We start from the raw sequence: 144,179 nt of genomic DNA on the forward strand, positions 1-144,179 counted from the left end.
TTCCCTTGCTAGACATTTAGTATATTTCTAATTTTTCTTTATTGTAAGTAACACTGACCTGATTTTACAGTAAAATTTTCCTTAGCTTTGATCTTTTTTTTTTTTCAGACTGGACTTTTAGCTCTCTTATTTGTGGATTAACTATTCAAAATTCTAAATCTTATGACTTTGCACTTAAAAATTATTCTTCAGGAAGGTTTTGTACATTTAGTCTCCCAAATGAGGAAATCAGCAACTTATTAGGTGGGAAAGTATCTCATTATTCTTTAAATTTACATTTCCATTGGACATAATGAATAAGTTAGTCATTTACATTTTTTCTTCAGTGATTGTTTCTTTTTTATTCTTTTGATCATCAATTATTTCAAACCACCATAAGAATTTTAAAAAGGATTTTGACACTTCTGAGTATTACGTCTTTGCAAAGATCTTTCCCTAGTAGGAGTTTGCCCTTTTATTTTAGCTTAAAATTTATTTTTACAGATACCTATGGATATTTTTAATTTTTAGTTATTCGGTTCCACTGAATTTGTATTGTGATTATCTGCTTTGCTTCTCATTATTAAATATTTATACTTTTGAAAAAAAATTATTTTATTTATTTATTTGAGAGAGAGAGAGTGAGAGAGCACATGCAGTGGGGAGAGGGACAAGCAGACTCCATGCCGAGCACAGAGCCTGATGGGGGGCTCAATGCCATGACCTTGAGTTCACAACCTGAGCCAAAATCACGACCTGAGCCAAAGTCAAGAGTTGGAAGCTTAACTGACTGAGCCACCTATGTGCCCCTAAATATTCATAGCTTCTACTGTGTTTTATAGAAATAGTTAAAATTTAATACTTCGTTCATTAAACATTTTTAAATTGAGATACATAATGATTCTTCCTGAATTTTCAACTTATAAAAACAGGCTTTTCATCATAAGAATGAAAATGCTATTACCCTAGTTTGACTTTGGTAGCTATGTACAATACCCCTAATAGTGCGTCTACATAGAATACATGTGGAGATTTCTTTAAATGTCACCATTCAGTATGTTCTTCCACAATTTTAGCAATCCATAAATCTGTAAGTGCTAAGGTTTCCAATTTAATGGTAAGATGATTTTTGTTTTTTACTTAGTTCACTAGGTTTAGAAACAGATTGCAATTTATAATGTGAAAAATAAATGCACCAGATAGTTAAGGACCTGATTTTACTTAGGCTATTGCAATGGGGTGAGTGTTCATTAATGAGAAATATCTCAAAGAAAAGGAGGGGGACCTGGGGATTTATAAAGGCAGTTATATAAGGGAGTCATTCACCAATCTCACAGAAGTCATGAAGAAAGATGGAAACAGGTTTTGCCTTGGAATATGTGAGAGCAAGGTTATTAGTAGGTTCTAAAGCACAAAAAATCTGGGGGTATTTCTTTTCTTTTTAAAAGATTTTTATTTACTTATTCATGAGAAACACCGAGAAAGAGGCAGAGATATAGGCAGAGGGAGAAACAGGCTCCCTGAAGGAAAGTCAGGACCCCGGGATCATGCCCTGAACTGAAGGCAGACGCTCAACCACTGGGCCACCTAGGTGCCTCTGTGATGGGCATTTCTTAATTGTACCTGTTTTCCAGGAGCATGGAGCTCAGGTAAGGCCTAACAGTGTCAGTTACTATGTGGTGTCATATGGATCAAAGACACGTTTAAATACTGGCTGTTAAATTCTGTAGTCATTTGTCTTGAGGATGTAGAGACATAGATAAACATGATAGTTAATTATAAACAAGTAATTCTGACATTTTCAGAATCAAGAGTTTTATTAATTTTTCCTTTCCAGTCTCAAGAAAGTGTTTTTAAATAGGCAACTATTTAGAAAACACTTATAAATCTTCAAACATCAGAAAATTATTTCCCTTGCACCGGTCCAGGAGATTCCCTAGGGCACTCTAAGTACTTTGTTGCAGTATTCAAGTGAAGAAAGTATGTTCAGAAGGCAATCTCATTAGTAGGCAAATTGTGAAAGGATCAACTACCACAGATTTTTTTTTTATTTGTTTGTTTCTCATGACAATGAAATTGTGCCTGAAAAATAGAGCCAAGTGACTAATTATGGCTGAAATTGGGCAATTACTCCTCAAATTAGCCAAACGCAGGTGTAATTATTATTTTAATAAGACTAATTGCTCAGTGGTAATTTGCTAAGGGGAGCCTGCATTTGGTGGAGACACAAGAGCTCCTGCTACTTGGCATATAGAGAATATGATGTTATATTAAAAATGAGAAGTAAAACTAATTTATCTCTATATCTATACACTGTGTGTATGTATATGTGAGAGGGGGGAGAGAGAGAGACAGAAGCAAAGACAGAGACAGAGAGAGGGGAAATCATGGGGTAAAGGAAAGACCAAGGGAGATCTAATAGCAGGCTGCTAAATTTCCTATGAAAATTATCAAATGGGGAAAAATATTGTAGTACCTGAAGTTGACACCTATTGAGCATATATGAAAATCCGAGATTTCCAGAACCAACCACACCTATTATACTTTGTTTTTAAAAGTCACATCAAAAGAAAATTACCACTTTATGTTCCTATAACTTCTTAACACTTTTAAGCTGTTATGTCTCACCTGGTCACTGAAATAACCTTCTAATGAGGGATCCCTGGATGGCGCAGCGGTTTGGCGCCTGCCTTTGGCCCAGGGTGCGATCCTGTTGACCCGGGATCAAATCCCACGTCGGGCTCCGGTGCAGGAGCCTGCTTCTCCCTCTGTCTATGTCTCTGCCTCTCTCTTTCTCTCTCTCTCTGTGTGACTATCATAAAAAAAAAAAAAAAAAAAAAAAAAAACAACTCCTAATGAGTTTCTCTTTGCATATTTCTCCTGAAGAGTTAGCCTACATGATTTTTTTAAATCATAGATCAGAGTGGATCGTTGTCACGCTTGGTACTTTCCAACAGTACTCTTACCACGCTTAACAAAAATTCCAAAGACTTTTCTATCTAGCTTGTTTGGTCCTCAGAACAGATTCTTACTGAGCCCATCTCTACCACACCTTATTACTTCTGTCTCCTACACTTCTTGATTCATTCCTTTTAGTTCTCACTATTTCTCAGCGATGATAAGAAAGTTCCTGTCCTGGGACCGAGGCAATCACTTCCTTTTACAGATAACCTCATGACTCTCTCCTCTCTTTGATTCGAATGTCACCTCTCCAGACCTCACAACTCGTAGACTTAGCTAAAACGGAAACCCTTCTATAATACATTATGTACCTTATCAATAAATTGTTCTTTTTCTTTATAAGACTTAACAGAATCCATAATGTTCTTCTTCACTCATACCTCAGTGAATGAGTGCTTGACAGATGAGGGCAGAGGTTTTGCTGATTTTTCTCACGGCTGAATCTCTAGCTCCTGTGACCATATCTGGAACTGTGACATTTGTGACAAATAGTTATTGAAGAATGAATGAGTAAGGAATTAAGGGTGACCTAAGTTGGACTCTTTCAAAGTCCTGGAGTTGGAGAACAGAAAGATAGACATAGAGGCGCCTGGGTGGCTCAGTTGGCTAAGTGTCCACCTCTTGATTTCAGCTCAGGTCATGATCTCAGGGTTATGAGGTCAAGCCCTGCATTGGGCTCCATGCTGGGTGTGGAGTCTACTGAAAAAAAAAAAAAAGACTAAAAAAAAAAAGAAAATAAAGATAGGTTATGTGTTGAGCAGAACTACAGTGCCCAAATAAGTGAAGTAAAGTTAAAGAATCCTTTTCAAAGTAGCGGAGTTTGGCAAAGAAACACTGGAATCAGACAGTAAAGTGGTAAAAATAGATTCTACTCAGGAACTACAGCAGTAGGGGAAAATAGACCTCAGTGTAAAACTAGATTCAATTCCAAATTGAGCATGGACAAGGGATTTGTAGCGAAGAAACATGGTCTGGGCCAGTGGTTGCAAATTTACTAAGAGGAAGCATCATGGGTAAAGAGGATTCTAACGAAGCTGAGTTGACAAGAGTCACCGAAGGTAGATCAGTGTGATCAGAAAACAAGATAGTGGACGAGGAATTTGATCAGATATCGAAGGTGACCAGGTTGGGGGGCGGGTGGGATTCTTGCTAAACTGACTTAGCGCAGGCTTTGAGGGTTCCTGGTTTCTTCTAAGGGGAAATCTATGTGACCGTGCAGAGGCTGTGACTGCCTTTCTCAAAGGTCTACAACCTCTCCTGCTCTGGACTTCCTCCTGGTGTACTGGAAATATAGACGATGGGAAGGGGTCATCAGAGCAGTTCAAACTCTGGGACCTTCTACCAGAAAACTGGCTGTGCTGATGTATCATTGTTTTTGGTTTTGTTGTTGTTGTTGTTTTAAGTTTATTGCTTTTACTTATATCCAAATATCTCCTCCCACCCTCCACCTTTCTGTTTTGTAACCACCTCTTTTGGTAAGACCAAAAGCCAAACGTCCATAAATAAGGTTTGATGGGAGCAGTGGTTGTGTGTTCATTCAACTTCCATGTTGCCCATGGCGGCTTCTGCTTCAAACAGCAAGGTTAAGTAGCTCCTGCGGAGGCTGCATGGCCCACAGAGCCTAACGTCTCTACAATCTGATGCCTTACAGAAGAAAACTGCTGACCTCTGCTTTAGGTTAGACAGCAAGGGGCCTCGGAGCCAAATCTGCACATATATAAATGATGGCCACCCCAGTTCACTTAGCACTTTGAACATCACAGGCATGCTGCACAAGTTTTGCATGCATTATTTCCTTTAACTTCGCTATCAGCAGCACTGAAGTTGGTATGACTATTTTTTTATTTTAGAAATAATGGAACTGACTTTTGGAAAAATCGAATAAAGTCCAAGTGGCAGCCACTCATGCCCTGCTGCAGATTAGAATCCAGCTCTATCTGTTTAAAACTTTTAATGTCAACACATTCTACTGGAAACCTGGGCATTTTTGTTCGGATTTTACTTTCTACTGGAAAATACCCACATTTTCTTTGGGTTTTTGATTTAAAATAATGATGGGCACCTCGGTGGCTCCGTCTTGAGTGTCTGACTCTTGATTTCGGCTCAGGTCGTGATGGCAGGGCTGTGAGATGGAGGCCTGAGACGGGCTCAGCACTTATCCAGGAGTCTCCTTGGAGTCTCCCTCTCCCTCTGCAACCCACCTCCTAAAATAAATAAATAAATGTGGGGTTTTTTTGTTAATTTTTTTAAAAGATTTTATTTATTTATTCATGAGACACACACACACACACACACACACACACACACACAGAGGCGGAGACACGGGCAGAGGGAGAAGCAGGCTCCATGCAGCAGAGAGCCTAATGCGGGACTGGATCCCAGGACTCCAGGATCACGCCCTGGGCTGAAGGCAGGCACTAAACCGCTGCGCCACCCAGGGATCCCTAAATAAATGTTTAAAAATATAAAAAATAAAATAATTATAGGTTCATAGGATGTTGCAAATAAATGTACTGGGAAATCCTATGTGGTCTCCCTGAGTCTTCCCCAATGCAACTTTCAAGTTGAGCACTGTCCTCCCTTCACCATGTTTGAGACTCAGAGGTGACAAGGTTGAAGGGCCCAGTGAAGCAGGAATTGGAAGGAAGGGAGCTTGGATCTGGGAAATAGGGCCCTTCAGGAGGCTATACGGCAGCCCGTTCCTGCCTACCCTCCTCCCAGTAGGCAAGCCCAGTACCTGCAGGCCTACCATACATGCCAGCACCCTTCCCATCTGTTAAATGAGTGTTGACTGAGAATGATTTGTGCCAGGAGCAGTCTGTGTCATCCAGTCTATCATTAGTTCAGGACTGTGAATACAGTTTGGATGGCACAGTATGTCAGGGCACAAGGAAGTCTCATGTAAGCCTCCTCAGTGTTAATACTTGCTGTAACTATGCAAATTCAGAATATCAAAGCCAGTAAAACACCACTAATAGTGTAGTTCATAGTGCTTATTCAGATTTCATCACTACACAGACACTCATTCGTGTGTTTGTACGTGCAACTTTATCACATGTGTAACCTTCTGTACCACGACCACAATCAAAATATACTCAATTGTATATTGAGGCTCACTTGTATCAACCCTTGAGGCCACACCCATCCCCTCCTAGCCCATCCCTAACACTGGGCAACCATGATAAGTTCCTCTTCTCTAAAATTATGTTCTTTCACAAATGTTTTCCACCCCCCCTCAAAAAAAACGGAGCCATGCAGTGTATATCATTTTGAGATTGACTTCTTTTTTCCTCTTAGCATAATTTCCTTGAGGTTTGTCCAAGTTGTTAGGCATATGAATAGTTCATTGCCTAATGGGTAATGAACAGTTTATTTTATTACTGAGTAGTATTCCATAGTATTTATGGGTGTATCATAGTTTGTTTAACCATTCATCCACTGAAGGACGTTTAGGTAGTTTCCAACTCATGACTTTGATGAATAAAGCTGCTCTGAGTATTTGTGTACGTCATCCGTGAAACTTAGTCTTGATTTCTCTGCAACAAATCCTCAAGAGTTGAAATGCTAGGTTGTATGGTAAGCCAATTTTCAGCTTTAAAGGGAACTACCAGGTTGTTTTACAGAGCGATTGTTCCATTTTATATTCCCAACAGCAATGTGTGAAAGATTCACTTTCTCAAAATCCTCACCAGCATTTGGTGTTATCACTATTTTTCATTTTTGCCATTTTGATAGGCTTGTTGTGATAGCTCACTGTGGTTTTAATTTCCAGTTCCTTAGCTGCTTAGGAAGTTGAAACAACTTTTTATGGGTTTATTTACCATGTATATTTCCTTTTCAGTACATTGTCTGTGTATGTCTTTTGCCCATTTTCGAGTTGGCTTGTTCTCTTTGTTTTATTGTTGAGTTTTAAGAGTTCTTTGTGTATTCTAGATACATCTTTGTCCAAAGTAATTTGAAAATATTTTCTCCAGTATACATACAGCTTGTCTTTTCATTTTTTAAACAGGTCTTTCTTGGAACAAAACTTTTTAATTTTGATGATATCCAATTTATCAGTTTTTCCACTTAACGGCTCTTGCTTTTGCTGTTAAACCTAGGAATTATTTGCCAAGCTCTATATCCTAAATATTTTCTTTTTTTAAAGATTTTATTTATTTATCCATGAGAGACACAGAAGGAGAGAGAGGCAGAGACACAGGCAGAGGGAGAAGCAGGCTCCATGCAAGGAGCCGGATGTGGGACTCGATTCCCGTTCTCCAGGATCACGGCCTGGGCTGAAGGTAGAGCAAAACCACTGAGACACCCGGGATGCCCTCCTAAAGATTTTCTACCCCATTCCTTTCCCAGAAGTTTTACAGTCTTCTGTTTTATATCTATGATCCATTTTGAGTTAATTTTTAGGTATGAGCTTAAGCGGATCATCTTTTTACTGTGGGATGTACAATTGCTCCAGCACTGTTAATTGAAATTAAAATTCTTTTCTTTGCGGGGGGGATGCCTGGGCGGCTCAGTGGTTGAGCATCTGCCTTTGACTCAGGGCATGACCCGGGGGTCCAAGGATTTAGTCCTGCATCAGGTTCCTCATGGGGAGCCTGCTTCTACCTCTGCCTGTGTGTCTCTACCTCTTTCTGTGTGTCTCTCATAAATAAATAAATAAATAAATAAATAAATAAATAAATAAATAAATAAATAAATAAAATCTTTTAAAAAAACAATAATAAAATAAAATTGTTTTTTCCTACTTTTGGGATTTTGTCTTCCTATGTAAATTTTAGAATAAACATATATATGTCTATAATAAGAGTTTTTGTATATGTTTATAGGCTGAGATTTCATAATAAATTGTGCCAAACTCCTAAGTTAAATTAAAATTGACATTTTTACTTTGTGTCTTACAACCCATGAATGTGACATAGCTTTCCACATATGTGGGTCTTTGATTTCTTTCATGAGCATTTCATAATTTTCATCATATGGAACTTGTATATGTTTTGCTAAACACATTTCTAATATATAATTTTCTTTGGAAATACTATAAATGGTACTATAATTTTGATTTGTTTCCACTTGCTCAGTATCTAAAAATGTGATTGATTTTTGTGTGTCAATCTTATGTGAATTACTTATTGAATTTGCTTCTTAAGTCCAGGTGGTTTTCTTGCAAATTCCTTGGGATTTTATATACCCATAGACAATCATACTGTCTGTAAAGAAAGAGCATTTTATTTCTTCTTCCAAAACCAAATTCATTTTTTTGTCTTATTATAGTTTCTAGAACTTCCAGTAATATGTCAAGTAAAAGAAGTGAGAAAGTCTCCTTGTCCCTGATCTCAAGAAATGTACTCAGTCTTTCACCATTACGTGTGATGTGAGCTGTAGGTTTTCTTGGGATGATCTTTATGAAGCTAAGTTCCTCTCCATTCCAGAATAAGGAAGTTTTTAAAACGATAATTGGGTGATGAACTTTGTGAAGTGTCTTCTTGGTTTCAATTAATATGATCATATGATTTTTCTACTTTGGCCTGTTGAAATGGTGGATTGCATAATTTATTTTTAAATATAGAAGCAACTAGAATAAATGATTCAGTATGGTTAAGGTATATTTATTGTTTTATACATTGTCAATTCAATTTGCTATAATTTTGTCAAGTTTTTTTACATCTAAATTCATAAAGGATATTATTTATTTTTTGTATTGACTTGTCTAGTTTTGCAGTTAGGATAATGTTGGAAATGAGTTATAAAATGAGTTGAGAAGTATTCTCTCTTCTATGTTTTAGAAAAGACTTGTAAAATTGGTGTTGATTTTTTTTAAGTGTTTGGCAAAATTATCCCCTGAAACCATCATGACCTGGAGATTCCCTTTTCTACAGCTTTTAATTACAAATTCAATTTCTTTAATAATTAATGCTGTATCATCCTGCCTAACTTTTGGACATAATTTTTTAAAGGAATTCAATACTTGTTGAATTGAATTGAATTGAAAAATGTTACTGAATTTTAAAATGTCATTTAGTATATAGTATTCTTTTATTAACCTTTTAATTATTGCAGGATTCATTTTGCTATTTCCTGATATTCCTTTTATTAGCAAACTGTGTCTTCTTTCTTTTTATCTTTGTTATTCTTTCTAGATTTTATAAGGAAATCTATCTGATGCTGGCAGGAAGTTAGTGTATGGTTAGATCACCTAAATCAAACCTTAAAATAGGTAAATTTTTAGTCTTCAGAGAGGACTAGTCAAGGTAGATCTTTCAATATAATCTGGAGATTAAATAGATGGATAGATGGATGGATGGGTATCTAGTATAGACATTTGATATGGTGGTAGCTTGGCCTGGGTTATTATTTTCCTTTGAAGTTCTCTAGTGTTTGAATCATTGTATAATAAACATGTTAATTTTACAGCAGTTATAGGGTAATGTTCTTAAAAACAATAGAGATTTTTATTACCTTGATATGATATATAATCAGAACTTTAAAATTAAATGTTCTAAAATAAGGCCTTTGAAAATGTTGATTGCATTTTATTTTTTAAGCTGGCATAGACTTTTCAATTTCAAAAAAATTACTGACTAACTTTTGAGACCGATTAGCAATCAAGCAGTGTGTAATTTGGAAGTGAAATCCTGTAGTATTAAATTCTGATCCTTTTTAATAAGATGCTTTTAGATGAGCTCAATTGTACACTGTCAAAAAGGTCAGTATTTATTATGTAAGAGAAATACATAATGTGGTTTGAGAAAACCCAAAAGACCAACTTGACCAAGGTTCTGTTTCCCAGTCAGCACTCTAAAGGTTAGAGTCCCTTGGAAGACTTACACATTTTTTCCACCAGATGAGATGGCTTCAGGCAAAGTATACATCAATGATGTAGATTGCATTACAAGTTATCTGGATGTCACCTAACAGCATTATCAAACACAAAAACTTAAGGCCTGTTGGTTACTGCAGAGAACATCACCATGCTCACAACTGCCCCATCTTTAGGCCTTTAATAATAGATATTTGCCCAAGGTATCTGTTTCTAAAGACTTCAAGAGGATAAGAGAATGTACATGCTGTCAGTTTTTCAAGACTTTCAGAGGGACTTTTTCCATTGGACTCTCTCTCATAATGTTAGAGGATGTTGTGACTCGCATATTCCAATCACACAACAGTTCAGAGGTAGCAGATACTACCTATCTTTTGTCAAGAATTGTAGTTACCCCAGTTAGACTTCAATGTAAATTGATTAAAGATCATTTACATTTTTTGCATTTTTTCAGGTAACATATGTTAACATTGACTTTTTTTTTTGAGGGGGAGGTGTTTAAAATTCTATCAGATTTAGCACGTTCGCAGATTTATGTAAGTACCATTATGATTACAACAGAATTTTTCCATCACCCAAAATAATCTCTCTTATGAGAATCCTTTGAAGCCACAACTTACCTAATTCCTAACCTCTGGCAAAACACTGATCTCTTTTTTATCACTACATTTTGTCTTTTTGAAAATGTCATACAAATAGAAGCATGGTATGTATACTTTTGAACCTGGCTTCTTGTACAGCAAAATGCATTTGAAGTTCATCCAGGTGATTAAGTATATTAATATTACATTCCTGTTTATTGTCAAATATCATCCCACTGTATGACAGTACCAAGTTTGCTTATCCATTAATCTATTGAAGGACATTTGGTTGGTTTACAGTTTTTGACAACTATGAATACAAGTATCAGGTAAAACTGAGGATTATTTCCTGAAAAAGAATTGTGGGTTTGATTAATGGTACATGGTACTGATGGTAGGAAATAGGTAAGGAGCCTACCGAGTTTTCTGAGGGGATTTCAACACCAAAGAAACCAAGACACTTGTCTAGCAGGCTTCTATTTTATGAGCATCAAAAAGAAGCAATCTGGGAAGATTGGCCAGTGCCAACGGAAGGCATAACCCAGCAATTGCATTTTAGCTGTGGCTGGGGAAGATGATAGACAAAGAAGTGTCTCCCAGAAGTCAGAGCCTGGAATCTTAAAGAATAATGGACAAGACAGAAAAATCAAGGTCTAATGCGAGAATTTCTCCCTCTTTGTTCCTGTTCTGTAGAACAGTCACTGATCTGTGTTTCCCATTCTTCTTTTCAATTGGAAGATTTATTATGGCTAAGCTCTCTCTGTTCTACTGTTGTACATTGGTTGCAGAGAATGGATAGAGCAAGTAATATTTTTTTGAATCCAAAGGCCATTGGACCATGAAGACACTTCCATACCTAATGCAGAATAACGTGTATCACCTAGAAACCAAGAACTGAGCTGGATGCAGTTAGTAACGAAACTTTTGATTATCTCCTTTGTAAAATGAGTATGTTCAATGTGCAAGGGGGAAAAGGTGAAACTGGTACTTGGTGAGCAGAAGATCAGATTGTAGCTTTAAAACAAAACCACTATTTCTGTCAAACTTTTATTTTCCCCACCAGTACATGGGAAAGCTACAATCCCAAGATTTCCTGGGGGCATTAATGGTCCTATTTGACTGAATGAGGGTATTATTATTGATGTGCATCAGTTCTGAACTTGGCCCTTAATATTCCCCATATGATCCTCCATAATTTCTTTCTTGTATGATCTACCAGCCATACAATAACAACAAAATCCACTGGAAATCTGAGGGTAATTGGTGCAACCTCTACATCAGTGATTTTTAATGGGGTTGTTTTCCCCTTCCATATCTACATGCCAAACATTTGGCAATGTCTAGAGAAATTTTTGTTTGCAAAACTGTGGTGGTACCACTGGACTCTAGTGGATAGAAGTGAGGGATATTCATAAGCATCCCATATGCATAAGACAGCTGCCCACAACAAAGAATTATCTAACCCATAATATCAATAGTGCCAAGATTGAAAAATCTTGCTCTACAAAGAGGGCATCTTGGTGCTTGCATGACTATAAGAGAGAGTGCCCCTCTGCCCACCTTCATCAAATGATAAAGGTGAGAAATGAAAATTTATTGTATTAATGTACCAAAATCTGGGGGTTGTTTTTTGTAATCCACTCTAACATATAGAGAAGGCTAAATCTCTAAATGCTTTTTAATATCTATCTCATAGAATTGATGAGAAGATTAAGTGATTTTATTTGTAAAGTACTTACAACAGTAATGGTTGCAATGTTAGCATCCAAAATTTATGATTAAAAGGAAGTATTTCTTGTTGTTCTCCCATGGCTTTCTCTATCATATGATGTTAAGTATTTTTTTTTTTACAATTCCCTTTTATTAAGGCAGAGAAAGGTTAAGTAGCTTGACCACAATCATCACAGAGACAGTAAATGATAAAACTGGGATATGAACCTGGACAATATGGCTCCCAAATTTCTAGTACTGCTTCTCCTTTGGAAGGAATGTGAGATCCCACAGATGCGGAACATTTTACTTACTTGAAAATATTTCCTTCTCTTCAGTACTTCTCTGTACATCATTGGATTATAAAATCAGCTGCCCTTAGAGGCTCAATGTTTACTAGAGGTATTTCATACAGAGTTTAGGTGGTTATAGAAAAATCTCTATAACATACCCAGGTTTAACATGTAGCAATGGCCAGTAACCGGAATAAGCAAGAAAATTCGATACTGAAATCTTGTATTTCTTGTGCTTCCCTGAGTAAATAAGTCACTATGCTGAGATGTAGCTCCCCTGCTGAGACTGCTCAGCTACCAGGCAGCTGGAGAACTGAATGAGAGATTGACATTGATAGCAAAACTTCCAATGGCTTAGAATCTGAGAAAAAATATTCTACATTTTAGAGAAAATAAAGACTATATATCCATCAAGTTTGGGGCAAAAGACACTTGATATAAATCTTGACTCAATAAAATGCATGAGAAACAAAAATGAATCACTGAAGAAATATAGTATGTAAAGATAGAGCTTTTACATGTGCCCGAGAGTGTAGGGGGTAGTAAAACATAGCATATATATCTTACAATATAAGGTTAATTTTAATTTAATAAAATATAAAAATACATAAAATTTTTAAAATTTGTGGCAAAAATTCTATTAACAGAGTGAAAGACAATTGGCAAAGTACTCTGCAAAGGAGTAACATCCTTAATATGTTAAAAATACTCCTAAAAATGAGAAATAAAGCTCCAAATACCCAGTATAAAAAGAGAAAGTTGTGGTCAGAAAATTCTCCCAAAGGTAGGAAAAAGATTCGTAAAAAATTTTCACTCCCTCACAATTAGAAATGTACAGATTAAACCCTACTACCATAATTCATGTATCAAATTGACAAAAACTGTTTATTTTTTATTTTTGATTTATTTATTCATGAGAGACAGGAAGAGAGAGAGAGAAAAGGAGAGAGAAAGAATGGCAGAGACACAGGCAGGGGGAGAAGCAGGCTCCATGCAGGGAGCCCGACGTGGGACTCCATCCTGGGACTCCGGGATCATGCTCTGGGCCAAAGGCAGGCACTAAACTGCTGAGCCACCCAGGGATCCCCCCAAAACTGTTTAATATCTATCATCATACTCTGCTGCCAGACCTGTGAGGAAGACAACACATTCATTAAATCCTGGTGGGAATGTGAACTTCTACAGCCCTTCTGGGAGGGAATTTGGAAATGCTTAACAAAGGTACATATGATTCTTTGTTTTGACCTTCCAATCCTATTTCTGGGAATTGTCTCTGGGGTTAAACTTCCAAAAATTAGAAATATACCTGAAGAGTCATTCACGGCAACATTGTAATTACAAAACAATGGAAGCAACCTAGATGTCTACACATAGCAAAGTGTTTTTTAAAAATATGGTTAGTATAAACATTGGCATATTATGTAGCTTTTTAGAAAATGAGGAAGGGGCACTTAGGTGGCTCAATCGCTGTTAAGTGCTGACTCTTAGTATAAGCTCAAGTCATGATCCCCCCGGGTCTTGATCAGGCCCCACCTTGGACTCCAAGCTCATGGTGGAGTCTGCTTGAGAGTCTTTCCCTCCACTTCTGCCCCTCCCCCTGCCCCCATGCATGAGTGCACTCTGTCATAGATAGATAGATGATGATAGATGATAGATAGATGATAGATAGATAGATAGATAGATAGATAGATAATAGATAGATAAAATCTTTTTTAAAATGAGGGAGATCTCTTTGAACTAATATGCAGTGATATCCAGTGATTTCTAGGATCTAATGATGACTGAGTCAACATTAAGAAGATGAGGGTCTTAGTCATACATAGAGCTAAATTAATTCTTCCAACAACTGGAATGAATTTGGAAGCAGATTCTTCTGTGATCAATCCTCCAGATGAGGATGTAACCTGGTAAACACCTTGATTGCAGTCTTCTGAAGCCCAAAGCAGAGGAGCCAGATAATCAGTGACAATTCTCCTCATCTCTGGAAAACCATGAGATAATAATGTGAGTTGTTAAAACAACTAAATTTATGGTAAATTGTCTCACAGCAACATAAAACCAATTCAGCAATATAAAATGGTAAAAATGAATGAATAGATGAATGTATGAGGGAAAAAAAAGACAGCTTTCCTTGTATTGGAATTCTAGATAAGGGATATAAAAGTAATGATGAAAAAAGAAAAAAAAATAGGCAAAGGGGCACCCGGATGGCTCAGTGGTTGAGCAACTTCCTTCTGCTCAGGGTGTGATCCTTGAGTCCTGGGATTGAGTCCCACTTTGGGCTCCCTGCATGGAGCCTGCTTCTCCCTCTGCCTGTGTCTCTGCCTCTCTCTCTCTCTCTGTGTGTGTGTGTGTGTCTCTCATTAATAAATAAATAAAAATCTTAAAAAATAATAATTAGGCAAATGTCACAGTAATAATTATTTCAGGCAAAGTAAGGAAATGCTAATATTAATGGGCAAAAATATGATGGGAAACGGACTATTTACACAGTTTTAAAGAATCTCTCCACATGACACTTACTAAATGTAAAAAAAAAAAAAACTTCATAACTTCACAGAGGGCATTACCTTAACCAAGTAATAGATGTTCACACCCACGGTATGACACATATGTGTCTCATGTACATCCTGGTATGTTGCACTAAGAAGGGAAAACCATCACTTTTGCCAAAAATGAATAACTTTGCTGTAATTACGTGAAAAATTTAGGCAAATAAAAATTGAAAGATAGTCTACAAAATAACTATTTGAAATTATAAAGATCGTGAAGGATAAAGAAAGAGGAGGAACTGCCATAGACTGAGGAAGATTACGGATCTGTGATAACAAATGCGCTGTGTTATGCCAGATTGGATCCTGAATAGGACAACGGGGGGTGAGGGGGATTTGCAAATTTTGAATAAGTTCTGTGATTATTTATAGCATCATATCAATATTCTAAGAATTTTCTAGTATTGGTGATTGTACTACAATTATATCAGACATTAACATTAGTGGGTAAAGAATAATGGGTACCCATGAACATTTTTGCATCTTTTCTATAAATGTAAAATTATTTGAAAATGAAATTTAAGAAGCAAGATAGAATATGTCATAATGTTAATGACATTGAGAAACTAGAATTAGCTGAAGCACACACAAAAGAGGAGTTTGAAACAAAGATGACTAATATATTCATGCGAAAAAGAAAGGAAATCATAACCATAGAAGAACATGTTGCTATGGAAGAAGAAAACAATATACATTGCCTTATAAATGAATATGATTGTTATATATTTTAAAACATCATATATGATAAATATTATAGACTCAGTTGAAGAAGTTATATAGGTGAAAGTGTAATGTATTGAAGAGTCTCACTAGTTCCTAAGCCAGATGAATGAAAATGATTTAATGCTAAAAAAAAAATGATGATCTTTTAGAACTCCAAAGGTAAAGAGAAAATTCTGAAGTCTCTAAAATAGAAAAAAAATTATAATTTATAATGAAATTGAGATCACATTGACATTAAACTACTTGGCAGCAATATTTAGAAAACTAGAAACATTTAGAAAATACTGAAGGATACAAAGTTCTAAAGTAGAAATCTTTAATAGAAATTCTAAAGAAAAATCATTTTTGGATTTAGCATTTTATACAACTAAGCTAGCATTCAAATTAGAAACCAAAATAAAGATATTTTAGGTTATTTAAATGCTCTTTTTGCATCTAGAAACCCTCTCTGCTATGTTTAGTCAAAAAAACTGCTTGTGAAATAAAAAGTATTCAGAAATACAAATATTTGGGATGCAAAATCAGTAGTGAGAAAAAAAAACAGCACTGATTTTAGTTGGCTAAATAATTTTTGACAAAGCATCTAGAAAGAAAATCTAATTATTGCATCATGAAATAGTGAAGCAAACACAAAGCAAAATTACAATGTTAGAAATAAGTTAAAATATATCATTAATCATAATAACATCCAAAGAAACAGATTTAGTGGAACACACAGATTTATAAAAGTAATGATTAATATCCTGTTGAGAGTGAAAAAAGATATTAATTTACAGATGAGTAATGTGCAGGAAGAGGGAAATTAAAATATGGTAAAGCTTTTGCTTGTTTTCTGTTTTGGTAGATGGCGTAGATCCCTACGGACTCTATGTGGAAAATGTATAAGCAGAAATTATATGTGTTAAAATTATGTGTAAGTTACCAGAATATTAGAAATGGCTATGATATATTGATATACTAATGCAAATATTTATTTAAATATTTATCATTTTGTAATAAATGTATATATAATTTTTGAAGATGTAAAATAATATATAAGAAAAGTTAATTAAACCACAAAAACAGGATGACATTATAATGTCTAATACCCATTCAAGGCGGCAGGCTATCATGATTGCCAATCACTCAAACTGGCTCCCCAAAGCACACAGGTTGGAGGGTTGTTACTTTCATCCAGACTTGGAACTTTCTTCTAAGCATCAGCCTCTCAGGCAGAGTACATAAGGCATAGTGGATACATAAACTTTCTGACTTATTGACTGATTGATTTATATTTACCTTGACTAATGTTACAGGGGATTGAACAATTCTGTACCATGTAAGAGTTTCTTGAATATGCATTATTCTCCTTTATTTATAGACTCAAGGCCACAGTTATAGGATCTCGTTTTTGATTTTTTTTTAGTTTGCATATTACCCCAGAATTTTTTTAAATAATAAAAAACATATAAAAACTCGAATTACAGTATAAAGATCTTGTTTTTCCTGAACTATTTGAGTGGATTTTTAATGACTTGATGTCCCAGCATCACCTAATCCTTTATTGTATATTTTTCACTAATGAGAACATTCTCCCACATAAACCAAATAAGTAGTTGATATTCAGAAATTAACACTAGTGTATATGTACCGTTTTTTTGTGCCCTGACACCAACATCAGTCCAACAACTTCATGTGCACACTCTCTTTACTTCCTTTGGCTTTGACACATCACTCTATCAGCTCCCATGCATAGAAGTCCTTCTAATGTTCACTCTCTGATTCATTCTCAATACAGGCTGCCTGCCAAGGGCATACTTCTTACTCTGATCAAGCTCTGACACCCTGCTCTGGTCCGCTCTACTCCTCCAAACTCAGCTATAGACACCTAATTTGATCTCTCCCACCTAATGGATTTAGGACTGAATTGTTCAGGATGTAAAAATGGAATAACTCTCATTTTTTTAATTTAAAATTTTATTGTGATAATTTATGTGCAGATAGAACTAGTACACAGAAATCCCAGTGTACATTTTAACCAGTTACCCCAGGTGGAGCAGTTTGTAAAAGTATAGAGCAACATTGCAAACGCAATATTGACATTGATATAATTATAGTTAATTATATATTATTCAGTTTTCCAGTTTTACATTACCTTATTATGTGTGTATATGTCTGTGGGTATATTTAACTACAATTTTGTCACTTGTGCAGTTTTGTTTATTCACCAGCACAGTCAAGATACAGTACAATTCCATCCCCACAAGGATTTCTGGTTTTATTCCTATTCCCCTTCCCACTTCATCTCCAATTCAAGGCAACCACTATTCTTTCTTCACTTCTAAATTTTTTTAACTTAAAAAATGTTATATAAGTTATGTCATGCAATGAGTGATATTCTCCAATTCATATGGAAAGGCACAGGCTCTTGAATGTATTAAACGATCTTGAAAAAGAATAAAGTGGAAGAAATCACCCTACCTAATACTAAGGCACACTGCATAGCTGCAGTAATTAAGGCACTATGGGTGTTTGCAGGGAGACAGACACGTAGGTTAATGGGACAGAACAGAATAGAAAAGGCCTAATATCAAATCTCCATACCTTATAAAAAATGAACTAAAAATTAACATAGACTTAAATATAAAATGTAAACAATAAAACTTTTTAGGAAAAAGTTTAAGAAACATTTTAAGATCATACAGTAACAGAACGTTCTGAGACTTGACCAAAAGCGAGATCCAGCCCCGCCCCCTCCCAAAAAAAGATTGATAAATTGAGCTTCAGCAAAACGAAACATCTTTGCTCTACAAATGATCCTGTTAAAAGAATGAAAAGAGAAATTATAGACTGGGAGAAAATATTTGTGAACTGTATATGTAAAAGTGTTCTAGTGTCTAGTTTATATATAAAGAATTCTCAAAACTCAACAATAAGAACAAAACATCTTAAAAAGAAAAAAATAAACCACCTGATTAAGAAATGAGCAAAGGACTTGAACAGATATTTCTCCAAAGATATACAAATCGCTAAGAAGCATATGAAGATCCTTAACATCATTGATCACCAGCGAACTGCAAATCAAAACCGCAATGAGATGTCATTTCATACCCATTGGCATTGCTGTCAGGAAAATAGCAAATGTTGGTGAAAATATGGAGAAATGAAACCCTTGTACACTGTTGGTAGAATTATAAAGTGGTACAAACACTGTGAAAGACGGAATGGCAGTTCCTCAAAAAATTGAAAATAGGACTACCATGTAATGTATAGCAGTCCTGCTTCTGGTTGTATAAATAATTGAAAGTAGGGCCTGGAAAATATATTTGCATAACCACATTCACAGAAATATTATTCACAACTGCCAAGAGGTAGAAGCCGCCCAAATGTCTATCTAAGGATGAGTGGATAAACTAAGTGTGTTATATTCATACAATGAAATACTGTTCAGCCTTAAAAAGAAAGAAAACCTGTCACATGTTACAACATAAATGAACCTTGAGGATAATATGAGAAGTGAAATAAGACAACACAGAAAGGCAAACACAGTGTGACTCCACTTATATGACATATCTAAAGCAGTGAACTCATAGGAACCAGAAAGTAAAGTGTATTAAAAAGGGAGGGGGTGGAAAAGATGAATTTTTTAATGAGTCTAAGCTTTAATTCTGTAAGATGAAAGGGTTCTGGAGATCTGTTGCACACCAATGTGAACAAACTTAATATTACTGAACTTATGCTTAAAATGGTTAAGATGGCAAATTTTATGTTGTGTATCTGTCACCTCAAGAGAGAGAGAGAAAGAAAGAAAAAAGGGAAAGAGAGAGAGGGAGAAAGGAAGGAAGGGAGGGAGGAGGGAGAGAAAGAAAAGAGAAGGAAAAAGAAAAGAAAAGAAAAAGGAAAGAAGGAAGGAAGGAAGGAAGGAAGGAAGGAAGGAAGGAAGGAAGGAAGGAAGAAGGAAGGCAGGGAGGGAGACATTTAGGGAAAAACAAACCCTCGTCAGATAACTCCATTGTTGGATTCATCTCAGTCATTATTGTCATTTCTCATTCATGTTGTGATTTTCTGAGTTCTTGGTGTGATGGGTAGTTTTCTATTATAGTCTGTACATTTGTCCATTATGTTGGGAGAATCTGGGTCCATATATGATATTTTTGTTTTAGCCGCCAGTCATCCTATTTAAGTTTAGTCTACATCATCTCTCCTTCTGTGCGCTGTCATTTTAATGATTGCTTAAGGGAAAAAAAAGCTGCCTTGTTTTGCAAGGTTGGGAATAGGAAAATACCAGGTCTGGGTCACCTTCTTCGGTTGGGTGGGATGATGTGTCCTGTGTTGCTCCTCTAATCCCCGGATCCTAAACCACTTCATCATCTTACCACCTTTCAGAGTCTCTTGTATTGCCTCTTTGATTGCCTCTTCCATTATTTCTAGAGTTTATAGTTGTACCTATAGAGGATTAGCAGAGATAACCAGGTGTACAATATCTTGTCAGATCAGAAAACTCTATTGTTTTTAATCCTTAAAAATCCTCCCTAACCTCTCTGCAGCCTTAAGCATGGTAGCAACTTTCTGCATTTCTGTCTCCATGTAACACCAAAAGTCTTATTTATTTTATTTTCTTTCCTTTTAAAACCTCCAAACAGGTATAAACAATTATTTATGCTAAATGCTAAGCTGGTTTGATTTTAATATTCCTGGTTGGATCCTGGACTGATACAGAATGCAGATCTTCTTTAACTGCTTCTTCCTTATGTTGCTGACCAGAAACATTTTACATTGAAGTTAAAATATTTCAAATATGAATGCCTATAATGTCAAACACTTTCCCGGTTTACATGGCCTTTCGCAAAATTCAATTGGAATTTACATGAATCTCTGTGCACTTTGTAACAAATTACAACTATATTTTTTATACTGATTCATAAAAACTCATGGTTCTTCTTATTACACCCTGTTAAATTCATTTAGCATTTGCATATCCTGTATAGCAGGTTTTAAACTAAATACCAATTATATTGAAGCATTCAATTTATTTAAATATTGAAGTAGTTTTAAATCGTTGTACGATTCTTGATTACTAGAAAGGACATCTGTGCTATGCATCATAACAATATAAAACTCCTAAATAGAATGCCTAGAATGCCATTTGAAATTGGGTTGTGAAAGCCACATGGTAGCTAATGATTCTAGCAACATTGGGATATTGGTGTCCTCCATCTTATTTGAAATATTACGTGTTTTATGTACTAAAAACTTGCTGTCATTACCATTTGGGTCTGTTACCGAGCATTCTACTTACCTAGATAGTTTACTTGTTTATATTTTTAAAATCCCATATGTTTCAATAGAATAACTGTAAAATGAATAGAGTTTGAAGACTCTTATAGTGATACGGAGACAAAGTTTCATGTTCAGAATTTACCATGAGCAAGGAGCCTGGGAATCATCTTGGGCTCTCAGTTGGAAAACCTCAGGACCATGGCCCCAAATCAAAAGCAAACAATTGGTAAATGGAGCCTAGATGAATTTTCCTGAAATCTAGCCTTATGGTAGGCTGGTTCTTGACTAAATTAAAGTAGTTACCTCTATTCTGCCTATCAAAGAAGAGGTAAGCTCTCTCTGGAAGAAGATAAAACAATATAGAAAATCCACAATTCTAGTACATGATATTCAACATTTATTTTAAGAAAATTTTGTAACTGCCAAATGACAAGACTCCATGATTAAAGTAGAAAGTTGAAAAAGAACCACAAGTGATGAATATTTTGGACCTATCTGACAAGGATTTTTAAATTTGTTTAAATAATATATTCAAGAAAACTCAAGGTAAGAAAATAGTAAGATTCAAAGTGTTAATAGAAAATTAAAAACTATAAAATAGATAAAAATAGGACCTCTAGCACTAAAAATAATAATAACTAAAATTATGAACTTAAAAGATGGGTTATTAACAGATTATTAAAAAACCCAAGCAATAATTAAAAAACTTAAAGAAGATTCAATATAAATGTCACACAGAGGCATAAAAGTAGAAAATCTAGAAAAAACTGAGGCACAAATGGGATACAATAGAAAGATTTCCCAAAGAGATGAGAGATTGCATGGAGTAGAAGCAATATTTCAAGAGTGAATAGCCAAATATTTCAAGTATTTTCTAAAATTGATGAAAACCAGCAAGACACATATATAAACAAGATGATTATAGAAAAATTTCATGCCTTGATGCATCATAATACAAAGAGAAATAGAAAATCAAATTTGGTGGAAGTTCAAAAGAAAAATGGGAAGCAAAAAGACAAAGGTTCAATGTGCTGAAATTAAAAAAAAAAAAAAAAAAAAAAAACCTCCCTGGAGAAAAATCTTTTTAAAATACAAGTAAAAATATTTGAGTAAATAGGCATTGAGAGAATTCATTGACAAATATCTGCACTTGAAACATGTTAAAGAGAATTTCTCAAGTCCCATCCTCCCCACAAAAAAACAATCCTAAGGAAACATAAAAATCTAAAAAGAATCTAGTCCAAAATATATGCAAAATGTCACATAAATATAAACAAATATCAACCATATAAAATAATAACAACAATAATAATCTAATGAGATTATAACATATGTAGAATTAAAATTTATGATAGTGATGGTAAGGGAATAAATGGAGTTACTGAATCCTAAGATTGTTGCATTGTCAGGAAATGGAAAAAATAATAATTTTATATTAGACTGTAATAACTCAGAATGTTGTCATTCCTAGGGAAACAAAAAAATAATATTAGAAACTATTAATGAAAGACAGAGAAATAAGAAGTATAAAGATTGAAAGTAAGTAATAAATAATAATAAATAACACCATAATTTTTTGTTGATGTTGCAATTGTTTTCATTAAAAAAATCTAGAAAAAATATGGGATTAATAAATGACTTCAGAAATATTTTAGGATAATGACCATAATAGTAAAAACAAAACAAAACAAAAAAACAATTAATGTCTTTGTCCCAGCAACAAACAAATAGAAAATACAATTTCAATAATGGTAACATTTTGGATACCTCCAAATAATACATTATTAAAGAATAAATCTAATGAGAGACACTTAGGTGGCTCAGTCGGTTAAGCATTTGTCTTTGACTCAGGTCATGATTTCAGGGTCCTGGGATCAAGCTCCGAGTCAGTCTTTCTGCTCAGCAGAGAGTCTATTGCTCCCTCTCCCTCTGTGCTCTCTCTTGTTCACTATCTCAAATAAATTAATGAAATCTTAAAAATAAAAAAGAAATCTAATGAAAGACCTGCAAGGCATCTATGCTGAAAGCTAACATATTGCAAAAATGAAAGAAATGCCTAAATAAATAGGGAGATATACAGCATGTTTATGAATAGAAGATTCAAAAGTTGTACCAATGATTCTGCTCCCAGAGCTAATCTCCAGCATTAATACAAACCCAGTCAATTGCCCAGTTTTGAAAAATATAAATATAGCAAGAGTAATTCAGGTAAGCTGTTATTGGCATAAGTATAGGCAGTCTATATTATAAAACTGAGAGTTCAGGAAGATGCCCACATGTATATAGTCACTTAATTTGTGGTAAAAGTGACATTGAATTGCAGTGGATATGAGTCCATCATCTCAATAATGTGTTGAGTCAATTAGATATCCACATGGAAAAATATCTTGATTTTATCTCATGACATACATCAACATTAATTTCCATATGGGTTGCAAATCTGTATGTGAAAAGTAAAATAATTCATCATCCAAACAAAACAAACAAAGCAATAATTTAAAAAAAGACAGGAAAATATCTTCACAAATGTGGGACTGATAAAAATTTCTCAAGACAAAAATATTCTAACCATAAAAATAAAATAATATTGATAACTAGGATTTTATTAAAATTAAGAATTTTTATTCAACAAAAACATTATTAAAGTAAAAAGGCAGGAAATATTAAAGTTGTTGGTAAAATATATATAAAACAAACAGCTCCTCTACAGATTATTAAGAGACTCCCTAAAAATCAGTGAGAAAAAGATTTGAAACATGTACATCGGAAGCATATCAAAAGGTGCTCACTTTAGTCATTAAGAACTGCAAATTAAAACCATTGTAAAATAATATGATAACCCTGATAGAAAGGCCAAAATGCAGGAGACAAACAATGCAAATGTTGACAGAGTCTGAGCAATTCCACCACAAGGTATTTACCAAGAGACATACATATGTAAGTATACCAAACATATGTACAAGAAAGTCACAGTAGTGTACATTTTAGTAATAATTAAAGGGAAATACTTGAATATGCCAATAGAAAATATGAAATAATTTCCATGTTCATAAAATGGATTTTTCTACAGTAAAAAGAGGGAACAAACTTTTGTAGGTACATGTATATTCAGGGATGAAAATCAGTTAAAATTTTGAGAAAAAAAAAACCAAGCCAACAAAAACATAAATAAAAGAACAAAAGAATATATACAACACAAATTCACTTAGATAATTTTCAAACACAAGTCTAACTAATTTATGAACTTAGATACATACACACACACACACAGTGGAATATTATTCAGCCATCAAAAGAATGAAATCTTGCCACTTGCAAGATGTGGATGGAGCTAGCGAATTATAAGCAAGGGCAAGTCAGAGCAAGACAAATACCATATGATCTCACTCATATGTGGAATTTAAGAAACATAACAGATGAATATAGGGGAATGGAAAAAGAAAAAGAGGGAAGCAAACCATAAGAGACTCTTAAGTATAGAGAAAAAGCTGAAGGTTGTTGGAGAGGAGGTGGGCGGGGATGAGCTCAATGGGTGATGAGATTAAGGAGGGCACTTGCTGTAATGAGCACTGGGTGTTAGATGCAAGTGATATATTGCTAAATTCTACTCCTGAAACCATATTACACTATTTTTTGTTTTGTTTTTGGTTTTGCTTTTAGAGAGAGAGAGAGAGAGAGAGAGCATATGTATGAGTGAGTGGAAGAAAGGTGGAGAGAGGGAGAGAGAGAGAAGAATCTCAAACAGATTCTATATTGGGGGTGGAGCTGTGCCTGGATCTCACAACCCTGAGATCATGACCTGAGCCAAAATCAAGAGTCAGATGCTTAACTGACTGAGCCACTCAGGTGTCCCTACACTACATGTTAACTAATTAGAATTTAAATTAAAATTATAAAAAAGCAAAGGAAGTATTTGAGTAACAACAATAAAGAAACAAAAGATGCACAAGTAGAAAATTTTACAACTTTGCAAAAGGGCATAAAACCTAAAGAAGTTGAAAGACAAACCCAATTTGGAAATAAGAAGTGCCATATTACTAGATATTAGCATATCTTCTAATATGCTAATATGTTCTGAAGCATATTGGGAAGTGAGAAAGAACAATGCACAAAACTGTGGGATTCCATATATGTGAAAAAAATGCATGTTATATGTGTACAGGCATAATCGCATAGACAAGGTACTATAGAGGAAACACCAGACTCTTCAAGGTACTTATTTCTGCTCCAGAGAATTATAGAGATTATATTTGTGTAAGAAGTAGGTCTGTGAAGCAAAGTTGGAAATTGAAGTTTTATTAGAAATTTTGAGGTATTGTTAGGAATATATTACTTAAAAGAAAAGTGTAATCTATTGAACGAATATGTGCTCATATTCGAAAAGAAAATGCACGTATCAAATATATGAAAGATGTTTAGCCCTATTTTTTAATTAAAGAAACATATCATTTTCTCTATGACATATCTATCAATGAAGTTTTGGAGAAGAGGAAAGAAATATTAATGAAGGACTCAGGTAGCAAGGGAAATAAAAGGAAGATAGCAGGCAACTAGTTATGGAATCATGAAAAGAAACAGGAGAGAATGTCCCCAGAGAAAAATTCTGTGGGACTGTGTTTCACCTTGGTCTTGGTCTCTCTAGATAAAGATGCATAGTCCTTTGTGTGTCCCCGCGACACACACATAACTGTTCCCCAAAGTAATCACAAAAGAAAATGAATCAAAAGGCAAAATGTTAACAGTTCATACAAACAGCGTGTAAATGACTCTACTCAAAGATTTGAGACCGGTTAAAACACAAGGGGAACCTTCTTTATCATTGATGAGCAGTTTCTCAACTCCAGATTAATAAAGGAGACAGAAGCATGAAGACTTGAAAAAGCTAAATGAATCCTCCAGGGATTTTCCTACCCGTCTCACTTGTCTTCAAGACTGTTGTGGGAATTAAATATGATTATGTTTGTAAACTTTTCTTTGAAATTAGACATTTGTTTAATCATATTTTCCATGATTACCTGAAGAATAAAATCCCCTGCGACAGAAAATTCCATAGTGGAACACAGCTTGAAGGCAGGATGGTCAGTTTGTTCAGGCGTGAGCATAGGACAATATCTTAGGGTCAGGACTCAGCTAACTCTTCTGTCTGATTTCAGTTAGATTCCTAAATAACATACAAAATATTGATTGCTGTTTTACCTTCACATTGTGATATTGGAGAATGGGACAATGTAGTATGTGGGTATGCATATATTTTTTGTCTGTTACAGAAATGAAAGTTTAAGAATTTGCCCTCATCTTCCATAACATCACTGAATGTTACCTAAAATTGCAGCCAGTAAATAGAATAAGTATGCTATTTAGAAATATGGTAATGAGGGCAGAATTAACAGTTAAAAGCTGAAAATTTTCACGTCTTACTGGAGTGGTGATTGGATATAGAATAGTGGACTAATTTTAGGGGTTATAAACACATGGTGATATTTGCCTATTGCATTATACATATGGTTTCTTTGCTAAAGATAAAAATTAAATGTAAATTTTAAGTCAAAGTCTAGTCAATTTTTTTAAAGATTTTATTTATTTATTTGAGAGTGGGGGAGAGGGGATGGGAGCAGAGGGAGAGGGAGAAGCAGGTTCCCTCTTCAGTGGGAACTCAACATGTGGTTCAGCACGGGGCTCATCTCAGAACCATGAGATCGTAACCTGAGCCAACGGCAGATGCTTAACCGACTGAGCCACCCAGGTGCCCCAGAGGTAAGTGCATTTTTTAAAAGCACTATTCCCTACATTATACACTTACAAATATACCACTGGTCACTTAGTCTTCATGGTTTACTTCAAGGAGCACCTCCCCTGCAGATCTGCCTTGACCTCCTCCCTAGTCGGTAATTATCGGTCTTGTGTTTGGCATGTCACGTTGTTTGCCTCTGCATTACTGACTTAATTTTTTTTTTCTCACACACCTGGCTCTATAATTTAATCACAAATTTGTGGTTGGCATGGACCAGTTGGGGAAAGCTCTCTTTTGTAAGAGGATTTCAAGGATTTTTGACTTACTAACCGTTTAATTGAAATGACTTATTAAATTATGTACTCAATATTAATATCATTAACCTCTAGTTAGTGTATTTGTATGAAATCAAAATTGGATTCAAACTGGATATTTGGATCAGGGCTAGAAGTATAGTTCTAAATTTTAGATAGTTTTAACTGTTAGAGATAAACTGCCTGCCTACCATATAGTAAGACCATTCAAACTCATCTCCACATCTGATTACATCCTCATTATACAAGAACTTATATAAATATAGTTAGAGTACAAAGGTCAGGGGCCATTCCATATGGGATATATATATATACACTTATTTGATTATTTCCATATGATTCTGAAGATTTAAAATTTTCAGATTATACAGAGAGCAGTGAATTATAAGTGAATTCTGAAGATTTAAAATTTTCAGATTATACAGAGAGCAGTGAATCAAATTGAAAAATGAAACGAAAACTCAGCAGTGAATCATTTCATATTAGACTAGATATTCATAGCAGACTATGCACTCATAAATTTGATTTAAAAATCTATTTTATATAAAAATTTATTAAGAAGAGTGATAAACAGGGTATTAGTTTTTGATCTCCTTCTTACAAGTTCTGTGACTACGGACAGCTCATTTAACCTTGACCATGCCTTGATATCCTCACCAACCGTGTGACACCCTTTTATTGTCTATTTCTTCTTTTTTTTTAAGATTTTATTTATCTATCATGAGAGTCACAGAGAGAGAGGCAGAGATACAGGCAGAGGGAGAAGCAGGCTCCCTGCAGGAAGCCTGATGTGGGACTTGATCCCAAGTCTCCAGGATCACGCCCTGGGCCGAAGGCAGATGCCAAACCACTGAGCCACCAAGGTGTCCCTTATTGTCTATTTCTAATGCTGATAGATACTACATTCCCCAAATACATTCGTGATGTTATTACTTACACAATTTAAATATCAACATCTGTTTGAAGACATATATTTTGAAAATAACCACACATACTTTTACTTCAATGACAAACTTATTCTTAGTGTCTCTGGGTGAGTGCGTTATTAATTTTATGTCTTTACAGTTAAGACACACAACAGCTGAGTAGAAACTAATGAAAAACTCATAGTGAGCTAGTTAAATATTAACAACCCACTCACAAATTGGCCATAAAAAGATTCTGTTGGCATCCAATTTCATTATGAGTCTACAGGTTGGTTTTTCACCATATTTTTTCCATCATGCTAAGTCCATCGTAAGACACAACGAACAACTTTGGAATGAGAAGATTGACAAGTATGTAAGATTTCCAGGTTGCTTCTTGGAAGGCAATTATTATGTATATAGCCACACATATAATCAGAGGTAATATGTATCAGTTCTTTTGCATAGGTATAAACTGATAACTTGGATTTTATTATTACATCCAGCCCACTAGTTTACAATAATTTTTAAAAGTCACATATATTTAAGAGAAGACTCTAAGAAGGATAGGCATTGAGTACCTACTATGCCCAAGGCACTTGTGCATCTAGAGTTAATGAAAAGCAAAAAAAAAATTAAAAAATTAAAAAAAATTAAAAAAAGAAAAACAATGTCATTCTTCAAATTCTCCCCAAGTCACAATAGGGTTTGTGTTTTTTTGTTTGTTTGTTTGTTTGTTTTTTGTTGTTTTTTTTGTTTGTTTGTTTAAAGGATATTATTCTTTAAGAGTGAACATATCGATTTTAGTCACAAGGTAACAATGTTGGAGATCATTGAAAACACATAAACACTGGTTGACCTAAAGTTGGAACCAGGCAATCAGAGGCTTCTTCCTTCCTTCCTGTGCTTGGAATGTACATTCTATCCACTGTTTCCACGGTGAGAGCCATTTCAATGACATAGCCTGGAGGGAGAAAGGTGTTGCTGAGTCCACCTGAATGAGCAACATGGCTGAACCCAGGTGAGGCCTCTATATAAACTTTAAGATTGTCGGGGGCTGGTGTGGAGATCTACTCATCTTGTGCTGCCCAGAACAAGTATCGTAGGTAAGTTCCCTTGCTATTGAACCCATCACCTACCGATCTGGAGCAGCCTGCCTCTCTCCTAGATCTCTCCCTGCCCTCCGTGTACCCGGGACACTTTTAGATTTAACCTGGGGAGCTCTCAGAGTTGTGAACCAGCAAACATGTCTTATGTGATAGGTTTTCTCATTTGCTATTTTCCTATTATAATCAAGTTCTCTCTCTCTCGTGTGTATAGCACCTTTGCTATCTTGTACTATGTATACTATACACATATATACATGATATGTTTATATGTTTTCAGTGGCCATAATTTTAAAAACATTATGCCCAGATAATTCTTTTTCTTTTTTTCTTTTTATTTATTTTTATTTGGAAAGGCCAGATATCAAAGGCCTTATAATATCTGATTATTGTGGAAATGCACTTTAGAACATTATTACAGAAAAATAAGTACCTTACTTCCTGGCTTCACTTACTTTATTCCAGTACTCCTGATTTTAGTTAACATGAGAGATTTTTACCCTAACTTCACTTCTGTCTCTACCATTGCCTTGACAGAATGGCTCATTTCTGATTTTCTTTCCTTCTAAATTTTATTTTCCTCTTAGTTCACAAGGATAATGCATGTGATTATTAATAATGTTTACCTATCAACTCATTCTTGTGTTATTCATCAGTGGCCTCAGCTAGTGATGAGTAGAATCACTTAATATTATTTACAAATTAAGACCAAAGCAAGTGCAGGTTAAACTGTCATATAAGAGAAATTAAGTTGAACAGATTCAAGCTGAGTTATATTTTGATGCTCTAGAGGAGCCTCTTACTATTTGCTGCTGATTTACTCTAATTTGCTATGGTCTCTCTGTATATGAGTGTTTATGTTCTTTTCTTTAGTTAAATGCCTTCAATTCAGAGGTGCTACATGTATTATAATACAAAGATGATGAAGAAAATGCCTCGCCAGAAGTAGATCAAAGTGGTTAATTGCAAACGAGCGTCAGTATTTTTGCCCCTGTTTGTCAGGAGAGGAAAACAGGTGGTGTGTGGTTCTCTGCCAGCACATTGCTATATAAATAATCATGCTCTTTGAAAATAATACCTGTAAGTAAGTCATTTCAAGATAATTTCAGTGTTTATAGATGTTTCTTCTGAAGAAGCCTTGAAATATTTTACATTTGCCAAGTGATGTTTAACCCTTTCTCATATCAGTGTAATTGGATCATTCAGCACACCTCAAGGACCTATTAAGCCAGGAGGGTCCTGATGATTGAACCTGACAGAAGTCAGAAGAATCGGATCTTAATAAAGTTCATTGCATCTTACCAGTGTGGTGAATATTGTGAATGTTCAAGAACCACTGTCACTAGATGTTTTGTGATTTTTAAACTGATTTCCTTTTTGCTTTTCATTTTCTCTTTTCCCTTCATTCTGTATAAGAAGCTAGTAGAAGTTGTTTTCCAGAAGGAATATGATTCAACAGAAAGCCATCCTCCATATTGGTTAGGATTGAAAGTAGGGTCTACAGGAGTCCTTCATGCTTCCAGTGAGACTACTACTTGGCCTCTTTCGACAGCCCTCTTCTTACTCCTAACAACTACCTGAGAATCCAGGACCAAGAATAGGCTACGAATAGAAAGGAGCATCCACCTCCCAGTGAGAGGCTCTCAGTACAAATCCCACTGTGTCTCGCATCTCTAGAACCCTCAGGGTCTATGAGGCAGCCAAGCGTCCAAGGTCAGCCTTCATCACTGGGGATCCTGGGCCCCTGTGGCTCTAGCCTGACCCAGCTCTGTCTGCTATCTAGTGCTTGCTAGAAACAAGTCTGGGTTTTTTTGGCAAAACTTCCCTATATCCTTGAACTTTTCTCTGAACATACTCTATGTCTATAAAATTTCCCTTAGAAACCTGTGTACTCCTTGAAAACACAATTTCCCCTATAGTCCTGTTAATATGTGGCTGTTTTCTCTCCACATTGTATTTCACACCTGGTTTACTCTCTCACTAGCCACAACTACCTCTTGTCATCCTTTTGGTTATTTTTTAAAAGATTTATTTATTTGTATTAGAGAGAGTGAGAAAGAGAGAGAGAGTGAGCGGGGTGGGGGGACAGTGGGAGTGGGAGAAAGAGAGAGAGAGGAGACAAGCAGACTCCCTGATGAGCACGGGGCCTGACACTGGATTTGATCTCAGGACCCTGGCATTGTGACCTGAGCCAAAATCAGAGTTGGATGCTCAACCGACTAAGCCACCTAGGCACCCTTGGTTATTTTACTATTACTCATGTAATTTGTCCAGCTCTTTGACCTCTCTGTCTTAGACTTCCATATTTCTAATGCCTTAGTCCTCTATCTCAATTTCAGCTACGGTGTCAAGCCCTGGCACTCACCATTACGAATTAATATAGACCTCCACTTTGAAAGATGTCAGTCTCCAACCACATTCTCTCCGTTTTACTCGCTCTACAGAACCAATAACTCCTGTACCCACCAGGACTTCCATTTATCCTACCACAGTTTTAGCGTGTAATACCATCTTCCTAACCATGTGGGTTGATGATCTACTGTTGCAATCACTTATTTTCCGCCTTACCCTTCATCATTCCCTTATCCCTGTTTATTTTCTGACAAACCTCAAACCTGGTTAAATCCATTCTGCTTTCCATTCTTCCACTCCTCAGTGTAGCTGGAGAATAATACAGGAGCATGCTGATTCATCTCACCTAAAACTGATGACCTCAAGTTTAAATGAATTGGTAGAGTCAGGTTCAACTTTCAAAGGGTAATTAATAGGTGTCTATTGGATAAGGAATTGGAGATGGTGCAGGTTTAAATAAGATAGATCTACAAAGTTTCACCAAGTAGGTAACATCTAAGCAGAGCCTTGAAGGAGCCATAGGAAGGACTCATATGGACAACGAGGAGGAGAGTAAGGAACAAGGAAAGAGCTGGAGCAAGGCTAAGAATCAGGGGTGTGCCTGGCCAGTTCCGGTTTCCATAGAAAGACTGGTGGAGCTTGACTTGAGAGAGTGAGAGGATGACTGGTGAGGGATAAGAGGAGAAATGATTAGCAAGGTAACGGGGAGCTAGAGAGCTAGATCCCAAAAAAGACACGTGAGTAACTGTAAGATTTTTGGATTTAATTTAAGCCGAAGAGAAAGTACTGTGGAGTGTAAGGCAGAGGACTAGTGTGACCTGAATTATATTTTACAAAGATCACTCTGGCTGCTGTGTTGGGATAAGGCTGTGGTAACTAAGTGAAGAAGGCAGGTGATACATTCTTAGGTGATTGTAATATTTCAAGAGGTTTTGATGAATTAGACCAGAGTGGGAAAGATGGGCCCGTACTTCCAACCCACAGTGAATACAATTCAGCCTCGCCTTATGAATTTAAGCCATTTACCCAGACAATTACCCTCTTTTTCTCTTTTCCGGATTCTTCCTGTCAGCATCAGACAATCTATAATACTCCCTTGAATTCAAATGATTTTACAAATAGAAATTAAATATTCCTGGGGATCCCTGGGTGGCTCAGCAGTTTAGCACCTGCCTTTGGCTCAAGGCGTGATCCTGGAGTCCCAGGATCGAGTCCCAAGTCGGGTTCCCTGCGTGGAGCCTACTTCTCCCTCTACCTGTGTCTCTACCTCTCTCTCTCTGTGTGTGTGTGTGTCTCTCATGCATAAAAAAGTAAAATCTTTTTAAAAATTTAAAAAAGAAATTAAATACTTTCTACTTGAGAGTGCCCCTATTTCTCTGCCACCTTTTATATAAAAATTCCCAAAAGGAGTATGTGCTGTCTTCACTTTCTTCTCACGTCTCTTGCACCCAACAAATCTGGCTTTTGATAATATCTTTCCATAGAAACTACTCTCAGAGTCAACAACATTGAAACTTTCTTTTCAGTTTTTGTCAAAATGTGGTGTATTTTATTTTCAAGCGCAATATTTTCAACAAGTTTTTCACGAAAAGCAACCACCAGCTGCCCCATCCTGATGACCACTTTCAATTCTTGTAGCTGTTTCTTCTTCTGTTTGCCACCAAGTTTCTAAATAACAGGCTCTTCTGCTATTTCATTATTATCTATGCTCCCTCCATGCAAGCTCTGTTCCGCCTTCACTGTCTTCCCAATATAATTATTGTTTTTGGTTAACAGTCACTCACATCAAGTGTCTGGAATTTAAAATACTAATTACACTTGAGACACTCTTCCTTCCTCATATTACTTTTTGTTTTCTTCCAAGTCCTTTATATTCATGCTCTTTCTCTTTCTCTCTCTTGCTCTTTCTCCATTTTCCTCTCTCTCTCCCCTGTCCCATCAGGTTTTACACATTTGTTCTTAATTCATTACTAAAATTTCTGCCAGATTGATAAATCTCTCAACATGAGTAAAACGTATTAGAAAAATATGCAACATTGAAATGTTTTTCCTCGGCACTTTCCTACTAAAATTCTCTTTGCCCTACTCAGGACTATATGCTCTAAAATGTGTTGTTGTCCTTGAGCACTCCTCCACCATTTCCCAATGGATTCCCATCATTTCTCTGATTATTAACCCCCCATGTCCTCAATTCTATATGCTTTTCTTTCTGTTGGCTTCTACTCTTAATTGGAGTATATTCTCCAGAAGTTTCTGGAAATAGGATTCATGGGAGATGATTATTTAATGTCTGAATTTCTGATAATGCCTACAGTAAGTCCTTTGTGGTGGTTTCTAGTCGGCATTACTTGGCTAATCTGGAACAATGTATACACAATTTCTGTCCCTCAGCTTCCAGATTAGGTTTGGCCACAAGAAAAATGTGGGTGAGATTTGGGAGTGATACTGAAGGGGCAGCCATTCCACGCTATAGCCCAGAGAGGGGCGTCAGGCACCACATGCACCTTGTCATACATCTCCTGGCTCACCTTGCTCATGTGGAATAGCAACCACGACTGCAGCTTCTCTAGCTCCTGCCTGGTCTCTTCCTCGGCACATAATAGGTACCAGCATCTTTTGCAGGTCACTTACATCAAAATCGGAGGAACCAAATGACAGCAAGCATTCCAGCTTCTCCCTTACCCTCCTCTGCTTCACATCCAGTTTTTCTTCCTATTTGCCAATCCTGCTAACTTCAGGCCCACCATCAGACATGAAAACAATAACCCTCCAGAAATTTCTTAACAGCCCCCACAGCTTTGTATAATACAATCCTTACAACGTTTCCCTTTATTTCCTATCAGGCAAGTAGTTCCACCCCCAACTTATGGAGTTGTAGTTTGACTGGATTCTAGGTTGGACTTGCCGGGTAAAAACTTTGAGGTTGAAAATTATTTTTCTCAGGTTTTCTAAAGCCTGCTCCACGGAATTTGATAATTACCTTTTAAGAGCTATGATGTTCTTTGGATTTGTAATTTCCTATTTTTGTCAGTGTCACATGATCTTTTCACCCAAATGTCCTACAACATCATGGCTATTGATCCTTTAATCCATTACCCATTTTCTGTGCCAGTCAGCCATTTTCTCACAGCACCTGTTGGCTATAATTCCTGAGCATTTTTGGAATTCTGTGGCACAAAACAGCCTGCTCTGGTCTCATTGCTTATATGGATTTAAGTATTTTCTATCATGGGAGGTCTCTCTTTCTGATGTGCTAGGTTACATCTTATCCCATTGTTTACCAGATCCTACAATTTTGCTGCTCTTGTTTCCTCTCTTTTTGTTTTGTCCATTGAATTTTATGTCTTTTTTGATATCTTCACTCCCATTAAGGAAGAGTTTCTGGAAAAAATAAGACAATTTCTTTCCCTTGCCGAACCCAACCTGCACTGCTTCTCAGGAGTATGTATAAACACTAGGATTCCAGGACACAGATCTCCAGCTGATTTTCTTCTTCCCTATTGGCTACTGAGATGCCTTTATTATATTTCACTGCTCTTTATGTTTCCTAAACTCCTCTATAGTAACCTCATCCTGTGCTGTGAATTTAAATGCCAGCTCTATGACGTTTATGAAATTTATATCTCCAGCCCTGATCTCACCACAAAACCTCAGACTTGTATGTTCCAAATCTCCAGTTTGACTTTCAAAAGCTTTTCAATCACAATATTTTCATGGTTGATCTTTTGTTTATTTTTCCACCCTCATCTGATCCTCCCCAAATGGCAATCTATTTATCCAGTTGCTCAAGACATAAACCTACGTATCTATCTGACACCTCCTTCTCTGGGGGAGCTCACATCTAATCCATAGCAAATCCTACTCACTCTAACTTCAAGGTATGTGTCAAATATAAATGACAAACTTGGACACTTTTCACAGCCCCACTGGCTTCCATATGAACTGCCAGGACTCCTTGTCTGGATCACTGTTAGTAGTGTATTAACAGGTCTTACTGCTCCATTATTACCTACCTACAGTTGATTCTTTACAGGGAAGTCAGAGTGGTCTTTTATTTATTATTTTTTAAAAGATTTTTATTTATTTATTCATGAGAGACACAAAGAGAGAGAGGCAGAGACACAGGCAGAAGGAGAAGCAGGCTCCTCTCAGGGAGCTCGATGTGGAACTTGATCCCAAGACCCCATGATCACGCCCTGAGCAGAAGGCAGACACTCAACCACTGAGCCCCCCCCCCAGCATCCCAGTCAGAGTGGTCTTTTAAATATCTATCAGATCATGTCATTCTCTTGCTCAGAAACCTCTAACAGGGGCACCTGGGTGGCTCAGCCGATTAAGCATCTGCCTTCAGCTCAGATCATGATCGCAGGGTCCTGGGACTGAGCTCCACATTGGGCTCCTCCTCAGTGGGGAGTCTGCTTCTCTCTCTCCTGCCTTGTTCTCTCTCTTTCTCTTTCTCTCTCTCTCTCTCTCTCTCCCTCTCTCTCTCTCTCTCAAATAAATAAATAAATAATAAAGTCTTTAAAAAAAAAAAACTAAACCCTCCAAAATTTTCCCATTGCATTTTGATAAAGTTCAACTCTTACAGTAAGCTAAAAGAATTTGTCATTCTTCAGATAAACTCATGTCTTTCCTACTTCAGGAACTTTGTACTTACTGAAGGCCATTCTTCCATACAATGTCATGTTTCAGTCACTCATATTTTTCAGGCCACTGTTCAATTGTGGCCCCTTCAGAGAAGTCTTTCCCGATCCAAATAGCTGAAATAGCAGTCCTAGACATTCTCTATCTTGTCTTATACACTGTATCTTTAGAGCACTTATCACTTCTTTATTTATATCATATATCTTGCTTATTTGTTATCGCCTGTCTACCCACTACAAGATAAAGTATTTGAGGTCAGAGGTGTTCTCTTGTCCATGGTACTATCTCCAGCTCTGGAACTGCACCTGGGACATGGGAATTCAATAAATATTTGCTGAAATAATGAATATTGAATGACCAAAGTGCCAGGCACTGTTCCAAGTGGCGGACCAAAGCACTGAATAAGACAGATGAGCTCTAATCTCTCATGGCTCTTATGTTCTAGCCATCACAGCTGTCTCTATACCATGTACCGTGTTAATAAATTTACTTTTCATGTGAGCTTGAAAATCTCTCTTTGGCTTGAAAATGATGTGCTCGAGATCATGTTGCTGTCCTGCTCCTAATCTAGTATCTGGAACATAAAATCTTGTTAGGACATTTTCAGTCATTCTACATATTTCAGTTGTTTAGTTGTATTTGTCATAGACTATCTAGCTTATCACAAAGTTTACGATTATATTTTAAAAATCTTAGTAAGCAACTGCTATCCTATAAGTCAGGCTTAGGAGTTTAGTGGCAAATGGTTAATATCCCCATTTACAACTAGGAAACCACAAGAGAGTGTTGAAGTAACTTTCCCAAGGTTATCCAATGAATCATTGCCAGAGCTGGAATTAAATCCCATAACTCATTCTTGTTTAGGAAGCACTTTTATTCCTGGTTCTAAGATACACTATGAGAACACTGTATCACCATCATTTTTCATGGGAGAGTTTAGAATAGACAAGGCCTAAATCAACTTCATAATAGAGGTCTTTATTTCATTTTGGAATTTTAGTGAAATGTGGTTGAGGATCATTAAATATTACAGATTGTCTTAAACTGAGATTGGTTTATTGATCATCAATCATCTAATGAGTTCTTAAATAATTAATTATATGTATTGGAAAAAATATTGCTAGTGGTCAAGGTTCATTGTACCTACTATGAAAGATGTCATTATCAATTGTGAAAAATAGTAAAAAAAAAAAAAAAAGAAAAGAAAAGCCAACATCTGAATAATGGTATGACTTTGCACTGGCCATTGCTTACACAGAGATGAATAATATTAAGATTTCATCTACATGTTGTCAGAACTTTCTTCTCTTAACAATTTGCAATTAGGTTCAAACCATAAAGCTGACAGAGATATTTCTGAGAAGCGATAAACATAATATTGTTGTAATGATAATTACTAAAGCTATTGCCTAAATTGAATTTTGGCTTCCTGAAATCAGCGAATACTATTTTACTTTGATAGACTCTTCATTTTATTTTACATAGTTCTTCTTTTTTTCTAGTATATCATGATGACTATACCTTACAAATTATAAAATCAGCCTCCTTACCTGGCTGTGTGATTCTTCTTTTAAACCTCCTAAAGTAGTCAGACTGATCTTTTTTAGCAACCTATATCTTATCACATCATTATTCTGTTTAACAGAAAAATCTAATAGATTTCCATTTTATTTCCAATGAAATCTCAACCCTTGTGGTGGCCTATGATGCCTTGTGTGACTTGGTGCTTGGGAGTCATCCCCAATTCCATCTCCCACACCATGTTTTTTGTTATGACCCAGACTTGCTAGACTTCTTTGTGGGTATCCAAACCTCAAGCCTCAAGATCATTGCATCAGTTCTTCCATGTATCTGGAGGACTTGTCCCCTGATCTTTGCACTGCTATCTTCTTATGGCTCTGGTCTTGTCAGAGATGACATATTGACAGCATTCTGTCTAGACCGTCACTTTCTATCCTATTGCCCAATTTCTCTTATAAGCAAGACTTGTGACAATTCTTGTTTTTATTTTCCCCCAACCCCTTCCTCAGAACTCATTAGAATATAAATTCCATGGGGACAGTGTCTTGAAGTTTTTGCTCTCCAGCTTATCCCTTGAGCTCTGAAAAAAAAAAAAAGCGTGCTCATTACATACTTTGTTTGGATGAATGAAACTTTTTCTTCAACATTGTTTGGTTTAACAGATTAAGGTGAGAAACTGGACTTCATGTTGATTTCCTTTCCTTCATATTATATGAATGCAACTCCAGGCTTTGATATTAAACTCATTACTTTTTTACTCTAATTTTAAAAAGACTGTTTACATAAAATACCCTAACTGGAGATTTTTATAAGTTCATAATTCAATATGCACAACAAAGCACCATGCAACCAATGATAGAATTTAATAATGGTATCTTGAGTCTTCTTCTAATTTGGTTTAAATTATATCATAGCAAGCTAGTATACTTTGAAGTATGTAAATGCAGGCATTTCCTAGTTTGAACATAGGTGTTTATGTTATCCTTGATGTATTTTTATGATATTAAGAGTTAGGATTGAGAGAAAATTAAAATATTCACTTATCTCTATCCTTGAAAGACTTCAGAAAGCACTATTCCAGAATGCAATCTAATGTGCATGGCAAGAGGTCTTGCAAAGTTTCACACTTTTTTAAAAAATATTTTATTTTTTAATTTATTCATGAGAGACACAGAGGCAGAGACATAGGCAGAGGGAGAAGCAAGCGGGAGCCTGATGTGGGACTCGATCCCAGGACCCCAGGATCATGACCTAACCCAAGGGAAGACACTCAACCACTGAGCCACCCAGGTGCCCCGATGATTCAGGCTTATATGCCAGGCTCCTTTCTCTGAAATACAAGACTCTTTCTAACTCCCTTCCAGTTCTGCTCCTCCTATTATGAACAATCTTTTTTCATAATAAAGAGTAAGAATCATGATAATAAGAGGCAGAGGCAGAAGGTATTGCATTGAAGCATTACAGGCTTTTGGCCAAACAATTACTTAAAAAAAAATCTAAATTCATCCAATAAGGTAAATTAAATCTTTCTCTAAAAATGTAGCATTAATTTATTTTAAAAAATTAAAACAATGCTTCAGATTTAAAAATTCCACATAGCATTTAAGGAATATAATGTGGTTAATTTAGTCTACCGTAATCACAGAATAGACTGTGAATTATATCATCCAAGTTCAAAAGAAACCTCTCCAGAGGCCCTCTTTCAGAAAATTAAAAAAGTTTATTGAGAGATTTTTCATTATATAATTTAATAGGAAGGTTAATGCAGCATCAAATATAATATATTACCTTAAATTGGTATTCAGAGAAGCAAAGCGAACTAGCCCCCTTTCAGGGCTGTTGTTTATATTTTGTCCATTCTTTTGTGTGGCTCATAATAAAGCAGGGCTGTTCAACATGATTCCCAGGCCAGCAGTCAGCATCACCTGGGTACTTGTTAGAAATGCAAATTCTCAGGCCCCACATCAATCTTACTGAATGAGACATTCTGGGTGTAGGCCACAGCAATCCGAGTATTAACAGGGCCTTTAATGGGGTGACCCTGATCACACTACATTTTGGGAGCCATACTCCTACATCGGCCAACCCAGGACAGTTTGGCATTGTTTTTAAGATAAAAAAATGACCTATTCTAACTTGGAAAGTCTTTGATAAAATTGATCATACTCGATTGTACTCATTGAAGAGAGATTTCACATATTTCTTTCAGTTTCTGTTTGCTGAAATATCTTTCCATAACTTTTAATTTAATCAAGGTTTATATTCTAAGTTACTTTCTCTCTCCCTGTGCTATAAACTTCCCTCCTACAGATTCTAAATTTTCTTGTGTTTGCAACCACACAGAATCGAAATACATCTAGAGGGTAACTATTGTGGAGCCTAGAAGAATTCACAAGAATATCTATTTTCCCCTTATCTCCTATTCCTCTAAAATTAAAAGTTTTGGATGCTATGTAAATTTACACAAGGATATTCACCAGAAGAGCACACAACACATACAAATGCCATCAGTGTAACTCAGGGTAATACGTGATGAGGAATACTGGATTCTATGTACCAAAACTCATCTGCTGTCTTCATGGTTTTCCATCTTGAAGGACCAATTGTGAGTCCTTATAGGTATCACTTCAAAAGTGGATATAAAAAATATATAGACTCAAGCATAATTGTGAAGGTGCTAATGTAAATGAGCTCTATAATAGCTTCTCTAATTTGTGCACTTAAACCTCATTTATTTTAATATGACAGGCTTTTGAAAAATCAGGACATGTTTTATAGTTGATTCCATGTAGAGAGACACACAAATGCACACACACATACACTCAATATGTTTGGCCCCCAAATTGGTTTATTTGTAAATCAATGTCAATAAAAATGCTACCTGCTACAAGCAGGAGATCTTATTAAAAATTAATAACTTCCACTAAACAAAGTAACATATAGGATGTGAGAAAGAAGAACCATATTTTAAAAAATAAGATGTAAAATTGTTCACAGATGATAATCAGAAAAATGAAGAGATGCCAAAATTGACCAAGGCCTTTGTTAGCGACCATGATGAGTGAAACTCCAAATGTGTCATGAAATGACTAGAATGCATTATATCTGTGTAGGTGGGAAAAGGTTGGGGAATAATGCCAAGAAACATAAATTAGCTCTCATAACTCATTCTATTGTACTGAGTGGGAGGAAGTAGAAACTTTCTTCTGAGTTTTCCTTTTTGAACAAATACCATGCCTACTTGCTCATCTTCTTCCTAATCTCCATTTCAAATTCCTTTCCTTTCTTATTTTGTTAGATGATTACATGGCAACTATACGTCACGGTAACCAGACCCATCCCACCCTGCTCTCCATTCTAAGCTCAGCTCAGTTAGTAGTATCTCTCACCACACAGTCAGGCCAGATGGCATCATAAACAAACTTCTCATTAATTCCTCACACACACATTTCACTTTCAAGTTGCCACATCTTGTTAGCCATTTCCTCAAAATAATCTTCCAATGTGTTGCCTCCTCTCTACTGCCATTGGCATTTTGTCTTTGTTCAAACCTTATGACAGTGAAACTTGTAATCCTCCAATGTACTGGAGCCTTCAACATCAGCCAGACCTGTGGCCTTCAGATGGTAATCTTTATATACCTAAATTCTTTGTAACCGTGTGATGGAATTCTCGCCCCTGCAGAAAGACAGTATGGAAAAGAACCTTTAAGAGGAGAGTGCTTTTATTCCTTCTTTTTCTTTTTCTTGCTGGTTAGGATATGATCAAATAGCAACAGCTGGAGCTGAATTGGTGGCTCATAAAGTGGCCTTAGGAGGGACCATTGGGCAGGGTGGAAGGACAACAGGGGCAAAACCTGTGGTCCTGACAATGTGAAGAGCCATTCTGACCCTCTACCGACAACCTCTACCAACAAACTGAATGTGAGACAAAAATATTCATTTATCTTGATTAATATGGCTATTTTGTATATTTTTGTTACTGAAACCATATCTAATCCTTAGATATATACACTCAATTTTGCTTGAAAAAGTTTTTAATATTCCTCCTGACATGGTACTATTCCACTCCAAAACAGACTTCAGATAACCACCAACCGGGACTTCTGAAACCCGAATCCAATCATGTTTACCAATCTGGTTATTTCTGCTTATTGTCCATAGATGAAATTTAAAATATGTAGCCTAGTGAAAGTGGGATTCATTAACAAACCTATATCTTCCTTTATAGGTTCAGTTCTTGCTTCCCTCATGCTCTCTGTATATTTCAGAATTTAATACATAGATTTTTCTTGAACACCTATTAAGGGTCTGTCCTTTTAAGCACCAATATCCCTTCTCAACTCTATGGACCACAGCTTGATGCTTCCTCTGCTTAAAAGTCCTTCCTTCCTTTTCTGTTCCACAGGAGCTTATATTTTGCCTTAAATGTGAAGTCATTCCTCACTCTTTTCTAATTTGTCATCTCTTCTTCTTTCTATAATACAGTGTCCATATTTTAATTGGTGATTTTTATGCCACATCACTTTCTTTTACATGTTGGCTTTCCCATCAGATTATAAGTCTCTTTGAAGCAGAAATACTGTAACTACCTCCAAATTCCTAGTATCACAGGTACCTTAGCCTAGTAATGTCCAAAATTATTTTTGAGCCAAATATTAATAAATTAATTTCAGACCTAAAAGCGACATCTTGCCCACTCTTCTTTTGCTAGATGAGAAAACAGAGAGGTTCAGAAAGGTTGATAAAAATAATCAAAATCATACAACTCTTCATTATAAAATCAAGATTAAGTCTGGTGTTTGACTCACAAATTAGTGTCAATTTCCCCACCTTATGTCAGTTTTATTTTCATATCTGAATTATTTTAGTAATTAATCTTATTTTTCTTTTCATTTTTTCCTAACTTTATCTGTTCATCTAAAGTTAAACAACATTTATTATCTCAGTCTCTTAGGATTTGACTTGTATCCTAGAAATTAGAAAACTGTCAGAAGATGGGCTGAGAGAAAGGTTAATGGATAGGATTAGCTGTGCAAAATCTTCATAAACCTTTGTACCTCCAAAGAAAAGAGAAACCACAATATTCTGAATTTTTCTCAAGTACAAAACGCACAATATCTCATTGCTCTTCTTCCCATAATAATTAACACCCGTTACTAATTGAGGTGTTAACTATCAGGCAAAGTTGAAAGCCATATCTGGTTTATTTCAGTGATATTGAAAACGCTCACGAGGAAAAAAAAAAAGAAAAGTGGTTTCTATATGTTGTCCTTACAAAATATTCAAATATTAGCTTTCGGGAGAAAGAAGGAAGGAACCACGGAGTTGTCATCTTCACTGTAGAAGAAATCATTCAAGCTTTTGGAATGCATGTTTAATGTTATGAGAAAGGTATGACTGGAGCTACAATTTCTAAACAAAACTCCTTCTTCTCCACCAGCACCTTCTTGATGTTTTTGCTGAGTTTAACATATTTCATAAATAAGGGAAAAGAAAGGAAGAAATGTAACAATCATGTTTAGGGAGTTCTATATTAGAGAAAGGTACTTACTATTTTCTTCGGGGGCCTTCATGGAAGACAGATGAGTAATATATTTATTTAATCCTTATTTTGCACAATACACCTTAAACCTTACTTTAAACTTTACTTACATTATTTGAACCTCACAAATACCTCTTTGCTATCCCCTTTGTACAAATGAGAAAACCATGGCATGAAGAAGATATGTATCAACAAGGGCAAACATTTTTTGGGCATTTACTGCAACAAGCAATCCACTAAGTTGCTTGTAAGTGTGATAACATTTTCTTTTCACAGAAGCCATACAGAATAGATGTTACTATTACTACTAAACAGGTAATATAAAGATAAAGCAATCTACAAAATTTCACATAATGCTAAATGAAAGGATCATAATTAAAGCCCATGGCCTCACTTTTGACTCCCAAATAAAAAACACTTTCCTTAGGAGGAAAAAAAAATGCCTCCATGTGGATTGTAGAGCCTTGTCAGTCACAGACCTGCAAGGATAGCCCTACCTATGTTGAGATGGTAAAACACTTGAACATGACTCCTTCCTTGAGAAAATTGGCAAAAAGCATAAACATTTATTATGTACAGGATAGTGGTTCTCAAAGTCTGGGCCCTAATCAGGGGAACCTGTTAGAAATTCAAATTTCAGATCCTACCCCCACAGTTGTACTGCATCAGAGTACTAGGGGATGCCCCTAATAGTCTGTGTTCTAACAGGTACCTGCTGATGTCTGCTAAAGCATGGGAATCACACCACCCATTGACCTTATCAGACTTGCCTCAAAGCTCCTCAACCCAGGCCCTTACACCTTGTAATACACTTTAGTGATTTCCTCATTTGGGACTCTGGGACTGTGAGGGGACATTTGCCCTTCATTCACCAATCTAATAATCTTAGCTTGCCCCACAGAAATTTTTTTCTGTGGTTTCATGGGAAATCAACAGCAACACATTGGATTGAGATTAAACTAACGTGTGACAACCTCACAGGAATGGGACCATGGATTAAATATCTCAATTTCTCTCTTCTTCAACCCTCTGATACGTTGCCAATGCTTTTCACTGGCCAAACTCAGCCAGAAGATAAAGGGCAGGGGAATTTATAAAATCGTTTATAAAAGTCACTCCCCTAACCCCTACAATGAAGTTGATATTGGCGAAAAGTTAATATGGAGGAAAAAAACTGAAGAAATCTAGCAATATTCCCCAACTTACCACTCAATATCTACTAACTTCTTTTGTCCAGAATAAAAAACTTGTGCCAGCCAAACAGGAAGCATATAGGGACCCATCAGTTACCACATTATAAATAGTATATTATCTATTTTGTCATACTGCTACTTGGAACCTAAAATGTTTGTCACTTCTAATGCTCTTCAGTAAGATACTTAAGATAAAAAGAAGAAAACAAATGAGAAGGCATGGCTTTTGCTGTTTTCACTTTTTTAGCTAGTCATGAGGTATAGGCTGATAATTATAGCTTCCTTTTTAGATGGGGTTTCCACGACTTCCTTACTTTTTCCAGCATTCTGGCTGGATATAATTTTTTTTTTTAACCAAAGCTTTGTTCTTGCTGTAGCAGAGTATTTTATGGATCTGAGTTCACCAGATTGTTGAACTTTACTAATGATCAAGATTATTGGGCAAGGGAATATTAGAAGTGGGCAGTAAGTGCCCCAATCTCCACACTGAATCATTCTTTCATCCACTGTTTACCTTTGGAATTTGAGGCTAATCATCCTGGCCCCTAGAGCAATCTCCCTTTCATGTCTGTTGAATGAACAACATGAAGAAGCCTTAATACCCAACAAGTACGTTCAGTTTCCAGTTATAATCATAACTCTGTTTTCTAGAGAAAGCATTATTTTCCTAGGCACTCAATGGCTTCCAAATTCATTGATCCCCAAGTTGATTGTACATGAGTTAAAAATTCTTTTAGTAGGTTACTTAGTGTAATAACTACCTCAATATGGGTTACTGGACCTGCATATCCTAACTAAGAGGGTGTGACTCCAAATATTGGATGCTGATTCAAGGTATATACTTCATTCTTCTGGAAAAGATTCCAACGCTGCAGGGTTTCTACCTTTCAACTAGAATTATGGCTGAGCTGTATCAATCCAGCTACTTTTTTGCATTTGAGTACATGGTAACACTAGTGAATTCCATGTATATGAGATTATCTTTGCATGTCATGCAGGCAGTGCTGTGTAGATTACCATGGTGATGACTAAGACATTCAGGAAATCCATGATGGGACACTGGGAGAAGCATTCATTCAGGGAAGGCATATTCACACCTGGAATATGTCGCTATAAGGAAACATCACTGCCATCCCCAGGATGGAAGGGATTTAATGTCACCAACCTACCAGTTGGTTTCTCCAGGAAATGTTCTCATATTGGGGCTGATGAAGGGGTGCTCAGTATTGGCCTCTGTTTCCGACGTTTGGGCAATAAGTGAGTTTCATAATCAAATTAGCCTTTTGAAGGAAAAATCCACTTTGTAGACCCCTGCACAATTACCCACCCTTGCCACCATGACCACCTTGGACATTTTCTCATTAAAAAAAACACTGTAATTGCTGGGGGGAAGGGGTAGAAATCCTACTTATAATAGGATAGGTAATATTCTCTCTTAGGAGACAATTCTCTGTAATGTAGCTACATATCTAGGATTGTCTTTTGTATGTAAGCTACAGACAGTGTCTTCCTCTGGGTCAGAGGGCAGATTTGTTTCCTGGTCAGGATAATAAAGGTAATGACTTCCCTTGGAGACAAAGGTTAGGCATGTCTGCCGGCAGTGTCCTTAAAGGATTAGGAATAAGCACTATGTGCATGATGCCTGCATCATCCCAGTGAGAATCGGGGTCAAGAGGAACCAATGCAGACATGAAGCTCATGCTACATACATATTGTGCTGTGAATAACAAACTAAGTCAATTTATGCTTGTTGTCTTCTTATTGGTCAGATCTATGAACATATGGCAAACCAAACTAGCAACTCCAGAAAGTGCATCTACTTTGGGTCTGCTTGAGCAATTGAACTGATTATTGTTTTGGCCACAGAGATGCCTTCTTGTAGGATTTTATATGGCTTAATACTGTCATACTATCTCTGGTGCTTGTTTTCTTTAGGTTGAGGATCAGGATGGAACATGTTGCAACAGAATCTCTTTCCCTGAAATTGAAGAGAGCAATGAAATCTCAGAGTGGCAGAGGTTAAGGGTTATTCTTAGCCATAACAAATAGAGAGTTGCAAGCCACAAAATTAAAATAGCAATTAGTCTCTTGATCATAGAGATCTATGTTGTTTATGATTGTGTGTTGAATTTGGCTAAGCTTTATCAATTTAGCCAAGGTTTATATATTATTTCCTCCAAGTTTTATAGCATGCTAAAATTTAAGGAAGCATAAGTACCTCCTTAAATTGTGTTCTCTGGGTGTCTGGCTTGCATCACTCAAGTTCCAACTTTGCACAAGACCACATTTGCAATAAGGTTCAGCTTCATCCATTGGGTCAAATATCCTGTCTTCTATTTTAGAGATTCTTTCCACTTCTCATTTCTTAGAAGAGCTTTGGCAAAGTTAAACCCTTAACGCCGCAACTCTACAAGCCTTATGACCATGTTCAGGGCTGATGAACATATTTTCCAACAATTATAGGAAATAAATGACCCCTTCAAAACTTTCAAAAAAAGAGTTCCCATTTCTGTTCTGTTTAAAAGTCACAGCCATCTACTTCTACAGGATTGCACATTTTTGTAGAAAAACTGTACTTATTACTGTGCCAAAGTGTCACAGTTTCTTGATTTTTTCAGACTTCCACATTATATTCACTTTGGATAGCCAATAGTATAATAAAACCTATAGGGAGTAGCCCTGTGGAAGGAGGACTCCAACAGTAGGTTTGTCTTTGGCTTAGGGATTCAGCTAGCCTGTCATTCCCCTCAGGGTGGAAGCTGGGGAATAAATACCTGGACCATTCATCTTCTAATGTCTTGCCACTGCCTGCTTTAGGTCAAATCCAACTGTTGGTATACAGTACATAGAACATGGATGAAAAGGATGGAAAATTGATTTGGAGGGACAGAGAGAAGATACCCAGAACAGCTCATGCAATCATAGTTTACAAAATAAAGGATGTAGAAATAGATAATAATTTTTAAAACTCAAAAAAATTTCAATGAAAGTCCAATTATTAGATAATTAATTGGTCAGCATCATAAATAGATAAAACAAATTTGGGGTAATATTTTGGGAAAAGGGTAATCCTGTCCAATATTGAAAGACAACTCCATTTGATTCTGTTATTTTGTTTGCAGGAATTTTTTCTACATATCCATTGGACATACTATAAATATTATACAAGGATATTTATAAAAACATTATTTATAACAGAAAAAGCCTGACCACTACCTACCTAAATGTTTATAAAAACAGTTCAGATGGAAATTGTCATGTCAATTTAATATAATATTTTTATTCTACAAAAATCATAACATTTATTTTAAATTGTAGGTAGAGTATGCACATCAACCTTATTTCCAAGCTGAAATATTCGTAATAACTCAACAGTAATAAAAAGAATTGGATAAAGGCAACAGCAGCTTTTACATCAGGAGGAATAGGAGAACAAATGTCTAACTTCTCTTCTATATGGATACAATTTATCCCTGAATAATTTATTAAATGTTCCAAGCATGGTGACTAACCCATAAATCTAAATTATTGTTAACACCCACTTTCCACTTAAGTGTAGGTCTATTTATAAGCTGAACAATTTAGTCTACTGTGTTTCATTATTTGTTTATTTGTTTTGATTTTATTTATTTTTTGTTCACATAAACATATATTGGAAATATTTTCTCTCCATCTCAGAGTATTTTGATAACAGGGCCTTTAAATCTGAATGAAGTCCAATTTATCTTTTTGTTTTATCTTATGCTTAATGATTTTTATGACATCTATTAAATCTTTCACAAAGATCTTTAAAAAAATGTTCCTATGTGCTTTTAAAAAGTTTATAGACTTTATATTTAAATCTATGATCCATCATTAATTTTTTCATGGTACAAGAAGGAGGTCAAAGTTTACTTACCTTCTCCTGTTGAATAGCCTCAATGCCTTTGTGGAATGAAACTATATTTCTCAGCATTCCTTGCCATTAGAAATGGTCAATGGGAGAAAAGAATCTAGGAAGAGCCGTTCTTTTTTTTTTTTTTTTTTTTAAGATGTATTTATCTGAGAGGAAAAGAGAGCACAAGAGCAGGGTAAGGGGTACAGGGAGACGAAGAGAGAAAATCCTCAAGCAAGCTCCCCTTGAGCACAGAGCCTGAGATCATGACCTGAGTCAAAATCAAGAGTCAGCCACCCAACTGACTGGGCCACTCAGGGACCACAGAGTCCTTCATTCTTTTTTCTTCTTTGTTAGTGGAATGTGGCCACAAAGTTACCATCTTGGCACATGAGAAAAAAGTCACATATTCTTATTGCTTTGCCCCCTTCCAGACAGAATTCTCTTACTGATGAACATGGAGTCCACGCCCAACCCAGCTCTTCTTACTTCCCATAGGATTTTGTTATATTGGAAAAAAAGTGCATTTATTTTGTCAAAAATATTTATAAGAGGAGATAAAATTGAATATAAAAACAAAAAATATTTTATTTCCTCTAAATTTTCTAATTGTTTCCATGTGTGTGAAGCTGAAATCCATTAGTTGATTTTTGAATTTCTAAAATAATTTTCTTTCAAATTAGCTTGGTTATTTTTAATAGCCTATGAATCTTCTACCTACTTTGTGATTCCACCTTTTACATATTAAACATTTGATATATAGTTACATTATCTTTATCTAAGAAATATAATATTTGGCGGTTTTTTTAGGGCAAGATCTAAATCCTTTTTGTTTAACCAGCTGTCAGTAATGGTGGGTTTTTTGCTTCTGTGTTTTGTCATATTTTATTGTGAATTCATGTTTACTAATCTTAATATGTAGAAGTAACTCAGACCTTAATTGGATTATCATTCTGAAAGGATTTATATTTGTTTCTATCTGGAACAAGCAAGCACCAATAAACTCATGTTAACATCAGCCTTTTACAATATCCAAAATCCCCTGACCCTCAGAATCATTCACTGGATTTGCCATTGGAGAATTTTTTCTTGTAATTACCCAGGTCTATTTTCAATGATTTATTAAAATATTTTATTTATTTGGAAGAGATAGAGATAGTGAGAGAGAGAGCATGAGAAGGGGACAGGGAGAAGAAGGCTCTCTACTGAACAGGGAGCCCAATGTGGAGCTCAATCCCAGGACTCTGAGATCATGACCTGTGCCAAAGGCAGACACTTAACCAACCGAGCCACCCAGGTGTCCCCCAGTTTTGTTTTCAAGTCAATAGATCTAGTCCTTTTCATATCCCCCTCTCTTCCAGTCTTGCACCAGAATTTTATATTTTATGTATTTCAATTACTCTGTGACTAAATGACTTCAAATTATCTACTTCATCAAATGGACAGAAAATGATATTTGAAAAAAAACAATTTTTAAAATAAAATACTGAACATCTGGTCAACTTGCAATTTGGTCTTTGGGCAGGACACAAAGGCATTTTCAATATGCAAAGAATCAGAATGTTTATCTGAAATTCTTCAATGTAGATACCAGTAGAAGAAAGAGTTTAACAATAAATGAAAATATTACATCCAAGAAAGAGTGCATTTATCTCTGTAGCTAAGGAATGGTCTGTAACCAGAAATAGTTAGAGGACAAGCTGTTCAGAATGATCCAGGCAGACAATGAGTGGAAGGGAGTACATTTTTCACAAATAAGAGAAATTAATGGAATATATAGAATAGATCTTGGGAGAAATTTAAGGTATGAAAAAATGTGTACTTATAGAAGCACTCGATGGATGGTAAAAGGGAAGTTTAAATTTTCATTTGAATGTGGGACTATTCTCCCTTTGTACCAAAAAAATGGCATAGGTCTTCAAGGAAAGAATTATACTACAAATATACCTCTTGCTTCTGCAGTACTTAGATTTTACAGTGGAATAAACCATACTCTTTATTGGTTTTCAAACTTTAGAATCCATAAAACCAAAGCAGAAGACTTAATTATGGCTACCAAATAGTAATTTCAAAATCCTGATATAGGAGAGGAGAGATTTGAGAAAGGAAAGAGAGCTAGAAAAAAAAGAATCTAACACCCTCCCTATGATTGATATACACAGAGTGAGTGTTATGCATGCTGTGAACAGGTGAAGGACTGGCCATCAGTGTCAGACGTAATAACTAAACTGGGAGGGTGGAAGACTAGTGTTGAGAGTGGCTTAGATAGATTAAATCTTATAATAGTAGAGTGTTAACCCAAAATAGCAGAAGTAGATAAATACACACTAATAAAAGAACATCATTTAGAAGTAGAAACTTTGTATTAGTTCTCTGTATCTGCATGACAATTTATCACAGACCTAAAATGGCATAAAATGACACCGACTTTTTCTTTTACTGTCCTGTAGGTCAGGAGTCTGGCTCACCTGGGTGCTGCGTTCAGGGTTTCACAGCACTGGAAACTCAGTGGAGGACCCTACTTCCAAGCTCGTTCATGCTGTTGGTAGAAGGCACTCCCAGTCCTTGTAGAACTGAAACTGGATTTCTGTTCTGTTGGTCAGGGGATGCTCTCTGCTCCTAGAGGCCACTTGTATTCCTTCTGTCCTGGTCATTTCTATCTTTAAATGAGAAATGGTCTTCAGGTCCACCTTGCTTTGAGAATTTCTCCAACTTCCTCTTCCTCTCTTCCTCTCTTTCTCCAACTTCCTCTTCTCTCTCTTTGTGCCTCCTCTTCACCTTCATATTTTGCTACTAGTCAGAGAGAGTTCTCGGACTTTAGGGTTGTGTGATTAAATCAGATCCATGTCATTTTAAGGTCAACTGTAGGATATCACATACAATGATCATAGAGAGGATATCTCATGAATTTCCCAGGTTTCAGGGATGAAACGATGTGGAATATACTGGGGCCATTTCTAGAAATTCTGCCACTGCAGAATTCATTTCTAGGAAATCCTAAGAGAAATGGCTGAAGTTATTTTTTTTTCCTATAGGGAAGATGGTTGGAGCTTAGATGATCCAAAATATGCTGGTAATTTAACTTTCTATTTTAAAAAAGGTAAAAAATTAATTATGTGACAAAATAATAATTTATTCAATCAATTTTGGATCAGTTATGTGTGTTAGGCAAAAATACATTTTACTATCTTACACCACAAAAAAAAGAAAAATAAGGATAAAATAGAGAAAATAAAGCAAATATTTTAATATGTAAGATGATTTAGACATATTTTACTTTTAATATCTTAACCTTTTAACAACTATCATAAAGCTAAACAATTCAAAGATAACCAGGATAAAGCTTGCAACTTATAAAAAAATGACTAATATACAGTATATCTTAAAATAACAAAAATGAAAAAATATATTAAAACTTTATATAGCTCATTAGAATAATGGGTCAAATGTATTAACAAACAATTCACTGTGGGAAATGGAAGCGGCTTTCAAATGAAAGGATGTTAATCTTATTGTAACCAAGAAAAATGAGAATCAAAAATAAAATGAAATCTGTTTTGCTCACCTGATTACCAATTGAAAAATATACACAATATACCACTTCAGGGAAACCTTAACTATCCTCCCTGACTGGATCTACTTCCCCTAATCTGTACATTACTGGAATCTTGAAAATTCACATTGCACTATTATTGAAGTAGCAGCTTTATATTTATAATTAATATCTATCTCTCCACTAGTTAATTCTCAAGTCTTATCATACTGTCTAGACTTTGGAAAACACTCATTAAATATGTTTGGATGGATAAAAAGGAACTGTTAATGAGAATATGAGATAATGCATACTTACATATATTCTTGCCAGGAGGAAAAGCTGCTATAATCTTTTTTTGGAAATAATTTGGAAATTCTGACTAAAATTATAATGAATAAATATTTGACCAGACTGTCTCATTTCTTTTTAAAAACTAAAGAAATTATTGAGGTATAATTGAAACGTAACATATTAGTTTTAGGTATACAATCTAATGCTTTGATATTTGTATATATTGCAAAATGATCATTACAATAAATCTAGTTAACATCTCTCACCATATGAGGTTACAAAAAATATTTTTCATGTGATAAGAACTTTTAAGATATAATCTTTTAGCAACTTTCAAATATATAATATAGTATTATTAACTAGTCACCTTGCCGTACATTACATCCTTATGACTTATTCATTTTATAACTGGAAATTTAAACCTTTTGACCCCCTTACCTATTTCACTCCCCCACCTCCCAACCTCTGGCAACCACTGATCTGTTCTCTGTATCTATGAGAAGGTTTTCCTTGATGCCACATATAAGTAAGATCATATGGTAATTGTCTTTCTCTGTTCTATTTCACTTAGCATAATGCCCTCAAGGTCCATTCACGTTATGATAAATGGCAAAATTTCCCTCTTTTTAATGACTGAATAATATTCCTGTGTATGTACATGTGTTGGGGGAGGCACATTTTAATTATCTAGTCACCCATCAGTAGACACAAGTTTTTTTTTATTTTTTAAAGATTATTTATTTGTTTGTTTATTTATTTATTTATTTATTTGAGAGAGACAACAGAGTGAGTGAGAACAAGAGTAGGAAGAGAAGGGAGAGGGAGAGGGAGAAGCAAGCTCAGTCATGCGGGGCTCAATCCCAGGACCTAGCTGAAGGCAGATGCTTAATTGACTAAGCCATCCTGGTGCCCCCACATAGATTTCTTCTATGTCTTGGCTACTGTAAATAACACTTCAAAAACTTGAGTGTGTATATCTTTTTGTTAGACTTAGTGTTTTTGTTTCTTCAGAAGCTACTTAGAAATGGAATGGCTGGCTCATATGGTAGTTCTATGTTAAGCTTTTTGAGGAACTACCATTTTGTTTTCCACAGTGGCTGCATCTATTTACATTCCCACCAACAGTGCACACAGGTTACCTTTTCCCCATATCCTTACCAATACTAGTTATTTCTTAGGTTTTTTGTTTGTTTGTTTTTTGTTTTTTGATAATAGCTATTCTAACAGGTGTGAATTGAGATCTCATTGTAGTTTTGATTTACATTTCCCTGATGATGAGTGATGTTGAGCACCTTTTCATGTAGCTGTTTGCCATCTATATGTCTTCTTTGAAAATGTCTAGATCATCTGCCTATTTTTAAATTGAATTTCTTTTAGGGGTAGCTATTAATTTGTATGAGTTCTTTATATATTTTGGATATTAACCACTTATTACATATATAATTTGCAGATATATGATCTTCTCCCATTTGGATAGCTGAGTTTTCATTTTATTGAAGGTTTCCTCACTGTGTGCAGAGTCCTTTTAGTTTGATGTAATCCCAGTTGTTTATTTTGCTTTTTTGGCCTTGTAAGAACTAATTTTTAATATTTGAAGATGGATTTGCTGATTTTATCATCTCATTATCTATTACTTAATACCAAAGTAAAAATAATAATACACTTATCAAAAGGAAGGACCAGGGATGCCTGGATGGCTCAGCGGTTGAGCGTCTGCCTTTAACTCAGGGCATGATCCTGGAGTCCCGGGATCGAATCCCACGTCGGGCTCCCTGCATGGAGTCTGCTTCTCCCTCTACCTATGCTGCTGCCTCTCTCTCTCTCTCTCTCTCTCTCTCTCTCTCTGTCATAATAAATAAATAAATAAATAAATAAATAAATAAATAAAATATTTTTTTAAAAAGGGAGAACCAAAGAATGATTTGCTAAGTTACTTAAAGCAGTTCATATTTACTTTTTTTCAAATACTGTATGCAATGTTGCTCAGTTGTTATGTTACTCAGTTGTTCTAACTTTATTGCTTTCTTAACTTTATGAACCTTATGAACTGAATACTGAGAAATATATCCTACCTTGAAAGAGGTCAGTCATCTCTCATGGACTTTTTACAAGTTATTTCATAAGTAATTTATCAAAATTCAATTTTGTTCACTACCCTTCTAAATTAATTCAGACTAGAAATACTGTCACTGCAATAGAGAATGACATTCAATAGCTATTTACAATAATCAAATGTATACAAATCCCAAGTTTATAACCAAAAGTAAGCTTTAAGATATTCTTAAAATGTATTGCATATTACACACCAAATAAATAATACCAACTGATGATAAGTACCAGGGTACTTAGTACTAGAGTCCTATAAGCCGATGCCATTTTGCTTCAGCATCTTATACATTTTTCAGTAAAATCTTGCACCACTGTTCAGTGCCCATTTTTTAATCACATTGCTTTAAAAACATATGTAGGGGATCCCTGGGTGGCGCAGCGGTTTGGCGCCTGCCTTTGGCCCAGGGCGCGATCCTGGAGACCCGGGATCGAATCCCACATCGGGCTCCCGGTGCATGGAGCCTGCTTCTCCCTCTGCCTGTGTCTCTGCCTCTCTCTCTCTCTCTCTCTCTCTCTCTGTGTGACTATCATAAATAAATAAAAATTAAAAAAACATATGTAAACTAGCAGAGAGTATATTTAAAGATAATATGTACTCACCAATCAAAGAGATTTCTTTCTTTGAAAGGTTCATGAAAGCAGCCAGTGATAATTAACCTTGGAATCTATAATACTGTACTTAGGCTCAGACTAGTTGTACTTACTGAAGATGACGGTGGTAAACACACCATAGACTTTGTAAACTATGAAGTGCTGAACGCAGAGTGGGTGCTTAATAGATACTTTATTAAATTGAAGCCAATTTGTTAGTATAAAAAACGGAAAGCTGTGGTGTATGTCATGTCTTCTATGAAGGCAAACCTGGCCAGTGATGATGGGGCTCACAGCATGGCTGGTTTTAGTTTTTGCGTTATTGCAAAACTGCATTATTTTTCATTGTTCATGCCTTTTCATAATTTTTCCCCCCTTTTCTACCGATGAAGTTAAATCCATTAGAATGATACCTATTAAAACCTTACAATTACATAATATGCTCTTAATCAGTTTTAGAAAATCTTTTGAGAAATCCTGAAAAGTCACAAAGAATTGTTACCATATTATAAAATAAGGAAGTCTGGTTGTGAAATATTTTGTTGTCTTCCCACAAACTTTATTTGTCTTCATGTTATACTACACTTCTTTCCTCGATTATACCATGAATGATAATATAATCATCTTAAGTGGTAGAAAATAAATAATAAGAAAGTGATTGTTTCTTGCAAAACCTTTATATAATTGCAAGATAGGCAAAAACAGTATCACTAATAATAATAGCAGGATTGGCTATAGCAATTGGAGTAATGATAATGGTAATACTAGCATGAAGGTAGAGGTGTCCCCTAAAAGAACACAGTAGGTGTCACAAATTAGCAGCTTGGAAGTCAAATCTACACCAAACATTATCTGAGTCAGTAAAAAGTCGAAATATTTTAAATTAATGCATAATTTTAATGCTTTTAAACAGTAGGTATGTTTTCAAATTCCTACATTATGTATTTCAGGTAACTATTGGACCTCTAGAGCTATTTAATATTAATGCATACTTTTACCCCCTGTGGCTACTAATTCTGAAATAACTTACTGTTCTCTGAGTTATTTCACTGTTAACTTTTATAACCTTGGATTTTTAACATTCTGTTGTAAAATGAATAAACTAAAGCTTTCCCTGTTTTATTTAGACATAAACTAAACTTTCCTTTTTTATTGGCTTAGTTAGCCAAATTATTCAGTGTCCGTGATAGCATATAAGTTCTATATCATTATAGCTCCTTTATCTTCTATTGTTTCACCATATTTTTCCTGAATTCAAATAATCTGTCTTGAGCTTCTATAGTTTTGCAATGTAGTTGAATTCATGTATATGGATCTGATGAAGTGAATAGGAAAACACCAATGAATGACCAGAACAAACTAATTTCCTGCTTTCATGCTTACCTTTAAATTAAGTAGAAAAAAAATCAAATAAATATATATTTCAGAATGTCAGGTGATGGTAAGTACAATAAAGAAAGATAAAACAGTAGGAAAAAAATGATAAAGGGTGCTATTTTACATGACTATTTGAGAGTAGTACTCTGAGGAAGTAACCTTTAAACCAAGACCAAGGCAACAAACAAAAAGATTAGGTAAAGAACATTCCAAGTAGAGGCATTCAAAAATGCTGATGTTTGAAATGCACTGTTTATATTTATTTATTTATTCATTCTCCATTAAGATTTTTTTATGAGAATAAGAATTCTATAACAACAGAATAACTATTAATATATTTCAATAAGTGTGAGGATTAAATTTGTCTCTTTAATTAGATACTGGAAGCTATTTTTAAAATTCAACACAAGTTTGTGTTTAAGATAACCTAAAATCCAAAAGTAAGAATGTAATTCATCTTCATTGAAAAATGTATTTATATGAGGAAAATATGTATAAAAGAGAGCTTCAGCAATCATTATGCTGTATTTTGAAATGTAGATGCCTTCTCTATAAAATCAGAAATGAGACTGGCATGCCTAGTGTAGTATTACTATTTTATTCAATTATGTATTGAGTGTTGAATACAAATAGCACAGTGAGGAAGTGGTGACAACAGAGAAGAGACAGACAGAGGCAAAACTGTTATTTATAGATGATTTTATCATATTCCTAGAAAATGTAGATAAATAATTTACAAAGTATTAAAACATATAAAAAAGCAGTAAGCTGCCATATATAATTAAACATAAAACAATTAATTGCTGTCTATAAATTTAAAAATTGGAAGAAAAAAGATATTTTAAAAAGGGAAAAGGAAGAAAGAAAAAGAAAGGAAGAAAGAAAGAAAGAAAGAAAGAAAGAAAGAAAGAAAGAAGCAGCAACTAGAATGGAGGATGGAAGGAAGGAGGGACGGAGGGTGAGAGGGATGGAAAAACACAAAGTATCAAACAAATATGTATAAGAAAGTGGTGGAAAAAGTTGTCAAGCTCCACTAAATGACAGAAAAAAAAGGAGAAAAATGAAAAGATAAACCAATGTGTGAATAGGATGACTTAATATTGTAAAGACCTCAATTTCCCCCAAAAGTAGTCTATTAATTTGACTCAACAACAGTCGAGTCACCAAATGGAATTTTGTTAGAATTGACAATGTGATTCTAAAAGTTACCTGAAATAGTAATTGTGCAAACTTGAAGATAATTTTTCAATAGATGAAAGATAGACCACTTGCAAGGGATCTTGGGAAATACTATTCCCAGTGATAGAGCACGGATATATACAAGAGCAGACAGGCAAATGTCCAGCACAGCCTTTTATGCTCTTAATAAAATATCCCTTTGAGTTTGTGCTGAAATTGCTTCATTCACAAGAATAAAATATGTGAAGCAGGGAGAATGAAAATTTGATTTCTAGCCAGACTCTCCTATACAGTGATTTGGGATCTTCAATGCTGCACTCTGGCTGGCGGCTAAAATAACCTTTCCTTAAGAGATGCTTTCCCCAAGCCTAACCTACCTTCCAGAGAAATGGAAGGGCTAAATATAGGGATTAAATATTTTATTTATTTTTTTTCCTGCAAGCTGCTATTCTTCTAGCATTCTCCTTTGAAATATAAATTCATAATTTTTAAAATGGGCAGATTTCATTTCTGAGTCAGTAATAATTTACCGTTAAGCCAAAGATTTAATTAGTTAACATTTAAAAAACCATGATACCCCCCCAACATACACCTCCTATGGAACTGTTGGCTCTGCAGTCTCCCTTACTGACATTCACGCTATATAAGGCAAATACCTTTGATGAAAATCTGATGCAACAAATTGTCTACCCTCCCTGTTATAACATCTGAAATACACTATATTTTATAAAGCACTTTTTTTCTTCACCCACTTAAGTTTTACTGTCTAATTTTTAAAAATCTATTTGTTTTAAAATGTGAACAAGTTATGGTACTTTTTTTCAGGAAACAATCCAATGTGCATTTTCTTATGGCCATGGTGCATCATATTTACTGTAGGGTCTCTAACAAATAAGGTTATAAAATACAACCAGAATGACATCCGTGGAAATGGTGAAGTAAGGAACTCCAAAATATGCCCATTCATAAAAGCAATGAGAAAACCAACAAAAACCGTCAGAGTCAACTTTTATGGACCTAAACTCTAACAAGAAGCTTGCAGCCATCAGGAGAGTGCTTATTCTAGAAAAGTAGTTGAATCTCCCCAAGCATAATATATTTTCTGGCTTTATAACTTAGCCTCCTCTCATCTCCTGCTTACCAGCTCAGCCCAGTGCAGCGTTAGCCTTAAATATAAGAGTCCACTGTCCTACTAGCAGTACTGGAGGGAACAGAGTGTACCCAATTTACAAAGAATTGTAATTATTTTTGTTGACCTGTCTGGTGGCTCCTGGGAAGACTGGATCAAAAAGCTTGTTTTTATTTCTACTAATTCAGAACTCACTCTGCTAAAGCTGTTACCCGAGAGGCATTTGTCAAACAACAACAACAACAACAACCACAACAAAAACCCCAAAATATTGACGACGTAGTAGTCCTCAAAAGATTTGGGTAGTCCCCCTTTCTCCAGTCTATGGTTGCTCAAATAAATGGCCCTACGTATTGATTATCTATTCCCTTGTCAATATGTTTTTGACCGTATAGATTAAGTAATATCCTTATTGGCTGCCCAATCAGTCATACTTCTAGGAAACAATTCCACAGTTTTCTATAGGTCAAACTTCTCTGGCTGCTTGCTACTCGTTTTTTGATAATTACAACTGCTTTGCTTCAGAAGATTAAGGCCTGCAATCTGACCTCTATTGTTTTGGGATCCTAGCATTCTCACCCCTCACTAGGGAGCTCTATTCTTTCACAACTTTACTTACATTCAGCCTTGTGTGAAGGACAGCTGCCACTGCCACCTCACCAGTACACTCCTTGTCACCTTGGTAAAGGATGCCATCCAGTCTGCTCATGGAACACAGCACGTTGTGGGGTTTCAGACCTTCCATAGTATATTCATCCCATCATTGCCACTTTTATGAACTTTCTTATTCTTTCCTTCACAATCTGCAATGGATACTGACTTTTCTACCTCATTTGGTATGGGTTATCATGTCTTCAAACTATCAAGAGACATTCTAGTAGCATATTAGCACTCTCTTCCTGGCTGTTCGGCAGATCACTTATTATTCCTTTGTCCTGGGATAGGATTTTTATGCCAATAAAGTATCATTATCCAACTTTATGCCTGTCTCTCTTGATTCAGCACCTTTAGTATCAATCATATTAGTATATGTTGTCTTGGACCTACAGTCCCTTGACTGTCCTTTCCATCCTTATCTGAACCAGAAATTCTCCTCAGTGATTTTTGCAGAGATTTAATGCTTCATGTGTGTTTGGTGACCAGCAGGGAAGTTGTGAGTAGAACCCAAGCACTTCATATATTTTCAAGGCATCAACTTTTATTGAGTCTTCAAGCCATGGGAGGGAAGCACTAGGTATTAATTGGGAATAGTCACACACATTTAGGGGGAGTTTCAAAGAGTTTTGGGAATTCGAGAGCTTCAAGGTTCTGAAATGCAACCTATATGACTCAATCCCTAGTTTTAGAACCCAACTCAGGATTCAGACTCACAACAAAATTGAGAGAAAGATACAGAGAGTTCCCATAAACCTCCCAACCTGTGTATTCTGTATGTATGTGTGATAGCTACTTCCATATCATTTTGTATTTCATAGTTGGTATTTTAATAATTAATTTTGCTTATCTCTAGAATGTAGCAGGGAAGAGTATATATTTTCATGTAGCAGTCTAGGATGTGCAACAAAGCATGGATCCGAGAATTTTTTATTTCAATTTTCCTTGGAATTATTATCTTAGGTTTGTTGAATGTCAAGTGTGAATGCATGCTGCTTTTGCAATATATTAGTCATTTATAGACAAATTTTTCTGTTGACTAAGAACCGTTAACCTCATAACGACACTGTGTCATTTTTATTGTTTAGTAATTAATAATTATAGACATTTGCAAAATATTTTGCTACTTGACATATTTTAACAGATTGGTAGCACACACTCATACAATAAAATTATATGTAAGATTTGAAAATATAGTTAAATATAAAACAGATAAATTTCTGTTGTGTTGTTTGGTTAAAAAACATTCGAGATGGCAGTACAGAGTACAGGAGGTTCCTGAACTCACTTCCACCCACAACCAGAACAAACGTGCTATATGAGGCAACATATCTCCTGAGTGATATAATCAATTTTAAGAAAAAAAAAAAAAACAGAAAAGTTGAATATATGGAAACTGATGGTGTTAATCCAGACTTACATGTTCTTTACAATGTCTTTGTGTTTCCCTAAAGTCTTACATTCCCATGTTTGAAGACAACTGTTGGAGATTTGCTTTTATTTAGTAGGGGAGTTATATGCAAGTTGTATTCAACAATATGGACAAACATATGTACTGATGCTAGCCCCATGGTGACATTAATTGTGCATGCATACATAGAACTTAAAAGATGACATTTTTGTCTCATTTCTCCTTTTTGGTATAATTAAATATTTTGTATATTAGTTAAATGGTAACATCTTGCAAGACTGTAGTACCATATCACAAGCAGGATAGATACTGATAGCTTGTTCAGATTTCACTCATTGGGTTTATTGTAGGTATTTGGTTGGGTCATCTGGGTGGCTCAGTCCATTAAGCGTCTGCCTTAGGTTTGGGTCATGATTCCAAAGTCCTGCAAGTTGGACATGGAGCCCCATGTCAAGTTCCCATGCTCGCGGAGAGCCTGCTTTTCCCTCTCCCTCTGCCTGCTGCTCCCCATGCTTGTGCTCTCTCTCTCTGTCAAATCTATCATCTATCTTAAAAAAATATATATATCACATGTGTAGGCTCATGTATCCAAAGTCACAGTTGCAATATAAAATATTTCTATCACCACATGAACTCCATCTTGCCCCTTTGTAGCAACAAGCTCTTCCTTTCTATGCTCACCCCTTCCTTAAACACTGGCAACCACTCATCTGTTCTGTGTTTTTGTTTTTTTAACAAAGCAGCCTCGCACAGGGGCTTGAGTTTTATTTATTTTTAATTTTTTTTTATTTATGATAGTCACACACACACACACAGAGAGAGAGAGAGAGAGAGAGAGAGAGGCAGAGACATAGGCAGAGAGAGAAGCAGGCTCCATGCACCGGGAGCCCGACGTGGGATTCGATCCAGGGTCTCCAGGATCGCGCCCTGGGCCAAAGGCAAGCGCTAAACCGCTGCGCCACCCAGGGATCCCTGTTCTGTGTTTTTGTAATTTTGTCATTTCAAGAATGTTGTCTAAATGGAATAATACGACCTGGAAACTTTTAAGAATGGCTTTTTCACTCACTTTCTTTCCCTTGAGATTCATCTAAGTGACCATGTGTATTAAGAGTTCATTCTTTTTTATTAGTGAGTAGAATTCCCTGGATTGGATGTACCAGTTTAATTGTTTACCTGCTGGAGGGCATTTGGCTTGTATTTGGTTTTTGGCTCTTACACAAATACAGTTGCCATGAACATTTGTGTATAGTTTTTCATGTGGACATATATTTCTATTTCTATTGGATAAATTCCCAAGAGTGCAATTTCTGTGTGTATGGAGATCTCTTGTTCAGTTTTGTAAGAAACTGCCAAACTGCAAGCTATCGGAATGGCTAAAATTAAAAATACTGAAAACACCAAAGTGTTGGAGAGGATGCAAAGAAACTGATCACTCATACGGAACTGGTGAGAATGTAAAAAAAGGACACAGCTACTCTGGGGAAATAGTTTGGCAGGTTTTTTTTTTTTTTTTTTTTAACTTTCAAAAACTACTTGAAGGTAACTTTATATGTAGTCTGCTGCAGCCCCTCTGAAATCATGGACCAAAGCCTGCCACTTTCCCTCTCCACAGTCCAACTGAATGAGTGATGACCTGCTAGCTAACCTCTAACACATTTCCAACAATGCTGACATGATAGAGAGGAAATTGCTTGCAGTGTGGATATACATTAACAAAGCAGTTTTTCACAGATGTCTTTGAGGAGCCTTTATAAATTACTGTGGCCATTGTACATACACAACAGAAGAAAATGCTAAACCTTGTAAAACATGGGCTATTCATTAGAAAATGCTTTTGTGGCATAATGTTAGTGTGTATTTGAAAATGTTTTTAAGCCCCAAAAGGAAAATGCTTTGCATCTGATGAAACAGAGAGGGTTATTAATGGAGACTAAAGAATACAGAGAACAGCTGCTTAAGAAAAGTGCTGCAAAATGCTTGAATTTTATCTGCGTCTTTCAACTTGAATTCTGTAGTAAAAACACAGTTTGCTAAATACAAACCCAATAAGTAGTTGGAAAAATATAACCTATAAAAAGCAAAAAATTAAAAGCTTATTATATGATATAAATGCATTTGTGTATTTATGCAAAGAGTTCCTTCAACATTAATGATGACTATGATGATGATGACGATTTGCAATTAATATTTTAACAAATGAGTTAAAGTGAGTCCTTTGTCCTAATGACAGATGTGGAGATAAATGTCTCAAAAAATAAAAATAAGCACAAAAGTAAAAACATTTCATGGAAGACAAAAAGATAAATACAATCCAAGACATATCATAAGAACTACTTGAAAGCTTGAGATTTAAACTGGGTGAAAAATTAAAATATATACACATCTTTTTCCTGTTTTATTGTAAAGGAAATATTCTTTCTCGACAAATTTAAAATCAGATATAAGCAAAAGGTAACATAGCAATTCAGACAGAAATATTAAGAATTTAGGAGTTTATTCACATACTTTTTAAACATTGTAGCATGGAGACCTTAATATTTCCCTAAATCAATATATTAAACAATATTTTGAACAACTACATAGTATTACATGAATGGTTTATATCACAAATTAAATACCCACCCCGAGTTTATCATTTCATTTATTTAAAATATTTTGATATTAGAAAAACATTGCAGTGACCATGTTTTTTACACACACACACACACACACACACACACACACACACCATTCTATCTTTGGACACTTGTCTAATTACTGGTTGGAACAGCTCTTGGCATAAGTAAAAGGGCAATAGCATTTTTTCATAATTAAAGTTTTGAGACATAATGCCTAACTGCTTTAAAGAAATGTGTCCCAATTTGCATTCTAAATGATTGCATTTATTACTGTTAGTTAATTCACATGCAAACAATCTGTAGATATTTATTTACTAATCTGATAGGGAAAACCATTATCTTAATTCACATCTCTTTAATTAGCATTACAATTGTAAATTTTTCCTATGTTTCTGATTAATATTTTTTAAAATAAAATTTTCTAAATACCATTTCTATAAAATGTTCATATTTTCTAATTAATTTAAAAGTTTTTCTATATATTATTTTTGTATTTTGTAAATATTTTCCCGGCTGGTCATTTCATTTATGGTTATTTTGGACATAAAATTTTTAAATTTTTCTACAGAAAATTTTTTTCTTTTTTATATTTGCTCTAAGAGTTGCGCTTAGAAGACTATCTCTAAGGAAACAGGAAAGAAGTATAGTTATATCTCTTCCAAATCCTTTGACATCATTTTTTTTGTTTGTGTTTTAAAGTTTTTACTTAAATTCCATTTACTTAACATACAGTGTAATACTAGTTTCAGGGGTACAGTATAGTGACTCAGCACTTCATACAACACCTGTGCTCATCACAAGAGCGTTCCTTAATCCCCATCACCTCTTTCACCCATACCCCCACTCATCTCCTCCCTGGTAACCATCAGTTTGCTCTCTAGGTAAAAATCTGCTTCTTGGTTTGCCTCTCTTTTTTTCCCATGACTATTTGTTTTGTTTCTTAAATTCCACCGATGAGTGAAATCATATGGTATTTATCTTTCTCTGACTGACTTATTTTGCTTGCATAATACCCTGTAGCTCCATCCATGTCATTGCAAATGGCAGGAGTTCATTATTTTTGATGGACACATATAAAACATACATATCCCACATCTTCTCTATTCAGTCATCAGCTGATGGACACTTGGGCTCTGTCCATAATGTGGCAGTTGCTGATAATTCCGCTATAAACATCATGGTGCATGTAAACATTTTGAAGCAGTATTTTTGTATCCTTTGAGTGAGTATCTAGTAGCACAATTGTTAGATCATAGGATAGTTCTATTTTCAACTTTTTGAGGAACCTTCATACTGGTCTCCAGAGTGGCTGCACCAGTTTGCATTTCCACCAATAGTGTAAGAGGGTTCCTCTTTCTCCACATCTTCACCTGTTGTTTCTTGTGTTATAAATTTTAGCCATTCTGACAAGTGTGAGATGGGGTCTCATCATGGTTTTGGTTTGCACTTCCCTGATGATGAGTGATGTTAAGCATCTCTTTATGTGTCTGTTAATCATCTGGATATCTTCTTTGGAAAAGTGTCTATTCATGTGTTCTGCCCATTTCTTAACTGGATCATTTGGTTTTGGGGAGTTGAGTTTGATAAGTTATTTATAGATTATGTATACTAACACCTTATTAGATATGCAAATACCTTCTCCCATTCCGTAGGCTGCCTTTTTAGTTTTGTTGATTATTTCCTTTGCTGTGCAGAAGCTTTTTATCTTGACCAAGTCCCAATAGTTCATTTTTGCTTTTGTTTCCCTTGCCTCTGGTGATGTGTCTAGTAAGAAGCTGCTGTGGCAGAGGTCAAAGAGGCTATTTGTGTTCTTTAGGATTTTGATGGTTTCCTGTCTCACACTTAGGTCTTTCACCCATTTTGATTTTATTTTTCTGTAGAAGAAATAAGTGTAAGAAGGTGGTCCAGTTTCATTCTTCTGCATGAGGCTGTCCAGTTTTCCCAACACCATTTGTTTAATACTCTCTTTCTTCCATGATATTCTTTCCTGCTTTGCCAAAGATAGGTTGATCATATAGTTGTGGGTCCATTTCTGGGTTCTCTGTTCTGTTCCATTGATCTGTGTGATTGTTTTTGTGCTAGTACCATACTGCCTTGATTATTACAGCTTTGTGATAGAGCTTGAAATCCAGAATCATGATGCCTTCAGTTTTGTTTTTCCTTTTCAGAATTGCTTTGACTGTTCAGAGTCTTTTGTGGCTCCATACAAATTTTAGGACTGTTTGTTCTAGCTCTGTGAAAAACACTAGTGGTATTTTGGTAGGGATTGCACTAAATGTGTAGGGTGCTTTGGGTAGTGTAGACATTTTAACAATGTTCGTTCTTCCAGTCTGTGAGCATGGAATGCTTTTCCATTTCTTTGTGTCTTCTTCAATTTATTTCATAAGCAATCTATAGTTCTCAGAGTACAGAACTTTTACCTCCTTAGTTAGGTTTATTCCCAGGTATCTTATTATTTTTGGCAGAATTATAAATGGGATCGATTCCTTGATTTCTTTTTCTACCGTTCTGTTATTGGGGTCTAGAAATGCAACAGATTTCTGCACATTGATTTTATATCTTGCAACTTTGCTGAATTCCTGTGTTAGTTCTAGCAATTTTTTTTGTAGTCTTTCAGGTTTTCTACATAGACAGTCATGTTGTCTGCATATAGTGAATGTTTGACTTCTTGCCAATTTGCATGCCTTTTGTTTTGTTGTTATCTGATTGCTGAGGCTAAGACTTCCAGTACTATGTTAAATAGTAATAGTGAGAGAGGATATCCTTGTTTTGTTCCTGACCAAAGGGGAAAGATTCTCAGTTTTTCCCTATTGAGGATGATATTAGCTGTGGGTCTTTCATATATGACCCTCATGTGCTGAGGTATGTTCTATCTATCTCTACTCTGTTAAGGGTTTTTATCAGGAAAGGATGCTATATTTTATCAAATGCTTTTTCTGCATCTGTTGACAGGATTACATGATTCTTATCCTTTCTTTTATTAATGTGGTGTATTATGTTGATTGATTTGCAAATATTGAACCACCCCTGCATCCCAGGAATAAAACCCTCTTGATCGTGGTGAATAATTCTTTTAGCATACTGTTGAATTCAATTGGCTAGTATTTTATTGAGAATTTGTGCATCCATGTTCATGGGGGATATTTGGCCAGTAACTCTCCTTTTCAATGGGCTCTGTAACTGGTTTTGGAATCAAGGTAATGCTGGCCTCATAGAATGAGATTGGAAGTTTTTGTTGCATTTCTATTTTTTTTTTTTGAAGTTTGAGAAGAATAGGTATTAACTCTTCTTCAAATGTCCGTAGAACTCCCCTGGGGATCCATCTGACCCAGAACTTTTGTTTGTTGGGAGATTTTTTACTCAAGATTCCATTTCTTTGCTGGTTATGGGGCTGTTCACGTTTCCTGTTTCTTCCTACTTCAATTTTGGTAGTTTGCATGTTACTAGGATTTGTCCATTTCTTCCAGGTTGCCCAGTTTGTTGGCATATAATTTTTCATAGTATTCTCTTATAATTGTATTTCTGCAGAGTTGGTTGTGATCTTTCCTCTTTCATTTGTGATTTTATCTATTTGAGTCCTTTCTTATTGATAAGTATGGCTAGAGGTATATCAGTTTTATTAATTCTTTTGAAGAATTAGGTCTTAGTTTTGTTAATCCGTTCTACTGGTTTTTGTTTGTTTCTATATAATTTATTTCTGCTCTAATCGCTGTTATTTCCCTTCTGCTGGCTTTAGGCTTTATTTTCTGTTCCTTTTCTAGCTCCTCTAGGTGTAAGGTTAGGTTGTATATTTGAGAGTTTTCTTGCTCTTTGAGATAGGCCTGAACTGCAATGTACTTCACGATTAGGACAGCCTTTGCTGCGTCCGAGAGGTTTTGGACTGTTATGTTTTCATTTTCATTTGCTTGTATGTATTTTTAAATTTTTTCTTTAATTTCCTGGTTAACCCATTTATTCTTTAGTAGGACGTTCTTTAACTTCTATGCATTTGAGATCTTTCCAAATTTTTTCTTGTGGTTGACTTCAAGTTTCATAGCATTGTGGTCTGAAAATATGCATGGTATGATCTTAATCTTTTTGTACTTGTTGAGGGTTGATTTGTGATCCAGTATGTGATCCATTCTGAAGAATGTCCCATGTACACTCAAAAAGAATGTGTATTCCGGTGCTTCAGGATGAAATGTTCTGAATATATGTGTTAAATCCATCTGGTTCAGTGCGTCATTCAAAGTTATTGCTGTCTTGTTGATTTTCTGCTTAGACAATCTGTCCATTGCTATAAGTGAGGTGTTAAAGTCCCCTACTATCATAATATTATTGTCAATGAGTTTCTTTATATTAATTATTAATTGAATTCTATATTTGGGTGTTCCCAAGTTGGGAGCATAAATATTTATAATAGGTACATCTCGTTGATGGAGAGACCCCTTAATTATGATATAATGTCCTTCTTCATTTCTTGTTATGGTCTTTGTTTTAAAATCCTTTTTTTTTCATCCTATTACATTTTATTTAAATAATGACATCTGGCCTTAAAGGACAAAGGTTAATTTACAAATATTTATCAGACCCACAGGGTAGAGAAAATAACATTACATTGTATCAAAAGCATGTACAACTATGAAGAAAGAAAAATATCCCAGGAGAAAACTTATCACATGAAAAAAAAAACGATAAATATTTTTTTTCTTTCTTTTTTTTTATAAATTAATTTTTATTGGTGTTCAATTTACCAACATACAGAATAACACCCAGTGCTCATCCCGTCAAGTGTCCCCCTCCGTGCCCGTCACCCATTCACCCCCACCCCCTGCCCTCCTCCCCTTCCACCACCCCTAGTTCATTTCCCAGAGTTAGAAGTCTTTATGTTCTGTGTCCCTTTCTGATATCTCCCACACATTTCTTCTCCCTTCCCTTATATTCCCCTTCACTATTATTCATATTCCCCAAATGAGTGAGAACATACACTGTTTGTCCTTCTCCGATTGACTTACTTCACTCAGCATAATACCCTCCAGTTCCATCCACGTTGAAGCAAATGGTGGGTATTTGTCGTTTCTAATGGCTGAGGAATATCCCATTGTATACATAAACCACATCTTCTTTATCCATTCATCTTTCAATGGGCACCGAGGCTCCTTCCACAGTTTGGCTATTGTGGACATTGCTGCTAGAAACATCGGGGTGCAGGTACCCCGGCGTTTCATTGCATCTGAATCTTCGGGGTAAATCCCTAACAGTGCAATTGCTGGGTCGTAGGGCAGGTCTATTTTTAACTCTTTGAGGAACCTCCACACAGTTTTCCAGAGTGGCTGCACCATTTCACATTCCCACCAACAGTGTAAGAGGGTTCCCTTTTCTCCGCATCCTCTCCAACATTTGTTGTTTCCTGCCTTATTAATTTTCCCCATTCTCACTGGTGTGAGGTGGTATCTCATTGTGGTTTTGATTTGTATTTCCCTGATGGCAAGTGATGCAGAGCATTTTCTCATGTGCGTGTTGGCCATGTCTATGTCTTCCTCTGTGAGATTTCTCTTCATGTCTTTTGCCCATTTCATGATTGGATTGTTTGTTTCTTTGGTGTTGAGTTTAAGAAGTTCTTTATAGATTTTGGAAACTAGCCCTTTATCTGATATGTTATTTGCAAATATCTTATTTGTCTAATATAAGTATGGCTTGCTCTGGCTGTCTTTTGATGTACATTAGCAGGATAGATGGTTCTCCATCCTCTCATTTTCAATCTACAGGTATCTGTAGGTCTAAAATGAGTCTTTTGTTGACAGTGTTTAGATAGATTTTGGTTTTTTATCCATTCTGATACTCTATATCTTTTGATTGGAGTTTTTAGTCTATTTACTTTCACTGTGATTATTGAAGGATATAAATTTAGTGTCACCTGAAGCGTTGGTGTTTCTGTGGTGTTCTCTTACCCTTTTTCGTCTTTGTTACTTTTGGTCTTTTTTTCTCCTCAAAGAGTCCCTCTTAAAATTTCTTGCAGGGCTAGTTTAGTGGTCATGAAGCCCTTTAGTTTTTGTTTGGGAAACTCTTTATCTCTTCCTCTATTCTGAATGAAGCCTTGCTGGATAAAGAATTCTTGGCTGCATATTTTCTCCATTCAGCACATTGAGTACATCATGCCATTTTCTTCTGGTTGCCACGTTTCTATGGACAGATCTGTTGCAAATCTGATCTGTATTCCCATGTAGATTAAGGACTTTTTTCCCTTGCTGCTTTAGGATTCTTTCCTTGTTTGTGTATTTTGTGAATTTCATTAGGATATATCTTGGCAATGGTTGGCTTTTGTTGGATTTAATGGAAGTTCTCTCTGCTTCTTGTATTTTGATGTCTATATTCTTCCCCAGGTAAGGGAAGTTTTCAGTTATAATTTGTTCAAATAAACCTGGTGCCCTTTTTTTCTATCTTCATCTTCTAGGACTCATGATATAAGTGTTATTACATTTTAATAAATTGCTGAGTTCCCTAAGTCTACCTTCGTGGTCCATTATCTTTTTTTCCCTCTTCTTTTCAGCCTCATTATTTTCCATGATTTTATCTTCTATATCACTGATTTGTTCTTTTGTTTTGACCATCTTGTTTTTATGCCTTCCATTTGGAATTGCATCTTGGTTACAGCATTTTTAATTTTGGCCTGACTAGATTTTAGTTATATTTTATCTCTGTAGTAAAGGATTGTCTAGTATCTTCTGTACTTTTTTCAAGCCCAGTATCATTATAATTGTTTTAAATTCTAGTTAAGACATCTTACTTATATCTATATTGATTAAATCCCTGGCCATGAGTTCTACTTCCTATTCTTTCTTTTAGGGTGAATTTCTCTGTCTTGTCTTTTGGTCCAAAATAGAAAAAAAGAAAGAAAACAAAAACCAAACAAACAGAAAACAAAAAACAAAGAAAAATTCTTCCCACCCCCCCAAAATAAATCCTGGGTGTGTTTTGGTCTTCTTGTTAAGAGAATTTAGATCCCAAAAGAAAATAAAAAAACTGAAAAAAAAACTAAAAAAATTACAAATATATAAAAAGTATATATAAAGGTAAAAATTAAAAAAAATAATAAAAAAGGTAATTGGAAAAATAAGAAAATAAATGAAGAAATAATAATAATGAAATAAAGAATAAAAATATAAAGGAAGCTAGATTTTATTTCCCCTAGAGCTGAAGCTTTGCAGCACTCTATGATCAGGAGGCTTGGTGCAAATGAGTTGTTTGTGCTGCTCTGAGAGAAGGGCCTACTATGCTGATTCTCAGGCCATCTTGTTTCAGTGGAAATGCTTCTCCAGGGCACAGGGGGTGGGGCTTGATTAAGTAAGTGGCTCTGGCCTGCACTAGTCCTCACTGTTTTGCTCCCTGATGGCTTTCAGCCCTGATGGGTGGAATTTACATAACGGCACCCCTGCTCTCTTCCCCCTTTAGCCCAGGTGTTTGTGCTTCCCACTCTCCAGTGAGCCCTCACAGAAGAGCAATCAATCACCCACTTGTGTCCCCAGTGTCTATCTGAACCCTGTGTTCACTCTGTGTCTGAGTTTGTTTGCTTGTTTTTTGTTTATCTCAGGCATACAACTGAGTTTCAAAACTCCAAATTTTATAGACTCTCATGGCCAGACCTGAGCTATTCTTCTGGAGGAGGGGCTCCCTGCACTTTTGCCTTTGCTGGTCAATCCCAGGAAAGCAGTCCCACAACCATGCAGTGGTTTCCAGTTTATAGCAAAACAGAGCAGAAAGTTGGCACCAGGACTTACTGCTCTCAGTGATTTCCCCGCTCTTATGCCTAGGAACAGCATAGCTCGTTGGCACCACCTGTTTTTGTCACTGAGCGGGATCCTCAGACTATGCTATGACTCCTGAGATTCCACCCTGGTTCACCACCTGAGAACCTTTAAGCCAGGCACATCCCCAAGGTTGTAGATTTGTAAAAGTTCAGATTTTGCGCTCTACTGTTTATAATACTTTGCAGTAGCCTTCCTAAGCTGGGCTTTTTCCTAGCCGCAGTATCCACATTTATATCTCCCCCAAATCAACGCTCCACACCTCCTATCTTCCAAAAGATGTTCACTTCTCTACTTTTAGTCTTGCAGTTTTTGTTCTCTCAGACGTCTGATTGATGTCTTGTATGTTCAGAATGATTTGATAACTATATAGCTGTCTTTGAGGGATGAGCTAAGCTTAGGATTCCCCTACTCCTCCGCCATCTAAATTCATCTTACCAAGAGTGTATTTTAAAATTTCCAACAATTTGTGAATTTTTCTGTTTTCCTTCTGCTGTTTGTTTTCTAGTTTCATTTTGGTCAGAAAACATAGTTGGAATAATATCAATTTTCTTAAATTTGTTAAGACTTATTTTTTCATAGCATGTGATTTGTCCTGTAAAATAATTCCATGTGAGCTTGAGAGAAATGTGTATTCTGGTGCTGTTGGGTGGAAGGTTCCGTATATGTCTGTTAGATTCATTTGGTTATAGTGTAGTTTGAGTCTGCTATTATTTCCTTATTGATTTTCTGTCTGGATGATCTGTCTATTATTGTAAATGGAGTATTGAAGTCTCCAACTATTATTGTGTTGCTGTCTATTTCTGCCTTTAGTTCTGTCGATGTCTATTTTATACATCTAGGTGATCTGATGTGGGGTGCATAAATATTTATAACTGTTACATCTTCCTGTTTAATTGACACTTTTATCATTATGCAATGTCCTTTGTCTCTTGTGACAGTTTGGCTTAAGGTCTATTTTGTCTGATATAAGTATACCTACTCCTGGTTATTATTTATATGTATATATAAATCACTTTTGGTTACTATTTACATGAATCATCTTTTACCAAAAGTCACTTTCAGCCTATTTGTGTACTTTAATTTAAAACTGGTGTCTTGGAGACAACATATAGATGGACCTTGCATTTTTTTTAATTAATTTATTTATTTATGATAGTCATACAGAGAGAGAGAGAGAGAGGCAGAGACACAGGCAGAGGGAGAAGCAGGCTCCATGCACCGGGAGCCCGATGTGGGATTCGATCCCGGGTCTCCAGGATCGCGCCCTGGGCCAAAGGCAGGTGCCCAACCACTGCGCCACTCAGGGATCCCGGACCTTGTGTTTTTTAAAACCAATTCTACAATTCTAAGTCTTTTGTTTAGAGAGTTAACTCCATTTACATGCATCATAATTGTTTTTTGGTAATGACTTACCATTGCTATTTTAAAAATTGTTTTCTATGTCTTTTGTAATTCCTTTTTTCCTCTATCCCTCTCTGACATATTTTTTTGTCTTTTGATAATTTTTTGTAGTCTAATATTTTGATTCTCGTGAAAAAACAATCACATCAAGGAAGAAAATCTTGACTGAAACACGGAAAAAAATAGACAGTTTAGAAGGGATCCTATTGAAAATTGAATTATAACAATAATTTCCAATTAATTGAAGTACAATGAATGCAGAACAGAACAATTTGAATTAGAGATAATATAAATTATGTATAAAGCAAGACTATCAAATTTTAAAATAGCTAACCCTAAAAAGTTTTTAGAAATGTTATAAAATGTAAAAGAAAAATAAAAGGGAAGGTATAATAGAAGAGAATATTCTGGAAAAAAGTGGAAAGTTGTCTGTGTAATTCAAGAATATTATTCATCACAGACAAAATGGGATTAAGAATTATAGACAAGAAACATATACTCTAGCTAATTCAGGAAATTGTAAGTTTTAAAGAAACAGGCAGATGCAGGTGGTGGTAATAAAACAATTATTTACCAAAAGAAAAATTCAAGTTGGCATTAGAACTCTTCACAAAGATTCAGGGGCACCTGGGTGCTCAATCAGTTGTGTCTGCCTTCTGCTCAGGTGGTGATCCCAGGGTCCTAGGATCAGGCCCCACGTTGGGCTCCCTGCTCAGTGGATGGAACCTGTTTCTCCCTTCACCTCTCCCTTTCTATCTCAAATAAATAAATAAAATCTTTTAAAAAAATAATTCTTCACAAAGATTCAATCTCAATTCAATGTAAAATTGTATAAATTTGGAAGCAGGGACTCCTGTGTGATTCAGTGGTTGAATGTCTGCCTTGGGCTCAGGGTGTGATCCCAGAGTCCCAGGATCGAGTCCCACATTGGGCTTCCTGTATGGAGCCTGCTTCTCCCTCTGCCTGTGTCTCTGTCTCTCTTTCCATGTTTCTAATGAATAAATAAAATATTAAAAAAAATAAAATTTGGAAGCAAAGAAGGGTAATCTAAGATACTAATTTCTGGCAAGGGATGCCTTGGTGGCTCAGCAGTTGATCATCTACCTTTGGCTCAGGTTGTGATTGAGGGTCCTGGAATCAAGTCCTGCATAGGGTTATGTGCAGGGAGCCTGCTTCTCCCTCTGCCTGTGTCTCTGCCCCTCTCTGTGTCTCTCATGAAAACATAAATAAAATCTTTAAAAATGTAAAAAATTTCCAGCAAAGTTGTGTTTTGCATACACACTGGCAGTTGGCCTAGGTACTCAAGCAGTTAAAAATTAGAGATAATCTCATACATTCATGACTGTTTCTGAGTAAAAGGAACTTTGTGAGGAAATCCAAGAAAAATCAAGATTGAAGAAATTGTGGTAAATCAATAGGAGGTTAGCATTTAGTTTATATTAATATGAAACTAAGGCCAAGTGGTACGTGGCTGGCTCAGTCAGAAAAGCATGTGACTCTCTTGATCTTGTGGCCATGAGTCTGAGCCCCATGTTGAGTATAGAGATTACTAAAATAATAATAATAATAATAATAATAATAATAATAAGCTTAAAAAAATAAAATAAAATTTCTATTAAAAAATAAACTAAGGCTACGCAACCAAAAAATTATGTTCATAAAACAGAATGTAAATATTACAAATATTGGCAATGAAGAAATAATGATTTAATAAAATCTTTGAAATAATATTAAAGGAAAGATGGAAGGGAGAATAAGAATGATAATTTCTAAATATTTCAAAGGAGACAGTAAGTAGACAGTCTCTAAAATTAAACTACATGGTTAAAATTACGATGCTATACAAAATTATATTTTTCTGAACTTTACAACATCAGTTAGCAACAAATTTCTTTTGGATGACAAAGATTCACCTCAAATTTAGTGATCATTTTATTTTTACAACAGCAGTATTTTTTGTTCTCCTTAATTGGAGTAAAGCTAAATGTAGTACTCTCTGCCAAAATTATCTTTGTCTGTCTTTCTCTCTATTCACCTGCATAGACATGGCCTGAAATAAATTTCTCCTCATAATATTGATTGTTATTTCTGGTCATAGAATTTGGGTTAATAGGATGCTTTCAATTTAACATCATTTCAAATGATACTAAATACATATAATGAAAACAATTATTAGGCCCAATTTCATGTTCTCATTGTGAATAAAACTATCAGTTTCTTTATTTTTTTTCCTTGCACCTGACTGTATTGCAATGATTAGGACAGTCAGAAAGGTCAGCAGCCAATTTCCCCAGGTTCATTCCTCTTAGAGTCAGAATGCCAGTAATCACTCAAAGGCTAGCTGGGAGTAGCAGTAAGTCTTTTTAGTAATATCACCACACATCCATCAGAATTATTGATGTGCTGGTGTCCCAGGAAATCTCATTTCTTTCCAATGATAACAAGGACTCTGGATATGTCAATTAGATCCTGCTTTTGTAACTATCGCCCGTGTTATTATAGCTGAGTTGAGGTTGCAGGTTTACCACAATAAACATGTTGTAATTAGTCCTACTAACAACAATTTATGAAGAAAAACATGTTATTAACTGGAATTCATATTTTGTGTGGGTATTGAGGCATGTCTTCCCTATACTGCCTGGTATTTCTTTCTTCGGTGATACTTGATAAATGAACATTTACTAGTTTTAGTCTTTGGCGTCAAAGAAGCAATGACAGATTTCAAATGTGTGGATGAGTGATGTAATTTACATTTTGGATTAGTACAATGTCTTTAGGGTAAGGGGAAAGGAAGATTTGTCACATGTGATCTACAAATCTCCAACCAAATGGCTTAGAGCCATGGTGGGATGAGGAAGCATGTTGAACCTCTTAGATTAAGGAGTTCTTCATTGTAAATGCTAGGTCTTTCACTTATTTTGTGATCTTGGACAAGCTACTCAATATTTTTGAAACTCAATCCTAACATTTAAAAAAATGTAAACAAGATAAATAAAAATACAGATTCTTTCATACATCAATTTTTGTTTTGATTGTGCTTTTAAAAGTTTTCATTTCAGTTTCATTGATGCCATCATGACTGTGACTCTTAAGTATTTTAATTAAAGGTGGAGTATATAATAATCCTTCTTCCTGTTGAATTTTAAAGTCCACTTGGAGACAGTCATTTTTGTTATTAGAGAATGAATGAGAAGTTAAGAGATTGAACAACGTGGAGGTGTAATCCCTCTATAAACTATTTTTTTAAATAAAAACACAACAATCATTTATTAAAATAGATACTTTTCTGATGATCAGTGCATAAAGATATACTATAGGCATAAAGTGTGATTTAAGCCACTAAATATGCATTAAAATAATTGTTCCCTGGGGCACCTGGGTGGCTTAGTCAGTTAAGTGTCTGCCTTCTACTCAAGTCATGATCCCAGGATCCTGGGATTAAGCCCCTCTTTGGATTCCCTGCTCAGTGGGAAATCTGCTTCTCCCTCTCCCTCTGGCTGCAGCTCCCTCTGCTTGTGCTCTCTCTTTGCGTGTCAATTAAAAATAAATAAAATCTTTTTTAAAAAGTGTTTCATCTCTACCTACAAATAAAAGTGCTAAGATTATCGATTTCAAAATGCCAATATAACAATGATTATTAAATATTTGGAGATACAATGTGGATAGAGGTGTACATATTGTGAACAAGAATGAAATGCCAGGTAAAAAAAGAGAAAGCACATTTCCGAACCTTTTCATCTGGAGTTAACACAGCACCTGTAGAGGTTCAAAGACCATACCACAACCAAGAATTCTGACTCTTTCCCTTTGTTTCACCTCACCCATGAGCTCTAAATTGGTGGCTGGAGATGGGCATCAAAACCTATTTGCAATCTCTAGTGTTACAGGATGTAGAACAGCTGACCCAGAGAATGATTTTTCCCTATTTGGTCCTTCAGGCCCTAAGCTCAAGGCAAAGGGCTCTGCATTGGGAGTTGCTTGTTCAGTCAAGGAGCATCCCGAGATGCAGCAGTTGCCCTGCACCTGAAAGCACTCCAGTGTTTACTCACAGCACTCCTTTTCATTCTAGAGCAGAAATTTGCTGACACATTTCACAGAGTATCTGTCCTTTAGCACAAGTAACTGAACACCGGTAGCGTTTTGGTCCTTCAACAATCTTAGGACACCTTTAACAGGAGAGCTGTATGATCTATATTTTTAAATAAAATAATCCACCAAATCATTCTTCAGCCTTGTGAAAAGTCCTCACATATTGAGTAAAATTATGGAGACCACGTCAGGACATGAGAAAGGAGGTTCTGTGTTGCCCAAGCTTCAGAATCCTAAAATCCCTGAGCTCTAGGATTACAGACACCGGGATATCTGACAAGAATAACATAGGCAGGGATCCCTGGGTGGCGCAGTGATTTGGCGCCTGCCTTTGGCCCAGGGCGGGATCCTGGAGACCCGGGATTGAATCCCATGTCAGGCTCCCGGTGCATGGAGCCTGCTTCTCCCTCTGCCTATGTCTCTGCCTCTCTCTCTCTCTCTCTCTCTCTCTGTGTGACTATCATAAATAAATAAAAAAAAAATAAAAAAAAAGATTTAAAAAAAGAATAACATAGGCAGGGGGCAAGTCAAACCCAAACAGATAAGCATATTACACCTCTTAGGGAGGACCACGGCTCCAGTAACTAAATGTTCTATATCACATCAATCAACATGGTAAAGTGGAAGGCTGAGAAAAATAGGGTGCTGAAGTTATGGTAGTCACAGCTCTCCTCATTACTGGCAATATATCTTTGACCGTAATTTCACAGTCCTCAATTTCCCTATAGTTAGAAGAGGGAATTAGATTAGATTTTTCAACGAGGGAAGATTGTAATTTTTAGGTGGAGTTGAAATTAACTTTTTGCACAATTCGAGTCTTCCTTACAGCTAATTAAAATTTATTTTAGCCATTATTCCTTAATAATAAAAAAATAGGACAATCAATCAGTTAGCTTCTCACTAGATGAGGACATTTAGATAGAATATGTTAGATGGTGGTCATTCCAAAAAAATGCCAAGGTGACCAAAATAATTGCACAGAGAAGACTGTAAGCCATTCTCACAGTTGCTTAGGTCAAAAATTTGCCATCCTCCTTACTCCTCTCTTTTTTCTTATATGCAAAAGATCAGAGTACCTTGTTGGCAAGACCTTCACAACACATCCAGGCTCCAGCCACATCTAACTGCTCTCACTATTCCCTCTCAGTCCATGTCTCATCATCTCTTGTCCGGATTATTATTGTCTTTCTGCTTCCACCTTTGCTCCCCCGGAGGCCAATATCAACACGATAGCCAGAATCTTCCTTCTCAAACAAAAGATGTTACTTCTCTGATCAAAATTCCCCAGTAATTTACAGTGCTTCTCTGAGTAAAAACGAAAATCCTTACATTGACCCAATAGCCACTGATTTAACCTCATTCTTTTATTTCACTGAATTCCACTCCTATGGTCTCTCTTTCATGCACTCTGCTTCAGCCACACTGGACTAAGGTACCTGAGCACTTCAAGTATCCTTTAACTTCTAGAAATTTCCTTTTTTTTTTTTTAACTTCTAGAAATTTCCACTGGGTGTTTCTCCTGCCAGGACCATTCTTCTACTATCATTGTGATTTGTTGTTCACCTGCTTTAAGTTTTTCTGTGTTCAGATGCCACTTATGGACATACATGTGCTGTTGGTGGCCAGGAAGGAGTGGGCTGCTTCCTATAACTACCTCACAAGCAATGTTAAGAAGTATTAACCTACTACCATCACCATCAAAATCTATCCTTATAATTGTTTTATCTTTTTCTTTATAGAATATATTATCATCATTATATATTATCTTCATAATATATTTTGTCATCTTTTTTCTCTATCTAGTATGAAAGGACAATGATATTCCATTGGTTTTATTGACAGGCCTATTTTCAGTGCTTATATATTACCTAGTGTGGAAGAGGTGCAATATTGTGATTTATAATAAATATATATTTGAACTTTCTTGAGTGATAAGAGCAATGGAAGCATCTTTTGTTGTAATATTTAGTCTCTTGGCCTCAGTTCCTGAAATCACTTTAGAGCCATAGAGGGTAGATGGGTGTCTTATGATTCATAATGGGCCCCTTTCCACCACAATTTGGTTTATGGACATAAGGTGACTTTGGGAAAACACCTAAGGTTGGGGCTGGTTGCCAGGGGAACCAACCATGGATAGAAGGTTGGAACTTTTAGTCTCAACTCATCATTTCCAGGGAGGAGAAAGAGTTGGAGGCCCAATCAATCACCAATGAACAACGGGCTAGTAAATCATGCCTATGTTATGAAGCCTCTCTAAAAACCCAAAAGGCCAAGGTTTGGAGAGCTTCTAAGTTGGTGAACATGTGGAGATTGAGGGACATCATGGAAGCTCCTTGCCCTTTCTCCAAGTCTTTCGCTATATAACTCTTCCATCTGGCTGTTCCTAACTTATACGATTTTATAATGAACTGGTAATCTAGGAAGAAAACATTTCTAAGTTCTCTGAGCTGCTCTAGAAAATTAATCAAACTGGAGGACAGAATGCGCTGATTGGTCAGAAGTACAAGTGACAACATGGGCTTTGACTTACTTCTGAAGTTAGAGGGAGATGTAATCTTGTCAGGCTGAGCCCTTAAACTGTGGAATCTAATACTATCTCCAGGAAGATAGTGTCAGAATCAAGTTAAATTGTAGGACACCCAACAGGAATCTGAGAACAGCTTGGTGATGTGGGGAACCTCCCTCTACACATGATGGAATTGGTGATCTGAATCTTTATACATAAGCCCCCTTTTTGCTGCCCATTATCAACTTTGTGTCCTGACTTCCTGTGTTTTACTATCTCCACAAGACCTGCTATGGAAGGCTAAGGTCAACCTCCTGGAAAATCCAATAAAAACTGCCAAAGCTTTCAGTCTTCCACATTCAGACTTCATTTCCTCATTTCAGACTTCCTCATTCTCCCTAGCTTCTGAAGCACTCCACTCCTACCTCCTGAACCAATATATACACCATGGGTTTGCATCCACTGAAACTTGTCTACCTCTAAAATTCTGCATTTCAACTATCCTAACCACCACTTTCTGTTTCCACCTGACATTTCAATTACACCAACCTCATATCTTCTTCTGCCTCAATATCATCTGCTCATTGATTCTGACATTCTCAATAATAACCATGTTATTTTCAATTCTTTTCCTCTATAGATTAGATTTCTTAGCCAGTTATTTCAACCATTTCTTTACAAATCCCTGAACTCCTTCATTTCATTGTCTTTCCCTGGAATGTACATGGCAACACTGGTGGAATAGAACCACCCATCTTCCCAACCACAACTGAATATGTAAGAACTTTTGGAGACAAAGTCTGAATTAGGAAAGTAGTATTAGCAAAACTCCATGATCAAAACCCCCAGTTGAACCCTCCACATTTCCCAGAAACTTAATATACATTCCTAAATTAATTCACAAATGCTGTTTCCAAACTTTACTTTTAGCTAATACTTGTTTATTTTTAACTTGAGTGTTGAATCATCACTTGCTCTGGGAATCTCTTACTGATACCCGACTAGATTAATTCCCCTTGTTATATGGTCTTATAGAAACTTCTATTTTTCTTTGTTTAATTTATCATCTTATGATTACTGTTCAAGGTTTAACTTTCCTATAAAAATTAAGCCTCCATGACGAGTGGTTATTTCATACACCTATTTCACAGTTGCATCTTCAGCCCAATCAATACAGCTTCTCAACATAGTATGTTTTCAAAAATATTTTGTGAAATCAATGACAACTTATCTTTACAACAGAAGCAAGAAAGGACAAACATGGCATTTCTCTCTTCTCAATCTCATTCTTTTACCCATTAAAGTCCATTGTTATTAACTTCCTCAGTCAGGATGGTTTGCTCAAAATAGCCTACATGCATTGAGCCTACTGTGCTATTAACACACCTGTAATGAACTAAGTGTACAAGCCCCTCTTCTTATTTCAACCCATTCCTGCCTTCAGACTCAGTTGAAGACTTCCTCCTAGGAAGAGGAAGAACAATATGGGAGGAATTTCACTGGCTTTAAAGGCAGATGAACTATGCTTCTAAAGACTTAATGGCTATGATCTTTGGAAATTTCTTAATATTCTGAACTCAGTCCTCAACCTTATTATATTATATATATATAATATAATATAATATTATATAAATAATATATATAAATATATATATAAATATTTATATATTTATAAATATATATTTATTTATAAATAATTATTATATATAATATTATATATATTATATTTATAATTATATATATATATAATTATAAAATCTTCCTTAAGGTATTTCTGTGACAGTTTTTAAACATAATATGTGCTGGAAGTGCCTGACAGAATGGGGACATACACTCAATACCTGTTAAATTCCTTTGGTGGAACAGGGATCTATTCCTCTTCTCACTCAACTTATTTTGTCTCAACTCACAGCTGGGGAATAGCTGCCCACAGATGATGCTCATTAGTAGCCTCTCTGTTTTAGAGAAACAGCTAATTTGATTCATCATATACCTAAATATTTTCTGGGCTAAAGTCAATTAAGGGCTTGTCATTTACATGTTTATGTTTATTTTGCATTAAAGGAGGAAGAGAAGAGCTGCTTCCTTTCAGTTTTCTGGAATAAGTGCATCCTGTGTTCCAAAGTCAGCAATGCTGGATCTCTTCACATAATAGGTGGACTTAGAAAATGCTTTATGATCTCAAATATTCTGAATTAAAGTAGGACTTAGCTTCTCTTTAGGCTTTCAGGCCACAGCATGAGGTGTCTGGTGTTCTAGCAATGGGTTGGTTTATACTAGGTACAGCTGTATTTCAGATGAAGCTTTATAATAAATTCATTATCATTAATACTCTTAACAAGTCTTTCTTGAGAGCTTAAGACATCATTGCAATAATTTTTATAGCTTATTTTGGAGTTAAAAAGACTTGGGTTCAGGCAGCCCGGGTGGCTCAGCTGTTTAGCGCCGCCTTTAGCCCAGGGCCTGATCCTGGAGACCTGGGATTGAGTCCCATTTTGGGCTCCCTGCATGGAGCCTGCTTCTCCCTCTGCCTGTGTCTCTGCCTCTCTCTCTCATAAATAAATAAAAAAATCTTAAAAAAAAAAAAAGACTTGAGTTCAAAACCAATTATTTTAACTCCCATTCTAGAAGTTCTTAAAAAACCTCATTGAATACCAGGTATCCCATCAACTAAATGAAGAACATCATACCCACATCTATGAAGGCTGTGAAGATTAAATGGGAAAATGCATACAAACATATGTCCTAGTACACATTATTATCAATAATTAGTAGTTCCATTTAAAAATTTTTAAGCTGTAATGCACTATGAGCTTCCTGAAAGTAGGCCTATGCCTCACAATGGCTCACGATCCCACCTCTTTCTGCTTTTTGGAATACATCACTCAGTGAAGGGACTGAAGATTCTTTTCTATCCCTGGTTCATCTAAAGGTGGACATTGCATTGTTAGTCAGGTGATTGGGCCAAAATTTGAATCCACTCCTGTTTGCTTGGATAGTAGATATTTGTTGTTATTATTATTATTTTAATTTACTCCACCAGCAATAACTTTAGGTAGAAGGAAAAAATGGAGCAATTGATAGGATTATTTCCATAGAACATGGAGTTTGGTTTTATTTCTTCTTGATTTACACTTAAGCAGTTTTATTTTTAACATATAGACTATGCCCAGAATGCAGCACAGAGAAAAACAGTGAAATAAAATATAAAAATGCCATTAAGAGATATAGAAGAAAGGCTGAAAAGCCCCATTAAATATTTAATAGTAATTATAGAAGAATATATTAAAGAAAATGATGGAAAAGAAATATTTAAAGAGATAATAGGTGAATCATTCTTAAGAGTTTTTTAGAGTCATGATTCTTGATTGTGAGGACTCTGAAAACCAAAGAAAACTTTGAAAAATTAGTAAATCTAGATCCATCTATATTTTAGGAAACTATAAAGTATCAAAAGAAAGAAAAAATCTTAAAAACCTACCAGAAAAGTAGGCAAATTATTGACAAAGTAGTTTTGATTAGCTGATAGATTTTTTATTAACAACAATTGGAGAAATAATGTAGTTTGTTAAGATCTACCAAGCACAGAGGGAAAGTATTGTAAACCAAAAATTGTATACACAGGAATGCCAGGGTGGCTCAGTGGTTGAGCATCTGCCTTCCCCTCAGGGCCTGATCCCAGGATCTGGGATTGAGTCTCACTTCGGGCAGCCTGTGAGGAGCCTGCTTCTGCCTCTGTCTATGTCTCTGCCTCTCTCCCTCTGTGTCTCTCATGAATAAATAAATAAATCTTTAAAAACAAAAGCAAAAACAATAATTGTATACACAGTTCTATCAATAAAAAGAAAAAATAAAATAGAACATTTGCAGATAAAGTAATTTTATCATGGATCAAAAAACACGAAAAATATGGGTTATTGGAAGAGTGGTAGACACAGAAACTTTAAATCATGTGAGCAATTTTCATTTTGTATTAACAGTAAAAGGCAATTAATTATTTTACATAATAAAGGGTAAAGGCAAAAAAAATGAAATAAAAACAATATGGAGAAACACTCAATACACACTTAAAATATTCTATGTCTCCTTGATATGTTTAAGAAGAAGGATAAAAGTGTTTCTAGGTCTATTTTTTATATTTAAAAATTAAAGACAAATGTACATACACAAATAGAAATGGCTTCCTAAAGTAGAAGAAAAATAAAAATTAGAAAAAAACTTGTCCACACATAAAAGTATGAAAAGAGGAAAAAAGAAAGTGAATAAAACAATGGAAATTAGAAAACACAAAAATGAAATGTAAAAACAGTCTAGGTCAGCAACCAAAATAAGTGTTATGCATTTAATCTTATATGTGAAAAAATGGAAGTTATCACAGTAGCCAGAGACCTACATGGTGCTCTTAAGTGATATATCTAAAACAAAACCTCACAGAAAAATATGGAATATACAAAGACATATATATATATATATAGGGCAACACTAATCAAAATGTAATAAAGTGGTATATAGGTAATCAATGTTAAAAAATTAAAGAATTTTAGGCAAAAACATGACACTATATAATAAAAATGATAGAAAAGTCATATATGCAGCTAATAAACTAGTGATGTAATATACAAAGCAAATTCTCAGAATCGTTATTAAATGCAACAAATCTACGATTAGGATTTGCAGGAGCTGTAATACCTAACAAATATAGAACATGTAGACAAAAATATAGTACATTTACAAATGGTTTAAAAAATTATTAATAACTATGTTTTCAACCAAGCTTAATTATATATGTATATGCATGCTTGTATGTGTACACTTTATAAAAATATAAATATTATGCAATGTACACATATATTATCCATATGCAAATGCAAAACAGATAATTTGCATTCTTTTCATTCTTTTTATGATCAAATACAAGTTCAAAAATACAATTGCCAAGGTATAATGTAACAATGGAACAAATTTCCAAGAGTTCGTATTATAAAGCTATATGCACTGGATGAAGGCAATTGTATAAAATTCATCCAATAATATGATACATTTACAAATACAATAAAATACATATATGATAAAAGGCATACAATAAAACATGTTATTTATAATTTACTCATAATTATGAGTATTATACAATGTAATCTACAAATCATGCACACCTAAATGCCAGCAAATTATCACATATGATATCTTAAGGGCTTTAGCAAAAGTAGTATTTAAAAGGAAGTTATTATTTTTAAATAGACGTATTAATAAAATTATTTGAAAGGGAAAATATAGCAAATGTAAGAAATATGCAGAATGCAGAATATAAAATAATTGTAAGATTAATAAAATAAAAAAATAAAGACTAGAAAGGGTGAGCAAAGACAGAAGAACACATTCATTGGGTCTAGTTCTATCTCCCCTGCCACCTTGTCCCAACAAACCAACAAAACTATAAAGAAAAAAGAGAAAGATCACAAATAGGTAGTTTGAACTAATGCAAGGGATATAACTTGTAGGTACATATAAATGGAAATTATATACACTTTTGTGGACAAAAGTAAAGATTTTTTAAATAAGAAAAAAATTTAAATGCAATACACTCTGAAGATACTTATTATTAAAAAGGACTCAAAAGGAGCTTAAAATTCGGAATGAATAAAAAAAATTTGATGCTAAATCTGTAATCAAAATTATCCCTTCCAAAAGGCCACTAGATGGCTTTATACACAAGTTTGAGCAAATATTCGAAAAACAAACCCTTTTGTTAGGCAACCTCAGAGAATAATGAAATGCGATTCTAATTAAAACACTTATTTGGTTAGTATGAACTGAATACCTTATTGGGAAAGGTACAATTCCAAAAATGTGAATTCTCTCACCTATGAAATACATGTAATAGTAAAGCAAATTCAGCGATGTGTTCCGGGGGAGAGGGTATTTCAACATCAGAAAATCTATTAGTACCAAATACAACATTGATAGGAAAAAGCGCAATGATCTTAAATTAACCTCAATATCTGTCTATGTATAAAAAAATCTATGTACCTATGTATCTATCTTTTGAATATTACCTATATGTAATGTATATTATACAATAACTACATATAATTAAAATTACTGTAACATCCAGCACCCTATGATAAATTTTTCCTCTGAAATTATAAATAAATCTCATGGCTAATAACAAAGGATGGTAGAAATATTCTTGTTAAAGTCAAGAACAAGGTAAAACTGTTTCATATCACTACCCACGTAATCAGCTAGAAAATGAAATGAGAGGCTTAAAGTGTTTAAATATAGAGAGAAAATGAAAAAGTGTCATAATTTATAGAAGATTATCTATGTAAAAATAATCCAAAAGTTCTGGTGAACTATTAGAACAGAGTTCCATGTGGAAGATGGATAAAACATTAACAGGTAAAATATATTATTTTACTTATGTTTCCTTTTTTCTATTAATATTTTATAAAAACTTCAGCATGTCAAGAAAAAAATAATATGGTTATATATTACCCATCATGTGTCATAAAACTTTGATAATATATTTGTATTTCTATGTACTCCTTCCTGATTATACCAACATTCTTTTCTCATAGAGTCAAACATTTATTTTGGCAGAGGACTGTCATATATTCACACATTAGTTAAGATTTTAATACTTACATATTTTATTTAATGAATGTGTGTTATTATTTTGAATGTTTTAAATGTTACCAAATAGAATAGCATTGCACATCAACATAGTTTTAGTTTTTTAGAATTATATTTTGGTGTTCCTCCATATTGTCATACTTTAGTATATTTTTATTGCTTTATGGGATTTCATTGTAAGAGTATATTGCGATATATTCATATTTTATCATGTTGGGCATTTTATTTGGTTTCAATTGTTCTCTGATTAAAAATATTGCTTCTATATACATTCGTATAAAGGCCCCATCCTACATTTGTGAAATATTTACTAGAGTTTTTTTTTTTTTAGTTTATTTATTTATTCATGAGAGAGAGAGAGACAGAGACACAGGCAGAGGGAGAAGCAGGCTCCATGCAAGGAGCCCAATGTGGGACTTGATCCCAGGACTCCAGGATCACACCCTGGGCTGAAGGCAGACGCTTAACCACTGAGCAACCCAGGTGTCCCTATTTACTAGAATTTATACATTGAGCAGAATTGACGAGTCCTAGGCTACGTGCATCTTTATCTTTAAATATATTGCCAAATTCTCCTCTAAAATATGAATTAAAATGTACACTCTCAAAAATAGAATAAAATAATAATCCTTATCAGTGGTATTGACAGAGGTTTTAAAACATTTTCTGAACTTGAAGACTAGTGTGATATTAATTTTGCTTCCTTGACTAAGAGGAAGGTTACATATCTTTTCACATACTTATTGGTTGCTTGGGTTTTTTTTCTCCTAAGATTTATTTCTTAATAATGTGTCTTTGTGTTTGTGTATGTGCACTGAGGGTTATCTTGCAAACCATGCATTTCAAATCCTTTCTGGTATGCAAAGGCTGGGAAGTCAAATCAACATTTTCAAATTTCCCTTGACCTGACAGTTTCCCCTTCTCTTTCATGGTCTAACAGATATATTCCTACTACACTTTGATGTGGAAATGAGTCATGTTGGGGAGAGGCAAAGAGGGTTGCATCATGTTGCTTATGTTGATTGTGATAAGGTGCTGAGGTTCTGAGGTTAGGAATGAAAGACTTCCAACTTTCATCATAAATTGCTTGCGTATGTTTTTATGCATCCCTCAGTGTAATCTAGTTATTTTTCTAGTGATTTTATCTATCAATTTCTCAAATTATTTATTCATCAATGTATAATTCCATGTAGCTGCTCAGATGACAAAAAGTCATCTGAACTCCATAATTTATAGATATATATCTGTATGCAGCAATTTTAAATAATTTTAAATGCTACACTTTTGCTACATTTTCTAACATCTGCTGCTTGTATACTAGTATTTCTTAACATTTTAGTAATCAATTCACTGTAAAATAAGCCAACACAAAATTCAGTTGCATATAAAAAGAAGCATTTATTCTAATGACCACAGCTCTGCAGTTCAGCTAAGGTGACTTCACCTCAGTTTGCGTGTCTATGCGTTAGCTGGGGCCAGTGTGCTCTATGTGTCCTGCAGGGGAGAGATCAATAATTTTTTCTCTACCCTTACTGCTTCTTGGCTGAGACTACTCTGTAATAAAAAACAGATTAATAGGAGAAAAACAAACAGAGAAGTTCAATAATGTATTATACCTCCTGTATACATAGAAGATACCCAGGAAAAGTGAGTAATTCCCCAAAGTGGCCCAAGCCACCTCCTTAAATTAAGTACCATCTATAGTTAAAGACAAAAGAACATATTAGGGCAAAGGGAAGGCCAGTTACGGGAGACTACCAGGCAAAACACAGTAAAGAAGTATAAAGTTGCTGTAAAGATGGAAGTCTTTCCCTTCTCCATTGATAAGTTTCTAGAAATTTAGACATTCTTCTCTTCCTGGTACAGAGGAGACACTCTTACAAATGGAGATTTCCCTCGTAAATGTAAAGGTCTCTTACAAAAGGGTCACTTCTACTCAGGTTTCAGAACTTCTTTCTCTGCTCTTTCTTAAAAATAGGCTAATAGACTCCTTATGCCAGGGACTTGTTTTGAGGTGACATATTCTGCTCCCCTTCTGTTTTCATTCTGGAAACAAAAGGGAAAAGCAACAACACAACTTTCCACTGGTTACTGCCCCATATATTCATTCAAATTTGCAGCAAATTTCTTTGACAGAATGGTCTAGAACTAGGGTTGGCAATCATAAAAAAACAAAGAGCACTGGTAAAGGTAATTATGCTATTATAAAAGACAATATAAGTGCTTAATTTTCTTCCTTCTTCTCTATAAAAAGCTATATTAAACAATATGGATGTAATTGTATTGTTGGTACTCTAACACAAAGAAACGTATTTGTTAATAATCCAAAGAAGTGACTGGGAGCAAAGCTGTATTGGACTAAGAAATTCAGCCAGATGGTAACTTAAGCCCACAGGGACAAGTGTAAAGAACCATAAATGGTAAACAAGAAGATAAATATAACAAGCTCTAGAAATATATACTTGCTCTCCTTTTCTGAGCTTTTAAAATTAACATAAATAATATAAAGTAATAATTATAAAAATGGTTAATACCCAATGTATTATTGGGTTTGTAGCATTTATAAATGTAATATGCACAATAATAATAGCACAAAAAGAAGGGAGAGAGTTATCTAGGAGTAATATTTTTAAATCTCAATTGATTAAGTTAATATGATTGATTAAGTTAAATATAAATTAATATGAAGCTGCTTTTCATAAGTTAATTTTATATGGTAAATCCTGGAACAAATAACCAAAAAACATAGTGAAAAAATCAAAATGTTACAATAAAAATATTCATTTAATGCAAAAGCAAGTATAAAGGGAGACAAAAGGGTGAAAAAAGTCATGGTATTATAGAAAACAAAAAGTAAAGTAAAAAGGCATATGTAAACCCAGGTCCCTCAATAACAACATTAAATGAATTTATTAAGTAATCCAATCAATGGGGAAAAATACATGAACCAGCTTTAGGTTCTTTACAAAGGCCACATTTTAGATTCAAAGACATAAATAGGTTAAAAATAAGATGGAAAAAGACACATAGTTACTACAAAAGAGCTGGAGTGGCTACACTACTATTATCAAAGTAGATATTAAACTAATATTCAAAAAAAATAAAATAATAAAATAATGTTCATAGCAGCCTTATTCATGATAACCAAATAAAATAGAACCAATTCAAATATCCATAAACTAATGGGTGGATAAACAAAATGTGGTATAACAAAGTATTATTCATTCATGAAAGGAATAAAGTACTGATACATCTCCAACATGCAAAAACCTTCAAATATTATGCCAAAAAAAAGGAAGCCAGAACAAAAGGCAACATATCCTGTGATTCTATTTAAATGAGATACCCTAAATAGGCAAATTTGTTATACACATAGTTGATTAGCTATTACCTGGGTCTCGGATGAGAGGGAAATGAGTAATCACTACTACTAATGACCAAGGATTTCTTCTTGAGATTATGAAAATATTCTGAATTAAGCAGTGGTAATGATTGGACAGCTTTATATGTACTAAAACCCACTAAAGCAAACAATAAAAAAATCTTTAAAAATGAGCATTTTAACAAGAGTTTTAACAAGAATTTTAAAAAGAGCAATGGGGCAAACATAAAAGTAGGAAAGAAACAATAAAGTAATAATTCACCAAACAGGCAAAAAGAGAAAGAGATAACACTGGAGATGATTAACAGAACATTGTCAAGATTAATCAAGGAAAAAGATGAAGCAAAATGTAAGTCTAGATGTGAAAGAGAATTAAAAATAATAAAAGTATCATGATTATCCATGTCAGTTGTGTATACTGCGGGAGACCACCAACAAAACCCATTGATAAAGCAAAGCTAAATTTAATAGATTCTCTATAGTAAAGGAGAACATAACCTGTGCTTCAAAATAAGAAAACAGGGATCCCTGGGTGGTGCAGCGGTTTAGCGCCTGCCTTTGGCCCAGGGGTGATCCTGGAGACCCGGGATCGAATCCCACGTTGGGCTCCCGGTGTATGGATCCTGCTTCTCCCTCTGCCTATGTCTCTACCTCTCTCTCTGTGACTATCATAAATAATAAAAAAAAGAAACAACAACCACAAACACTTGTAAAACAATAAGTGAATCCAGTGAGGTCATAGGATCCAAGACCAACAAACAAAAACCAACTGCATTTCTATATACTCGATTTTTATGGTTATTTTCTTAGTGGCTGACCTTGAAATTACACTTAACATGTAACAGTATAGTTCAGATGAATACCAATTTAACTTGAATAGTATACAAAAATTTGTCTCCTATATAATTCCATTGTCTCTCCACCCCTTTGTGCCCGAACACACACACAATTACTCAACATAAAAGAGTTGTATTGTTACCAGGCACTTAAATCTCTCAAATCATTAGCTCACCAAATGGAGACTTCAGTGGCCTGAATGGCAAAGAAGACAGACTTTACAGAATTCGTTTAGGCAAAACACTAAAGAAACAAACACCCACAACAACAACAAAACAAATTCTGTGAAGCAGTGAGAATCTGATGTCCAATGTTGCCAAATGATATTATTTAAAATGTCCAGTTTCCTGTTTTTCATAATTCCTACCTCTTCACTGTTCTGTATTTGGTAAGAGAGTGTTATCATACTTTTTCTCTGGTTCTTCTAATATAATTTCCTTTAGTTCCTTGGTCATATTTAAAATAGCTGATACAAAATATCTGTGAATCCAATATCTGAGCTTGCTTAAAGATAGTTTCTATTGATTGTCCTTTTTTTCCCCTTATGTATGGGCCATAGTTTCTACATTTTTTGGTATGTTTACCTGATAATAAATTTAATATTAGAAATTTTCTTTTGGTTTCCATCAGATTTAATGTGTTAGGTACCAATTAATGATCCACTTTCCAAAATTTTCCCTTTTTTTTTGTAGATTGGTCTTTTAAAAGATTTAATTTTCTGCCATTTCTGGGAGGTTTTGCAGTTTTGTTTACAATAGGCCATGAATAACTGGAATTTAATATTTCATTTTTAAAAACAGGAAAAGAATATGGAAAAAGGAGTAATTATTAAAACCAGATGTGTTGCATTCAGTGTTCAAAGTCTAATTCCTCCTATAATTTTTTAGGATTGTTATGTTCAATAATTTAAAAGTGGGCCCAGTGGTGACTAGAACTGGAGTTCTTTGGTTTATTCATCATGTCACACCTTTCTTTAGCTATTCAGTGATTTTTCCCCATTGAATTGGCATATGAATTCATTTATTCTACTTAAGTCCCATTTCATAATCTAGGTAAAAAACCTGTCTTTTCACTTTGAGATCATTGTTACGTATCTATAATTTGATCCATTTTTGCCCCTTATTTTTTCTAATAATCATTATTTATTCAGCCCCAGTTTTCTTCTAACCTTTTCATGTTCAAAATCATATAACCTAGATTTATTCTTTAATCTTAACAATTTTCCTATTTCAATCACTCCATAATCTGTCCACAACCTATGTGCAAGTTTGTACAAACAGGAGCATTTCATAATCTCTCTGGCATCACAGGAATTTGAATAGTTCTCTGAATATGCTTTTTATCTGTGCTTTTAAAATACTCTATGCCTGGCATGATTTCCTGCCATCAGAAAACTTCAATAAATTCCTCAAATCTAGATATTGTGTCACCATATGTACCCCAAAAAGTTTACCTTCAGAGTTCCCACTTCTGTGATTTATTATTAATATTTATTTCACAAATTTAACCATAAAAGTTTACACTTTGCTAGTTACTAACCTTCTTAATCTTAATGACCCATTATAGTTATCTTTCAGCTCTAACACTTCAAAACGACAATATAAAATATAAAGATTTCATAATCTTCCATGGTAGCCAGCATAGTTCTGAACTCTGCAATTAAATACTGGTTGGCTGAGTCTTCCATTCTTTGGAAAGATGAATCGCACCATCATCAGTTGATGAAATTAAATATTACTTGATAGATTATTTCACTCATTATGTAGATTGATGGAACAATTATTCAATGTGATGGTAATAGATGAATGGGCCAAATCACCTAGTGACTTAACTGCCAAATAGCAATATGAACACATTTATTTATTATTATTATTTTTTAATATGAACACATTTAATAAGACAGTGGCACATATCATTAGAAAATATTCCAGGGTATACATTCGTCTGAGAAATATAAAACAGTGTATAAACGTATGCATTTTTAAGAATGTAGACTATGTGTAATGGTAAGTGCATGGATAATGAGGTATGATTTCAAGCTTTTCCAAAAGACTGGTCTTTGATAATCAATATAGCAAATGAGTTCAGTGGGTCTGCGTTGACAGGTGCATTAAGACAGTTTAGGAAATATCTATGATTGTCATGTGAAGTAAAGGAAATTAGCTTCTGTGCATTATGAAAAACAGCTGTATGCTATCAGACCTGATTGGAGAGTGTTTTAACTATTTTGTTGGAAACAGTTGCAAGAATTCATTGTATCATCTGTGACATCTGTTGTTATAAGAAGTGGCATCTGGTTGTGAGATCACTGGTCTGGTATAATTACATAAAAAAACGACAATTTTTTTTCATGTATTTAGTACTGGTGAGTGGTGATGTTAGAAATTTGACATATTTTAAAGTATGTATTTTTAAAAACACATGAGTACAAAATCATCGGTGTGTTTCAACTTTCTGTTTCACCTTATTTTCTCCTAAGACCTGGATTGAACAATGTTTTGGAAGATAAATTATCTGTCATCTCTCCATATGATGTAAAATCACACAAGGAATTCCTTGAGAAAATTTTCAAGTATTCTCTCCGACTTGCCAAATAGTAAATGCAGATTTTCCCAAGGTCTTACCTTTCACATTTATTTCATCACTTCTTTAGGCTTTGAAAACCTACCTATTCACATACATTTAGTATGACTACAGTGCAATGCTCTCACAGTTCTTTCCACATGCCATCTTGACTCTACATCTAAAATATATCATGGATCTATCTTTTCATCTCCATCTTCCATGTCTTCTCACAAGTCTGAAACTCTGAAGCTATCTGTTTCAATAATTACACCAAGTATCAGTCCAATATCAGAACATGTCCCAGACAGAAACGTTCCAGCTCACCATAGCAATCGGAATCCTTCAGCAATAGGTAACAAAAAAATGGAATGCTTCTCAAGCAATTAAGAAACATCATTATCTTCTAAGACATACAGAGGTAGTTTATTTTCAGCAGCTCTATAACATCTTAGAACATCCCTTAATTCACTCAGGTATTCACTCAGCATCTATGTAATAAGTACATATTATGTATCGTGCTTGGTTCTAAATCCTTGATTTACATCCATGGATAGAATACTTGCAGATCCCTGCCTTATGGAAATTACATTCCCATTGTGGGCAGAAGGTAAATAACATATACCACATACATTGAAAAGTAAATAATTTTTTTTGAAAAGTAAATAATTTACTGTGCTAAAAGATAATAAAAGCTATGGGGGAAAAAGGAGTGCAGGGAAAGATGAAGGGTACTGAGTGTGCAATTTTAAGTAAAATGGGCAACCTTTGAGCAGGTGACACTGGAGCAAAGTCTTCAAAGAGATGAAATAGTTTCCCAGGCTACACCTGGGGGCAAAAATCTGATTAGAGGAAATATCTAATGCAAAAAATCTCGAGGGAGGACTGAGCCTGACCAGCTAGAAGAACTCTAAAGATGTCAGAGAGGCTATTACAAAGTGAGCAAAATGATAGCATAGAAGAATTTAGTTTAGAGAGATAATCAGAACTTTGTAAATAACCTTAAGTGGGTTGGTTTTTATACAATTTGAAATGTTAAACAATTGCCAGCTTTTAATTAGAGGAATGGCATAAGATAATTTACCATTTTGAAGGATCACTCTGCTTTATCAACAATGGACTCTAGATGTGTCTAGAGCAAAGTTAGAAGCGGTGTTGCAGAAATCCAGCAAAAATGATAGGGGCTCACAGCAAAGGGCTGGTGATAGGATAGTCAATGGAATCGGAGTATATTTTGAAGATAGAGGCAATATGCTTTTTTAAACAAGTTTAAAACATGTTCAAGAGAGAGAAATCAAGATGACTCCAGATTCTTGTATTTTTATTATTAACAACCTTGACCATTAATGAGGATGATAATACTACAGTCCTTAACAAACAGTGTGATTAAATAACATATATTTCATTCCTCTGTTCTCAGGAAGTTTTTCGTACTTAACCAAATAAATATTATTCTTATTTTAGAAAATAAATTAAGGGTACCTGGGTGGCTCAGTGAGTTAAGCATCTGCCTTGGGCTCAGGTCATGATCTCCAGGTCCTAGGATGGAGCCCAGCAATGGGCTCTCTGCTCTGCAGGGAGCCTGTTTGTCCCTCTGCCTTTCTCTCACTCATGCTCTCCCTCTCTCTCCCCAATAAATAAATAGATAAATAAAATCTTAAAAAAAAAAAGGAAAGGGAAAAGAAATCAACCATTCAGGGATCATCTACAAGATGATTTAGAGTTTTATAGAGTTATTTATAAAATCCACACATTTAGAGTTTAAAGACATGAGTACATTAGATGAAAATGAGAAGTACACTTGACGAAGCTATCTACACCTTATTGCAGGCTTGGTTACCAAGAAATATTCTTCATAACAGTTTATGTCTTCTTATCATTCTGTATATTTTAAATATAGATTTTTTTCTGGGGAAAACCATATTATAAAATATAAATACATAAAATAAAACCGTATTTATAAACAAAAATGAAAAAAATAAAGTTTCCTTACAATATACTTAAACAAACAATGCTGTTTTTACACCCAGAATCTCCCATTTATACTTCCCATTTATACAGCTTTCCCAAGGATCAGACATTATTGAAAGTTCAACTTTTTCATATTTTTCTTCCCTATTACAGTTTAATTACAATTCTATTTCTGATTTTTTTTTGCCTTTTTAAGATTACTTATAATGGGGATGCCTCAGTGGCTCAGTAGTTGAGCGTCTGCCTTTGGCTCAGGATGTGATCCCAGGGTCCTGGGATCAAGTCCCACATCCGGCTCCCTGCATGGAGCCTGCTTGTCCCTCTGCTTGTGTCTGCCTCTCTCTGTGTCTCTCATGAATAAATAAGTAAAATATTTTTTAAAAATTACATATAATAAATATTTCCAGATCTTCCATCCAATAATTCCTTTTCACATAAACTGATTTCTATAATTTTATGTTTTTCTTAAATTAATAATTTATTGCATCATTGCATTATTTGTACATATTTTCAGGAGAGTGTATCTTTAAGAGACAATTATAACTTTTCTGTTTCAGATGCCTAGATTCTTTCTTCATTACTACCTACAATTTATTTTCAATATATCTTGCTACCCCAATCCAAATATTGCATACCTGCCACTGTGGTCCATTAAAACACAAGTCCAATCATGTTAATACGGTGTGTGACATCCCAAAATAACTATCACCAAAGCAATATAATTTTTTTTCTTTCTTTGGAGTCAGACATGCCCTTCAAAAATGTTTGTTTCCATAAACTTTTTCATTTTCATTTCTTGCCATATCTCTAGCCACTCTATTTGGTTCATCTTTACCACACTATATTCCTTCATATTCTGTGCCTCTGTGGAATTTTTCCTTTGCCAAATCTGGTTTGTACCTTTACCAGAGCACTTTTGTACCAAACTGTAGGAAATGATTGTAGATGTGAACCATCCATTTGAGGGGACAGCCAAGACATAGATATTTGGGATTACTAAATAACCTCTAACACAAATTAGGACTAGGTGACCAAAAGTGATACAACCAATGAGTATACTAGGAAATAGTTGTAGAAAGTGATTAGTGGTGGGTACAAGGAGAAGGTAGGATGCATGGTTTATTTTCAACAGCTTTTTTCTTTAATGGTTTAAAGTTGTTTTCATCACTACTTATACAACTCAGTGGTTGTCTTACCTTCATTTATTTGGAAGCCTCCGATTTTCCTAATTACTGAATACATAGCCTAATAATTAAGCAAGTGTCTTAAAATCATGAAAATTCTAGCTCAAATAATTCCTATCTTGTAATAAATTAGTGTTTGCTATAATATAATGTGTGTGATATTTTGTTAGGAAAGAGACTCCATAGGGGACTATAAAATCAGCTCCTTGGTACCATTATGACTAAATAGCACAGCTTCTTTGGGGGAAAATGCTTAATTTATTCCTTCACAGTCTTTATAATTTATCTTTTGTTTTGCCTTAATTAGCTTTTTCCTAGATCAAAGCTGAACTCAGACTTTTCTGATTTGTTCTCTCTACTGTTGCAAGAAAGAAGTGGGAAAAGAGAAAGGAGAATGACAACTCTGACGTCTTGATGATGGAGGATTCAATATTTAGCAAATTCGCATGTCATCAATAAATGCATTAGCTCTTGAGCACCTGGCTTCTTAAGCAAACACTTTAATAAGCAGATGGTTCTGAGTGACCATTTTAAATACTGACTCTGTGTAGGCTTTGACAATTTGCTTGAGACAGGCTGGTATTGCTCATCAATTCTATGGTTATCTTCAAGAACAGGCAAGTTATTAACATTTTCTAAGATGTTAAAAATCAAACTTAAAGTATGCACATATATTTTAATTTAAATCCCACCTCTTGTTGCTTATTTGTGTGTGTGGTATAGCTGGTACAAATGAATTGTTTAAAATAATTCCTATCAGGCCATCTCTCCCACCCCACCTGAAATGCCCCTTATGCCTCTTGCTGACATTTCCATGCTTTTCATCTTGCTTGTCTGTACAACCCTTTTACCCTCCTTCCAGACTTAATTTTATCCTTTCCTTTACTGAGATTTCACTGATCCTTCTCCAGCCCAAATTAGCCATTCTCTTTCTGTATTCCCCCAGCATTTCATTCATCATGGCTACACTGAATTACAATGCTGAATTCTAAAGGGAAGCAATTGTCTCCACCTGCTCAGTGCTGACAGGGGCAGGACTTTCTTTGAAAATGGAAAAACATTTTATAGTTATATTTTTTTTATGATTTTCTTGCCGTGTGTGTGTTTTAGAGAGATTAATTTAAGCTAAGATTTCACTTTAAGCATAAATTCAGAGACGAGCACTGAAGAAAGGAGTAGAAATATAGCTTCTTATTTTGTGTGAAGTGCAATTTATGTACCGGCAAAAAATACAACTTCTAAGTTAGAGATGTCTTTTATAATTTCCTTCTTATTTTCAAGAATGTGTGTAAGCCTACACTTTTGCGCTAAACCCGCTACATGGATATTTGAGGCATAAAAAATGTAGAACTAATATTAGGATGAGTAACTTGAGTGTAATAAAATACATTATGCATTAGGATCAAATCATTTATGAATAAATATAAATAGCAATTCTAGAGACAGGGGCAAATGGATGAATCTCTACAGCAAGAAAGAAACAAAGTGTCATGTTTTATAATAACACAGTACATTTTATACTCTTTCTAGAGTGGTCATTCCCTGGATTCTCTCCTTGGAAGGGAAACAAGTCACCTGGTTTCTCAGACGCTTTGAATAATCAGAACAGAGAAAATTTTCAGAGGGAGGCAATAGTAAATCCTGGGCTCTATACTTGCTTTAGGACACTCCAATTCTAATAGCCACCATTTAATGAACAATTACTCTGTCCCAGGCACTGTGTTCAGCATATTTTATATTTATTATTCCATTTAATCCTTCAATAATCTTATAGGCTACAAATATGAAAATATAGGTTGAGAAAATGTTCTATTTTGTTGAGGTTCAAATACCTTAAAATGTTAGAATGACTGTGTACGTTGATTTCTAAGTGAGTCCAGAGTTTAGAGCTCTCCTGAATCCTCTCTATGCCACGAAGGAAAGAGAGTGACTTCTAATATTTTAAAGTATATTTTCAATCGTATCCCCAGAAATTTATTAGTAACCTATAATCTTGCCAACTGTGTTTGAGGGGTCTTGAATCTCATTCCCTGGTCTACATGGGTATTTTCATATTATATTCTTACTTTTAGTTTATGAAATAGTTACTCTTTTTTTTTTAAATGCCAATAAATATAAAGACAAAAATGATTGTAAGTACACTGGTCACATAAATCTAGTTGACATTACAAAATAAAAGTAAAGCATGGATGTGGTTATAAAATTGAAATAGTAAAGACACAACATAAAAATATGAAAGTATTCCTCTCCACCCACTTCTGAGTTCATTGTCCTCCAAGTAACCTTTTTTAAGAGTTCCATGGAATTCTTCCCTGAAAAATAACATCATGATTATTTAAGCACACATTTCTATAAATCACTTAAAAATCAAATATCTTTTGTAAGACTTATTAATTTCACATAACACTTCTTTTATATTTGTCCAGCATATGTGGTTCTACCTCGCTCTTCTTAACTGCTTTATTTTTAAGTAGCTATAACTTAACCAATGATCAAATAATAAATGTTCTGGTCAAAAACATGATTTGCTATTAAATCAGTACGGTAATGAACATCTTTGTATATTTTCCTTGGCTAACGTATATAAGTGAATTCTTACATCATTTCATGATGGTATTTGCAGGTTTATAATTAGTTGTTTGATGCAAACCACATTTGTATCGTAAGGTGTGTGTGTGTGTGTGTAGTGCTTCTCTTTAAAAATTAATGACATGAAATTATCCCATCATACTTAAGAATCAGACTTGATTCCTCTCTTTCATACATAGCACACAATCAATCAAACAATTTTTTGGGCCTGCTTTCAAAATATACCTGTTTATCATGACCTACAGTCTTCCTGCCTCATCTGAATGATTGTGACATCCTCTAATTCACATATTCTCAATACTTTTTAAAACGTAAGCCAAATCATACTACTCTGCTAAAAGTCTCATTCTGAGTAAAACCTAAAATCCACGCATGGTGTAAAGGCATCGAGTCATTTGGTCCTTGGCTGTTCTTCTGACTTTGTGTCCCACTCCTGTGTCACTAGCTGGCCTTCTTTTGCTGCCACAATAGTCAAATAGGCCTCTGTTTCAGGGCCACTGTACTGGTGGTTTCCTCCCCTTGAATAGCTCTTGGAGACCCCAGCCCTCCCTCCTTTCCTCAGCCTCTTAAAGCAACTGTCCCTTGCCAGCCTATCTAAAAAGCAGTCCTCCAAGTACACTTTCCTTACCTTGCTGTGCTATTGTTGTTTTTATAAGCAGCTCATCAATACCAAAAATATTATGACTTCTTTTTCAGATGGCTCAACTTTAACTTTAAAAACAGAATCATAAGTTCTAAAATATATTGTAGAAAGGACACATGAATAACATCTGGGAATTATTTATAATCATTGAGGGGTAAAGGTATTTCTAAGCAGAGAGAATGGGATCCTGATTTATTAACATATTCCCGATCACTGCTTATTGAATGGTCTCTCTTTTCCCTGCTGATTTGAAAATATACTTCCATTTCTCACTGAATTCCCACATCTATAGAAAACTCTTTTGGGGCCACCTTATTTTTAAGTAAACTGCCATGTATAAATTTGGATCTACTTTGGGGTATTACTTTGCTTATGGCCAAATTTCCCTTCAGAACAATCATACAAAGTTACAACTCCAATAAATATATGGCAGGTTTATTCCCCATACCATTCACCAACAATCAGTAATTTACTATAGAAAACATTTTATATTTGCATATACAGATCTTTAATTTTTTAAGGCAGGATGCATAAATATACACACACATATTTGAAAAGAATATATATGAAAAACCTATATGCTTTTTTATATAGGTCTGAGCTTCTTAATAACAGTTATATTTAATTTTGGTCTATCATCACAGGTGTAAATAATTTTATCAATTGAACTGTGCCTTTCAACTATATTTATGGAGTTTTTTTTCAGGTTTGGGGAAATTTTACATCTTTTACATTATAAAATGTTGATTTAAATATTACTGTATTAAATATATTATTATTTAATTTATGATATTCTAATATATTTTTTCATGAACTGGGAGAAGAATTATTGTTTAGTGGTTAGCTCTTCAGGCTCTAGATTTTGTCTGGCTCAGATTTGAATCTTGCTTCTTTTCATATGATACGGATAGCTTTGTGAAGCCACCTTCTTTAGGCTCTATATTCTTATATGTGTAATGGGATAAAAAATATCAAACAGTTGGATTGTTTATTTGATTAAATGGGATAAGAACACAAATAGATTATTGTGGTGACTGGCAAAATTAATGCAGTAATATTATAAAACAAAGTTAAAATATATTATCACATTGAATTCTTGGGTATTTGCTACAGTATTTGCTCCACTACTTTGATGTCAGCATATTTGGGTTTAGATATGTAGCTTTGGGATATATTTCCTCTGTGTAAATTCCAAAATCCCACCATTATCTTTCTAGGTGTCTCTTCTTGGTTAGTTTTTCTATATAAGTAGCCATACCCTTTATTCTTTTTTATTCCAAGTTTGGTTTTCAATTCCACAGTTACTTCTCATAATCCTTGACTTAGTACTTTTCACGAGAGTCCGCTCTATCTTGCCTGGACTTCCAGCATCTCAGAACACTATACCTTTCATATTACATTCATCGTATTTATTTCTTTACCCTTTAACATACCTTCTGTGAATTTCTTTACTCAATTTAAGCTTTATTTCTTTGAGCTTCTGCTTTTGAGGTTTTCATGACATAAAGTCAGTGTTTTCATAGATATTTTAATTAGATATCAAATATTCATTTTCAATGATTGGAACTTCTTTACTATCTTACATACTGTGTAAAACATGTCTAGATTCCTTACTGTTTCTGGGAGTGAGTTCATTGTATTGAAGGTTAGTTACTACCACTGAATTTTCGAAAGTGTTTTTTTTTTGTAGGCTAATGAAACTTTTCATATTTTTTTGATGAGTTTGTAAATTGCTTTCCAGATTGGTATGGTTTCCTATTCATATGTTTTAGTTTAAATGAATAGGAAAGGAAGATATTTACTTTGTAGCCATTTTATTTTCCTATATTGGAGTTACAATGACCAGGAGGTAGTGAGGAGGCAGACAACCAGGCAAGCCAGTTGCAGGGTAGTTCACTGATCAAAAAGTGGTTAGCTTCTGGGGTGCCTGCATGGTTCAGTGGGTTGAGCCTTCTACTCCTGTTTGAGGTTCAGGTCATGATAGGGTCCTAGAATCAAGCCCCATGTCTGGGCATCTTGCTAAATGGGCAGTCTACTTCCCTACTTCTCCCTCTCCCTGTGCCCCTCCCCCTGTGCACACGTGCTCTTTCCCTCTGTTTGTCAAATAAATAAATAAACAAATAAATAAATAAATAAATAATTTAGAAAAGTGGTTAGCTTCCATGTCTGTTGTAGAAAGCTGATTATAGTGGGGATCATCTCACTGCTTCTGACTCCCACAGCAGGGAGTACTCAGTACTACTTAGTACTACATAGTAATCCATAAAACCTCCTGATGTACTGCGTCCCTTTGCACATCTATGCCCACTTGTTTTTGTCTTTGTTTTGTTTTTTGCAAAATAAAAAAAAATTAATGGAGAGAAGGATCCTGGAAGATAAAGGCAATGTGTGAGGAGTGGGACCTTCTTCTTCTTTTTTTTTTTGATAATAAATTTATTTTTTATTGGTGTTCAATTTACAACATACAGAATAACACCCAGTGCTCATCCCGTCAAGTGCCCCCCTCAGTGCCTGTCACCCATTCACCCCCACCCCCCGCCCTCCTCCCCTTCCCCCACCCCTAGTTCGTTTCCCAGAGTTAGGAGTGTTTATGTTCTGTCTCCCTTTCTGATATTTCCCACACATTTCTTCTCCCTTCCCTTATATTCCCTTTCACTATTATTTATATTCCCCAAATGAATGAGAACATACACTGTTTGTCCTTCTCCGATTGACTTACTTCACTCAGCATAATACCCTTCAGTTCCATCCACGTTGAAGCAAATGGTGGGTATTTGTCGTTTCTAATGGCTGAGGAATATTCCATTGTATACATAAACCACATCTTCTTTATCCATTCATCTTTCGATGGACACTGAGGCTCCTTCCGCAGTTTGGCTATTGTGGACATGGCTGCTAGCAACATCGGGGTGCAGGTGTCCCGGCGTTTCACTGCATCTGATTCTTTGGGGTAAATCCCCAACAGGGCAATTGCTGGGTCGTAGGGCAGGTCTATTTTTAACTCTTTGAGGAACCTCCACACAGTTTTCCAGAGTGGCTGCACCAGTTCACATTCCCACCAACAGTGTAAGAGGGTTCCCTTTTCTCCGCATCCTCTCCAATATTGGTGGCTTCCTGCCTTGTTAATTCTCCCCATTCTCACTGGTGTGATATCTCATTGTGGTTTTGATTTGTATTTCCCTGATGGCAAGTGATGCAGAGCATTTTCTCATGTGCATGTTGGCCATGTCTATGTCTTCCTCTGTGAGATTTCTCTTCATGTCTTTTGCCCATTTCATGATTGGATTGTTTGTTTCTTTGGTGTTGAGTTTAAGAAGTTCTTTATAGATCTTGGAAACTAGCCCTTTATCTGATACGTCATTTACAACTATCCTCTCCCATTCTGTAGGTTGTCTTTGAGTTTTGTTGACTGTATGCTTTGCTGTGCAAAAGCTTCTTATCTTGATGAAGTCCCAATAGTTCATTTTTGCTTTTGTTTCTTTTGCCTTCGTGGATGTATCTTGCAAGAAGTTACTGGGGCCGAGTTCAAAAAGGGTGTTGCCAGTGTTCTCCTCTAGGATTTTGATGGACTCTTGTCTCACATTTGGATCTTTCATCCATTTGAGTTTATCTTTGTGTATGGTGAAAGAGAGTGGTCTAGTTCCGTTCTTCTGCATGTGGATGTCCAATTTTCCCAGCACCATTTATTGAAGAGACTGTCTTTCTTCCAGTGGATAGTCTTTCCTCCTTTATCGAATATTAGTTGACCATAAAGTGGAGGGTCCACTTCTGGGTTCTCTATTCTGTTCCATTGATCTATGTGTCTGTTTTTGTGCCAGGACCACACTGTCTTGATGACCACAGCTTCATAGTACAACCTGAAATCTGGCATTGTGATGCCCCCAGCTATGGTTTTCTTTTTCAAAATTCCCCTGGCTATTCGGGGTCTTTTCTGATTCCACACAAATCTTAAAATAATTTGTTCTCACTCTCTGAAGAAAGTCCATGGTATTTTGATAGGGATTGCATTTAACGTGTAAATTGCCCTGGGTAACATTGACATTTTCACAATATTAATTCTGCCAATCCATGGAATGGAATTGGAATATTTTTCCATCTCTTTGTGTCTTCCTCAATTTCTTTCAGAAGTGTTCTATAGTTTTTAGGGTATAGATCCTTTACCTCTTTGGTAAGGTTTATTCCTAGGTATCTTATGCTTTTGGGTGCAATTGTAAATGGGATTGACTCCTTAACTTCTCTTTCTTCAGTCTCATTGTTAGTGTATAGAAGTGCCACTGACTTCTGGGCACTGATTTTGTATCCTGCCCCACTGCCGAATTGCTGTATGAGTTCTAGCAATCTTGGGGTGGAGGCTTTTGGGTTTTTTACGTAGAGTATCATGTCATCGGCGAAGAGGGAGAGTTTGACTTCTTCTTTGCCAATTTGAATGCCTTTAATGTCTTTTTGTTGTCTGATTGCTGAGGCTAGGACTTCCAGTACTATGTTGAATAGCAGTGGTGAGAGTGGACATCCCTGTCTTGTTCCCGATCTTAGGGGAAAGGCTCCCAGTGCTTCCCCATTGAGAATGATATTTGCTGTGGGCTTTTCGTAGATGGCTTTTAAGATGTTGAGGAATGTTCCCTCTATCCCTACACTCCCAAGAGTTTTGATCAGGAGTGGATGCTGTATTTTGTCAAATGTTTTCTCGGTCTATGCCCACTTGTACCAAATTTTGGCAGACATCTTCAGTTACTTCACAAACCTTTCATCTGAAGACCCACAGACTAAACCAGCAACACTTGCTCTGAGCCAGTTGATTTACTGTTTTATATTTATACAAGTAACATGCTCATTAAATATTTTTTTAAGATTTTACTTATTTAGTCATGAGAGACACACAGAGAGAGGCAGAGACACAGGCAGAGGGAGAAGCAGGCTCCCTGCAGGAGGTGACTCTATCCCAGGACCCCAGGATTTTGCCTTGAGCCAAAGCAGATGCCTAACTAGTGAGCCACCCAGGTGCCCCTACATCTTAATGCACCTTGAAAGTGGCATCGCATACAAATTTAAACCAAAATACTTATCCATGCCACCACCTTCAATAAAATAATAATTATAATGTGATTCATTTTTTTCATTATTTTGTATTTGCACATAGACTATATAATGCAGAGTCAGAACATTATTTTTGTGTCACGTCTGGGAAAATAGGTACAACTGAACCAGTTTTTTTTCTAAAACGTCAAGTAGGTCATCATGCCAGTAACTTAAAACCTTTCAAGACCTTCCTATCATCTTCCTTCAGATGACTTGTCTTGAACCCTCCCTTTCCCATGATGCATTTTTAGAAACAAGGAGTTTAGTTGAGTGTGAAACATGACTTTTCTACAGTTTAGAAATAAATGGAGTGGAAATAACAAAACCTCTAAAGAGCTCACTTTAATGTTTTTTAAAAAGGTTTTATTTATTTATTTGAAAGAAAGACTGTTCGAGAGAAAAAGAGAGAGACCATGAGCAGGGAAGGGGGTGGTGACAGGCAATGGAAGAGGGGCAAAGGGAGAAGGAGAAGCAGACTCTTCATGGAGCAGGCAGCCCAATGCTAGGCTTAATCCCAGGACCCCAGGATTATGACCTGAGCTGAAGGCGGATGCTCAACTACTGAGCCACCCAGGCGTCCCTAAAAAGCTGACTTTGAATTTCCTTTTTACCATTTCCTTTTTTGGAATATTGAGAAGTGTATTAAACTCGTCTGATCCTCTTTCTTATCTACAGAATGGTAAAAATACCTACATTGTAGAATTTTCAGAAAATTGGATAAGGTGTTTAAAGCGCTTGCCACAAACATGATTAGTAACTGATGAATGCCAATTTTCTCCTTTGTGGAAACTTAACAGAATCGTGATTGGGCTCCAATTCCTTTTGTATTTCCCTTCTCTCCATTTTCCCTCCATTTTCCCTCCTGCCTCCTTCCCAAGAGTGAAAATGCAGCAACCGGAAATGATGTCATTGCATTATTAAATTTCTGTATAGAGGACATAGGCAAAAGTACACTAATTATAACTGTAAAAGTACAATGACAACAGTAAAAAGTGCAGGAATGTGGAAGAATTATTTTTTGAGTCACTATAGTTAGGGTTTTCCTCTTTATAACAAATTTTAAAAGTGGGAATGAATAAGTTGTTTGAAAGAGCAGTTCAGCTGTCAATGTCACATTTTATTATGCATGAATCAAACAATTCTCTTCTTATTAATGAGATCTTTGACAACAAGATTAAATGACATATGGCTGTGATGCCACATATCTAATTGGAAATGGTCCCGATGTCTAACAGAGGAGTGTTCTAATTTGACACAAAATGAGGCCACCTTAGAAAACTCAACTACTGCAGTCTAACTTTTTCAGAACGTTACCATTTCTTTTATTTTTTCCCCAAAATGACACTGGCAACTTCAATGAAATTCTCTGTCACCGTGTGCTTTGGAAAGACTAATTATGCGTCTTTCCCTACCAAGAAATATGCATTAAAGAAAGAATACTTTCTCAAATATATTTATGAATCCCCACACCTTAAACATGTTATATGTCAGAACCATCTATTTCTTTGGAGAACTCTAAAGTAGTAGACATCAGTATGGAAGAGGTCCAAAATTTTGTTTGACATACTTTGCAAAATTCAACGTAATTTGGAATTTATTGATCATTCACAATGTTCTGGATGATATTCTGGACACTATGCTAGTTTTTCTGAATATTACCACTGTAGGCAAATTACAGTACAAGGAATTATAGGCAATTAGAAGATTAATAAGCTATACATAGAAACTTCAATAGGAAATAGGCTGTAATTGATAAACATTGATGAAATTGTGCTATGGGAACAAACATATGAATATATTTTCTGATTGGATTTTCTGACGTGGTATTTGATCTGAGCTCTGAAGAGTAAGAATTTTGCATGTAACATTGGAGTAGAAAAAGTATATGATTAGAAAGAGTTTCATGGGACCCGTGGGTGGCTCAGCAGTTGATCATTTGTCTTTGGCTCAGGGTGTAATCCCTGAGTCCTGGGATCAATCCCACGTCGGGGTCCCTGCTTGGAGCCTGCTTCTACCTCTGCCTATGTCTCTGCCTCTCTCTGTGTGTCTCTCATGAATAAATAAATAAAATCTTTAAAAAAAAAAGAAAGAGATTCAGGTAATAGCATAAGAGGAAACATAGTAGCTAAAAGAAACATGACAAGCTACTCAATACAAATAAGCATGTGTATTAAAATGGAAAGTATTCACCATATGCTAATAAGTAAAATAAACATAGGATAATTTTCTAAAAGCATATAAATTTTAGTCCAATTATTGTAAGAAATATATATACTGTTATTATATAAGGATATTGACTGAAATCCATAAGAAAATACACTAATATAATAGAAATAATTGGTTTAGCCAGTGACAATCTAAATATTCTAAATTCTTCAAGAACTATAATCTAGGCAGCCCTGGTGGCCCAGCAGTTTAGCGCCTGCCTTCAGACCAGGGTGTGATCCTGGAGTCCCAGGATCGAGTCCCACGTCGGGCTCCCTGCGTGGAGCCTGCTTCTGCCTCTACCTGCGTCTCTGCCTCTTTCTCTGTCTCTCAGGAGTAAATAAATAAAATCTTAAAAAAAAATAATTGTTTAAAAAAGAACTATAATCTATTGGTGTTATAAGTTTTTAGAAAAATTGTGACATTTCATTAATTTCTTCGTTTGATCAATTACCAGTTGTTTGAATTTGTGACTTTGGATAGGTTACGGAAGCTTGCAAAACCACAACATAAAGAATGATGAGCTCTAAATTTTACTAAGTCAGTGAGTTCCTAAAGAAGTTTAGTCTGGTAGTGAAAACTACAGCGAATTGGGTCAAAAGCAACAAAATGCTGACAGATGGCACAAGGGATTAAGTAAAGTCTTTTCAAATATTTCAAACATAAAAGTAATTTGGAACATCAAGTCTCAAGTCCATTAATAAATAAAGAGTATAAGAAATCACAATAACATCAAAATAGCTGTGCTGTTGACTTCCTTTTAGGATAAGTGTCTCACAGATTTTTTTTTAAAGATGATGTAGTAATCAATGAAGGTAAAAGTGATAGAAATAAACACTTCCATCATTTAAGGCTAAACAAATCACTATGTATGTGACACATATTCCAAGGTGTTCAAAAATTAGATGATAAATTCATACAATTCTGTAAAATTATGAAGAACTTGAATGGTGTTTTCTAATACTACATGAATATGTAGAACAATAAATGATTAACAACTTGTGAGACACTGGATTTTAAATGTGATTTCAAAAATGAGAAGAAATGTAAAAGGAATTTTTGAAGAAGCACTGTATGAAAATTTAAAAGTCATTTATGCTTAAATAAAACAAAAGTTTTTTGTGTTAGAAAGAAGGTTTTCATTAGTACGTATAGAATGCATTAGAATCATACTTTAATGTGTGATGTAGGTAAACTTGCCAAAAAAATAATTTCCTCCCTATTCATTGCCATATATCCTGATTTTTTTCTTAAATTATGGCATTTGTTTATAATTACTAAGAATATATTGCTTAGGATAATTTATTCCGTTGTTATAATTTCCCTTATAAATCATATGTTCTGGGTTCTTTATCAATACCTAAGGAAATTTATCTATTGAGTTAGTTACTCAGTTGGTTAGTTATTAGTTAGTTATTGCCTTAGCTAGATCCACTTTGTACAGGCATGATGTTTCTTATAGACTATTTAACTTGCAAATAAATTAATAAGATAATTTTTTTTTCTGTTGTGCTTCAAATACTTACCCATGAAGGAGTGCATTATTTTAATTCTGTGCCTTATTCAAACTGATATGCTAAAACCTGTGGAAGATATCTAGGAGGGGATACAGTAAATAAGAATTTTTTAGAAATACATATATTTTTCAAGATCAAATACTATTCCTATTTGCATAACTTCTAAGAGTAGTAAACATAACCTGGATCACAATTAGCCTAAAAGTGATATCAATTAGCAGTTTAAAAGAATTTATAAAGTGTTTCCAAATCTATCAGAGTTAATCTTCACAATACTTTTAAAAAGAGGTTTACTAACTTTTCCTTCATTGAAGAGATATTTATGGAGTACTTGATATATCTCCTATTGTTTCATATGTTTTTATAGCTAGCTCTTTCACATTTACTTCTTTATAGTGCTATTACAACTTATTTGTTAGATTAAGTGAAAAATTGAGGTGAGATTTTGAGGTTAAATTAATTATAGTGTTGTACAGTCTGGTATGATAATTTCTTTTTTTTTAATTTTTTTTTATTTATGATAGTCACACAGAGAGAGAGAGAGAGAGAGAGAGAGAGGGAGAGGGAGAGGCACAGGCAGAGGGAGAGGCAGGCTCCATGCACCGGGAGCCCGATGTGGGACTCGATCCAGGGTCTCCAGGATCGCGCCCTGGGCCAAAGGCAGGCGCCTAAACCGCTGCGCCACCCAGGGATCACATGGTATGATAATTTCATTGTGCTTTTATATTAACTAATCTGGAGAAATAACTTCTGAATAATATTAAAAGTCATCATTATCCAAGAACATGGCAAATCTCTCCATTTATTCAGTTTTAGTTTTGGATTTTTTATTTATTTTATAGTTTTAAATAAAAGGATTTTACAGTTACTTGTCTTAAGTAATTTCTTAATGCTGGATTACAGGGTCTTTGCAACTCACACACCAAAAACTCATTAACCAAAAGAACCATTTACTGAACAAGAGGGAAGGAAAGTGTGGATGGGTTGGTACTCTTAGTAGTTTTTGCCGTAACAACCTCGCAAGTGACCCCGATACTTGCTCCTTTACCAGGTATATCCTCAACACTCCAGGCATAGAGTGTTGGTTCCATAGAGCTTGGTTCCATTCTTCATGAAGATCTTGTCACCTTTCTGACTTTCAGGCATTGCTTTGTCTGGGGTTAAGTACCTCCACTCGTTTTGTACCATTTTTACAAATGGATTTTAAAAATATGTAATGATTTTCATCATTTGTGGGAGGGGAGAAGTTGGTGCACATCCAGTACATCTTCAAAGTATAGAAAAATTGAAGAAATACTTCAATGGAAAAAGGACTACATTCCTAGATCTGTGATAAACTTTTGAAAAACATAATTATACTCACTAATTATGTTTCTTAGGTTCCTCAACCTGTATTACTCTGGTTTATGGTCCCATCATCCTACAAACAACCACTTATCAGGGAAATCAGTGTTCTGTAGTCCATATGTTATCCTTGTATATTTCTAAATTTTTAAATCTATAAATCTTTGCAAGTTGATTTCTTTACCCACAGTAACATTAAATTTTGTATCTTAATTTGATTCTGTAAAATTTTCCTTCTTAATAATCCAAAAGGTTATTTGAATATTTATTTTGCAAAGAAAACAATTATAATAAATTATATATATATAAATTATATAATGCATCATCAATTTACACCACCCATGAAAAATGAAGAATTTGACATGCTGTTATTTCTATCCCTGAACAGACAACCTTGACTTATAATAAGCTGAAGAGTTCTATTCAGATGATTATTACATACTTTCTTATATATCTTCCCTTTATCTTTTATATCTGGATTGACTTACTGTCAAGAAATTTATTTATATATCAATTTTACTATATTGGCTAAATTGCTCACAGACACTTCTTTTAGGTCTTCTCTTTTATTAGGGCGTATAGTATGACTGCTTTTTAGCAGGTGAAGTCTTTTTATCTTTTTTTTTAGGGACTTTGTATGAGTGGTAGTTTTTTTCCCTACTCCTTCATACTTAGTAGTATTGGGTTGAATTGAAAATTCTTGTATCACATAATTTGAAAAAAAAGCAAAAAATAACGATAGTTTACCTACACATGACATTAGAAAATAAACCTTTGATATCATTTCTGCACAAAAATCTGTGTTATATTTTTATGCTGATACCTTTATGTTATTTTTTAGTTTTTAAAAATAATCTTTTATTCTACAATGTTTAGTATAGTTAAAATATTGAAATGTTAAAGTGGATGGCTACATAATTTATAAAAAGACTGATTAAGCCTAATATGATACAAGTAAGACCTGTCAGAGATTTCTTGAGCTAGTATTCAAGTAATTACTCTGAAGAAACATAATTTCCGGGAATGAAAAACATTTAGTAAGAACAAATTATCATTGGTAGGGAAAGAAAGCCACAGAGAAGAAAAATAGAAAAAGAGGATACCAGAATGCATTCTTACAAGGCTTATAACCTACCTATTAATGATTTCTGCATGATGGTTTTATATTTAGTTTACTTGACCTGGTGTTTTATACTTTTATATTATCGTAGCCACGAAAAGTGATTCAGAAAATTAGAAAATTCAATTAAAAAATAAAAATACTGTGTTTTCACCAAAGACCACCATCACAGTTCCTTAGTATAGATCCTTTTTTGTTTGTTTTTTTAGTGATATTAACTAAAAGGAGATTGTTCTGTGCTTTTTAAAATTTAATATATTTTCTAAAATGTAGCCCCAGAGCAAACATTTTTAGTTTCTTTTATTCCAAAAAACTAGTGTTGATAAAATCTTAAATACATTGTTAAATTAGTAATCTTATTTTTTGGATATAAAAGCCTTCCTAGAATTACATTTTCCATGAAAAATATTAGTATTTTTATAATAAAATTCTAATGAATGTTTATTTCTCCATGTAAATACACTATCAAAATATACTGCTTTAAGCTTTTTGCAGCTCTGTAGATTCAATTTATCAGCCTTTTCATTCAGTAAGTATGCCTTTTTCTGAGCGAAACCTTCTACAACAAAGATATTATTTGATATGTATAGTTTCCTATATGAAAGTTAAGAGAAGTCTCTCCTAAAGATATTGTAGTCAGTTGATTCCATATTTTTAGATTAAAGTGGAATGTTTTGTTGAGGAATAGTGTGTAATCACCTCACTTCTCTTGCTAATTCACATAATTGCTAAAGATTGAGTTTACATCTATTCTGCACATTGCTTGAAAACATGCAGTAATATAGTCTGAAATAAAAATGAAAAAATAATCTCTGTAATTGCCTACAGGCAAGTTGTGTGCTTTTCTAAAAATGCTTTTAAATTCATGTGAAAACTAATGAAAATATTTAATCAGAAATTGAGAAAACAATAAACATTCATGGAACTACTTTTCTTTTACTGCTTTTAAATTTGTTTGGGTACATCTTGTTATCTAGTTTAATTTTTTAATTCAAAAATGTAGCATTAAGAAAATAATAAAACATTTAAATTGTCAATAACTCAATGGTTATAATGCAATTTAATCTGAATTCTCTCTCTACCTCTCATCTATCTTGTCATTTGCTTTCTTATATTATAATCTACATTTATGTACATTTAGATGTATATTTTTTAGATACTCTTATAAGTTCAACACTAGCTTTTACTTTTTATAGCTGAACTTTTAAGAGCATCTATAGTGTAGATACTCTTCCATACTGCATTTCAAATATAAAATACTTATATATATATATATATATATATATATATATATATATATAATGTTCTATGAATAAACATTTTTTCAATTATCTTGCTAAGACTGCATTTATCTGATAGGCAGACTATCATAATAATATCATTCTACTACTTTTAGTCAAAAATAATGTATTTCTTTTAGTCAGACTATTCTCCATAATTGATCAGATCAATAATAGAGTGCACAAAAATATGATTGCACTTGACGAGTATATTTTGATTCTTTTAAATACTGACTCTAGGAGGAGATTCACAAACATGAGCATTCACAATTTCAAAAAAGCCAGCCATAGCTTTTGCCTTTTGCTGTTTATTTTTAATTTCCAAGACACTGTGCAGCAACTTCAATAGGTATTACTAGCACTAGATTATGACATTATTTAATTTCTTATTTATGCTTATAAAAATTTATCCAAGTTTATGTAATCTACATGTTAATGTCTCCAAAGAATAAATATTTTTCCATGTTCAGGATTGTTTTCTCTAATGTATTCACATACTTTTGCCTAGTAATAAAATAGATGTCAAATCTTTTACTATAATTTCCAGCATATACTGAATGTATTGTAGAGAATAATCCATTTCCATTTCATATAGCTATCTATTGACATCTTTAAAGTTTTACCTGTTTAACGATGCCTGAGTGGCTGAGTGGTTGAGTGTCTGCCTTTGAGTCAAGCCATGATCTTGGGGTGCAGGGATCAAGTCCCACGTGGGGCTTCCCCATGGGGAGCCTGCTTCTCCCTCTGCCTGTGTCTCTGCCTCACCCTGTGTGTCTCTCATGAATAAATAAATCTTAAAAAAATAAAAATAAAAAATAAAATTTTACCTGTTTAAGCAAAATTTTAAAAATTAAAAAATTAAATTCCACAACAAATTGTTAACACTAACAAAGTAAGTCCTAAAAGGCCGATATCTCTTGTCAATGATGTGCAAAATGAGAGGTTAAACTTATTTTATTTGAAATAATTTAAATTAAATCTTAGTAAAATGTAAGTGGCTCTGATTGGTGATTTAATCAGTAGCAATTAAATATTAATGCCATATTTCCCTACATATTATAATAAAGGAACGTTTGAAATTCTTAAATACTTTGTAATAAAATTGATCTTGATTTTTATTAAAGATTGCTAGTGTTGCTATTCTTTCTCAGACTAAGTCTTACAAAATATTCTGTTTTTAGTTGTTATTGGTTAAAATTTTAATGTCAAAATGTACTACATTTGATAAATAAGAAAAAATATTATAGTAATTACATTATTAAAAGAAAATTATTAACCTATAATGGTAGGACAACATTCACAATTAAGTCTAGTGAGGGCATTAATACAAAGTTGGTGTCAACTTTTACTTTATAAAAATTGATATTGTTACCCATGACATAACAACATGAGAGCTCCATAGGACCAAAGTATGTACCAAGACACATTGATTTTTTTTTCTAGTAAGGATAACTTTATTCCAGTAATGATAGGTTTCAACAGAAATATAAAAATTCAGGAAACAATTTTGATTTTAACTATGTAGGATAGTGGCTAATACTTTTTAAAAACATTACTATTTCTTGATTGTTTGATTTCAAATTATTGATAACTAATATGTGTATGAACAATTTCACTCACTGCAGTCTCCTTCAGTGTTGACATTTCCAGAATAAACCACTGTGGCCTGGTAAACAGCTGCAGTTCACCAAGAAATGAAAGTTAAAAGAATAATTCCAAATTAAAAAATAGGTACAGTAGATGCAGAGAAAGCATTTGACAAAATACAGCATCCACTCCTGATCAAAACTCTTGGGAGTGTAGGGATAGAGGGAACATTCCTCAACATCTTAAAAGCCATCTACGAAAAGCCCACAGCAAATATCATTCTCAATGGGGAAGCACTGGGAGCCTTTCCCCTAAGATCGGGAACAAGACAGGGATGTCCACTCTCACCACTGCTATTCAACATAGTACTGGAAGTCCTAGCCTCAGCAATCAGACAACAAAAAGACATTAAAGGCATTCAAATTGGCAAAGAAGAAGTCAAACTCTCCCTCTTCGCCGATGACATGATACTCTACGTAAAAAACCCAAAAGCCTCCACCCCAAGATTGCTAGAACTCATACAGCAATTCGGCAGTGGGGCAGGATACAAAATCAGTGCCCAGAAGTCAGTGGCACTTCTATACACTAACAATGAGACTGAAGAAAGAGAAGTTAAGGAGTCAATCCCATTTACAATTGCACCCAAAAGCATAAGATACCTAGGAATAAACCTTACCAAAGAGGTAAAGGATCTATACCCTAAAAACTATAGAACACTTCTGAAAGAAATTGAGGAAGACACAAAGAGATGGAAAAATATTCCAATTCCATTCCATGGATTGGCAGAATTAATATTGTGAAAATGTCAATGTTACCCAGGGCAATTTACACGTTAAATGCAATCCCTATCAAAATACCATGGACTTTCTTCAGAGAGTGAGAACAAATTATTTTAAGATTTGTGTGGAATCAGAAAAGACCCCGAATAGCCAGGGGAATTTTGAAAAAGAAAACCATAGCTGGGGGCATCACAATGCCAGATTTCAGGTTGTACTATGAAGCTGTGGTCATCAAGACAGTGTGGTCCTGGCACAAAAACAGACACATAGATCAATGGAACAGAATAGAGAACCCAGAAGTGGACCCTCCACTTTATGGTCAACTAATATTCGATAAAGGAGGAAAGACTATCCACTGGAAGAAAGACAGTCTCTTCAATAAATGGTGCTGGGAAAATTGGACATCCACATGCAGAAGAACTGAACTAGACCACTCTCTTTCACCATACACAAAGATAAACTCAAATGGATGAAAGATCCAAATGTGAGACAAGAGTCCATCAAAATCCTAGAGGAGAACACTGGCAACACCCTTTTTGAACTCGGCCCCAGTAACTTCTTGCAAGATACATCCACGAAGGCAAAAGAAACAAAAGCAAAAATGAACTATTGGGACTTCATCAAGATAAGAAGCTTTTGCACAGCAAAGCATACAGTCAACAAAACTCAAAGACAACCTACAGAATGGGAGAGGATAGTTGTAAATGACGTATCAGATAAAGGGCTAGTTTCCAAGATCTATAAAGAACTTCTTAAACTCAACACCAAAGAAACAAACAATCCAATCATGAAATGGGCAAAAGACATGAAGAGAAATCTCACAGAGGAAGACATAGACATGGCCAACATGCACATGAGAAAATGCTCTGCATCACTTACCATCAGGGAAATACAAATCAAAACCACAAGGAGATACCACCTCACACCAGTGAGAATGGGGAAAATTAACAAGGCAGGAAACAACAAATGTTGGAGAGGATGCGGAGAAATGGGAACCCTCTTACACTGTTGGTGGGAATGTGAACTGGTGCAGCCACTCTGGAAAACTGTGTGGAGGTTCCTCAAAGAGTTAAAAATAGACCTGCCCTATACCCAGCAATTGCACTGTTGGGGATTTACCCCAAAGAATCAGATGCAGTGAAACGCCGGGACACCTGCACCCCGATGTTGCTAGCAGCCATGTCCACAATAGCCAAACTGTGGAGGGAGCCTCGGTGTCCATCGAAAGATGAATGGATAAAGAAGATGTGGTTTATGTATACAATGGAATATTCCTCAGCCATTAGAAACGACAAATACCCACCATTTGCTTCAACGTGGATGGAACTGGAGGGTATGATGCTGAGTGAAATAAGTCAATCGGAGAAGGACAAACATTATATGTTCTCATTCATTTGGGGAATATAAATAATAGACATAGAAATAGAAAGAGAATATAAGGGAAGGGAGAAGAAATGTGTGGGAAATATCAGAAAGGGAGACAGAACATAAAGACTCCTAACTCTGGGAATCGAACTAGGGGTGGTGAAAGGGGAGGAGGGCGGGGGCGGGGGAGAATGGGTGACGGGCACTGAGGGGAGCACTTGACGGGATGAGCACTGGGTGTTATTCTGTATGTTGGTAAATTGAACACCAATAAAAAATAAATTTATTAAAAAAATAGGTACAGACAAAAGAAAAGCATTTTGATGAGAAAAAGTGTCAGTTATTTATTTATTTATTTATTTATTTATTTATTTATTTATAAAGATCGTATTTATTTTTTGAGACAGTAGAGAGAGAGCACAAAGGGAGAATGAAAGGGGGAAGTAGACAACCCCCTGAGCAGGGAGCCCAATGTAAGCTATATCATTATTTATATAGCAAAAAAGTAAAACATCAAAAAATAAGAGTGATGGATTATAGCCTTTAAAGATATTGTTAATATTAAAAATGTACTAATTAGTAAGGTGGAGAAAAGATTAAAATATAATATTGAAGGTAAAAACCTACAACATAGGAATAAATTTATATATTAAACAGTAAACAGTTAAGAAATATATCAAAACCAAAGATATTTGGTTATTATATTCTATATTATTCTAGAAATAATAGTAGAACAAGGAATAGTTGAGTTAAATTTGCTCTTCTTTATCTGAAATTTATTTATTCATGTGCTTTCCTTACACATTAAAAAGCATTATTAATTGAAACACTTAATTTTTAACATGAAGAATGGCATCAGAAGACTAGAAAGTTCACAATGAAATTTAATGCTTCAATTTCCAATAAGGATATGCGTGTTTGTAAACAAATACAAAGTTATATTAATTGGAGGATTTTAAAATGTGATTAAAGCATTCCTGTATCTTTTAAGTGAAAAAGACAAAATATGTAAAAATTACAAATCGCATACTTACTTCAACTGTTAAGATCTTTTGGTTTTGTATTTTACAAAATACAAAATTGATATTCTTACCAAATGCGGACATGCTGACAAAATTCACAGAATTCTGAAAATGTCGAACTTTAACCCTCATTTTATTAAGTATCAGACTATTATCAATCAACTTATTACATATTATCTATTTCAGATTCATTACACGTTTTTCAATGATTGGATGACAATTTCAACACCACTGTTAGCCACATCATTATCCTGTAATTAAACTAAAGTGGTTCAAGATACATAAAATATAAACTAGCAAAACCAAAGGGAGAAGTAGACAAATTCTAAAACTTGATTGGAGATATTAACACTTCTCTTAACTCAGAAAAAGTAGGTAAGATTACATTAAACAGATAGTATATTTGAGCAAAATGATCAACCACTCTGACCAAATTGACTTTTAACAGCTTCATTGAGATTACAATTTATCTACCATACTCTTCGTTTATTTAATGTGTACAGTTCAATGTTTTTAAATCCATTCACAGAGCTGTGCATCACTGTAATCTCACTGAGGACATTCTTGTCATCAGAGAAAGAAACCCCATAGCCATTTTCATTCCATTCCGTCCCTTACATCTGCCCACCTCCCAGCTCGGTTGACTACAATCTACTTTCTATCCCTACAGATTTATTTGTTTTGGATATTTCATAAAAATGGAACTATGCAATATGTGACCTTTTGGGACTGGTTTCTTTCTTTATTCTTCCTTCCTTTTTAAGATTTTATTTATTTATTCATGAGAGACACACAGAGAGAGAGAGAAGCAGACACACAGGAGGGGGAAAGGCAGGCTCCCTATGGGTCCTGATGCATGACCCCACCTGAGCCAAAGGCAGATGCTCAAATTTTGAGCCACCCAGGTGCCCTGTGACTGGCTTCTTTCATTTAACATAATGTTTACAAGGTTCACTCATGTCATCCCGTGTATCGGTAGTTCATTCTTTTTTTATTGTTGAATAATATCTCATTGTATGGATATATTTCATCTTTTATTTATCAGTCATTACTTGATAGAATTTTGGGTTGTTTCCATCTTTGGCTATGATGAATAATGCCGCTGTGGATATTTGTGCATAAGCTCTTGTGTGAGGTATGTTTTCATTTTCTGTATAACTGAGTTTTACACAACACACACTCAACAGCTACAGAATATATGTGTTTGTAAAGTGATATGATACATTCGTCTTGTCAAGATCAATCAGTAAATTATGTCATAAAGTTTCAACATAGTAATTGAATATATCCTCTGCCACAAAGGAATTAAATAAATCAGAAAGTAATGTATTGCTAAGAATTTTTTATATTCTTAATGTTTAATTAAATGGTAGAAATCTAATTTTTGACTTGTGTATGTATATCATTTCACTTCTTTTTTGTGTAATATCATTTCATCTATAATTTTTTCTGATGCTGTTATTTTTTCTATTCAGGTTGTCATTATTGCTATTTTAAGAATATTTTGTGTTCTATTGGGGACATTTCATGCCAAAACGTGTAAAGCGATCTCTCTCTTTTTTAAAATACATGCAGACATATTTGTTCCTTGATTGAGTCTGCTGCAGAGTTTCCTATGAAAAATAATTTTGCTGTAGAGCAAATATTCATACTTATCTCTTTTGGAAGTTGAAATGGGTCCTTTTATATTTTGAGTGGCCTCCTTTTCATAATTCTCAGATTCTCTTTTCTGCTAAAGAGTTTCCTTTCCTTGTTTGTTAGGGCAGACAGCAAGCAGACTTGCTATTTTAAAATATATATATAAATGTAATTTGTCATCTCTGTGCTGAGTATAAGATGAAGGAATATATTTTGTTACCTAAGGTACTTTTCAAAAATATTGGTGTAATCTCAACATTTACCCAACTGTCCCACAGCTGATCTATCCAATCACAGCAAAAGTTTGTGTGTTTTATGAGGTTGTTTGTGTGTTTTATGTTTTAGGGTCCACCTAAAACATGGTAGGTCTTTAAATGAAGTAAATGACTATATGCGTTGACTTCTTCAATCTGATAATATCCATTTTTTTAAAAAGATTTTATTTACTTATTTGACAGAGAGGCACACAAGCAAGGGGAGTAGCAGGGAGAGGGAGAAGCAGGCTCCCCACTAAGCAAGGAGCCCCACGTGGAGCTTGATCCCAGAACTCTGGGATCATGACCTGGGCCGAAGGCAGATACTTAACCAAATAAGCCACCCTGGCACCCTGACACTATCTTTATATTAAAATAAAGTAGCTGAAGTTTATAAGACTCAGCGATCCTCTTTCACTTATTAGTGGCACTAATATAGTTTTCTGTTATTTTCATGCTATGTAAAGTATTCTCAGGCTATATATATAAGGAGGGAATCTGGATGCATTCACTCAATTTTCCATTTCTTAGAATTCCCTTTATATTTCCACATTTAAAATATAAACTTTTTAATTGATCTATCCTATAATATTTTTATTAAATAAAAATATTTTATGCAAGTTAATCGATGCCTCTAGCTGTCTTTCAGAATAATGTAAAAATATAAGAAAAAAGCTATGAAATTATTCTGGGAAATATTGTTGCAAAAATTCTCATGTAATTTTACCTGAAGGATGATAGAGGGTGTTTGTTTTGTTTTTTTTTTTTTTTTTTTTTTTTTTTTTTTTTTTTTTGAGTCATCAAGGATTCTGATCATTGACTCACAAGTTTTTTCTGACTCCTAAATGTTGTGATGATATCAATACATAAAAATAAGATGTCTTTAATATTTCTTGCCAAGCATGAATCATTATCTTTTCTAACTTTATGTGCTTATGGATGCCATCATTTCCTCATGGTATAAATATAAACTTAATTAGCAGAAAGAAATGACTCCATTCTGTGTTGAACTTAGGTGTTTCCAAAGATGAAATCCTTGGAGAAGAATACCCTTCCTTCTGTGGTGAAATAGCACCCGCTTTGAAGACAGGCAAACTTGAAAACAAATTCCAGTTTTTCCAATTAAATATATGAGCATAGACATTTATTACACTTTTTTAGCATTAAATTGCCCTTTTCAAAATTGAAAATGATAATGTCTATCCTGTGGGGAGGGTCAGAAATTCCATAGGTACAGAACAAGAGTCAATAAAAAATTCATAGCTTTCATTAACCATTGATACCTGATTCAAAATTTCTTTCAAATGTCCCATACTGGTTAAATCAATTGGTATTTGAAGAACGTTATTTTATCCTTCATGTTAACCCTTGGAGTGAAGATAGGTTTCCAAATTTGTTCTATTTCTTCCTAGGCTACTTTCTAAAGGTTTAGAGGTCTGTGACAGGTTAATATTTCCTTGGACTCTGCATCACACCACATCAAAAGTAAGAAGAACGAAGAGAATATAGCCTTTGAAAGAAAAGAAGGAATCTAAGATTTAGTAGTCCTGATTCTAAAGAAGTCATTTTGTACCTGAACTATTTCATTAATTCTCCTAAGGCTGAAGTGTGTGGAGTTAACACAAGCTATTAGAGGTTAGGCTATTTATTAACAAATGCCAACCATTCTACAGAATTGGTGTGAAAATTCCCAACACATTTTAATGCTAATGTTAACTTAATCAGTAAGTAAATAAACAAAGCAAATATATTTCTACTAAAATTTGCTTTACATTCCCCAATTAGAGCCATCACATGTTATTCTTATTTATGTATGAATTCACTAATATTTTGTATATTAATAGGTTTGTTTCTGAAATTTCCACTCTGCACTATCTGTCTAAGGGTAAATACTACCTCAATAATTATCGCCATAAAATATATCTTTTTAAAAAATTATTTATTTTAGAGAGAAAGGAGAAAGTGAGTGGTTTGGGGGGGGGCGAAGGGAGAGGGAGAGAGAAAATTCTCAAGCAGACTTCCTGCTAAACGCTAAGCTGATGCAGGACTCGATCGCAGAACCCCTAGATCATGACCGAGCTGAAATCAAGAGCAGACTGCTTAATCAACTGAGCCACCCAGGTGCTTCTATTGCTATAAAACACACCTTAAGGAAAATTATCATGTTTTGTTTTTCTTCAGAATTTTTAAACTATTCTTGGTTTAGTCCACTTTGTATTGATTTTAGGATCTACAAAACAATTTCCATAAGTAATAGGATATTAATTAAAATATATTGTTTTAATTAATCTTAGGATATATTTATATTATTTATCTATTAATATAGTTATTTTATCTCCATACAGGACTTTATTTTAAGATTGCACAAAGTCTTTTGTTAGGTCCCATATAATATATGTCATATGGGATCAAATTTTATATTATGTTGACTTAGTTAACACATATATGTGTTTATACAGATTAACAATGTAGCTGGAATGCTATAGGAATTCAATAACATTCACATTTTCTTTCTAAAATGCTTTCACTATGTCATAATTTAGGAATCACCACATCATGAGGAAATAATATATTCCAGAATGTAATTTCAGTTTTATTCAGCAGGAGACAAATAATTTAAGCAGGAATATTTTTTTAGAAAAATCTCCAAACATTGTTTTGATGTTCCTAAACAGAAGTGATGCAGTGACACCTCCATCAAAACTCATGAAACTATTTTGTGGGTCTAGATGTTTTGTCTAGTTGCCATGCATCTAGCCTGGTTTTGGTTATGCACCAGGAGAGAGACAACACCTCCCCATGGACAGTGAAGATATTAAGCTTAAGTTTTCTGGGAGCTTTACTGCCTAATGAAAAACATCTGGCTTTTTAGAAGCAGGCAGATGCTCAAATAAATTTTTCATTTTTCGTAAAAAGTATCTGTTACCTGGCTGCAATCTTAGTATAAATTCCTAGAAACTATAAATGTTTTATTCAGTCATATGCTTAAATGACATAGGTAGCTAAAGGTCAGCAGAATCACAGGAATCACTTCATTACTGTTATGTTGCAACTATAATTAATAAATTATCTTTGTTTCTTATCAACATGTATTTTGCCAAGAGTATGTATCGCTTCTTTCTTCTATTGGGAGATTTTGATTTCTAGAGAAAATCCAAGAGTCTTCTTTAATTTTCCAAACACTAAAAACCAGAAAAGTAAAGCACAGTTTTTAAAAAATACATCAAAAAGGGCACCTGGTTGGCTCAGTCGGTTAAGTGTCTGCCTTCGGCTCAGGTCATGATCCCAGGGCCCTGAAATCGAGCCCCATGTCCAACTCCCTGCTCGATGGGGAGCCTGCTTCTCCCTCTCCCTCTGCCTCTTCCCCCTGCCTGTGCTCTCTGTCTCTCTCTCTCTCAAAAGTAAATAAATAAAATCTTTTAAAAATACATCAAATATATTTTCCCTTAAGTGTTTTTTAAACTCATAGAGGAAAGGTGGTGTAAAGAAGCGCCTCATGTAAAATGGCTGATGATGTACTATAGATTTAAATCAATATTCTACATGGAAAGATGAAATGGATAATGGGATGAATACAATGATAAATTGAAATTCTAGAGATTGATAAACCATGAAGTTGTAGATTAAGGAATCATGATATGAAAGTATTTCATTCATTTGCAAATATTTCTCTTTCAAACGAATTAGCTATGCCATTTCAATGCCACTTGAATGTTCGGTATAGTGTAGACATTACAAAATGAGGCAACACTATGGAAATTAAATATTTATACAGTCCTGTGCAATATCTGCAAAGAACTGTTTGCTTCCTATTTTAGAAAGAATTTGTTACTCTGGAAAATTTCAAATACACAAAAATAAAAGTAATACAATGGAAGCACACATACTTATCGCTATGCCTCTTTTGTGACCAATTTATGATCAATCATGTTTAATTTGTGTCCCTCCAGAACCACAACACCAGCTCATATTATCTTTCTGTTTTGGTTGGGGTGGGTAAGTGGGATGTAAATCACAAATCATAAACTTCATCTTTTTGAAGTGTAAACATAAGTAATCTTTATTATATTCACTGGATTAATGCACCAATCACCCCAAAAAGAAACCCTAGTCATTAGCTGTGACTCTAATTCCTTTTTTTTCCCTCTGGCCCCTGAGAGACACAAATGTATTTTTGTCTCTTTGAATTTGCCTATTCTGAACATCATATAAAAAGAATCATGTGACAAGAGTGTAATGTGGCTTTTTGCATCTGACTATCACTTAATACAGTGTTTTGAATGCTTATCTATATTAAGCATGCATTAGTACTTCATTCTTTTTTATGGCTCAATAATATTCCACTGTATGGATATTTCACATTTTGTTTATGTGTTCATCAACTGATGGACATTTGGATTGTTTCCATGTACCAGCTAAGCTGCCCTGAACATTTGTGTACAGCATTTTGTTTGAAATTCTCTTGAGTATACACCTTGAAGTGGAATTACTGGACTATATGATGACTCATTTGTAAGAAACTATTTTTCTATTTCTGAATAGTCTTGGTACTTTTGTAAAAAATCACTTGGCCATAAATGTATGGGTTTATTTTTGGAATATCAATTCTATTCCTTTGATCCACATGTCTATATAGTTTTTGCCCTTAATTATATTAATATGGTATATTACATTTCTTGATTTTCACATATAGGCCCAACCTTGCATTTCTGGGATAAGTCTCACTTTGTCATCGTGTAGTCCTTATTATATATCATTGGAGTCAGTTTGCTAATATTGAGGATATTCATGCCCATATTCATAAAATATATTAGTCTATAGTTTCCTTTTCTCATAATGTCTTTGTCTGGTTTTTGCATCAGAACAATGATGGCCTTATAGGATGAGTTGGAAAGTGCCCTCCTTTCCTATTTTTTAGAAAAGTTCGTGAAGGATTGATGTTATTTTGTGAAATCATCCTGGGCTTTTCTTCCTGTGATCTTTAAACAATTACTAGTTCAATTTCTTCAGTTGTTATAGATCTATTCAGTTTTTGTTTCTTTTAAAGTGAGTTTTTATTGTTTTTGTCTTTTTAAGAATTTCTCCACATCATCTGGTTATCTAAGTTGTTAGCATACTTGTTTCCATAGTATTCACCCAAATTCTTTTTATTTCTGTAAGGTTGGTTGTAATGTCCCCTCTTTCATTCATGATCTTAGTAATTTGAGTCCCCTCTCTTTTTTCTTGGTCAGTTTAGCCAAAGGTTTGTCAATTTTGTTGATTTTGCTTCAAAAAATCAACTTTTTTGTTGTTGTTACTTTTCTCAATTTTTCTAATTTCTTGTGGTGCTAGTATGTTTTATTTCCATCACTTATCTTTGCTCTTCCTTTCCTGCTTTCTTAAGGTGGAAGTTTGGGTCACTGATTTGAATTTTCTTCTTCTTTTTTATTTTTTTTTAAATTTATTTATGATAGTCACAGAGAGAGAGAGAGAGAGAGAGAGAAGAGAGAGGGAGAGACACAGGCAGAGGGAGAAGCAGGCTCCATGCACCAAGAGCCCGATGTAGGATTCGATCCCGGGTCTCCAGGATCACGCCCTGGGCCAAAGGCAGGCGCCAAACCGCTGCGCCACCCAGGGATCCCCTGAATTTTCTTCTTTTAAAAAAAAGTCCACAGTCACAAATTTTCTTCTAAGCATGCTTGTAGCTCAGCACAGCAAGTTTTTTTTTTCATTTGTAATCATCCCATATAATTTATCTTATGAATTCCTCCTTGACTTATTGGTTATTTAGGAGTGTGTTCTTTAATATTTATGTCTTTGTGAATTTTCCAAATTTCCCTTTGTTATTGATTTCTAATATCATTTTATTGTCATTGGAAAACATACTCTGCATACTGTCAAATATTTTACATTTATCTGGGTTGGTTTTATGGCCCTAGCTTATGGTCTGTCCTGCAGAAGGTTCCAGGTGCTCTTGAAGGTTGTGTAGGTGTAGTCAGTTTACAGTGTTGTTCAAGTCATCTGTTTCCTTGTTGATCATCTGTCTACTAGTTATTCTAAATACTGCCCATTTCTGAGTATTGAAATGTCCAACTCTGACTGTGGAATGATTGAATTCTCTCTTCAATTCTGTCACTGTTTGCTTCAGATATTTTGGGGCTCTGTTTTTTCTAGATCAGCATGAAGCAAATTCCAGACATTACATTTTACCTGTAAATATCTCAGTATGTATACCTAAATGTTAAGAATCTGTAAACATGACAAAAATATCATTGCCTCAACTGTTGAAATTGACAATAGTTTCTCAAATAATTTGTTTCGTTAGAGTTCAAATTTCCCAAATCAGTTCATAATTTATCATTTCCATTGCACATTTTGGTTTACTTTCTTTACTTCCTTTAAAAAATGCATATAACCTATATGACCATCAAGATATGGAACATTTCCATCACCCAGAGGATCCCTTCATGTCCCACCAATACAATATTGTCTATTCATATGTAAATACTTTTCTGACCTCTATCGCCACTGCATTAATTTTGTCTGTTTTTGAAAATCACGTGGCTGGAATTGCAGTTTACCCTCTTTTATGCCTGGTTTCCTTTGCTAGACATTTTGTCTTTGAGTTTTACCTGTGGCATTGCATGTAGCAATAATAGTTCACTCTTTATCCCTATTCTATTGATTTCCATTACCTAGCTATGAAACTATTTATTCATTTAGTCTATTTTAATGTTTATGGGTACTAGGATTGTTTCACATAGCACTCAGTGATAGAGTACACATATGTCTAGCTTTAAAGGATTATCTCAAAAAGTTTCCAAAGCCGTTATATTAATTTATTCTCTGATGTTAAAGAACAAGTGTTTCATTTAACCCATATTCTTGCCAATACTAGGTATTGATGTGACTTTTAAGGACAGTAAGTCTTTAAATCATGACTGTATTGGTTACTCTGTAACACACTTTTTAAAAATTTTTCTCTTTTTTTTTAGTTTTTGTAGTTGCTTTTGACAGAATTACTCCTATATGAGCAAACAATATTTTTTGTACAGTTTATTTAAATCAAACACAATAAGGTCTATGCAATTGATTGATTTTTCTCATAAATCTCTTTTGATCTACAGGTTCCCTCCACATGTTTTTTTTTTCCTTTCTAGCTATTATTTACTGAGAGAATGGGTCATTTGTCTCATAAAGTCTCTCAGATCCTGTGTTTTTCTGGTTTATCCATATGGTGTCACTCATCGTTTTCTTCTTTTTATGTTATTTGCAATAAACAAATGTATCAAGTTTTAAATAATTCTGGCTTGATGTGTTTTGGCTGAAACATTGTATAGGTGGCTTTGTGATCTTCCTACATAAAATCCAGGTACATAAAATCCAGTTGTTACTCTGTTTATGATGTTAACATTCATTAATAATATTGCTCTGATTCTTTATTCCATTATGTGTTGAAAATGGTCATGTTCTTATTTGTCCATTCCTTCTTCATTTATTAGCTGAATACTTCTTTTTTTAAAAAAAAAGATTTTATTTATTTAGGAGAGAGAGAGAGAGAGACTGGCAGAGGTAGAAGCAGGCTCCATGCAGGGAGCCTGATGTGGGACTCCATCCCAGGCCTCCAGGACCACAACCTGGGCCAAAGGTAGCGCTAAACCCCTGAGCCACCCGGGCTGCCCAACTGAATACTTCTTTAAAGAGAAATTTGCCATTGCTATCTGGCTCGCCACCCTGAAGTACAACCATGGAAAACAGGAAGATTCAAGTTAAATATTTGATAGTTTCTCTTTATTTGCCCATTTTCTTTTTTCTTTTTTTTTATTTACCCATTTACTGACGAGTAAGTTGAATACCTAGTGTCCTCCAAAGATGATCAATGAGTTTATCATTTTTCTACTTTTATGATAATCTTATATATATTGATACAAGTGTTTCAATTCTATTTTGTTTCAGCAGGCATTTTCTAACCAGAGCTGACAAGTGTTCCATCTTTGGCTACAAGTTGCCTCCTTGCATTAAATCCTAAATCCTTTGGGTTGTGATTTAGAAGTTATTGAGAACATCCTTGCTATATTGTAGAACAAAATGTTCCAAACTCATCCTATACATTTCTTGCCCCAGACCTGGATAAGCTTTCTGTAGAAGAAGCTGTGGCTCCTTTTAGTGAAGAATGATACTTAGGATTTATAATATGAGCACTAGGGGTATACTTTGACACTGAAATAATAGTGTGTCTAGGCACTTTTGGTGAACAGAACTAGGCAACAAAATGTTTAAGGATTAAACTTAAAGTGTTAGTAATGATACTTCCAAATGAATCCAGGAACATAAGATTTTTGTGTATCCCCACAAATATTACCTCCCTTTTCCTTTTTTCAATGCTGAAAATTCTGGTTCTTAATGGTGCCCACGTAATTAGTAATTTCCTTTGTACCAGAGTACACCCACAGTAGTATATGAGTAACAACACATAATAACAACATAAATAATGTATTTACTACAAAATGTTGGATTTTTTAAAATCATTTTCAAATACACTTCACTAAGGCTATACAGCAAATTTCAGAGATATAAAGTCACTTAAAATGTTTATGTCTTCAACAAGGTCATAGATAGGTTCATTTGCTTCATTTTTATTTTGGTTACTTTATAAAAGTGATTATGTTCTATGGTTATCTAAATATTTATGTGCCTCCAAAATAGTTCCTCTCTTATATTTGATATATTTCATTCCAAATTCTGTTTATCATTATTGTCTAATGATAATCTACGTTATTTTATTGGAAAAATTATAACTAGCCATTTATTCATTATGCACTTATTAATATTGAAAGTATTGGAATTAATAGGTAAAGGTTGGAATGTAAGGAGAAATGAGCTGTTAGGCTCCTGGTATATGTAAGTGGATATATTAGATTGTTCTCACATACTTTCTTTTTTTAAATTGCTATTGCAACTTTCTGATTATTTTACTTTAAAATACTATTACTGAAGAATAAGTTGGGTATCAAATAAGGTAATCTTAAAAATTCATGAAGGTAATGAGTGCAAGATCTACATTTAAATCCAGTTATATAGGAGAGCACTTGTGATGAGCACTGGGTGTTATATGTAAGTGATGAATCACGAAATCCTGAAGCTAATATTACACTATATGTTAACTAACTAGAATTTCAATAAAAACTTGAAACAAAACAAAACAAATAAAAATAAGTCCAGCTATAACCTCAAGGACACTCTTTGTAGTACTTTAAAAGAAGTAAACATATTAATTGATTTATATTTGTATAGTTTCTTACAGAATTATTTCACACCTTATTGTATCTTCAAAATAACCAGGAGGAAAGTTTTATCCATATTTTACAACAGAAATATTGACTTTAAATCACAATCTCTCTCTGGTACTTTTATTTTATGTCTGTTTTTCAGCCACTTACTGTCTAGTAGTGTATTGGATTAGATTCAAATTCATATATGTATAATTTAACAAAAAGCTGAGTGGAATGACAGAGTGAGTTATTTTTATATATAAAGGCAGAGTGATGTATTTTATTTGCTGAATGTTTAGAAAAATTTTCAATATTAGTTTTCATGAATATCCTAAATTGTTACGGTTGCCAGGGTATGTGTTCCTGCACATGTTTCACTCTAAATTCTGTTGGGTTTTCTTTGCTACACTTTCAATATTATCACAGGTTTTCTGATTTCCATTAAGCAGCACATTTTATTAGGGATGCAGTTTTCCTTTAAAAATGAGCAACATCCCGATGACATTGAGAGCAGAAATACACAACAGATAAGGTGGTTCAATAAGGCATGTACATTTGGTTCATCTATTGGGAATGACTGCAGAGGGAGAGTGCATTGGAAGCTGCTAATGTCAATTAGTCAAACCTAAAGGATGGCTGAGTATCTATCTATTAGAACAGGGAGTCTTCCCAAGACCTTGATTTAACAGCACATAAATCTTAATAATTTTTACCTGCTCTGAAACATGGTACAATTTTACAAACTATCTTTTTTCTCATAGTCAGATTGTCTGGTTTAGCAACTAGAGGAAAAGCTCAACGTCAGGTTGTTCTGTGGCCCCTTGTTTGGATAAAATGAATTCCGTCATAGTTGAAATGTTTTCTGAAATTATCACATGGAGGTAAGGGGCAGATTTCTCCCATCTTTATCAATCCTGATCTCAAAAAAGGTAGATACTGAAAAGAAGATATGGGTAACACTGAATTTTTTTTTATAAAACCTTAGTTTTCATACAAAAAAGTATTATTTTTTACATTATATAAAACAAATTTAAAAAGAAAAAAATCTTAAATGAGTCAGACAGGGTTGGTTGAAAAGACATCCTGGTTTCTGATCTGATTTATGATGCTGGGCCAGCAAGACCATGTCCAAATCAGTTACTTGTACTCCTTTTCCTTGTCTTTGTAGGAAGGAGACAACTTCTCCCTATATCCCAGGCCACAAAAGTGAATTAGCTTGTTAGCTAAATTTGCCAAATCTTTGCCACACCATTTAGGATATTAGCCTCTATCTACCCAGCCCTCTCACTACAGTGGCCTCGGTAGATGTGGTACACAGGCCTCACTGGACTCCTCACTGCAGGATACACACAGGCCCTACGGAATCTGCATAACTTAGTGAACAGTGGTGGCTGGACATGCCTCTGTTACCATCGGATATTTGAGGTGTTTGACTGAAACATAAATTGAGGCTTAACCAGAGCAAGTTTACTTTATTGGGGAACAGTGGTTATTTACATTACCTTCAATGCAATCATCACAGTTACTTTATGAAGCATGTATTCTCTTTTTATAAATGACTTAAATAACTTCCCCATGTCCTATATCATAAAGGGCTAGTATTGAAAATACATAAAGAATTTATACAAGTCAACTTCCCCAAAACAAATAATCCAATTTAAAAATAGGCAGGAGACATGAACAGACATTTCTCCAAAGAAGACCTACAGATGTCCAACAGACACATGAAAAGATGCTCAACATCACTCATCATCAGGGAAATGCAAATCAAAACCACAATGAGACACCACCTTACACCCGTCAGAATGGTTAGAATGAAAAGTACAGGAAATGACAAGTGTTGGAGAGAATATGGAGAAAAAGGAACCCTCTTGCACTATTGGTGGGAATGCAAACTGGTGCAGCCGCTGTGAAAAACAGCGTGGATTCTCCTCAAAAAAACTAGAAATAGAACTACCCTATGATCCAGTAGTCACACTGCTGGGTATTTACTGAAAAAATACAAAAACACTAATTCAAAGGGATACATGCATCATGATGTTTACAGCAACATAATTTACAAGTCAAATTATGGAAGTGGCCCAAATATCCATCAATAGATGAATGGATAAAGAAGAAGTGATAAATACATATATCGCTATATATATACATATATATATGAATATTATTCAACTAACAAAAATAATGAAATCTTGCTATTTGCAAAGACCTGGATGGAGCTAGAGAGTGAAATGCTAAGCAAAATGAGTTAGTCAGAGAAAGACAAATGTCATATGATTTCACTTGTATGTGGAATTTAAGAAACATAACAAATGAACATAGTGGAAAAAGAGAGAGAGTCAAACCAAGAAACAGACTCTGAACTCTAGAGACTAAACTGATGGTAACCAGAGAGGAGGGGGTGGGAGGAGGGGTAAAAAAGGTGATGGGGATGAAGAGGGCCATATATCATGATGAGCAGTGGGTGATGTATGGAATTGTTTAATCACCATATTGTACACCTGAAATGAATATAGCACTGTATGATAACTATATTGGAATTAAAATAAAATTTAAAAAATAATTTAAAAGATAAAAAAACTTTTCCGCATTTCAGTAATATGTGACAGAGACAGGACCAAAACAAGGTGTCTGTTTCTTGGTCCAAACTCTTTGAAATGTCATTCTCTGTCTCTACTTACAGTGGTTCTGTTGTCTGAGCCCTGTACTCTGAGTTGCCAAACCTGACAACAAAGGATAATGATGCTGTCACATGAATAAAAGGAAAAGCCACCCCTGAAATGGAAATATATAAGGGATGAAAAGAGGAGGGGCCTTCAAATATACACTTAAAATGTGGTTAGACCTAAGCAAATCTAGTTTGTAACTCCTATTATGTGTCTATATACCCCTTGTAACATATAAATATCAAAAATAATTTAGTTCGTTATGGTCACAATGTCGTATAATAATAAAAATGCTTCTGACATACATTATCTCATACTTACTTTTCAATAGTTTTGTAGAATAAATATTATTATTACCTCCTCTTTATAAATGAAGAAACTAATGCCCAGATAGGTGAAGTTATTTGCCAATGTTTGTATACTAAGAAAAATACAGAATCAAGATCTGAGCACAGATCCTCTGACTGCAGTCTCTTCCTATAATAGAGGAGCTTCTCGAGGAGTGGGAATTAATGTTTTCCCAGTCATAGAATTTAGTGCAAGACAATAGCCCAATACTCACAACCCATTTTACCAAAGAAAACCAAGGAGTTTGTGCCATGGGAGCATTGGTGGGTAACTGAGTCTTGACAAAAATAAGGAATTTAGGACCAAAAGCTTATTTTTAATTGTGCTTGCAGCAAATTACATTGGAAATTTTTTATGTTAAATGGGCTTTATATTTTGGAGCAGTTAAAAATTTTTCCTTTAGTAATAGAAAAACCTAAAAAACATAAAAACTATAGAACTATAAAGTTGTGGTATTTTCTAGTCTGACTACAGTATTTACAACAGGGTTTGACAAGCTAAATAATTAAGAATTATGCGGGTGACTAGCTTTTACTATGTTTACATGTCCTACTTCTAAATTAATAGATCCTGATTTTATAAAGGGTATTATTATTAAGATTGCAGAACTGGGACATACTGATATAAAAGTAAATCTAAAAAGATTTAATTTTTCTCCTTTTAAGACACTGCATTTGGGCTAAAAAAAATAGTGAATATAAGTAATATAAAACACATTTAAATTTCAACTATCTTAAAGAGCATCAATTAACAATCACCAAAGGAAAACTCATCGCTTTTCTTTATTTTTTTTCACTGAAGTATGGTTGACAATGTTACATGAATTCCAGATGTACAACATAGTGATTCAACAACTCTACACATTATGCTATGCTCACAGGTGTAGCAATCATCTGTCACCACAATGCTATTAAAATATCATTGACCATATTCTATATGCTGTACCTTTTATCCTCATAAGTTATTCCTTCCATAACTGGAAGCCTCACCTCCCTCCTACTCCCCTTCACCCAGTTTGTCCATCCCCTGACTCTCCTCACCTCTGGCAACCATAAATTTGTTCTCTGTATTTACAGGTCTGTTTCTGTTTTTTTTTTTTTTTGTTGTTGTTGTTGTTGTTTGTTTGTTGACTTATTCATTTGCTTTGTTTTTTAGATTCACATATAAGTGAAATCATTCAGTATTTGTTTTTTTCTGACTTATTTCACTTAGGATAATACCCTAAGTCTATCCATGTTGTCACAAATGGCAAGATCTCATTCTTTTTTATGTCTGAATAATATTCCACTGTATGTATATACCACATCTTTATCCATTCATCTCTCAATGAACATTTGGGTTGCTTCCAGTGTTGGCTATCATAAATAATGCTGTGATAAATATAGAAGTGCCTATATCTTTTTGAATTAGTGTCTGCACTTTCTTTGGGTAAATACCAAGTAGTGGAATTATTGGACCCTATAGTTTTTCTATTTTTAATTATTTGAGAATTCTCCATACTGCTTTTTAAGGGGTTGCAGCAATTTGCATTTCTACCAATGGTACATCCGTGCCACACACATCCTTGCCAACACATGTTTTCTTTCTTGCCATTCTAACTAGTGTAAGGTAATATATCATTTTGGCTTGATTTACCTTTCCCTGATGCTTAGTGACATTTAGAATCTTCATGTGTCTACTGGCGTTCTGCATGCCTTCTTTTTCCTCATCTGTTTCCTTATTTTTTAACCTAAATAGTAATTGCAGTTAAAAGGAATTAGGAAATTCCTTGTAAATGAAAAAAATCAACAACAATGTCTCTAACTTAGATGGTGTTATTAAAATGTTCACTATTGATCTTTTAAAAACTGTTATAATGATGCTAAGCTGACATGCACAGAAAGCTCATGATCTTCCTTGAGAGATGTTGGTCAGGATGGTAATAATATCAACTTGGTCACGACACACTTGAATGAAACTTGGTCATCTCGAATAGGAGTTCTTTTTTTACTAAGCTTTTATAATAAGGCATTTTAATTATACACATGAAATTGCAAGAAAATGTAGTAACAGCAATTAAAAGATTCCATTTAGAATAGCATAAGAAGACATTGTAGAATCTATTAATTATAAATTCTGGTCATGCTGTTAGAAAAATGGAAGAGAAGTCAAGGTTCTTCTTATTTTTTTTAATTTTTAATTAATTTATTTATTTATCATAGTCACAGAGAGAGAGAGAGAGAGAGGCAGAGACACAGGCAGAGGGAGAAGCAGGCTCCATGCACCGGGAGCCCGATGTGGGATTCGATCCCGGGTCTCCAGGATCGCGCCCTGGGCCAAAGGCAGGCGCCAAACCCCTGTGCCACCCAGGGATCCCCCAAGGTTCTTCTTAAATGTGACTTTTGTCTCCCTTGATAGTTGCTCTATAAAAATGATTTTTAAATAAAACTATACAGAAACATATTGTTTATTAAAATATTTCATTGTAATTTATATCAGATCTAAGCAAATGACATAAGACTCCAGATGTGGATAGCAATTTCTGAGAAAAAGCAATTTAAGTAGTGATGTTTAAATGTCATTGCTGGCAGCAGTTTAGAAATAATTCTGTACCTCTGCTGCTCAGCAAGGTACTTTTCTCAAAGAATTAAATGTATTAGAATTGTTTTGGCTAAATTAGAAATGTAAACTCTTACTAACAGCACAGTGTTAGTGTTTTTATTTAATTAAGCTTGTATACATTTGTATTTGATTGATCTTCAAATAATCACTAAAAAAATCTTGTAATACTGATTTCTTAAAAAGCAATGAAATAACCTACCACTGATAGTTTCACATAACAACAAAAGTGACTCTTAATTTACTGATGTGTATTTCTTGATGTATTCACAATCTGACTATTTTTAAAGCATTAATTTGATATTAGTAAGAAATAAAAATTGATATTTTTCTCTTTTAACTTTGAGGTATAGCTGGTCTCAGCTTAAGTTAATGGTACGATCTGCCCAACCAGAATTTAGTTTAATTTTTGCTGACAGTATTTATTCAGAAAATATATGGCATGCTTCACATAGTAAGTGATTTTCCTACAAATGTATACAAGTGGTCAATCGACTCATTGGACATTGGTCAAAATCCAAAATGAAAGACTTGTGAATATTACAGGAAATGTTTCTTAGATATTGATTTCTTTATTTAAAATCTCAACTACGGGGACTCTGTTAACATCTGCCTTGGGCTCAGGTCATGATCCCAGGTTCCTGAGATCTAGTCCCGCACTGGGCTCTCTGCTTCTCCCTCTCCCAACTCATGTGCACTGGCTCTCACTCTCTTACAAAAATAAATAAAAATCTTTTAAAAAAATAAAATAAGATTTCAGCTACAAATATATCTCTAATAACATGAGACTTTAATATATGTTTATTATAGTCCAATTGCCTTAAGGCTCCATTCCTCCTCTTAAAATCATTTTGCCCAGATGTCTATCAAATGAACTTACAATGCAAACACCAAGAATAGTAGAGTAAAACCCAAAACTTTATACTCTAGAAGAATTAAGCTGGCAAAGATTGTCAGAATCACCTTCCTTGGAGCTCTGGAACCTAAACAAAAATTTGCAACACCCAGAGGGATGTTAAGGGTATGATCCTTTACCATTGGCAAAAAAATAGACAAACACATCAATGAAAGATAACACAGAATCTAGAAATTAGCCTATACAATAGTGTCAACTGAGCTTTGACAAAGGTGCAAAAGTGATTCAATAGCAAAGAGAGTCTTCACAATACTGCTGGAACAACCGAATAATCACACCCAAAAAAGTAATTCTAGTTATAAACGTTATATCTTTCACAAAAGTTAAGTCAAAATGGATCATAGACCAAAATAAAACACAGAATTATAAAACTTCTAGAAGGTAACATAGAAGAAAATTTATGTGACCATGGATTTGGCAATGTATTTTTAGATACAACACCATAAAAAAAAGCCATAACAAAAAGTTAATAATTTGGACTATAGTAAATTTAAATACATGTATTCTGTGCAAGACACTGTTAAGGAATGCAAAGTCAAGCCATAAATCTGAAGAAAATAATTGAAAAATACATATCTAATAAAAGGCTTGTGTCTAAAATACACATAGAACTCCTGAAACTTAACCCTAAGAAAAATGAAAAACCTCAGTGAAAAACAAGGAAAAGATCTGAATAGACATCTCACCAAAGAACATACATAGATGGCAAAGAAGCCTATGTAAAGATGCTCCACATCATATGGTTAATTGATTTCTGAAAAAAATGTCAAGATCATTCAGTGAGTAAAAAATAATCTTTTCAATAAATGTTTCTAGGGCAATTGGATATCTGCATGTGAAAGAAGGAAGTCTGACCCCATAATGATTAATTTTATGTGTCAACTTGGCTAGGTTATGGCACCCAGTTTTTGGTCAAACACCAGTCTAGACGTTGTGAGAGTTTTCTTAGACATGATTAATATTTAAACCAGTAGACTTTGGGGATCCCTGGGTGGCGCAGCGGTTTAGCGCCTGCCTTTGGCCCAGGGCGCGATCCTGGAGACCCGGGATCGAATCCCACGTCGGGCTCCCGGTGCATGGAGCCTGCTTCTCCCTCTGCCTGTGTCTCTGCCTCTCTCTATCTGTGTGACCGTCATAAATAAATAAAAAAAAAATTTAAACCAGTAGACTTTGAGTAAAGAAGATAATTCACCAAAATGTGGATCAGCCTTATTCATCAATTGAAGGCCTGAGAGAAGACTGATGGTCCCTCAAGTAAGAAGAAATTATGCCTTGGTCTACATTCAAGCCTCAACATTTTAACTTCTCTGCTGGCATGCCCTACAGATCTTGAGCTTGCCAGTCCTCCACAATCTTATAAACCAAGTACTTAGAATAAATTTCTCTCTCTCTCTCTCTCTCTCTCTCTCTGTCTTTCTCTCCCTCTTTCTCTGTCTGGAGAACCCTGAGACTAATACAGACCCCTACCTCACTACTTCATATTGCATAAAATAATTATCTCAAAAGGATCAAATACATACAAATCAGAGGTAAAACAATAAAGCCATTAGAAGAAAACAGATGAAATCTTGAAATGGTGCTTTTTGTTTAATGTGTATTTTACCATAATAATAATAATAAATAGCATTTGGAAAACTCAAATTAAACAGTTCAGTGGAAAAATATATTTGAAAATGGGGCACCTGGGTGCTCAGTAGATGAGCATCTGTCTTTGGCCCAGGGCATGATCCTGGGGTCCTGGGATCAAGTCCCACATCAGGCTCCCTGCAGGGAGCCTGCTCCTCCCTCTGCCTGTGTCTCTGCCTCTCTCTGTGTGTCTCTCATGAATAAATAAATAAAATTTTTAAAAAAAGAAAATGAGGCAACTGCGCCTATGTTTTTCCTTTATTCTATTCTGCCTCATCATAGCCTTCCCCTGCAACCTAGAGGCTGGAGTGCTCTGTCAAAGGCATATCTATTTTAGTGATCTCTGCCACAGTTTTTCCTTTCAAATGCCTGGCTTGGATATAGAATGACAGAAACACACTATTCAACATTCAACCGCCGGAAATATCTACCTGCGCTTCACCACTGATTTAAGCAGCTCAGAGTTTGCCTCTGATGGGATAATCATATCAAATGGTTCTTTCATGGAAATATTCTGTCTTTTGGGGCATGGAACATAGAAAACAATGTAAATTTGCAGGGTTAAAATTACAAAAATTAGGACTGAAAAATGTAGAAACATATGAGGCAAGAGAAACCAAGATCAGCAAAGTAAATGCTATTCAGTGGTTTTGCATTTGAGAAATTTGCTGGCAGTAATATGGAAAAATGGAGAAAAATTAAAAGGGTATCACAGTAATATTTGTGAGATATTGTGAGTAATATTTGAGAGTAATACTGTGAGATATAAGGGTACAGGAATTGGTTTAGAAAGGGGCTCTCCATTGTATGGAGAATGAATTGGAGGACCTTTAAAGTCTTTTCCAATCTATTATAATATTATGTATTTATATTACATATAACTAACTATATTAATTATTCAATTAATAGTGTATTTATATAATTTAAAGTATGTTACATTATTTGGTTGTGGAGGAGAAAAAAAGATTTATATGGTTAGAGCATCATTTAAAAATAAATCAGAAATAGGTACAGGTACATGTAATAATTGTCATTATATCTCTATATATCTATAAGTAACTATATCTACTTAATTTATTAGCTCATTTGTTAATTTTTCTGTCTCTATTTATTATCTGTTTCCTCTGCTGGAGTATATGCTTCATGAAGCTGGTGCCTTTGTGTTGTTTAAGATTGGATTCCCATGTTAGGTGTGCGGTATGTGCTCAATAAACATACTGGAGTAAATAAAGAATTGATGAATATTTACAGTTGATAGAATAAATAATTTTATGTTAATCAGTATTTTTCAAATCACTTCCTGCTATGAAATAGAAATATCAGGAAACCTGCTAAAGAAATTAGAAAACCAAGAGACAACTAAGTTCTTGCTGTAGATGTTAGCCAATATTTCTGCGGATAAAGACAGAGAAAATATCGTGTTCACTTAATTATGGCATGACATGCACATTCCTCAAATGTAAGATTTAGAAGAGCAAGGTTTATTTTTGGTATCCCAAAACAATAATCTTCTGAAAACTTAATGGTAATGATGGGGATTACTGTGGATCAAGGTGGGAGAACTGGTATGCAAGACAATTCTTGAGAAATGCAAATAAATGAGACCAGTGAAAAAACATTCAATGCTATCCAAAGGATTAAAATAATAGAAAGGAACTATACAAACATCTCAGGAGCAAAACACGTACAAGGCAAGTAGGCATGAAATTAATAATTATTTTTAAATGCTAACATATTGAATTCATTTTAAAACCTGGCTTTAATAGGAACAGTAGGCAAGAGCATTTTGCACAATTAGATAGTAATGGGGAATTTATAAAATATCTATTAATAAAATGTAGCAAAGTGAATATTTCTTGAAATGAGCATTAAAAACCATTAGGTTTAGATAAAATTATTCTAATATGATGAGGAAATTGTCTAATTTGACAAAAAGAATTTATTTTGAAATGGCAAAGTAAGGTAGAACAAGGAATGCAATTAGGAAAAGTACAGGCAGTTTAGTTCTTTCATCCAATATACTAGGCTGTTCTACAAATTATTTCTATTCACATTGCTAGAATAAAGAATTAAAATAAACTGAAATATTAGAGAGACAAAAGATCTTGATCACCATACAGAGATGAAAATTTATGAGTTACACTTGGAAGAGATCGATGGTCCTGTCCCACTAATCAGGTCCTCTTACTCCCGTCCAGTTCTCTTTCTAGGGTGCTGTATACAACTTCCATTCATCAGTGCCCTCCCATGTCAGGGGGATGCCTCTAGCATGTTCTGGCTTCTTCATAACAAGGTCTTCCACAGAGAAACAGTTTTAATTGTGATGAAGTCTATTTGCCAATTTTTTTTTTTATGGATTGTACTTTTGGTTTCACATATATGGATGCTTTGCCTAGTCCTAGATACTGAGCATTTTCTTTTATGTTTATTTCTAACAATTTTATACATTTTATGTTTTAAGTTTAAGTTTAGTGTCTGTCAGTAATTTGGGGAAGTTTTTGGCTGTTCTTACTTCAAATATTTCTCTTATTCTGTTCTCTCTCTTTTTTTTTTTTCCTTCTGATATCCCAGTTAGGCACATGTTACACCTTTCATATTGTTCCAGGCTTTGGATGTTTGGTTTTCTTCATTCTTTTTTTTTTTCTTGCATTTCAGTTTTGAAAATGTTTATTATGAGTCAAGCTCAATGATTTTTTTCTTCAACCATGTCAAGATTACTGAAGAGCCTGTCAAAAGCTTCCTTCATTTCTATTACACTGTATTTGATTTCTAGGGTTTCTTTTTAAATCTTTCTCCAAATTTCCACATCTTTGCTTACATTATCATTGTGTTCTTGCATACTGTCTACCTTTCCCATTGAAATCCTTAACATAGGGATCCCTGGGTGGCGCAGCGGTTTGGCGCCTGCCTTTGGCTCAGGGCGCGATCCTGGAGACCTGGGATTGAATCCCACATCGGGCTCCTGGTGCATGGAGCCTGCTTCTCCCTCTGCTTGTGTCTCTGCCTCTCTCTCTGTGACTATCATAAATAAATTTAAAAAAAAAGAAATCCTTAACATAAAAACCATAGTTATTTTAAATCACCTGTATGATAAGTTCAATATCTGTTTCATTTTGAATATGATTTTGATAATTGCTTTGCCTCTCCAGACTGATTTTTCTTGCCTCTGCGTGTGTCTTATGGGTTTGTTTTTTGTTTTTTGTTTTTGCTGAAATTCAAACATGATGGATCAGATATTAAATTGAGATACATGTAGGTATATAGTATAAAGATTTGTATTAATCTGAATAGGCCATGTTTAGTGTATATGGTAGTTATGGAAATCAAAAGATTTAAATTCCTCTAGCTTTAGAGTTTTTCTGGGATGGAGAATCTTTACTTAGCCTAGGGCTTTCCTAAATATCCACCATTAAAAAGAAACTGTATCTTGCAACTTGTTTAACTGTAGTCCACCGTTATTATATTGGAGTTCTCTTGGTGGTAGTAAAGTGTGGAAGTATATGGAACATTCTATAATATTTCTATTAAATATCAGTCTTTTATGTGTCTGTGTCTCTAGACACTGACTTTCACGTTCCTGTCTCCAGTGCTATATCTTCTTCTCCATCCCCCAAATTACTTCCCTGGTATTCCCTGTTTTCTTGAATCCTTGACCTCTGTTGACTATGATATCTTTCTCCCCTAGATGGGGAAGGAAGGCTGGAGGAGTCCCAGGGAAAGGGATACCATTTTTCCAGCTGGAATAAAGCTTTGGAAAAAAAGTCTGGAGTTTAGGCCCTTTTTTCCAAGAGGGTTCTGAATATATTTTGCAATGATTATGCTTCCTTCCCTCTGCCAAATATACCAGAACAACTTTCCCAGATCTTCACTGTGAGCGCCTGGTAGGGTACCAGAAAGTACAGGCGACAAAAGTGTAGGAGCCTGCCTAGGACTGCAGCCCCCAGGACTTGCTCACTCTCAAATTATCAAAATTATCATTTGCATTCCTACCAGTTAGTGATTCCATCAGCATCTGCTTTAGATAAGCAGATCTCAACTATGTCTCTCTGGATGAGTTTGTCTTTCCATATTTCAGATTGACATCTCTGTGACAGGGCTCAGTTCCCTGATAAACCCAGGAAAAGTTGTTGATTTTGAGTTTGTCAAGCTTTTCTTTGTTGTAAAGATGGGGATGATGACCACTAAGCCTTTTACATGTGGATGTTGAAACTGGAAGTCTACTCTCATTGCTTTTTTTAAAAAAAAAATTAATGTCTAAATTGGTATGTGATTAGTAATATTAGTACAGAATTTTTTTTAATTTTTATTTATTTATGATAGCCACAGAGAGAGAGAGAGGCAGAGACACAGGCAGAGGGAGAAGCAGGCTCCATGCACCGGGAGCCCGACTTGGGATTCGATCCCGGGTCTCCAGGATCGCGCCCTGGGCCAAAGGCAGGCGCCAAACCGCTGCGCCACCCAGGGACCCCCAGAATATTTAAATATATAAAGATTAAACAACGAATCGGCCATCTGTAATCACAATGTGATCTTTCTAGATATCCTCTCAGTAAATGAAAGACAAAAAATAACACTTCTAAGTATACAACAGATTTTAAAACACAAATAATAGAATTTTTCTAAGAAACATAGAAATAGACATAACCCTGTGTTTGGCCCAAAACAATACATTGACAATACTTGCATTACAATGCAAGTTGACCTTTGCACAACACAGGCTAGAACTGTGCAGATCTACTTATACATGGATTTTTAAAAATAAACATAGTATAGTACTATATGTACTGTTTCTCTTCCTTATGATTTTCTTAATAATATCTTCTTTTCTCTATCTTACCTGACTATAAGGATATAATATAAAATAAATGTAATATACAAAATTGTGTTAATTGACTTTATGTTACCAATAAAGTTTCTGGTCAACAGTAGGCTATTAGCAGTTAAGTTTTTGGAAAGTCAATTATACATGAATTTTCAACTGCACTTGGGGGGTCATTGCCCCTCACCCTCATGTTAAGATGCTATCCCTTCTGACAGGTGGCAGGTGATATCTCTCTTTGGTTTGGAATCATCTCTTTGATGATTAATGATCTTAAGAACATTTTCATGGGCCTGTCGGCCATCTGTGTGTCTTCTTTGGAAAAATGGCTATTTAGTTCCTCTACTCACTTTTTAATTTGGTGGTGTTAGAAGGTGGAGGAGGGACAGCAAAATATCCTCTAAATTGAGAAGTCATTTTGAGATGGAAAAATAAAGCAAGCTACTGAATACCATTTATGTAGTTTTATTCAAGACAACTTACTGACATGGGGGCATCAGTCAGAAGATTATCTATGGCAATTATATAGTTATTCTCCACAAAGACTGGACCTTAATCCACAGATTTTACAGAGTGAGGGGACCATTATGGTGGAGTCAAAGAGTAGTTATGTAAAGTTGCACCATCTGTGCCAGCAGGAAGCTCAAAACAAACCTTCCTGCATTTTGGTAAGGTTTACATTAACCTTCAAGAGCCCCTCAACACATAGCCTCGAGGGAGGTCACTGCACAGACAAGAACAAAATTGAAGGCCAAAGATGGAGCTGGTATTGTCAGCATTCCTAAAAGTGGGTGGTATGCTTGCTGTTGACTTGAATGAGTTCTTTATATAGTTTGGATATTGCCATTTATCATATGCATAATTTGAAAATATTTTCTAGAATTCTGCAGGTTGCCTTTTCATTTTGTTGATTGTTTCTTTGGCTATACAGTCTTGCTGTTTTTGTTTTGTTTGTTTTCACCTTTATTGCCTATGGTTTTAGTGCCATATCCAGAAAATTGTTGCCAAGATGAAAGTCAAGGAGCTTTTCCCCTATGTTTTCTTCCAGAAGTTTTAGGGCTTCATGTCTTATGTATAAGTATTTAATCTATTTCAAGGTAATTTTTTTGAGTGTGGTAAGATAGGGGAGTGAACTTTAGTCTTCTGCATATGGTTATTCAGTATTCAGTACCATCTATTGAAGGGACTATGCTTTCCTCATGGAGTATTCTTGACTCCCTTGTCAAATGTTAGTTGGCCATATATGTGAAGGTTTATTTCTGAGTGGTAAATTCCATTTCATTGGTCTATGTGTCTATTTTTATGCCAGTGCTGTACTATTTTCATTATTATAGCTTTGTACTATAGTTTGGAATGAGAAACTGTGATGTCTCCGGCTGTGTTCTTTTTTTTCTCAGGATTGCTTTGGCTATTATGAATAATACTGCTATGAACATTTGTGTATAAGTTTTTGGGGCGCATGTTTTCATTTTTCAGACTTTTTGTTTCAGTGTGTTGCTGAAATTTCTTAAATGGGCTCCCAAATTCTTTAAAGCTGTTTTTGTTCATGGATGGCTGTTTAATCGTTGATCTTGGTGGGGGACATGGAACCTTTGTTCTCCTACGTTGTCACTTTGCTCTTCTCCCATCCTCAAATCTTATGAGTCTCTCTTTGTCAAACTCCACACCTTGACCTGCACTACACCTGTGTTCTTGCCTGAAAGGTGCTCAAGGAAAATATATAACCATAATGTATGAACTCTAAATTTATGACTTAGGCCCTTAATATTCCTGGAGAATTAGATCACAACCTCTTAGCTGATTCAGTAACTATTTTGCATTTTTTTCTCCTCAATTTCCATATCTCTTCTGGCATAGTCACTCATAGCTAAAGAACATGCCTTCTGTTAGGAAGATGTAAACAATCAGAGGGTAATTTACATAGGCACCCAACACCACATCCACCCATCAGCATATGTAACCATATATTTATAATTCCTTCTTGTTTCTCGTGTCCAATGAAATACTTCTACTCTAATTTTGTTCTCTCTCTTTTCTGCAAGAATTTTGGGAACCTCTCCTATAAAAATCAGTCTTCTCACTCTATTGAATCATTGACTCATTGGTTATTCACATCAGCTGATACATAATACTAAATGCAATGCTTTTAAAATACACTTTCCTGATGTTCTAACAAGAAATTTCTTCCCTAAATATAAAGCACACTAAAATGTCACATTATATTTTGATCAATAGTTGTTGAGAAACAAATTTCGAAAGTATCATTCAAAAGGATAGTAAAATTCCTACAAAGTGAAAGAAAATTGAACTTTGCAGACACTATTTAAAGCTGTTGCCTTAATATGATCCTATTTTTAGCCCCCAGCTCAATGTTGCATCAGAACATGTAATATAGTAATAATAGAAAATAAACTGTGTTTTTATTATGGGTATAAGTCTAATTAAAAAAAAAACCCCAAACACTGCTTCCCAAATAACAAGAAATCATCTCTACTAATATTTCCTCAAGAGCTCACCATCTAATTCATCTTTTTCCTTGTTTAAATGTTCTTTTCTTCCATTGTCTAAGGATTTCTAATCTTGACAATAGTTTGTGACTAAAAGCTTTCCTTAGTCATAGTATAACAGAAAGAATAGAGAAATGCAAAGCTACGAGGTTAGAGTTCAGATATTAGCATTTTTAATTCTAGTAAATAAATATCTGTTCAATTCCTACAGGAAACAAAGCCTCAATTGATTAGATTTTCAGAGCAAATCCAGTCCTTTGTGTATCATTTAATCTGTATCTCATATTAAATCATTAATAGATATCTGGTAGTATCTATAAAGAACACAACTTTCTCCTATGAGCAGCAATCATCATTCAGAGATTTTTAAGGATTTAAAAAAAATTGGTATAACAAATTCTATTAAAAGGTCAGAATTAATCAGTCTTGCTTTATAATTCCCTAATGCAAATCATAAAACTTTTTTTTCTTTCCAGCTTAATCAGTACTGACCATTAGAATTCCAAATATATGACACTTATTTAAATATAACTTATTGTTAGGACATCTAGCAAACCACAGTGGGGAATTGAATAGATAAAAAATAAAAATCTAAGAGAAGAGAATATCTGGCATCAAAAATGGCTCAGTAGGATACAAATAAGTAAAACACGGGGATGAAATGAATTGGAACTGAATCTATTTGCATTAGGGATTGAACATGATGTGCTCAGTAGGAAAGTTTGAAACACTTCACTGAACAATAGAAAAATAAGTTGAATATTTTAGCAATGTTTCAGTATTCCCCAAATGAGCTTTTGTTGTACATCCCATTTCAGCCATTTTCTTTCCAAAAGTAATGATTTCTTAATACATCTTTTTAAAAAAATTATGTTTTGCCTTTAAATGCAGCCACAAGTTCCAGCACAAGTGAAATTTCTCTAGGAGCAGCCACTTTCTTTTGATGGTTTCTAAGGACTTTTGGTTGATGTGGTGTTGCTGGTTTTGACTTGACCTAGTTTTAGCTTCTCTTGCTCTTACACATCTATTCCCCTGAAAGTGCTTTCAAATGAGGGACTTGTAATGAGGAACAAGTTCGTGATACCTGAAGACCTGTGTCCTGCAACTTATAGAACTTAATTAATTGCATGATAAGAAAGCACTGCTTTTTGCCATTTGTTTGCTTGTATGTCTGTTTCAGCCAATAGTCAATATACATTCCCATCTGTATTAGTTTGCAAGGCTGCCCTAACAAAACACCAACAACAGAAATGGATTTCCTCACAAGTCCAAGATCAAGTCGTAGGTAGGGTTGGTTTCTCCCGAGGCCTGTCTGCTCATTGCAGATGTCCTCCTCACTGTGGCCTCAAATAGCCTTTTCTCTCTGGGTGTGGATCCTTGGTGCCTATTTTTGTGCATCCAAATTTCATTTTCTTACAAAGGTACCAGTCAAATTGGATTAGGTCACTCATAAGATTTCATTTACCTTTAATTATCTTTTTTTAAGGCCTATTTCCAAATTTCAGTCACATTCTGAGGTACTCAGGGTTACAGTTCTAAAGTATGAATATTGGGAGGACACAATTTAGCCTATAACACCATTTAAAATGAATCCATCACACCATGTAAATTTTCAAATGAGAGAATACAGAAATTATCCTCAAAAGTAATTGAGACCAGTATTTACATTATTCGATAAGTTTCTGCATGAGACCCAGTATAAGTGGATTCCAGGCTTTATGGTT

This window comes from Nyctereutes procyonoides, unplaced genomic scaffold (assembly GCF_905146905.1).
Source record: "Nyctereutes procyonoides isolate TBG_1078 unplaced genomic scaffold, NYPRO_anot_genome, whole genome shotgun sequence".
Classification (NCBI taxonomy): domain Eukaryota; kingdom Metazoa; phylum Chordata; class Mammalia; order Carnivora; family Canidae; genus Nyctereutes; species Nyctereutes procyonoides.